At 48.4% G+C, this 144179-nt stretch overlaps 1 protein-coding gene across 3 annotated transcripts; it reads right to left on the bottom strand.

Annotated features, from left to right (window-relative positions):
* Nucleotides 1-43342: 43342 nt before the first annotated feature.
* Nucleotides 43343-140002, bottom strand: PHF2 (PHD finger protein 2). Of its 3 annotated transcripts, none has more exons than XM_036855914.1 (22): nucleotides 139643-140002; nucleotides 88950-89035; nucleotides 81767-81881; nucleotides 75888-76048; nucleotides 66797-66938; nucleotides 65790-65976; nucleotides 64475-64637; nucleotides 63428-63515; nucleotides 62884-62990; nucleotides 61179-61270; nucleotides 59743-59832; nucleotides 58818-59177; nucleotides 57763-57882; nucleotides 57184-57302; nucleotides 55157-55335; nucleotides 54940-55010; nucleotides 54003-54166; nucleotides 49462-49718; nucleotides 47681-47776; nucleotides 47038-47147; nucleotides 46014-46434; nucleotides 43343-45339 (listed from the first exon to the last, which is right to left on the bottom strand). In XM_036855914.1, the coding sequence occupies exons 1-22, from the start codon at nucleotides 139738-139740 to the stop codon at nucleotides 45251-45253; spliced, it is 3315 nt and encodes a 1104-aa protein (XP_036711809.1). In that variant the 5' UTR covers nucleotides 139741-140002; the 3' UTR covers nucleotides 43343-45250. The 3 variants fall into 3 exon arrangements, with proteins under 3 accessions (XP_036711809.1, XP_036711808.1, XP_036711806.1); XM_036855913.1 differs by having other exon boundaries at nucleotides 49462-49739; nucleotides 54003-54163; nucleotides 139643-140001; XM_036855911.1 differs by having other exon boundaries at nucleotides 49462-49739; nucleotides 139643-140000.
* Between the last annotated feature and the right edge of the window lie 4177 nt (nucleotides 140003-144179).

Genomic DNA, 144179 nt, shown 5'->3' with positions numbered 1-144179 from the left:
TCTCAACAAATGACTCAATTTCGTTCCTTTTTATGGCTGAGTAATATCCCATTGTATATATGTACCACAACTTCTTTATCCATTCGTCTGTTGATGGGCATTTAGGTTGCTTCCATGACCTGGCTATTGTAAATAGTGCTGCAATGAACATTCGGGTGCATGTGTCTTTTTGAATTACAGTTTTCTCTGGGTATATGCCCAGTAGTGGGATTGCTGGGTCATATGGTAATTCTATTTTTAGTTTTTTAAGGAACCTCCATATTGTTCTCCATAGTGGCTGTATCAATTTACATTCCCACCAACAGTGCAAGAGGGTTCCCTTTTCTCCACACCCTCTCCAGCATTTGTTGTTTGTAGATTTTCTGATGATGCCCATTCTAACAGGAGTGAGGTGATACCTCATTGTAGTTTTGATTTGCATTTCTCTAATAATTAGTGATGTTGAGCATCTTTTCATGTGCTTCGTGGCCATCTGTATGTCTTCTTTGGAGAAATGTCTATTTAGGTCTTCTGCCCATTTTTGGATTGGGGTGTTTGTTTCTTTGATATTGAGCTGAATGAGCTGTTTATATATTTTGGAGATTAATCCTTTGTCCGTTGATTCATTTGCAAATATTTTCTCCCATTCTGAGGGTTGTCTTTTCGTCTTGTTTATGGTTTCCTTAGCTGTGCAAAAGCTTTGAAGTTTCATTAGGTCCCATTTGTTTATTTTTGTTTTTATTTCCATTACTCTAGGAGGTGGATCAAAAAAGATCTTGCTGTGATTTATGTCAAAGAGTGTTCTTCCTATGTTTTCCTCTAAGAGTTTTATAGTGTCCAGTCTTATATTTAGGTCTCTAATCCATTTTGAGTTTATTTTTGTGTATGGTGTTAGGGAGTATTCTAATTTCATTCTTTTACATGTAGCTGTCCAGTTTTCCCAGCACCACTTATTGAAGAGACTGTCTTTTCTCCATTGTATATCTTTGCCTCCTTTGTCATAGATTAGTTGACCATAGGTGCGTGGGTTAATCTCTGGGCTTTCTATCTTGTTCCATTGATCTATGTTTCTGTTTTTGTGCCAGTACCATACTGTCTTGATTACTGTAGCTTTGTAGTATAGTCTGAAGTCAGGGAGTCTGATTCCTCCAGCTCCATTTTTTTCCCTCAAGACTGCTTTGGCTATTCGGGGTCTTTTGTGTCTCCATACAAATTTTAAGATGATTTGTTCTAGCTCCGTAAAAAATGCCATTGGTAATTTGATAGGGATTGCATTGAATCTGTAGATTGCTTTGGGTAGTATACTCATTTTCACAATGTTGATTCTTCCAATCCAAGAACATGGTATATCTCTCCATCTGTTGGTATCATCTTTAATTTCTTTCATCAGTGTCTTATAGTTTTCTGCATACAGGTCTTTCGTCTCCCTAGGTAGGTTTATTCCTAGGTATTTTATTCTTTTTGTTGCAATGGTAAATGGGAGTGTTTCCATAATTTCTCTTTCAGATTTTTCATCATTAGTGTATAGGAATGCAAGAGATTTCTGTGCATTAATTTTGTATCCTGCAACTTTACCATATTCATTAATTAGCTCTAGCAGTTTTCTGGTGGCAGTTTTAGGATTCTCTATGTATAGTCTCATGTCATCCGCAAACAGTGACAGTTTTACTTCTTCTTTTCCAATTTGTATTCCTTTTATTTCTTTTTCTTCTCTGGTTGCCGTGGCTAGGACTTCCAGAACTATGTTGAATAATAGTGGTGAGAGTGGACATCCTTATCTCGTTCCTGATCTTAGAGGAAATGCTTTCAGTTTTTCACCATTGAGAATGATGTTTGCTGTGGGTTTGTCATATATGGCCTTTATTATGTTGAGGTAGGTTCCCTCTATGCCCACTTTCTGGAGAGTTTTTATCAGAAATGGGTGTTGAATTTTGTCAAAAGCTTTTTCTGCATCTATTGAGATGATCATATGGTTTTTATTCTTCAATTTGTTAATATGGTGTATCACATTGATTGATTTGCGTATATTGAAGAATCCTTGCATCCCTGGGATAAATCCCACTTGATCGTGGTGTATGATCCTTTTAATGTGTTGCTGGATTCTGTTTGCTAGTATTTTGTTGAGGATTTTTGCATCTATATTCATCAGTGACATTGGTCTGTAATTTTCTTTTTTTGTAGTGTCTTTGTCTGGTTTTGGTATCAGGGTGATGGTGGCCTCATAGAATGAGTTTGGGAGTGTTCCTTCCTCTGCAATTTTTTGGAAGAGTTTGAGAAGGATGGGTGTTAGCTCTTCTCTAAATGTTTGATAGAATTCACCTGTGAAGCCATCTGGTCCTGGACTTTTGTTTGTTGGAAGATTTTTAATCACAGTTTCAATTTCATTACTTGTGATTGGTCTGTTCATATTTTCTGTTTCTTCCTGATTCAGTCTGGGAAGGTTATACCTTTCTAAGAATTTGTCCATTTCTTCCAGGTTGTCCATTTTATTGGCATAAAGTTGCTTGTAGTAGTCTCTTAGGATGCTTTGTATTTCTGCGGTGTCTGTTGTAACTTCTCCTTTTTCATTTCTGATTTTATTGATTTGAGTCCTCTCCCTCTTTTTCTTGATGAGTCTGGCTAATGGCTTATCAATTTTGTTTATCTTCTCAAAGAACCAACTTTTAGTTTTATTGATCTTTGCTATTGTTTTCTTTGTTTCTATTTCATTTATTTCTGCTCTGATCTTTATGATTTCTTTCCTTCTGCTAACTTTGGGTTTTGTTTGTTCTTCTTTCTCTAGTTGCTTTAGGTGTAAGGTTAGATTGTTTACTTGAGATTTTTCTTGTTTCTTTAGGTAGGCTTGTATAGCTATAAACTTCCCTCTTAGAACCGCTTTTGCTGCATCCCATAGGTTTTGGGTCGTCGTGTTTTCATTGTCATTTGTCTCTAGGTATTTTTTGATTTCCTCTTTGATTTCTTCAGTGATCTCTTGGTTATTTAGTAACGTATTGTTTAGCCTCCATGTGTTTGTCCTTTTTACGTTTTTTTCCCTGTAATTCATTTCTAATCTCATAGCGTTGTGGTCAGAAAAGATGCTTGATATGATTTCAATTTTCTTAAATTTACTGAGGCTTGATTTGTGACCCAAGATGTGATCTATCCTGGAGAATGTTCCGTGCGCACTTGAGAAGAACGTGTAATCTGCTGTTTTTGGATGGAATGTCCTATATATATCAATTAAATCTATCTGGTCTATTGTGTCATTTAAAGCTTCTGTTTCCTTATTTATTTTCATTTTGGATGATCTGTCCATTGGTGTAAGTGAGGTGTTAAAGTCCCCCACTATTATTGTGTTACTGTCGATTTCCTCTTTTATAGCTGTTAGCAGTTGCCTTATGTATTGAGGTGCTCCTATGTTGGGTGCATATATATTTATAATTGTTATATCTTCTTCTTGGATTGATCCCTGGATCATTATGTAGTGTCCTTCCTTGTCTCTTGTAACATTCTTTATTTTAAAGTCTATTTTATCTGATATGAGTATAGCTACTCCAGCTTTCTTTTGTTTTCCATTTGCATGGAATATCTTTTTCCATCCCCTCACTTTCAGTCTGTATGTGTCCCTAGGTCTAAAGTGGGTCTCTTGTAGACAGCATATATATGGGTCTTGTTTTTGTATCCATTCAGCCAGTCTATGTCTTTTGGTTGGGGCATTTAATCCATTCACGTTTAAGGTAATTATCGATATGTATGTTCCTATGACCATTTTCTTAATTGTTTTGGGTTTGTTTTTGTAGGTCCTTTTCTTCTCTTGTGTTTCCCACTTAGAGAAGTTCCTTTAGCATTTGTTGTAGAGCTGGTTTGGTGGTGCTGAATTCTCTTAGCTTTTGCTTGTCTGCAAAGCTTTTGATTTCTCCATCAAATCTAAATGAGATCCTTGCCAGGTAGAGTAATCTTGGTTGTAGGTTCTTCCCTTTCATCACTTTAAGTATATCATGCCACTCCCTTCTGGCTTGCAGAGTTTCTGCTGAGAAATCAGCTGTTAACCTTATGGGAGTTCCCTTGTATGTTATTTGTCGTTTTTCCCTTGCTGCTTTCAATAATTTTTCTTTGTCTTTAATTTTTGCCACTTTGATTACTATGTGTCTCGGCGTGTTTCTCCTTGGGTTTATTCTGTATGGGACTCTCTGCGCTTCCTGGACTTGGGTGGCTATTTCCTTTCCCATGTTAGGGAAGTTTTCGACTATAATCTCTTCAAATATTTTCTCTGGTCCTTTCTCTCTCTCTTCTCCTTCTGGGACCCCTATAATGCGAATGTTGTTGCGTTTAATGTTGTCCCAGAGGTCTCTTAGGCTGTCTTCATTTCTTTTCATTTTTTTTTCTTTAGTCTGTTCTGCAGCAGTGAATTCCACCATTCTGTCTTCCAGGTCACTTATCCGTTCTTCTGCCTCAGTTATTCTGCTATTGATTCCTTCTAGTGTAGTTTTCATTTCAGTTATTGTATTGGTGATCTCTGTTTGTTTGTTCTTTAATTCTTCTAGGTCTTTGTTAATCATTTCTTGCATCTTCTCAATCTTTGCCTCCATTCTTATTCCGAGGTCCTGGATCATCTTCACTATCATTATTCTGAATTCTTTTTCTGGAAGGTTGCTTATCTCCACTTCATTTAGTTGTTTTTCTGGGGTTTTTTCTTGTTCCTTCATCTGGTACATAGCCCTCTGCCTTTTCATCTTCTCTATCTTTCTGTAACTGTCAAAAAGGAATATAATATTGACACATGCTATAAAATGGATGAACCCTGAAAGCACTATACTAAATGAAAGAAACTAGTCACAAAAGGCCACACATGGTATTATTCTATTTATATGAAATGTCTAGAATAGGTAAATCCAGAGAGACAGAAAGCAAATTAGTAGTTGCCAGGGCAGGGGGAGGACTGAATGGGGATTGATTGCTTCATGGATATGGGAGTCTCCTTTTAGGGAGATGGGAATGTTTTAGAATTTGGTAGCTGTGATGGTTGTACAACATTGTGAATGTAGTAAATGTCACTAATGGTAAATTTTATGTTACGTGATTTTAACACAATTAAAAACATAAAATATTAAAAATTTAAAAGCCTGTTCTCCCTAGCCAAAAAACCAGAAGAGTGTGGCCTAACAATAGGAATCCTTTTAGGCAACACCCACCCTACTCCAGCCAAAGACAAAGAGGAGGTCTGCACCAATCCCCCCTCTGTGGTTTCAGTTGGGCTGAGAGGAAGTTGATCCTCCATCCCCTTCCTATAGAAGCAGGCAGCAGGTGAGTTTTGGTGGGATCAAGTAAGCTGTTCATCTTCCATCACTTTCCCAGCAGAAGCAAGCAGTACTTTGATGCTCCCACAAATAGAGCCTAGAAAGCTGAGGCTTCATCCCTCACAGCATCAGTAAGACTGAACAAGGCAGTACAAGTCAGGGTAAATAAACACTTTACTTTCCCCTGACTCTTGGTGTTGGTGAGGCCCAGTAGGGAACTAAACTTGTGCTCCCACCCTGCAGCAACAAAGCAGTGTGAGCCAGCCTTCTAATTCTCCTTCCCTCAGATCAACTCCAGCAGGAGTTGTTCCTGCTCACAAAGTGTGCTTTGATTGGTACCACACTTCAGCTAAAAAATTATCAGCAAGGTTCAGTGGGGAACTACACATACACACCTACCTGACCCTTGTACTACAGATGAACAGGAGGACTACCTGATTTAAAAAAAAGAAGAAGATGATGATGAAGTAGAATCCAGAGTCTCATAATATAATATGTAAGATGTCCAAAATACAATACAAAAAATCACTTGTCATTCCAAGATCCAGGAAAATCACAACATAAATGAAAAAGACAAGCAACATATAACAACACTGACATAACTCAGATATTGAAATTATCTGACAAGGATTTAAAGGCAGCCATTATAAAAATGCTTCAACAAGCAATTATAAATTCTTTTGAAACAAATTTTAAAAATAGAAAATATCATTCAAGAAGTAAAAGTTATGAAAAAGAACAAAATGGTAATGATAGAATAGAAAAATACAACAACTAGAATGAAAAACACATGGTAGGGCTCAGTAGTAGAATGGAGATCATAGATGATAGAATCAGTAAATTTGAGGCCAGATTAAGAGGATTTACACAATCTGAGCAACAGAGAGAAAATGGACAGAAAAAAAATTTAGAACAGTTTCAAGGACCTGTGAGAAAATAAGAAAAGAGCTAACATTCATTTTCATTGTAGTCTTAAAAGGAAAGAAGCAAAAGACAGACGAAAAAATATTTGAAGAACTAATGGCTGAAAACCTACTAAACTTAAAGATACCAGCCTGTATATTCAAGGTGAGCAAATATTAAATAAGGTAAGCCTAAGGAAATCCACGCTACGACACAACATATTTAAAATTCTGAAAACTGTAAATATAGGAAAAAATCTTGAAAATGACCAGAGAGAAAAGACACCTTACTTATAAGGCAACATAAATTTGAATTAAAGCAGATTTCTCATCAGGAACTATGTAGGCACATTTTTCAAGTACTGAAAGAACTGTCAACCATGAATGCCAAATCCAATGAAACTGTCCTTCAAGCAATGAAGGATAAAAGAAATTTAAGAAAATTTACTGTTATAAGACATTCTCTTAAATGATGGCTAAAGAAAGCTCTGTAAACAGAAAGGAAATGGTGAAAGAAAAATATCTGGAATGTCAGAAAGGAAAGAACAACATTAACATGGGTAAAAATAGGAGTAAATGTAAAAGACTATCTTACTTCTCATGAGTTTTTAAATCATATTTGATGATTGAATCAAAATTATATAATCTGATGTGGTGCTCAATGTATGAAGAAGAAATACTAAAGATATATTTTTTAAATGGGGAAGGTAAAAAACATAAAGGGAATTAAGTTTTCTACACTTCACAATATATTCAAAAACACTATACATAAATCAAAAGAGAATACTAAAAAATGTTGAAATAATCCACAGAAAGATATTAAAAGAGAAACAGAGGACTGAAAAATAAAAGAAACAAACAAACAGAAAACAAAATAAACTGTCAGACTTTAGTCGTAATATTATCAGTAATTATCTTAAACGTAAATGGTCTAAATACACTAGTTAAAAGACAGAAATTGATGGAGTGGATAAAATTGTGATTCCAACAGTATGCTGATCACAAGAAACTCAATTCAAATACAACAACTTAGGCAGATTGTAAAGTAAATGATAGAACTAGATGGACCATGAAAATGTTATTTTTTTTAAAGTAGGAGTGGCTATTTGAATATTAGCAGAGAAAAGAAAAATACTAAAGAGAAAGAGGGACATTACATAACAATTAAAGGATTGATCTACCATGAAGCCATAATGACCCTAAATGTGCATGCACAAAACAACAGAACCTCAAAATATACATGAAGCAAGAACCAATAGACCTTAAAAGAGAAATGGAAAAAAATCTGAAATTATAGTTGGGAACTTCAACAACATTTACTCAACAATTGATATATTGCTAGACAGAAAATCAGCAAGAATACAGAAAAACTTAACAATAAAGCCAACCACCATAATCTAATTGAGATTTATAGACCACTCCACTCAACAACAGCAGAACACACATTCTTTTCAAGCACCTATAAAACATTAACAAAGACAATATCCTGGGCCATAAAACAATCATCAGCAAATTTTTTAAAATTAATATCATACATGGACTTCCCTGGTGATGCAGTGGTTGAGAATCTGCCTGCCAGTGCAGGGGACACGGGTTTGAGCCCTGGTCTGGGAAGATCCCACATGCCGCAGAGCAACTAGGCCTGTGAGCCACAACTACTGAGCCTATGCGTCTGGAGCCTGTGCTCCACAACAAGAGAGGCCGCAATAGTGAGAGGCCCGTGCACCGCGATGAAGAGTGGCCCCTGCTTGCCACAACTAGAGAAAGCCCTCGCACAGAAACGAAGACCCAAAACAGCCAAAAATAAATAAATTAATTAATTATTTTTTAAAAAAAAATTAATATCATACAGAGTGTGTTCTCTAACCAGAATGGAATCAAACTAGGAATCAATAAGAGAAAGACAACAGAAATATCTCTAAACACTTAAAAATGAAACAATACACTTCTAAATAATCCATGGGACAAAAAGAAATTCTCAAAGGAAATTCAAAAATACATTTAACTAAATAAAATAAAAACATATCATATTCAAATTTGTGGGATGCAGCTAAAATAGAGCTTACAGCAAAATTTATAGTATTGGAAGTATAGTGTCCATCAATGGATAAATGGGTAAAGAGGTGGAATATGTATATATACAATGGAATATTATTCAGCCATGAGAGAGAAGGAAATCCTGCCATTTGTGACAACATGGGTGGAACTTGAGGGTGTGATACTAAGTGAGGTAAATCAGACAAAGAAAAACAAATACTGTATGATATCACATACATGTACAACCTACAAAAACCAAACTCATAAAAACAGAGAGTAAAATAATAGTTACCAGGGGATGGGGGTGGGGGGCAAAACAGCTGTTGTTTAAGGGTACAAATTTGCAATGAGTTAGTAAATAAGCCCTGGAGATCTAATGCACAATGAGGTGAATATAGACAACAATGTTGTATTATATCATAAAACCTGCTAAGAGATTAGACTTTAATTATCCAAATCACTAAAAAAAAATGATAATTATGTGATGTGACAGAGGCGCTAATTATCCCTACATTGACAACCTTGCTACAATGTATAAATGTATCAAATTAATATGTTGTACACCTTAAATTTATACAATGGTATATGTCAAATATATTCCAGTTTAAAAAATCTCATTTACCATCGCACCAAAAAGAATAAAATACCTAGGAATAAACCTACCTAAGTTCATTTGTATCATTTTTTTTTAAGATTCCACATATAAGCAATATCATATGATATTTCTCTTTCTCTGACTTACGTCACTCAGTATGATGAACTTATTTACAAATCAGAAATGGACTCACAGACTTAGAGAACGAACTTATGGTTACCAAGGGGGAAGTGTGGTAGGGAGGGATAGTTAGGGAGTTTGGGATTGACATGCACACACTGCTATGTTTAAAATGGATAATCAAAAAGACCTACTGTATAGCACAGGGAATTCTGCTCAATATTATGTAACAACATAAATAGGAAAAGAATTTGAAAAAGAATAGATACATGTATATGTATAATTGAATCACTTTGCTGTACACATGAAACTAGCACAACATTGTTAATCAACTATACTTCAGTATAAAATTAAAAGTTTTTAAAAAAATAAAATGTATTTTAGTATATTAAAAATAAAAACCTATGGAGGCAAAAGACCTGTACTCTGAGAATTACAAGATGCTGATGAAAGAAATAAAAAATGACACAAACAGATGGAAAGATATACCATGTTCTTAGAGTGGAAGAATTAATATTGTCAAAATTACTATATTACCCCAGGAAATGTACAGATTCATTGAAATCCCTATCAAATTACCAATGGCGTTTTTCACAGAACTAGAATAAAAAAATTTTTAATTTATATGGAGACACAAAAGATCCCGAATACCCAAAGCAAAATTGAGAAAGAAAAATCGAGCTGGAGGAATCAGACTCCCTGACTTCAGACTATACTACAAAGCTACAGTCATCAAAACAGTATAGTACAGGCACAAAAACAGAAATATAGATCAATGAAACAGGATAGAAAGCCCAGAAATAAACCCGTGCACCTAAGGTCAATTAATCTATGACAAAGGAGGCAAGACTATACAATGAAGAAAAGACAGTCTCTTCAATAAATGGTGCTGGGAAAACTGGACAGCAACATTTAAAAGAATGAAATTAGAACATTCTTTAACACCATACACAAAAATAAACTCAAAATGGATTAAAAACCTAAATGTAAGACCTGATACTGTAAAACTCTTAGAGGGAAACATAGGCAGAACACTCTTTGACATAAATCACAGCAATATCTTTTTTGATCTGTCTCCTAGAGTAATGGAAATAAAAACAAAAATAAACAAATAGGACCTAATTAAACTTAAAAGCTTTGCACAGGAAAGGAAACCATAAACAAAACAAAAAGACAACCCACAGAATGGGAGAAAGTATTTGCAAACGATGCGACCAACAAGGAATTAATCTCTGAAATAAACATTCAGCTCAATATCAAAAAAACTAACAACCCAATCAAAATATGGGCAGAAGACCTAAAGAGACATTTCTCCAAAGAAGACTTACGGATGGCCAATAGGCACATGAAAAGATGCTCAGCATCACTAATTGTTAGAGAAATGTAAATCAAAACTACAATGAGGTACCACCTCACACTGGTTAGAATGGTCATCATTAAAAAGTTTACAAATAACAAATGCTAGAGGGGGTGTGGAGAGAAGGGAACCCTCTTACACTGTTGGCGGGAATGTAAATTGGTACAGCCACTGTGGAGAACAGTACGGAAGTTCCTTAAGAACCTAAAAATAGAGTTACCATATGGTCCAGCAATCCCACTCCTGGGCATATATCTGGAGAAAACCATGGTTTGAGAAGATACATGCACCCCAATTTTCACTGCAGCACTGTTTACAATAGCCAAGACATGGAAGCAACCTAAATGTCCATTGACAGATGAATGTATAAAGAAGATGTGTAGTGAAGTTGAATGTATAAAGAAGATGTGTAATGAGTAATAGAACATTACTCAGCCATTAAAAAGAATGAATAATGTCCTTTGCAGTAACATGGACGGACCTGGAGATTATCACACTAAGTGAAGTAAATCAGACCAAGAAAGACAAATATCATATGATATTGCTTATATGTGGAATCTTAAAAAAGTATAAAAATGAACTTATTTACAAAACAGAAACAGACTCACAGACTTAGAAAACAAACTTATGGTTACCAAAGGGGAAAGGTGGGGGGGGAGGGATAAACTGGGAGTTTGGGATTAACATATACACACTACTATATTTAAAATAGATAACCAAAAAGGACCTACTGTATAGCACAGGGAATTCTGCTCAATATTCTGTAACAACCTAAACAGGAAAAGACTATGAAAAAGAATATATATGTGTGTGTGTGTGTGTGTGTGTGTGTGTGTGTGTGTATACACACACATATATATACATACATATATATATTATATGTAATAAAGACTTTTATAAGAAAAAAATTTTTTTAATTAAAACCCAGTTAAAAAACAACCACAACCAAAAATGCCTGTTAGGAAGCTGGTCCCAGGAAAACATTAGAATCTGCTTAAACAATCAGGCTGAGGTTCCATCACTTGGGTCCACTAAGGAGACAATCATGGGAACTTGCCCCCAAATCTCTAACACCCCAGAAAATAGACCCCACAAACACACAGTGTGATGGCTGCAGTGTCAAAGCTGCATATGGTGTGAGCCCTGCGGAGGGAGGGGGTCTAGGCTGCTCTGAGCCTGAACCCTGATGGGAATGGGAGCTAAACACCTGAGGCTCACAGACCTCTATGAGAATATTATGGAGCTCTGGTACCACATGCCAGAACAATGCACATTTGTGAGCATGCATGTGCACACACATATACTGTCATGATAGCATCAGGTCCAGCCATGAACCATCCTCACACTGAGGACCAGGAGCAGCTTCACAGGTGAGGCCATGATGGGCAGAGGAGACGCACTGGGAGAAGTACCCCTCCAGGTGGGAAGATGCTGAACAGCAAGGCTGCGGGAAGGCTCAGCAATGTGAGGTACCAGGGCCCAGGACACACAAGCAGTGCTGACGGTCCACTATAGAGTAGAATGGGCAGCAGGAGTGATGCTTCTTAGGGATTTGGGCCCCAGATCAGAAAGCCCAGGTCTGAGCTGTCCTGCACTGTGACCCTGCTATTGGTCCCAAATGAAAATGGTAACACAATGTTACAAAATCTATGGGACACAGAAAAAGCAGTTCTAATAAGGAAGTTTATGACAACCCAGGAAATAAGAAAAATCTCAAATAAACAATCTAAACTTACTCCTAAAGGAACTACAAAAAGAAGAACAAAGAAAACCCAAAGTTAATAGAAGGAAAGAAGTCATAAATATCAGAGCAGAAATAAATGAAATAGAGGCTTAAAAAAAAATTGAAAAGATCAATGAAACTAAAAGCGTATTCTTTGAAAAGATAAACAAAATTGATAAACCTCTAGCCAGACTCATCAAGAAAAAAAGGGAAAGGGTCCAAATCAATAAAATCATAAATGAAAAAGGAGAAGTTACAAATGACACCACAGAAATACAAAGGATCATAAGAGACTACTATGAACAACTATATGCCAATAAAATGGACAATCTAGAAGACATGGACAAATTCTTAGAAATGTACAATCTCTCAAGGCTGAACTAGGAAGAAATAGAAAATATGAATGGACCAATTACCAGTAATGATATTGAATCAGTAATTTAAAAACGCCCAACAAACAAAATTCCAGGACCAGATGGCTTCACAGGTGAATTCTAACAAACATTTAGAGAAGAGTTAACACCTATCCTTCTGAAACTATCCCAAAAAACTGCAGAGGAAGGAACAATCCCAAATTCATTCCATGAGACCATCATGACCCTGATACCAAAACCAGACGAAGATACCACAAAAAAAGAAAATTTCAGGCCAATGTCACTGATGAATATACATGCAAAGATCCTCAACAAAATACTAGCAAACTGACTCCAACAGTACATTAAAAGGATCATACACCATGATCAATTGGGATTTATTCCAGGAATGCAAGGATTTTTTCAATATCTGCAAATAAATCAATATGATACACCACATTAACAAATTGAAGACCATATGATCATTTCAATAGATGCAGAAAAAGCTTTTGATAAAATTCAACATCATTTTATGATAAAAACTCTCAACACAGTGGATATGGAGGGAACATACCTAAACATAATAAAGGTCATATATGACAAACCCACAACTAACATCATACTCAATGGTAAAAAGCTGAAAGCTTTTTCTCTAAGATCAAGAATAAGACAAGGATACTTACTATAGCCACTTTTACTCAACATGGTAGTATAAGTCCTAGCTATAGCAATGAGACAAGAAAATGTTAAAAGCCATCCAAATTGGAAAGGAGCAAGTAAAACTGTCACTATTTGCAGATGACATGATTTTATATATAGAAACCTTAAAGACTCCATCAATAAACTGTTAGAACTAATTAATTCAGTAATGTTGGGGGATAAAAAACCAGTACACATGAATTGGTTGCACTTCTATACACTAATAATGACCTGTCAGAAAGAGAAATTAAGAAAAAAGAAAACTATCTCATTTACTATTGCATCAAAAAGAATTCAATACCTCATAATAAATTTAACCAAGGAAGTGAAAGACTTATACTCTGAAAACTATAAGACATTGATGAAAGAAACTGAAGACAAAACAAATGAAGGGAAATATATACCATGCTCATGGATTGGAAGAATTATTGGAAATGTCCGTACTACCCAAAGCCACCTACAGATTCTGTGCAATCCCTGTCAAAATAACAATGACATTTTTCTCAGAACTGGAACAAATAATCCTAAAATTTGTATGGAATCACATAAGACCCCAAATAGCCAAAGCAATCTTAAGGAAAAAGAACAAAACTGAAGGGATCATGTGCCCTGATTTCAAACTATACTACAAAGCTATAGTAATCAAAACTGTATGATACCAGCACAAAAACAGACAATGGAATAGAATAGAGAGCGCAGAAACAAATCCATGCTTGTATGGTCAATTAATTTATGGCAAAAGAGCCAAGAATATAAAGCAGGGAAAAGAGAATCACTTCAATAAATGGTGTTGGGGAAACTGGACAGCTACATGCAAAAGAATGAAAGTGAGCCACTTTCTTACACCATATATAAAAATAAACTCAAAATGGATTAAAAACCTAAATGTAAGATCTGAAACCATAAAACTCCTAGAAGAAAACATAGGCAGTACACTCTTTGACATTGGTCTTAGCAATACTTTTTGGATCTGTCTTCTCAGGCAAGGGCAGCAAAAGCAAAAATAAACAAATGGGACTACATCAATCTAAAAGTCTATGTACAGCAAAGGAAACAATCAACAAAATGAAAAAGCAACTTAATGGGAGAAAATATTTGCAAATCATATCTATGATAAGGGGCTAATACCCAAAATATACCAAAAACTCACAGAACTCAATATCAAAAAGAGACAATCCAACTAAAAAATATTCAGAGGACCTGAATAGTTAGGTTTCAAAGAAAGACATACAGATGGCCAACAGACACATGAAATAATGCTGAGAATCACTAATCATCAGGGAAATACACAAATGAATACACTATGAATAATACAAATACACTATGTTGTACTCTTGAAACTAATATAATAGTGTATGCCATCTATTCTTCAATAAAAACAACAACAACGAACATAATGCTGGCAATTCTAGTCAGAGCAATTAGGCAAGAAAAAGAAATAAATGGTATTCAAATAAGAAAGGAAGAAGTAAAAAAATTATTTCTGTTCAAATATGAAATTATATTATATGTAGAAAACACTAAAGACTCTACACACAAATAAAGCTGTCAGAGCTAATAAGTGAATTCAACAAAGTTGCAAGATATCAAAACAATAGGCCAAAATCAGTTGTATTTCTATACACTAACAATGAAAAGGAAATTAAGAAAATAATCTTATTTACAATAGCATCGAAAAAGAATAAAATACTTAGGAATAAATTTAACAAAGTATACAAAAGACTTGTACACTGAAAACTGCAAATCTTTGCTGAAAGAAATTAAAGAAGACATAGATGTAAAGACATCCCATATTCATGAAATGAAAGATTTAATATTGTCAAGATCACAATGCTGCCGAGAGGGATGTACAGATTCAATGCAATCTCTATAAAATAATCTACAGCATTTTTGGTAGAAATAGAAAACCCTCTCTAAAATTCATATGGAATCTCAAATAACACAAATAGCCAAAGGAATATTGAAAAAGAAGAGCAAAGTTGGAGGATTCACACTTCCTAATTTCAAAACTTACTAAAAAAAACCCTACAGTGATGAAAATAGTGTGATCTGGCATAATGACAGACATATAGACCAATGGAATAGAATGGATACCCTAGATATAAACCCTCATATATTTGATTAAATGATTTTCAACAAGTTTGCCAAGACCATTCAGTGGGAAAAAGTTTTTTCAACTAAGTGGTACTGGGAAAACTGCATATCCACATGAAAAATAATGAATTTGTACCCTTACTTTACCCCCTATAAAAAAAATTATCTCAAAATGTGTCAAGACCTAAACATGAGTTGAAACTATAAAATTCATAGTGGGAAACATAGAGAATAATCTTCATGACATTGGATTTGTCAATGATTCCTTAGTTATGACACCAAAAACATAGGCAACAAAAGAAACATAGATAAATTGGATTCATCAAAATTAAAAACTTTTGTGCATCAAAGAACACAGTCAGGAGAGTGAAAAGACAACCCACAGAATGGGAGAAAATATTTGCAAATCAGATATCTGATTAGGTATTCATATCCAAAATATATAAAGAACTCCTACCACTCAACAACAAAAATTAAACAATCTAATTCATAAATGGGCAAAGGGTTGAATAGGCATATTTTTAAAAGATATACAAAGGGCCAATAAGCACATGAAGAGATACTCAACATCATTAGTCATTAGGTAAATGCAAGTCAAAACCACAATTAGATGCCATCTCATGCCTACTAGGATGGCAATTGTATTTTTTTTTTTAAAAAAGGAAAATAACAAGTGTTGGTGAGGACTTGAAGAAATTGCAAATATCACACATTACTGATAGGAATGTAAAATGATCCAGCCAGTATGGAAAACAGTAAGGCAGTTCCTCAAAAATTTAAACATAGAATTACCATAAGATGCAGCATTTCCACTTCTAAGCATATACCCAAAAGAACTGAAAGCAAAGACTCAGACACTTGTACACCCATGCATAGAAACACTGTCCACAATAGTCAAAAGGTGGAAACAACCCAAGTGTTCACCAACAGGTAAATGGATAAACAAATGTGATATATACACACAATGAAATATTATTCAGCCATTAAAAGGAATGAAATGCTGTTAATGCTACAATATGAATGAACCTTGAAGACATTATGCTAAGTGAAATAAGCCAGACACAAAAGGGCACATGTTGTATGATTCTACTTATATGAGATACCTAGAGTAGGCAAATTCAGACAGAGAGTAGAAAGGTGGTTACCAGGGACTGGCAGAGTGAGGAATGGGAAGTTATTGCTTAGAGGTTACAGAGTTTTTGTTTGGGATGATAAAAAAGTTCTCGAGATAGATATTTGTGATAGTTATACAACATTGTGAATGTAATTAGTTTCATCACTTTAGAATGATGTATACTTAAAAATGGTTAAAATGGTAAATTTTATGTTATGTATATTCTGCCACAGTAAAATATAATCAGGAAAGGAAAGGAAGGGAGGGAGGGAGAAAGGAAGGAAGGAAAGAAGGAAGGAAGGAAGGAAGGGAGGGAGGGAGGGAGGAAGGAAGGAAGGAAGGAAGGAAGGAAGGAAGGAAGGAAGGAAGGAAGGAAGGAAGGAAGGAAGGAAGGAAGGAAGGAAGGAAGGGAGAGAGAAGGCAGGCCAGCCTGGTTGTTATTCCGGGCCTGACAGCGACAGTTGATTGCCTTTCCTGATCCAGCCTCCATACAAACTGTCCTCTTAGGCTGGATATGTATATTTCCAAAGTAAACAGAAGAATAATTTAATCCCCAAAGAAGAGAGTTGAAGGAGGGCAGCAGTTTCTCCTATTTTCACAATCTTAATTTTTCAGGTGAAGGAGAAACGCTCATTCTATTTCCAGATGGAAATCCTAGCATTTCACAAAGGGGACTCTGCTTTCCAAGTGGAGTAGCTCTAGAAATATCCCAGGGTTATGAGTGACTGGATATAACTAACCACACATGAGCCTCACACAGTCAGAACTAATCTTCCCACATTGTGTATGGAGTGTGCTAACCCCATGTTACCAACAAAGAATCCAAGGCTCAGAGGGGCACTGGGATTTGCCCAGGTCTCATAGTTAGAGTACATGGAAGAGTCTATAATAAAATCTAAGTCTGCCTGAATCTTTTTTCCTGATTTCTAGGAATAGGAGACTTTATCAGGCCAGAGGCCAGAGAAATGCTGGATTTGGAAGCAGAAGGTTTAGCTCCAGTATTTACCCCCAATTTACTGTATGTCTTTGGTCCAGTTGTTCCATCTTTCTGTGCTTCATTTTCCGCATCAGTAAAAGGAGGATCAGAATCTTTGCCTCAAGGGGCTTGTAGCTGAGCTCTGTTGAGTTGCTGTGATGTACAGCCTATACTACTTCTTTGGGGGAGATTTACTGGTGGCTGGCCTGATTCTTTCTGTGTGCCTGAGGTGGACATCTTGAGAGAGGTTCATTCTCTTGATCTGATATATTTTCCTTCCAGAAATGTTAAGATGGAAGTATAATGAAGTAGGCTCCCAAAGTAGAGTGAACACCCATGAGGGAAAGCAAGGGAATTTCTTGGATCTGGACACTTGGTGGCGTGTACAGAGATGATTTCTCTTCTGGAAAGGAGTAAGACTAAGTATCTTTTGAAGACCTTATGAAGCCTGATGACCTTTGAGGAAAGTAGGTGGAGAAGCAGGAGAGCTTTCAGTTCCCCTGGGGAGCTATATAAGGAAATGCTGTGAGCAAATGTAAGCATTGGCTTCGGGCCAGCCACATCCTCCCCGCACTAGCTGTGTGACTTTGATCAGTTCACCTGGGAGCTTCTTATTCCAGGTGCCTACCGTCTTCTTCTGAGCCCTTACAGTAGAATCTTCCTGCTCTGACAAACAGAAGTGGAGTAGATGGCCATGAGTGTGGTCAGACTTCCTTGTGAGGGCAACTCCCTCCCACTGATTGTGTCATTCCTTGAGTGTAGGGGTTTGTTAGTAGCAAACGCATTATGAACACCTACCATCCCAAGCTGCCAAGCACTGGATGCAAAGGTCCCTACAGCGCAGCATTCCCTCGCACATCAAGGTGACCAAGTCTCAGAGCCTCTCCTTGGAGCAGGAGTTCACAGTAATGGGGAGACTCTGCAAACTCCCATGCCACAATGGTAACATGAGTGGGTGAAGGGGAACCTGAGGCAAAGTGGAATAGTCTTGCCCCCATACAAAGCTGCCACTCAGCCCATCCACTCATGGCCATGCGGGCACTTGGGCCTCACGTGGCCAGAGCTCCCAACTTTTTCTAGAAAATCCAGAGATCCAGATAATTATGTAAAATATCTGTAGCAGTCAAGATTGTCTTGGTTCTGCTATAGTAACAAACCTCAAATCCCAGTGGCTGGAAACAACAGAGATTTTTATCTTGCTCATTCATCGTCTGTGTCCCTTAAAATCTGCAGGAGCCCCTGATCACCATCATTTACCATGATTTTTGTCCTATGTGACTCATTGAGAGGATTTAGGGGACTGGCCCAACTCAGTGCTGGCTAAAGGAGCATCCCCCATCCCAGATGTCTCTATGCCAAGGAGAGAGAGCTGGAGGACCTCCCCCTTGCAGTCAAATGCTCAGACCCAGAAGAGACACATCACCTCTGCTTACCTCATTGGTCGGAGCCACACATGGGGCCCCACGTGGCCCCACGTGGCACGAGGTACAAGCTAGCCACAACCTTTAGAGGAAGTTCCAGACAACCACACAGCTAGCCACCCCATCTCCTGATTAGTCAATGTTGGCATCAACCTGCAGGCCACACAGAATCCATCTCAGGTAGGATGTAGCCAATGCGCCCAGGGTTGTGTCCTGGGACCGTGAGATAGTAAGGAGAAGTGCTGGAGACCAGATGTGACAGACAGCCAAACACAGAGCCAGCCCACTCAGGCATGGGGGGACTGGCAAATGCTATTACCACACTGCTTTCTCCATTCCTCCATCTCCCCTGAGGTGGTACCTCTCCAGAAGCCTCTGCCCCTCAGGCCTGCAAGTACATGTTCTCAGTGGCCTCACTCCTGCCCTTTGACCTCTTTGTCTGGGATCATCCCATTGCACCTGCCCCCCTACCTGGCCTGCAGCCCCCAGGAAGGGCCAGCCCTGTCCCAGTTCCAGGTCCACAGGACAGGTGTTCAGTAGAGTAGTTTGGAAGAAACAACAAATGAGCACATGGGATCCCCATTTTTCAGATAAAAACTATTTCAGCCAATATTGTTGCCCATTTGCACATGTTGGGTACTGAAGCAAGTACTAACCTAATAACCCAGCACAGGGTACTGGGCGCTTCCTGTGTAGCAGAACCTGCTCTCATTCACTCCTCACAGATGCCCCTGAGGTTGACATCATCATCCCAGTCTACAGATGGGGAGACTGAGGTATGGAGAAGCTAGGAGCTTACCTTTAGCCACCGCTTCCACCATCTCCCCACAGCCGCCTGAGGGCCCTGGAGTGAGGAGGGGGCTTGGCTGGCCTGCCCGCTGTGGGCTGTATCCACCACTGGGGGCCATGACCCTCCCACCTGCAGGCTCAGAATCCAACCCAGGGTTCCATCTCCTTTGCCCCCTCTAGAAAGCTCTTGGTGCTCTGGGTGTCAGCAGGGGGGTACCCAGCTCCTGACGGCCAGGCCAGTCCAGAGACGGTGTCCACCCAGCTCAGTCCCTAGTGCCCCCATGTTGACCCTGGACACCTACTGTGGTATCCTTCTCAAAGCCCTGTGCTGGGGAGAGGCAACATTCCATTTTATAGATGAGAAAAACCAAGTCCACAGGGCCGGCAAGCGTGGACGCATGCTCCAGCCAGACCACCCCCCGCCCGCCAGGGGATGCCTTTGGATAGGGCCACTGCATCAGGCGGAACTGATTTGGCAAGGAGGAGGACACATATCTGTTAAATTATTTTTAATTGTGGTAAAATATACATAACATAAAGTTTGGCATTTTAACCATTTTTAAGTGACAATTGAGCAGCATTAGGTACATTCATTGTGTTGTGCAAACATCACCACCATCCATCTCCAAAACATTTTCATCTTGGAAAACTGAAACTCTATCTTCATTAAACACTAACTCCCCATTCCCTCCTCCCCCAGCCCCTGGTACCCACCTTTTTACTTTCTGTCTCTATGAGTCCGGCTACTGTAGGGACCTCATATAAGTGGAATCATACAGTATTTGTTCTTTTGTAACTGCCTTATTTCACTTAGCATAATGTTCTCAGGTTTCATCCATGTTTTAACTTGTGTCAGAATTTCCTTTTTAAGTCTGAATAGTATTCCATTGTATGGATATACCACATTTTGTTTATCCATTCATACATCAGTGGGTTGCTTCCCCTTTTGGCTTGTGAATAATTCTTCTATGAACATGGGTGTGCTAATATCTCTTCAAGACCCTGCTTTCAATTCTTTGGGGTATATACCCAGAAGTGGAATTATTAGATCATATGACAATTCTATATACATTGTTTGAGAAAGAGAGATATATTTTTTAAATGACACTTTTAGTAATTTATATTGATTGTAGAAAAGTGGAAAAAATATAGTTGAGAAAAAAAGAAAATCAAAAGTGACTGTTCTTTTCAATTTTGCAGAAGAAACCCACTATTAAGATATGTGTATGATTCCCTCCAGAGGTGTCAACATGCTTTCAATCAATCCCTCAATTCACCTCCTGTCGGTGTCCTTCGCAGCTAATTGCCCTGGGCTCAGCTGGACTGGGTCGTGGGCCTTCCTCATGGGTGGACATTGGGAAGAATGCCCCGGCCTGGGGATGCCCACCAGGCCTTCCCTCAACAGAGACCAGCCGTCCTCAAGGTCGCACACCCACAGAGCCTCAGGTCCCCAGCACATCCCCGACTGCCCACCCAAGGCCAGGCGCCAGGCCCCGCGTGCCTCGCAGGTGCTGGGGGTCCAGCCTGCCCAGCCTCCCAGCGGCTCCAGAGTCATCTAGAGAGTATATTCGAGCTGTCGTGTGGAGTTGAGTTTCTTTTGGCAAACGCTGGAGACTGACAAAAATATTCACGTCAAAACATTTCTGGTGCAAAATTTATGAAAGCATTTGAATTTGGCCTGGGCATTTTTTTCCTTTTTCCTTCTCCCCCTCCCCGCCTTGTCCTGAGTTGGGGGTGGGGAGAAGAGATAGAGTCCAGATGTTGGTGGGAATTAACTTCTCTTCTTTCCCTCCCCCCAGCCCCTCTGGCCAGAGGAACGGCCGAATCAATGGCCGTTGTGTGTCCACACAGCACAAAAGGCCGTGCGGCCGAGCCCTGGGCTCTCCCTGCCTTGCGAGCACCGAGGAAGTACCCCGGCCTGGAGTTTGCCCCCTAACCCCAGGGTCTGGGGTAATTGTCTGCAGAGGCAGCCTGGGGCCGGGCTGGCCATAATGATTTAGGCAGGATCTATTTCACTTCAAGCCTTTTCTACTCCGAAGAGGCCTAATCGAAAGTAATCTGAAAATTAGGGAAAATAAAAACCATGCCCACCGTTACATAAATACCCATTTCCTCGCATCGGCTGCTCGAAATCACCTCATTCCAGAGCAATGTGATGTTTCCCTGATGGGCAAAGCCAAGCCCCCGGGGGCCTTTTGATCCACACCGCCTGCGCCCTGCTCCCTGACAGGGATCCCAGAACATAGGGTGGGAGCTGGAGGGGGAGGAGAGCGGCTGGCCATGAGGTTGGCCCAGGTCCCCAGGGGGACCAGCCCTGCAGACCTCAAATGTGGCCTGGGGGTAAAGAGGGTTTGGGTCTGAGGTGGCCCCATGGACCGTTCATTTATTCCTCCATCCCATTTCCTCCCCAAGACTCAAGACTTGCAAGGCCCTCAAGACAGCTCCATACCTCAGCACTCATACCCTCTCCCCCTCCTCCTGAGTCATTCCTTTCAGCCCTCAGATACTCCCAGCTCAGCTGTACCCCAGGACCTTTGCGCAAGCTGTTCCCGAAGTCTGGAGGGCCCTTCCTTGCCCAGGTTTGCACTCGCCGCAGGCCTTTTCTGCTGTCATCTCAGATGGAAAGTCGCTTTCTCAGAGTGGCCTTCCCTTGCTCTCCTTGTCACAGGACCCCTCCTCGCTGCACCCTCACCTCACCCCACCCAAGCCAGGCATGTCATTGCTGGTTTCTTGTTTTTTGAGTCCTGTGCTCAAGCTCCAGCAAACTGGGACCACATCCAGCTTGGTCACCAAGACTAGAACTCAGTAAACATTTGCTGACAGAATGGAGAAGTTTTTCACACAAGAATGAAGTTTGGTGGTTTACAGAAGTGGGGTGGGGTGGGGTGGGGTTTGGAGCCCAGGAGTAAACCCGGGTTAGATTCTGCCTTCACCACCCGCCTCCTCACGGGTCTGGCCACAAGCAGCAGTGTCCTGAGCCCGCAAAGCTCCCAGGCCGGCATCCAGCACACTGAATGGTGGTGTTCAATGTGACTACAAATCCGCTGACATTCCATCAAGGAGTGAGGTCTCCCCTCAGATGTGCTGGGCCTGTGACAAAGAAGCTTCCAGATGGTTCTAGAGGTCCCCAGCCATTCAAGTCTTCCAAGTTAGGCCCCACTTGGAATGTATGGACCCCCTCTCTGGCCCAAGCCAAGTGCTAGGCATGGTGGTGTCACAGGGAACCGGATTCTCTATGTCCTTGAGAGATGGACCCACCCTATGTCCTTGCACGGACACTGCCCTGTCCACCCACACTCATCAGCCTTCACTGTGTCAGCCACTCTGGTTTGAGCTGGGACCCTTTGCAGAGCCTCTGCCTCTGCCAGGCAGGTGGAATGTGCCAGGATAAAGTGCCCCTTTGCTGACAGGAGTGGCAGGTAGACGTGCCCCAACTCACTCAGGTGGGGAAACTGAGGTTGGAGTTGTACATGGACACCCACAAGGGTGGCTGGCCAGGTGACACATGCTTTGCTAGGCTCCTTCTTCCCTGTCTCCCTTCCTCCCTCCTCTCCTGGTGTTTCCTGGGGCTCCGCCCACTCACTGCTGCACTCAGACCCTTGTCTTGAGTCTGCTTGAGGAGGAGACAGCCCCTCCGGGCCTCTATCTCCTCACTGGGATAAGGGACAATTGTTGATGGTGACAGATGATGGAATCTCTGTCAGCCAAGGTGAAGGACACACACTGCCACAGCCACACTGCCAGGGGATCAGCTATTCTTCCCCAGAACAGCCATCTAGCTGGTTTAAACTCAAACCAGAATGGGATGACTGGGGTTCCCCATAATGGAGTCAAGTCTGCTCCCTAAGGCCCTGTCTGTCCTTGGCTGCAGAGATCCCAGAACACTAGAGTTTGGGTGCTTTTAGGGTGGGGCTCGCTCAGGGACACCATGTAGGTCAGTCTCTGAGACCCTGACAGTGGGAGTGAGCCCCTGCCTCTCAGGCTAGGAGTCACCTGGACCAATGCCTATGGCCAGCTGTGCCCATGGTTTTTCAAGAAGGCCTCCAGCCCCAGTTACCTGAGAGGTGGGGGGGGGGCACTGGCTCAAGAATGAGGAGGGCATTTCCGGAACCAATAATTGTACCAATAACTCACATCCATCACATGCCCAGAGGAGGTAAGAATTTCATACACATTACTGTACTTAATGCTCACCACAGCGCTACAAGTTAGAGATGAACAGCCCCATCTTTTTACAGATGAGGAAACTGAGACACAATGAGGTTGCGTGACTGAGTCCATTGTGACCCATCAAGCCACAGAGCGGCCTTACCCGCAAGTACTGGCAACTCCTTTTCTGCACAAAGACCCATCTCTGCACTGCCCCCCGCCTCAACATCTGCCCAGTTCAGACCCCAATGGTGCTGTGGGAAGCACATCCTCCCAGTGAGAGCTCAGTCAGGATGGAGGGAAATGCCCAGGTGGAGGGAGGGCCCCTTCGCTGGCACATGAGCAAGGGCAGGCAGCGCTGGGGCAGGACAGAAGCTGCCAGCCTTGGGTGGAGGCTGGACCAGGGGGCCCCCCAAGTTCCATGGGCCTGCCTATGTGCCACAGGGGGATGAACAAGTTCAGAGGCTCCTCCCCTGACCACGTGCAGCCTCCACCCACACTGCTGTCATACCCAGGCCTTTGTGTTGTCCCCCACCTGGAGCACATTATCACCCATCACACCAACCCCCACGTGGCCAGCCCCTCTCCAGGGCCTCCTCTGGGCTCTGAAGCCCCACTTCTGCCTCCTCTCCTGGCAGCCTGTGGGGTCACATGCATTTCTGTGTCAGCCTCCCCACCAGCCTGGGCCCCTCAAAGACTCACACCGGGTCAGAGCAATGCCCAGCAGAGGGCCCAGTGGCCAGCAGCTGCTGGGGGGTGACGAGTGAACGAGTGAGTGAAGTGAAGGAGCGCGTGATGTCGGCTGCACACACCCCTTCTCTCGGTCCCGGCGTCCAGCTCTTCACAGCGTACGTGGAGGTATAAACACATGGCTCACCAGAGGCTATCTCATACAGGCATGCTTGTCCCCTCCATCCCTTTACATATGCCCAGTGGTCCCCCATACCTGCCCAGGATGGACACCAGCTCATCCACACTTCTCCAGGTCCCGAGAGCGGGGAGTCACCCTACTGTCACTGTCGTTTCTACGCTGGAACCTGATGCTGCATCCAGCTCTGACCATAGGGTGTGTGGCAGGGGTAGCCGTCAGGCCTACCCAGAGAGTAGCCTGGGCTTCAGGAGACAAAGTGGGGTCCCTGTACCAGTTGCTATCACAGGCCTTGAGATAAGGCTTTGTCCAGCAGCCCCTGGTGACCCCCTCTGCTCATCCAGGCCAGGGGTCTCTCAACGGCAGAGACAAGCCCCTGAAGGTCCCACAGGACACTGACCCCTTTCCCTGGACCTTGCTGGTCAGAGTTGCAGGAATTTCAAATCTGCCTTTGGAATGTCCCATGTACTGTATCAGGGGACTTTGGCTGAAACTTCCATTTAACAGTCCTGCACCCTGGCCAAGGCTTCCCAGGCAGGCACAGGGCCCAACCCAGAGCCCAGATATGATCCAGTTCAGTGCGGACGAAGGCCACACACATCACCCTGAGAAGATTCAGGAAAGCTGTGAAGCAAGAGAAAGTCATGCAGCTGGGAGTTCTGGAAAGGCTGCTCTGAGCTATAGCAGGAGGTGAGTATTGAATAGAATTGCAAATGGTTGGTCCCAAGTAAAAGCCTCCGCAGGAGCCAGGCAAGGTGAGCCAAGGTGGCACACATCATGGAAGCACAGGGCTGGAGTGTCTTCCGAGCGGAGGCTGGAAGGGGCAGGCCCAGGTGGGTGGGCCTGCAGGATGGGCCTGGAGGAATGAGTCTGGAGGCTGGACACCATCGGGAAGCCGGGCAGGAGTTGCTCAGACCTGAGCCAAGTCAGGGAAGGCTCCCCAGGACTAGACTTTGCGGATCGGAGCTGAGGGGTGAACAGAGCTAACCACGAGAGATGGGGGACCCAGAGGCCTCCAGAAGCTGGAAGCCCCCTTTCCCCACAGAGAGAACCCTTCCAGAAACCCTGCCTCTCAGTCTGGGGTGGGGGCCCAAATGGCTCATTTTCAACCCTTGAAGCTTTGGGGAGTGGGTGTTTTGGGGGTGGGCAGGGGCTCCCAAGGGTAATGTGTGTTTACCCGCAGTAGTCGGGGAAGGCAGGCCATGTGAAGGCTCCCGGAGTGGAGCCGGTGCTCTGTTGCAATTACCCGTAAGCCTGGTGTTTACATGGGGGTTTTACAGAGAATTCAAAGCATATCTTCCTGTTGCTTTGGCAGCGAAGGCGTATCAAGTGAGTGTTCAAAAGGGCCGAACCGCCTTTGCAAAAATAAAAACCAAATGGCTGAGTAATTTCCACCAGAGAAGGACTTACTCTCGCAATTGCATGGTCTATTTAGCATGCTTTCATAAAACCTTTTAACGAATCAGCCCTGAACTCGAGCGCCAGACCCAACCCACCTGTCAAGCTTGCATTTCCAAACACAGGTATGGCCGCTTGGGAGACTGGACGCAGGTTTCTGTCCCCCGCACAGGGTAGAAGTCCCCAGTGTCCTTCAGGACAAGCCTGGGGCAGGAGGCAGGCCCCGCATTCCCAGCAGCAAGGATGCGAGGACTCTGAGCCAGCCAGGGATGGAGGGCCCAACCCAGAGGAAATCCCCGGGGAGGGGGGACAAAGCAGCATGTCAGTGTGTGACACCATGGGGACACTGGGGGATCCACAGGAGGCCTGACTCAGCCTGGGGAATCAGGGAAATCTTCCAGCTGGAGGAGCTGCCTGAACCAGACACTGGAAGGATAAAGTAGGAGAGGACAGACCAGGAGTGAAGGAAGTCTCTGTGAGAGGAGAGCACTCTGAGAGGAGGCCAACCTGGTCCGAGGAGAGTCAGTGATTTGTATGTAGTTACCTAAAGGAGACAAGAAGAAAAATGCTTTCACACGGAAGATTCCATTCCAGAAGTAAATGGTAAGCCATTCAGCCAAGCTGGGCTGTTGGGGTTTGTTAAAGGAGCAGGATCCCAGCCTCAAATGAGGGGAAACATAGAAGGCATTATTAAGTCAACCGTACTGAGGTATTGGGTCTTAGGGTAACTATGTGCTTAACTTAACAAGAAACTACCAAGATGTTTCACACAGTGGGGCCCATTTGATACTGCTACCCGCAGTATATATGAATTCCTACATGCTCCACATTTTCTTCAACACTTCATATTGTCAGTCGTAGTAATGTCAGCATTTTAGTGGATACTTAGTGAGTGATATCTCATTACAGTTTTAATTTGCATTTCCCTGATGAGTAATATTGAGACCATTCCATGTGCTTACTGGTCATCTGAATATCTTCTTCTGGAAAAGGTCTTTCAACTCTTCTGCCCTTTTTTGCTGTGTTTGTCTTGTTACTGAGTTGTAAGCATTATGTGTTTTGGACACACAAGATCTATTTAGATTTTTTTCCCTTCTGAATTTTGGCTTGCCTTTCTTTTTTACCTTTTTATTTTGAAATAATTATAGATTTAAAGCAAGTTGCAAAAGATTTTCGAGGAGTCCTATACACCCTTCACTCTGCCTCCCTCAAGCCTAACATATTGCATAACAATAGTGCGTAAATAAAACTAGGAGATTCACATTGATATGGTCCATGGAGCTTATTTAGATTCCTCCAGTTATAGGTACACTCATGCATGTGCGTGTGTGCGTGCGTGTGTGTGTGCAGCTCTATGCAATTTTATCACATGTAGCTGAATATAACTGTCTCCAGGATCAAGACACTCCACAAGTCTCCCTCACACTGCCCCCTTATAGCCACTCCCATCCCATCCCTACCCCATGGCAACCAGTAATCTGTTCTCCATCTCTATAATTATGTTATTTAATAAATGTTATATAAAAGGAATCCACAATATGTGTCCTTTTAAATTGGCTTTTCTTCACTCAGCCTAGTTCCCTGGAGATTCATCCATATTTCGGTGTGTGTCAATATTCATTCCTTTTTCTTGCCAAGCAGTGTGTTCCATGGTATGGCTATACCACAGTGTTTCCACATTCACTCGTTGAAGGTCGTTAGATCCATTCTAGGTTTTAGCTATTATAAATAAACATTCCTGTCCAAATTTCTGTGTGAAAATACATTTTCATTTTCTGGGATAAATGCCCAAGAGTACAATTGCTGGGTATTCTAAGTCATTTCATTAATAAGTTTAAAAGGAACTACCCAAGTATTTTACAAAGTGGCTACACCATTGTACATTCAAACCAGGAATGTATGAGAGATCAAGTTTCTCTGCATCCCCACAGCATTTGGCGTTGTCACACTTTTTTATTTTAGTTGTTCTGATCGGCATGTAATAATATCACATTCCCCTAATGATTACTGCTTTTGAGCATCTTTTCACAAGCTTATTTGCCATCTGTGGATTATCTTTGGCAAAATGCCTGTTTATGCATTTTGCCCATTTCCTAATGGAATTGTCTCTTACTGTTAGACTTTGAGAGGTCTTTATATATTGTAGACACTAGTATTTTGTCATATATGTGGCTTGCAAATATTTTTCTCCCAGTCTGTAGTTTATCTTTTCATCCTCTCAATAAGGGTCTTTCACAGAGGAGCAAAAGTTTTTACTTTTGATTCATTTTCCTTTTATGGATCATTCTTTTGATATCAAGTCTAAGAACTCTTTGCCTAGTCTAGGTACCAAAGATTTTGTCCTAATTTTTTTCTAAAATTCATTTAGTTTTACATTTAAATCTATGATCCATTTTGAGTTCATATTTGTATAAGGTGTGACGTTTAGACTGAGGTTCATTGCTTTGAATTACGGCCCACTCTAATCACCTCATTTTGACTTGATTACTTCTGTAAAGACTCTATCTCCACTGAGACTCAGTTACATGAAATCACTAAACAAGCCACTTGGCATAAGAAGGTGACTCTTTCAATGGGGTCTTTCTTAGACTTATTTGATTTTGATTGGTTTGGGTCTTACAGATCATAGCTATGAAGTACTTCCCAGTGCAGCTCCTCTTTTTTTTTTTTCATAGTTCTTTTTGTAAAATTTTATTGAAATATAGTTGATTTACGTGTTAATTTCTGCTGTACAGCAAAGTGATTCAGTTATACATATTATATGTATACTTTTTCATGTTGATTTTCATTATGGTTTATCACAGTATATAGAATATATTTCCCTGTGCTATACTGTAGGTCCTTGTTGCTTATCCATCCTATGTATACTAATTTGCATCTGCTAATCCTAAACTCCCAATCTTTCCCTTCCCCACCCCACCTCCCCCTTGGCAACCACCAGTCTGTTCTCTATGTCTGTGAGTCTGTTTCTTTTTCATAGATATGTTCATTTGTGTCATACTTTAGATTCCACATATGAGTGATATCATAAGTACAGCTCCTCTTGACTTGCTAGATGGGAAACTGCCTGATTCATGAGTGTTCAATAAAGCCAATTAGATCTTTTAAATTTAAAAGAGACTCTATCTCCAAATAAGGTCACATTCTGAAGTATAGGGATTAGGATGTCAATATATGAATCTTGGGGAACACAATTCAACACATAACACTAATTTAAAGCCTTGCTTTTTAATACAGATTTTAAAAAGATTTTGTCTATGCCTACTCAAAAGCTTTTTGGAGTTTTGACAAGAATTACGTTAAACCTATAGATTGACTAGGAGAGAACTGACTTGTTTACCACGTTAAGTCTTCCAATTCATGAAGATGGTATGGTTTTCCATTTGTTTAGGTCTTCTTTGACTTCTTTCACCAACATTTTGTAATTGTCAGCTTTTCTGATCCTGTACATGTTTAGTTATACTTGCACCGAAGTGTTTTATTTTCTGTGGAGTGAGTATAAATGATATTATGTTTTTAATGTCAATTTTCAAATGTTCATTTTTAGTATATAGAAATAAAATAGACTTTTGTATTTTGATCCTTTATCTTTCAACCTTGCTGAATTAACTTATTACCTCTAAGAGTCTGTTCATATATTTTGCAGATTCCTTTGGATTTTCTACATATACTATCATTTCATCTGCAAATAGGGGTAGTTTAATTTCTTCCTTTACAATCTGTGTGCTTTTTTCCTTTCCTTGTCACAGTGGCTGGAACTTCTAGTACTATGTGAAATAACAGTGGTGGGAGCAAACATCTCTCCCTTGTTCCCAAACTCAGAAAGAAAGCATTTAGTCCTTCATCATTAAGTATGATGTTAGCTATAGGTTTTTGGGTAGATGTTCTTTAGCAAGTTGAGGGAGTTCACCTCTCTATTCCTAGTTTGTTGACGCTTTTTAAAATAATAAGTAGGGGCTTCCCTGGTGGCGCAGTGGTTGAGAATCCGCCTGCCAATGTAGGGGACATGGGTTTGAGCCCTGGTATGGGAAGATCCTACGTGTCCCGGAGCAACTAAGCCCATGCACCACAACTACTGAGCCTGTGCTCTACAGCCCATGAGCCACAACTACTGAGCCCGTGTGCTGCAACTACTGAAGCCCGTGTGCCTAGAGCCTGTGCTGCACAGCAAGAGAAGCCACCGCAATGAGAAGCCCACTCACTGAAACAAAGAGTAGCCCCTGCTCTCCACAACTAGAGAAAGCCCGCGCACAGCAACGAAGACCCAACACAGCCAAAATAAATAAATTAAAATAATAATAATAATAATAATAAATGGCTATTGGATTTGTCAAATTCTTTTTCTGCATCCATGGATATAGTCATATTTTTCATCTTTGACCAGTTGATGCTGATGGTATTGATTGATTTTAAAATATTAAACCAGACTTGATTCCTGAAATAAGTCCCACTATGAGTGTATAATTTTTTGCTTTATATTCCTGGATTTGATTTGCTCATATTTTGTTGAAAATTTTTGCTTCTATATTCATGAAAGATATTAGTCTTTCATTCTGTCTCTCTCTCTGTCTCTCCCCTTTCTCTGGTTTTGGTATCAGGGTAACATTGGTCTCATAAAATAAGTCTGGCAAGTGTTCCCTCTTTTTGTACTTTCTGAGATAGATTTTGCAGAAATGGTGCTAATTCTTCTTTAAATGTTTTCTAGAAGTTTCCAGTGAAAAATCATTTTGGCCAGCAGATTTCTTTTCCAGCAGTTTTAAAATTACCAATCCAATTTATTTTATGGTTATATTACTATTCAATTTTTCTCATTCATCTTGATTGAGTTTCAGTTGTTTTTAGTGTTTGAGGAATTGATCAACTGATTTCTTCTAAATTGTCAAATTTATTCTCATAGAGTTTATTACAGTATTCCCTTACTACATTTTAAATAGCTGCAGAAGCTCTTGTAATACCCTCTGTTTCATTCTTGATATTGGTGATTTGGGTCTTCTCTCTATTTATCTTAGTCTTGCTAAAAGATTATCAATTTTGATGATATTTTTCATTAATTTTCTGTATTGTTTTGCTCTTTTCAATATCATAAATTTCTGCTCTTATCTTTATTAGTTCCTTCCTTCAGATTGCTTTGGATATATTTTGCTCTCCTTTTTCTAATTTCTTGAGGGATGACCATATATTATTGTTTTGAGAACTTTTCTAAATCCTAATATAAGCATTTAGTGCTATAAATTTTCCTCTCAGCATGGCTTTTGCTGTATCCCACAATTTTTGATATGCTATGTTTTAATTTTTACCCAGTTCTATTTATTATTGTATTTTCTTTGAAACTCCCTATTTGTCCCATGGATTATTTAGAAATATGTTGATGATTACTTCCCAAGTGTTTGGAGATGTTCCTTTGGTCTTTACCTTATTGGTTTCTCAGTATGATTTCAATTCTTTTAAATGTGTTGAAGTTTGCTTTATGGCCTATCTTGGTAAACATCCCATGGCTGTTTGAAAAGAATATGTATTCTGCTGTTGCTTGGTGATGTGTTCTGTGTTTTCTCAGTTGCTGAGAGTGAGGTGTTGAATTCCCAAGCATAATTATGGCTTTGTCTACTTCTCTTTTCAGCTCTATCAATTTTTGCTTCATGTACTTGAAAGAGCTGTTAGTGCATGATATTTAGGATTGCTATACCTTCTTGGTGGATTGTTGCTTCTATCATCATGTAATGTTCCTCTTTGTCCCTAGGAATTTTCTTTGCTCTAAATTCTACTTTATATGATATTAACATAGCCACTTATCCTTTTTAAAATTAATGCTTTGATTTGAGTGATGTGTAGAAACCTTTCTTCCATCTAGACTGTCTTTACCCTGCCAACTTTTAAAATATAATTTTCCTAATTATTTCTTTTACATATTTTGAGCACCACATCACAAGGGTGATACTACTTTTGTTTCAACAACAAAATATGATTAAAGAAATTCTTGAGGTAAAGAGATTACTTCTATTTTACTTCTCTTTTTACCTATTGTGTTTGCTTATATTTTTATCTATTCCTTCTTCTATTTTTACCTATTCTGTTGTCTTTCCTTTCTGAAGTTCCCAGTCTTCTTCTGTTATCATTTCCTTTATTTTGGAGAGATTTCTTTAGCTATTTTTTAAGAGTAGGTGTGCTAGCAACAAATTCTCTTATTGTTTGATCATCTGAGAGTGTATCTTTATTTCCCCTTCAGTCATGAAGGATAGTTTCACTGAAGATAGGATGTTAGGTTGACAATTCTTTTCTTTCTCATTTGAAAATCATTGTGTTACTTCCTTCTGAACTTCACAGTTTCAAATGAGGGATCTACTGCCACTTGAATTGGTGCTTCTTTGTAGGTAATGTGCCATTTCTTTCTGAATTTTAAAAATATTTTTCTTTGTCTTTACTTTTCACAAGTTTAACTCTGATGTGTCATGGTTGGTGTGGATTTCTTTGGATTTATCTTGTTTGGAAACACTCAGCTTCTTGAATCTGGAGGTTTATGTCTTTCATGTGGCTTGGTTTTTATTTTTTAATGGAAACTTACAAAAGGCAAAATATTTTTATTTTGATGAAGTTCAACTTGCCAATTTTTAATTTACTTTTTGTTCTTTTTTGTCCATTCTAAGAAATCTTTGCCTATACAAGTTCATGAAGATTTTCTCCTATGTTTTCTTGAAGATGTATAGTTTTAGCTTTTTAAGGTCTCTGATCCTTTTGACCTTAATTTTTGTGTATGAATGAGGTAAGAGCCAAAGCTCTATTTTTTTCCTGGTAGATATCTGGTTTTTCAAGTACCATTTGTTGAAAAGAATTTTCTTTTTGTAGTGAACTGCCTTGGTACCTTTGTTGGAAATCGATAGACTATATACATATAGATATTCCTGGATAATTTCTGAACATGCCATCCAGTTCTATTTTTCTATATCTACTACATTGTTTCATTTGCTTAGTTTAATAACAAGTCTTTATAACTTTATGTCAAGTCTTGAAACCAACCAGTGTAAGTCCAATGTTGTTCTTTTAAAATTGTTTGGTTTAGATGTATTAGGTCCTTTGCATTTCTATGTCAATTTCTACAAAAAAGCTTGCTAAGATTGGAATTGCAATAGATGTATAGAACGATTTTGGGGAAACTGACATCTTAAAAATATTGATTCTTCCGAACAATGAATACAATTTATCTCTTCATTTTTTAAGTCTTTAATTTCTTCCAGCAGTTTTTGTAATTTTTAGTGTATAGGTCTTTTGGAAATATTTTTGTTAAATTTATCCTTAAGGATTTTATGTTTTTATGCTATTGTGAAAAGTATCATTTTATAGTTTCATTTTTCCAGTTGTTCATTGCTAGCATATAGAAATACAATTGATTTTTAAATTCTGATCCTGTATTCTGTGGCCTTGATGAACTGGCCTTTGCCAGTTTCTCCAGTCTTAACACTTTTTCCTCTTTCTCTCTTTCTTTGTTCATTATACATAAAACTGATTTATGCTCCAGGTCTTTGCTCAAATGAGTTCCAGTAACTCTTTTGCATATTCCTTAGAAATTCCTATGTGCACAATAGTAGCATCTGTGAATGTCATCTAATATATAGGGCTTTTATTTCTTTCTTGCCTATTGCTTTGGCTAAGTACACTATTGAATAGAAGTGTTAGAATGGATTTCCTTACCTCAATTCTGTTTTGGGGGGGAAGTATCTAGACTTTTATCAAGTTGAAGATATTCCCTTCTATTTATTATATATTTTCATGAAAGATTTGTCTTGAATGGGTGCCTAATTTTATCAAGTGGTTTGTTTTATGTTTGTTTGTTTTTGTTTTTTGAAATGATCATATGGCTTTATTCTTTATTCTCTTAATTTGGTGAATTACATTGATTGATTTGAGAATGTTAAACCAACCTCACCTTCCTGAGATAAACCTCACTTAAATATATGATCCTTTTTTTATATTGCTGGATTTGATTGCTAATATTTTATGGAGAATCTTATGTTTGTATTCATAAGGGATATAAGTTTATAGATTTCTTTGTATTTTTTGGTAATATCTCTAGTTTTGACATCAGTGTAATTCTGGCCTCATAAAATGAGATAAGAAGTGTTGCTTCATCCAGTATTTTTTGAAAGAGTTTATATATTATATCATTATGAAATGTTAGCTAGAATTCACCAGTAAGGCAATCTGGGTCTAGAATTTTGTGAGGGGGGCAGGAAGGTTTTTTAATTATTAATTTGAAAATTTTTATACACAGAAGGCTAACAAGATATTCTCTTTCTTCTTGCACCGATTTTGGTTATTTGTGTCTTTCAAGGAATTTGTCCATATTATGTCAGTTGTCAAACATTTACATAAAGTTGATCATAATATTCTTTGTTGTTTTTTTAATGTCTGCAAGATCAGCAGTAATGACCACTCTTTCACTCTTATATTGGAAATATATATCTTCTCCATTTTTTCTTATCTGTCCAGCTAGAGATTTATCAGTGTTATTCAAAGAACCAAATTGGGGGTTCATTGATTTTCTCTATTATTCTTCTATTTTCTATTTCATTGATTGTTTCACACAGCCATTTAAATTTAAACTTAAAGCAATTAAAGGTAAATAAAATTAAGAATTCAAAACTCAGTCACACTAACCACATTTCCAGTGCTCAACTACACTGTATAAACATTTTCATCATTGCAAATAGTTTATTGGTAAGGCCTGTTCTGGAGGGAGGGAGGTCTGTTTCTCAATTGGTCCCATCTCCCCCAGCTAGGCATTTTCTCTAAGCTTCGTAGGGGTCATGGGAGAGTCAGGTGGCTCTTGAAACCATCCTGTCCTCTTGATGACCCCGGCCTTGGTCCCAGCCCAGGCCTTGTGGCCACCTCCTTTCTTCTTGGTCCCTTTGCCTCCTCTCAGTCCCAACTGTCTGTTCTCCACTTTTGTTTCCAGAGGGAGCTTCCAACACAGTGATCTGCCCCTGCACCACCTTTCACAAATTGCAGTGCTCCCATTACCTGGGCTCCCACAGGACTTCCCAGCAGAGCACGATCTGTTTCCCCCATAAGCCTGAGCCATGGTTGCTAGGAGCAGCCCCCACTTTTAAATGAGCCACCAAGAACATCCATGTCACTTGCATCACTTGGCCTCAGCCACCCACTGGACTACCAGGAAAAAATGCCACCAGCCCCAGAGCTGCATGGCCCCTTCTCTTGGACTTGGTTTATGGCCTAAGCCCCAGAACCAAGCCCCAGGGAACCTCCTCTCCAGGCCCTCCAGGGCCAGCCTAGGAAGGCAGGTTCCAGATCTTTGAGTCCAACCAAGTTTAAGAGTGAGACAGAGCATCCAGGAGGATGTGAGCACCCCATCGGAGGTATTAGGGGTGTGGGGTTGAAGGCCAGACAGCACTTGTCTGAATGGGCTCCTAGGCTGTGGCTGGGGGATCTTGCACTCTGCCACCTGGGCTCCCAGGAGCCTGTGCCTGCCTGCACAGGTCAGCCCAGCCCACCACAGTGTGAGTGGCCACAACCCCTCCCTGCTGGCTTAGCCATGCCTCTGACTTCCTGCCCATCAGCCCTCAGACCATGAATCACCAGCAGCCTCACAAGAGGAAGCAGTGATAACCCCAGGCCTCAGAAGGGCCACCCTGGATGCTTGTCTGTCCTAATCCACCCCTGCAGGGCAGGAATTAACAGCCCCTGCTCCACACATGCCATTAGTCCCTCTGCCTGGAGCCCTCTTCCTTACAAACTCCTTCTCTCCACTAAAACATCCCTCTTCTCAAAGCCCCCCTTTGTCCCCCTCCCACCTTCCTGTTCCCTCCTTCCTCTGGGGTCCCTGGCCCTTCAATCCACCTTGCTTTCCCACTATCCACCAGCCACTGGTGCCCTTGCCTGCCCTGAACCAGGGGCTCCCCACGGCTCCAAGGCCCACGTCGAGGACATAGACTATCCTCTGGGGTGAAATGGGCCAGGAGGGTGTCCATTTGACCACACAGAGGATGCCCTGCTGGGGCTCTGGGCACTGAGGCATGAAAGAATTGAAGGCCTGGATTGTGGGGGTCCTGTAGGCAGTTAGTGGGGAGCCACAGAAGGTGGCTGGGCTGAAGAATGACCACAGGAGGTGGTGTCTGGGACTGAATTTGGGGACTGAAGAAGGGAATCAGGGAAACAGAGTCAGGACAGGGCTGGTATAAGGCATCCTGGGGAAGGCTAGGTTGGGGCGGGCAGGTACATGAGACCTAAAGAAGCCAGAATCAACCCATCTAAGCGTGTTGGTGGAACGACAGATAAGAAGGGCCCCTGAGGCCAAAGTCACTGAGGAGTGAGGGTTTGGAGCAGCTGAGTGGGCACAGCTGAGGGGTCCCCTCCAGAAGACTGCAGGGTGAGGGCAGGAGAGCTGAACCCAGAGAATGCCCACATCTGGGGAGAGGAGGAGGGAGGTTTTGAACAGATGGAGAAGCCACCCCTCCTCCCTGAGTGGAGACCATAGCTGGAGCATGAGCCCCCTTTCCCCCACCTTCAGAGCTGCTTCACAGGTTGCAGCACAGCAATTCAAGAAGCACATGGAGCGTTTGATAGATTGGAAATATATCCTAAAGCCACAGTCACAAAAACTATATGGTCTGAGTCTAGAACAGAAAAAACAGAAACAAAAAATGAAAGAATTCCCCAGAAAGTATCCTTATTTACATCTGCCACAAGCCCCCAGATGCCTCCTTCTCATGGAACCACCCCCTCAACCCCTAACCCTGGCACTGCTCCTGGTAACCCCCTGGGAAGAGCAGAGTACAGACACCAATAAACTTTGCCAGAGCTTAATCCACAGCCACCAAGAGAAACCCACCAACAAATGTCTGTGTGATATGGGTCACAAATACCTGGATGTTGATGGAGGATAAACTTGGGATCCCTGCTCTTGGCCATTAACTACAGTTCATCCCAGGGAGTCATAGTTAGATCATTTTAAAAGAAAAGAATAAGAAAGTAGGACTGGGGTTTTCCCTCAGATTTAAGCATTTGAGCAAAGATACTGATCCCAGAACACATTGTAGGGACCCATCTGTGAGCCTGGCTTTGGTTTATCCCTATGACCCCATAGAAGGTAAGATAATTGTCCCCATGTTACAGCTCACAGAGGTGGCTTCTCTACCAGCTGCAGGTGCAGAGCAGGGAGACCCTTGATGGCCCATCGCAGGCAAAGTCATGCAGTTTTCCTAAACTCTAAAATAAATTAAACCAAAAAGGAGGGAAGGAAGGAAATATAAATGTGGCAGACCAAAGCTTACTCAGAATTGTGGCCCATTTATATGAGATTTCTCTTTGATAAGCAAAAGAGGTATTATTGGTGTACACATATGCACAAGGTATCACTGACTCCAGACAACATTCTAGTACAGCATTCTACAAAAAATCCTCCCTCTTCAAGGTAAAAAGGCACATATTGTAACACATGTGGCTTTACACACTTACTAATCAGCCAAAATGAGTAGAAAAGATAAACAGCAGTGTCAGCCTAGCTGAGCCCACATCCGGGGTGTGGAGACCCTGGTGGCCTGTCGGGGCTGTGCTCTCTCAACACGCGACCCATTTGGGCCGGGCAGCCCGAGACAGCATGCTCAGGAGTGTGCAGATGCTCTGGCCCAACTCAAGCCAGGCACATGGGCCCTGTTCTCCTGACCATCAGGGAGGCCAAGTCGATGGCTCCATTTTACAGGGAGGAAATTGAGGCCTGCAGAGCCAGGACCATCTCTCTGCTCCTTCCTACAAGCTCCAGCACATCCGCTGTTTGGTAAATGCAGTTGGGCGGGGTTGGGGGACAGGAGGGATTGCGATCTTGAAATAACACGGGCTGGAGTGTGGGTTCAGGCCGGCAGGCCGGCAGGCGGACAATTAATTACGAGGATCCCGCTTTGAGCCGGGCGAGGGCCCAGCTAGGCCGGGTGTTTACATGCACGCTCGTCTGTTTGGGGCCTGCAAATCCGTGTCAGATGTTAATGGAACAGCATCATTTTTCTGCCGAGGTGGCATCCCCTGGGATGTTTGGATGAGGCGGCCGATGGGACTCGGCCTGGGAAAGGCGGGCTGGCGGCTGAGGAGGGAGGCCATTTGTCAGGCTGCCCGACAGCCCACAGTGCTCCGCTCACACCACCACCCCTCCTCAACCCTGCAGCCCCACCTGGTGTCCCTCCATCCACCGGGCTCTAGGGACACAAAACCGTGAGTGGTGAAAAGTAAGGATCCACTCCAAAATATGGGAAGGAGACTGCAAACTGGATGTGAATAAACGTTTAACTGATCATCGACACAACCACCTGGGTACACACCCAGCCCAGGGCGCAGCCTCTGCTCCACACCTCACACTTCTGCAAGTCGGGGTGCACGTAGCATGTCTGTTGACAGATCTCTCAGGCCAGGCCTGGCCACCTAAGGCCGGGCTGTGTCCTGTGTCCTGCTGCGACTTGCCTCCTGTGTGGGCAGTCCTCTGCAGGCCATAGCAGAGAAGACGTAGGGCAGACCAGGTGGGGACATGCTGTCCCCTCAGCTCCAGATCCCTACTCCATCACCCCCCTCATCATCAGGAAGGCTGATGGAAGAAGAGGCCCAGAGAGGGGAAGTCCTGCCTGAGATCACACAGCAAACAGGCTGTCAGGGCAGGCAGGTAGAGTGGGGCGTGCCCCAGTAGAGGGCCAGGTGGGAATGGCGGGCCTGTGGGGAGAAGTCAGCCCTGCAGCACCTCTGTGTGGGGTCGCGCTATCAGCCACTCTACAGATGAGGAAGGTGAGGCCAGCCCCAAGGTTCCACAGCCAGGCTGGGCTGGGCCTGCCATGGGCTCCTTGGGCCAAGAGTATAGCCACTCATGTCAGGGGGCGCAGCCTGGACCAAGGCCTGGGGCAGACAAAGCCTTGCTGGAACCCTGGCCCTGCCAACTTCTCCACCCACACTGCCCCCACTGTTCCTCACGAAGCTGGATCCTGCCCCAGGGTCTTTGCTCTACTGTTCCCTCGGTCGCAACACTATTCCTCCATGGTCTCTGGGCTCTGCTCAAAGGTCACCTTCTCAGAGAGGCCTCCCAGTCCCAGGACCCAAGCCTGAGGTGTAGGGGCAGTGGTAAGTGATTAGCCTTGGGAAAGCTCATGGCACCCTGCCCAGCACACTGTAGGCACTCAGGAAATGGGACCACACTGGCAGCACAATTACTACATGAAACCTATGGAATTCAGCACCAGCCTCTAATGTCTTTGATATGAATCTTATGCACCATTATCATTATTGTTATGGAGAATTGCTTTCACAGGGCTGGGAACACAGCCTGAAGTTTTACATCAGCAGCATCTTTTTCTTTTTTTTTCTTTTTTTTAAAATTAATTTATTTATTATTTATATTTGGTTGCACTGGGTCTCTGTTGCTGTGCCCGGGCCCTCTCTAGCTGCAGCAAGCAGGGGTCACTCTTCGTTGCAGTGCGCGGGCCTCTCACTGCGGTGGCTTCTCTTGTTGTGAAGCACGGGGTCTAGGCACGCGGGCTTCAGTAGTTGTGGCACACGGGCTCAGCAATTGTGGCTCGCGGGTTCTAGAGCGCAGGCTTAGTAGCTTCGGCGCACGGGCTTAGCTGCTCCTCAGCATGTGGGATCTTCCCAGACCAGGGCTTGAACCTGTGTCACCTGCATTGGTAGGCAGGCTCTTAACCAATGCGCCACCAGGGAAGCGCAGCATCTTTTTCTTTAACCCTTGGACAATGAGCCCACTTCACTCTTCCTCCCACACACCATCCAGCGCTCAGTACCGTGGACAAGGAGGGCAGAGACCCCGGCAGCCATGTGTCCAACACAAGACCTGCCTCAGTGTCCTCATCTGCAAAGAGGGTTCCTGGTTCAGGGCTGTGCACAGAGGCAGAGTGGGCTGGGTCCAGAGGGGAAAGTGTGGTTGGGGGAAAGGGGGGTTTGAAGGTCTCTGTGCAGCCTGGGGAAGAGGGAGACCCCCACGATGGAAGGGAGAGTCAGGCAAGGGGATGGCCCAGCCTGCTGCCCTGCCCAACCTTCCACCCCATCCCCTGTGCTCAGCCCCTCACTCCAGCCATCCTCAAAGACGGCACCTCACCTTGTCCCCACTTCAGGGCCTTTGAACGGTAGCTCCTTTCCTCTGCTCTGGCACAGCTCTTCCTCCTGGGCCTTGGGGAGCTGCCCTCCTGGCCGCCGTCTGCAGGATGGTGCCTCTCATTAGCTCAAGGGCTCTGTAACTGTCCTGCCAGCTCCACTAACTGTGAGACTCTGTGCCTGTTTCCTCCTTGGTAGGACAGAGACAGTTGAAGGACCTTCCTCAGAGGGCAGTTGTGAGGCGTGAATGCGCTAATATAGGCCAGATACTTAAACAGGTCCCAGCACACCCAGCCCTTAAAACAGTTCAGGACCAAGCTGATCTGATTATTATCATCTCCTTCCCAACGCTCACAGCATGCTGTTAACTTTATTTCTCTTTGCCCATTGCTGTCCCTTCGGCTGTTAGCCCCAGGGTCTTGCCCACAGGACAACATGTGCTAAATGAACTGCTGTTCTATTGAAGGACTGTTCGTTCGTGGCCCTCCCATGCCCCCTGGTGGTTGCTCTCAGTATTGCCCCAAGGCACCAAGTGGGACTCTTTCCTGCAGGTTTGGGGACTGGCTCAGGGTCCGTACAAGGCTCTGAGCACCCAGGCAGGACCATGCAAAGCAGACTGGGCTGCCGGCGGGGCTAAGCTCCCCACTTGCACAGAGACGATGGCAACATGTGCCTGATGGGCACAAGGGGTAGAGGGCAAGACTTGGGGGAGGAGGAGCCTTTGAGGGGAGGGGGAGCCCTAGGAGGAGGGGGATCCTAGGGGAATGTGAGCCAGGGGGAGGGTAATCCCCTTGCCCTCAGCCTACCCTGCAGAGGCTGCTTTCCCGGAGAGTCCACTGCACCTGCTTGCTAAGCTGCAGGGGCTCCCCAGGGCCTGCCACATTCCCCACTGTGTGGACACCCTCCGCCTGCTCTGAGCCAGCTCCAGCCCTACCTCCCACCATCTGACCACCCTGAGGTCTGGTCACTTGTCCTGGGGCCTTTGCTTGTGTTGCTGAACACAATTTCATCTCATGGGCTGCTCCAGGGAAGCTTCCAGACCCCCTTCATTCACCTGGAGTGTAACACAACACCATGGGTGTGTCTCATCACAGCTTGTCCTACTGTACAAGTGAGCAGGTGGCAGTGTGGGTCCCAGGCAAGCAAGGCCCATGCTTCCCAAGAGGAGCAGGGGAACAGGTGCCCCCTCTGAGCTTGGAGTCCTCCTTGGCAAAATCGGCCCCGATGAAGCCTCTGGAAGGTTCTCAACACTGAGCCTGGAACACAATAGGTGCTCAGGAAATGACTGTAAAATTCAGCTGAAATTTGGAAGCCGACTTAAGGGGCAATTTGTTTATTTATGCCATGTTCAGTACACAGGACACAGACGCATGTGAGTCTCAGTCAGACAGAACTAGGCAGCCTGCAGTAAAAAAACAGCTCCCAACATCTCAGAGGCCTAACATGCAACCCTTCATGTTTCCTCTTGCAACCTTTGTTGCTGGTCAGGTGGCTCTCCAGGACCCTGCTGCTGGCATCCTGCGGCCCCCAGAAGCTGCCTCAACACGATGGTGGTGTTCCACTTACACCTGTCACCAGGAGGCTGAGAAATTATGGTGAGCAAGGGACAATCCTGGAGCACTCAAGTCTCATCCATGGAGGGCTTCAGTGTGGGCCTCAGTTTACCTACCTGTTAAATGAGGGGTCCGTGGGGCCGGGCAGGGAGCTTGCTCAGCCCCTCCCCTCCCAGTTCACTGTCACAGGGCTGTTGGCCCTGCATGGAGATGGGGAGAAGACCCTGGAAGGGCCACAGCCAGCACCAAGCGCAGAGTGACACAGGCCCCTTGCTGCCCCTGCTGCAGGCACACCCAGAAATGCATGCCTCTGGTCCACCTACAGACATTCCCGCACACAAGTGCAGCTGGGGCCACAGTGATGGCCCAGGGCACGACCAGGCCATGCTGCACCAGGATGGTGTGGGTGCAGCCCAGGATAGGGCCTAGGGCCAGGGAAGAGGCTCTGGGTACCTTCTGGGAGGTCCTTCCCAAGCCTAAGGCCCTAGGTCCCAGATGGCCCTCTGAAGACCCAGTCCCTACAGCCATGCTGGGGTGGGAAGACCCAAGGAGCACCCAGATAGCTCAGCCTCAAGGACTCCAGCTCAGAGGCTGGGCAGCCAGAGCCAGGCCTCGGGGGGGTGGGCTGTACAGAACAGCCCAGGGCTTGGCACGGTCCCCCAGCGGCTGTGGGGTGAGGGGGTGGGGACCCCTGGGGAAGCCACAGGGCAAGATCTGGCTGGATCTGGGCAGGGACAGGACAGCTGCCAGGAGGGTGAATGCCCAACCTTGGGGTTTGCAGAGGCCCCTCTTGCGGGGTTCAGCGGAGCGAATTCAGGCTGTGGAGCTGCCTTGGCTGAACACTGCATACCAGGGCCCAGCAATGTCTGAGATGCCTGGCAGCTGGGGCAGCCCCAGCGTGGGCCTAGGGTCTCCTCTGTGGCAGTCCCCTCTGGCCAGTTGGTCATTCTTTCTCCCTAATCCTCGATCCTCACTGTGCCCTGCACTGTGCATCTGTGTATGCGTGGGGGGGGAGGGGTCTGCTTTTGTTCATTTGTTGGGAATAACATCAGCTCTTTTTTTTTTGGCTGCATTGGGTCTTCGTTGCTGCACGTGGGATTTCTCTAGTTGTGGCGAGCGGGGTCTACTCTTCGTTGTGGTTCGTGGGTTTCTCATTGGGTGGTTTCTCTTGTTGCGGAGCACGGGCTCTAGGCGTTCGGGCTTCAGTAGTTGCAGCGCATGGGCTCTAGGGCACGCAGGCTTCAGTAGCTGTGGCATGCGGGCTCAGTAGTTGTGGCTCACGGGCTCTAGAGCGCAGACTCAGTAGTTGTGGCGCACGGGCTTAGTTGCTCCACAGCACGTGGGATCTTCCCGGACCGGGGATTGAACCTATGTCCCCTGCATTGGCAGGTGGATTCTTAACCACTGCACCATCAGGGAAGTCCCTAACATCAGCTTTAGACTGAAATCCTGCACATGTTCTCCGGTGCCTCTCACCGGACTCAACTAAACCGCACACGTGTGAACACTAAGAAGGTACTAGAGGATGCTAGGGGCTGGGGCTGGTACTGTCAGGGTCTCAAAGGCTGCCCACTCTGACCAAGAGTCTCGTCTGCCTGCTCCTGCAGGCTGGCTCAGGGTGCTGCAGCTTTGGGGTGCAGGGCAGTACATATGCCCTGTGGGCAATCCAAAGGCTTTCCAAGGGGAAAGGTGGCAGCCAGGGCTGGGCCTGGGTAGGGGGCGTGGTCTGACTGCTCACCCTCACACCCAGCCCACTCACTGGCCCACTCCTCTCCCCAGCGTCGAGGATCCCCACCGTCCTCACTACCAGAGTGGATGACAGTCAACAAGGCAGAAATGACACAGACATGGTTCTGTACAAAACCTGAAATATTTTTACTCTTTTAAAACTTTGATCTAAGTTACCTTAGACCTCATGAACTCGATACAAGAGTAATATGAATTGGGAAATAAAACACTTTAATAGCCACAATAAACTTTGTTAGAAATGTACATGTTGCCAAAATAATAATAATAAAATTAAAAAAATAAAAGAGAGAGAGAGAGAGGAAGAGAGAGAACAGCTTGATGGCCAGGTTAGATTATATAAATGTTCAACAAGGACAGGAAAGGACACCTTCAAAACGCCGGGTCGGAATAGTGAGGGCCCCGTGAGGCTCGCCCCTCCCAGCCTCTGGGTCCCGGGGCTGCATCCCCCAAACAGGATGAGCAAGGGTGGCAAGGCCCACGCAAAGCTGCCTCTCCTCATGGACAGAACACCCAGGGATGGGCATATAAACAAAGCTCATAAGAAATGTACAAATATAAAAAGCTACAAACATTAATAAATTACAGCATCACAAAACACAGAAACACTTCACAAGGTGCTAGTAAAATAACTGTACCCCCACCCCCTTCATCAACAAGAAGGAAAGAAAGAGCTGGTATTCAAGTTGAAGATTCCTCTTCAAATGTGTCTGAAATAGATCTTTTGTGTACTGTTTGCTTCTGTAAAGACAGATATAAGGCTGCAAAGACATCACTTGTTTTTCAGGCAATACCTTAGTTCCTAAAAGAAAAAATAATAATAATAACCATAATAATACAAAGAAAGAAGGAAAAGGAAAAGCATCGGAAACCCAACTGTTCATCATACTCGGCAAAAAACTCGTATAAATGTTAACGAAGGACTCTATAGAAAGAAATTCCTAAAGATACTTTTACTCTTATAAAAAAGAAGTTATTTAAAAAGCTATTTACACGCTACATTCTATGAAAAATATGCTTCAGGAAATACATCTAAAATTAAAATACAGGATTGCCTGAGAAACAAATCCAGCCCCTCCGTGTCGATGGGCAGACACGTGGTCCAGGAGCCACCCATGCACTCGACACCAAACGTTAACAGGTGACAAGACAGAAGTGCCTGGCCCCCAAGTCCTCGGGCCACCCGGCCACCATCTGCCCCACCAGGCATATGGCGGGGTGCCTTGGCTGGGAAGTGCTTCTCGGAGTATAGATGGTCAGGCTGGACGGGGCCCACCCATGTAGCTTAGCCTGGGCCCCCTGGGCCCCACACTGTGGCTGGGCCTGAACCCTTCCCTGGGGACCCCATGATGGCTTCCCCCCCAACACTGACACACTGACCCTGCTGATGGCCCCAGCCAGCCCTGAGAAATGCCCCAGGCATTCAGGGTGCAACACCCACCATCCGGCCCACCACCCACCAGCCGGGGAGCACAGAGGCTCCTCTCCTGGCTGGGCCCAACAGTCTCTGGACTTGTCTGAGAATCACTTGGGAAGAGAAGGGGGGCACATACACACCCCGATCTCTCCTCCTCTTCCTCTCTAGTGTTCTTTGCCTTTTTTAAAGCCTCTGGAGGCTACCAGCCTGTGGCCAGCTCAGACTCTGGGCCTGGTGAGCATTGGCTCACTCCTCCTTCCTTGAAGGACTCATGCTCCCAGCAGAGCTGCAAAGGCCCTGCAATCACACCCATGCTCGGGGATGCCTGGAGACTGTCCTGAAACTGGAATGGTCCTCAAACTGGCAGGGCCACGTTTCGGGAACTGGTCACTCTAAGCAACTTGAGAAAGGACGTCTGTCCGTATTGGCGAGCTCCGCCCGCTGAAGCAACAGATGCTCATGTGAGGGGGATGGTTGCCGGGAAGAGGCCAGGCCCTCCCTGGGGTGAGGCAGCAAGGCCACCCTCCTGGGGGCTGATGTTTTAGCAGGGCTCCAAGGGTCCTGAGCGGAGCAGAAGGATCCTGGCTTTCCAAACTTTAAAGGAGCAGTTTTCCATTCCGATGAATTTTCAAAATTTTCCCAAGCCTCTGTTTGGCAGTGGCCATGCCCTTTTTTGTACGCTTTCCTGGGGGAGGCACAGACACAAAAAAGACAGATGAGTGACAGGAGCAGCATGTGGGATGGGGGTCTGTAACCCTCCTGAGCCCCCACCCTGTCTGTAAAATGGGCCTGCAATTCCCAGGTCCAGGGAGTCCTGAATCCCTCCAAAACCACCAATTGTCAGCAAAGCGCCCCACTCAGAGGCTATGTCGACAAGGGGCTGGGCCGTGGTGAGTAGGGTAGGGACGGGCCAGGGATGGCATTAGGGCCGCCTAGAGCCACACTCCCCATGTCCAGGGCCGGCTGGGCCTCACGCCCATGGTGCAGGGCGTCCGGGGGTGACAGTGGGGATACCACGAGACCCGGCCAGCCGTCCCACCCCTAATTCACACAGAGGAGGCTGGGTCACCTTAGGCTCCTCCCAGTGAATCCTCGGCAAACCACCAACCACACTCTGACTTCAAGCCAGGCCCCAAAGCCGAGGCCCTGGGAGTCTGAAGGGCCAGACCTAACTCCAGAGTAACCAGAACCCCCCTGGTGAGTAGCCAGAGCTCTTGGTCTTGAAAGGGACCATTTGTTCCACATACTGACTGAGTGCCTGGCCACACACACTCATGGCTGCAGGGACAAAGGAGACCTGTGGTCATCCACAGGGACAGTCTGCAAGTCAGGGTGACTCAGGGTCGGCGGGCAAGGTACCTTTGGCAGCGGTGTTGTTGGGGGATGACGAGGAGGGCCTCCTCGTGGTGAGGAAGACCCCAGGGGCCATGGGCTGAGAGGCACGGCCGGCTTGGGCCCCAGCAAAGGCGCCGGCTGCCGTGTACTCGTGGTCAACCAGGCTGCTGCTGTGGGACTCTGGTGGGGGCTCAGGTGAGCTACCCTCCTGTGAGGCCTGGCTGCTGGCCGTGCTGGTGGAGGCTGGGGTGGTGGAGGCTGGGGTGGTGGAGGCCGAGGCGGTGGAGGCCGAGGTGGTGGAGGCCGAGGTGGTGGAGGCCGAGGCGGTGGAGGCCGAGGTGGTGCCGGCTGAGGTGGTGCTGGCAGAGGCAGAGGCGGAAGGGGAGGTGGTGTTGGGAGCCAGCTTCCTTTTGGTGTTCTTTTTCTTTTTGCTTTTCTGCTCCTCCTTTGAACAAAACATGCAGGTGTGTCACCCCACAGGGCTGGCCAGGTTTCGGACACTGGGAAGCAGCCTGCAGCCTGGGAGCAGCCTGGTCTGCTGTGCACAAGGCTTCTCCCATGGAGCTGACCAAGCCAGCACTGCAGGAGCAGAAAGGGCTGGACCACGCCCAAGCCCCACCTCCAGCCACCACGAGCCCTGCAGAGCAGTACTGGGGCCTGTGGAGAGACCACCAGGCCCCCCTCTGTGAGGTGGGCCATCCTGGACACGGGGACACGCGGGATGTGGCACCAGCACTCAGCTGTAGTGGACAGACTCAATCTGAGTTTACCTATTGGTGGGCACGTAGTATGGGCCCCCTCCCCCGTCACCCTAACCCCCTCCATTCCCCACCACCCCACTCTGAGCTGCCATGAGACTCCTGCCACCAGTTCCCAGCTTCTCTGCTTCCCACTAGCAGGGACTTGGGAGCCTGGAGGAACCAGGGTCAGCAGTACTCAAATGTCCCCAAGGCTGTGACAGCCCCAGACTGGGTGGTCTCCGTACATGAGGGTGGGGGGAGCAGAGGCATCTGGGGAGCCTGAGCCCAGGAGTGGGTCCCCTCCTCACCTGCTGGGACAGTTTGGCTGCAGCAGCCGCCAGCCCGGTCTCAATGGAGGCCACTCTGGTCCCCTCGCGCACAGGCCTGTCCTGCCTTGGCACCGATGGGCCGACCCTCGCTGCGGGAGAGAAGGTCAACCTGCCTCGAGCAGCCACCCACTGCCTGTGCGCCCCCCTGGGATCCCCAGGTCCTGCCCCAGTCTGTCCCCAAATCCCAGGGACAAGTCACAATTCGGGGAGTGTCAGCATGGGCCCTAACCTGGTGTGGGGCTGGTTTCCCTACGCCAGCAAGACAGGAGAGGTCAGAAGGGAAGTCATGTGCTAGGCGAACCAGACCCCACCCCGCTGGCTGCCATGATGGGGGGCCAGGTACAAACGTGACCCTCCCAGGGCTGTTCATTGAGGAGAAACTAGGCAGAGGGCCACCTCACGACAGGGACACCGCACCGCCCTACTGGCAGGAGCTGGGATGCCTTTGGGTGAGCTTGCAAAAGCAGCTGGGCTGAGGTCCCGGGAGAAAGAAGTGGAGCGCCAGTCAGGCTCCTGCAGGCAAGTGACAGCCCGTCTGAGCCCCGCACAGAGCTAGTGGCTGTGGAGCATGGCTGCTGGCGTTCAGTGTGGGTGGAGCTCCCCTTCCAGCCCCCCGCACTACCTGTCGGGCTGTAGGGAGCATCATCCGAGCCTTTCCTCTTCTTGGACCGGGACTTGAAAACAGGACTGTCCTCGTCCGACTCCAGGGAGGGGTAAACTAGAGGGGCGAAGGGGAGAAGGGCTGGGCTGCTGGTGTGGCCACAGGAGGGTGGTTGCTGCAGGTTACTGGCGGGCCCTGTGACCGGCATCCCCCAGGCTGTCCCCAGGCTGCAGAGCACCAGCCCTCCTGGCGTGGCTGCCACACGCATAGGCACAGGTGGCCTCTGCAACTGTCAAGCCCAGGCCCCCTTGAGGTCCAGAGAGGGCCAGGCAAGGGGCTCCATCCAGCCCCCATGGCCACCTGACCAGCTGTTCCTACCCCAGCCTGGCCACCGCACCCACTTGAATGCCCAGTTCTCAAAACATCTCCTCTGCTGCTATCAGAGAAGAAAACATCTGATGTCCACGGAGCTGGGTGGCTCTGAAGGACCCCAGGCTCACCTCAGCAAGTCTCTGGAGGAGGGAGACCCACACAGCAGCCCTCGGTGACTCGCTGGGTACCTCCTCCCATTACAGGTTCAACCTCCAAGGCTTGTGACACCCGAACCCCCAGGACCTGCCCTGTGCCCCAAGGGTGCCCAGAAAATGGAGTTCACTCCGCTGTTGATCTGTCAGACCACGGCAGGCCCCTCACTGAGGCCTGAAAGCGTCCACCAGATAGGGTAGGTCCAGCCTCACCACGGGAGGGCTCTCCAGGGACAGGGTCTCCAGGACAAATACACTGCCCTCAGACCATCAGGACTGAACTGAAAACAGGCCCTGCACCATGGGGGCCAACACGGCCCTGGCCCTGAGGAGCACACCGCATCCGCGGGGGCTGGAACATGTACGGGCAATGGGCTGAGGCATGGAGGCAGGTCCTTGCTCCAAGTCCCCTCCCAGGCGGCCAACAGCAGCTCCTTCAGAGCCCGTTGGAACCCAAAGCGCCAGGCCTGGAAGGAAGGGCTGTAGTGGGAGGCGAGGGGCCATGCCCCTGGGCAGAGGCCACAGCTATGGCCCAGCCACCAACTCACTGCCCACCTCAGACTCAGGCCACAAAGCCACTCTGGGCCTCGGTTTCTCTGTCTACACAGACATAGGATGGACATGGTCTCAACGTGTCTGAAATGGTATAGCCACGTGGAGAATAGTCGGGCAGGTTCTCAGAAGGTGAAACAGGCAGTGACCCAGGTATACACCACAGGAGCACCATAGACACAGGCCATACAAAACTCCCTGCACACCAACATTCACAGCAGCACTGTGCACAACTGCCAAAAGGTGGAAGCCATCCAAGTGCCTGTGGATGGATGAAGGGATAAACAAACATGGTGTGTCCACGTGGTGGAATATTATTCAGCCATCAAAAGGAACAAAGAGCTGACATATGCTACATCGTGGATGAAGCCTGAAGAGTATGCTAATGAAAGAAGCCAGGCACCAAAGACCAAGCACTGTGCAGTTCTGTTCACGTGACACATGCTGATTAGGAATATCTACGAGGCAGCATAAATCAGTGGCTGCCAGGGGCCAGAGGAGAGGTACTGACTCTTAACAGGTACAGGGCAGGGTTCCTTTCTGGATGATGAAACGTTCTCAAATTGGGTGTGATGATGGTGGTATGCACATCCCTCTAAATACACTAAGCACCACTGAGTTACACGCTTTTAAAGGGTGACTGTTAAGGTCTGTGAATTATATCCGTAAGAGGGCCTGGCTCCCAACCCCCAGGTTTAGCACCCCTCCCCGCACAGCCACGCTCACCGTAGTCCGAGTCCTTGAAGCAGGCGTCCAGGTGGTCCTGCTCCTCCTCCTCGTAATCATCCAGGTCCACACTGTTCTTGGCCGCCCTCTTCAGCAGCCGCTTGCCTGCGCTCTTACCACCAGCCCCATTCTTCCGGGTGCCGTGGGCCACCAGCGAGCTGCCCTTGGCCTGGCCAGCACCCCACGTGGTCTGCAGGCAGGAGTCGGAGGCCTGCAGGTTGGCCATGGACAGCATTCCCTGAATGGCTTCCTGTGTGCTGGGGGAGGCGGGGGGCTGGCTGGAGGCACAGAGAGACAGGCACTCAGCCCATGGCCCACACATCCTCCCACTCAGCAGCCAGCAGAGGGTGTGGGGTGGAGGACAGTGGTAGCTGATAACTCCCCCATGGAAAGAGCCAGCTATCCCCTTCCCCTACCCTCTGTTCCCACCCCCCAACACCAAAGGAGGGCCGGAGGCCTTGGGACAGAGAGGGGCATAAAGAGAGAAGAGAGGGAGGAGGATGTGGAGGGAGGGGATGAAGAGGGGCAGAGGGATAGAAGGTGGTAGACAAAGGTGCCATTACTCCTGATCTCTCCTACCATAAAGTCAACAAGCAGACTCCCCCAAGGACCCAGGCCACCCCCCTCCCTCCCTCTTCCACTCCTGCTGGTTTTGTGCACACCTCCACCCACCGTGGACTCCTGCGCTCAGCCCCAGCCCCAAGCGCTCCCTCCCCCATGTCTTCAAGGGAGTCCTCCCATCCGGTACCTGAGATGGGGCAGCAGAGCCCTCTCCCTCCCATGGCACTCGATCTCCCCAGGTGACCCACACCATCTTTTCATGACTGCACCTGCACCAGCACCCAGACCCTCGTCCTTGCCCATCACCCCGCGCTTTTGTCCACCTGGGTCAGGATGGCCCACCACGGCCTCTGGGGAGCCTGGCCATACCTCTCATTGCACCCTGGGACCCTAGGAAGCAGGACCTGGAGTGGGGCACTGCTTAGCCCTCCTCCCTGGTCACAGACCCAGGAGGCCCAGGAGTCCCAGCAGTGGGCCCGCCCTGTGTGCCTGACATCCAGGCCCCCTCCTGCCTGCCCCATGTGCCCCCAGGGAGTGGACCCACCTGCAGGGCTGCCAGACCCAGAAGCAGCACCCAAAAGTGCCAGTCCACATGGGCCCCTGGTGGTTCTGCATGGTCCCTGCTCCCTCCTCCACTTCCGAGAAGTATTTGAAGCATGTTTAGTAAGACATCAGAACAAGAAGGAGTCCCTGCTCAGAAATAAGGTTCCCAAGATTGAGGCTGGAGGGTGCAGGGAGATGGAGCTGGACCCAGGAAGCACAGACACAGAGGGTGGTCCCCTGTGGTCCTGGGGGCCCACCGAGGCAAGCTTGGACAAAAGCCATCCTGTGAGGGGTACTGCTGGGCTCCAGGCCAAGGACTCCTGCCCCAAGCCAGGAGGAGGCGACGGGCAGGCGCCTCTCTGGGCAGCCCTCCACGAATACCACTTCCCCAAGCCCTGCCCGAGACACACTGGATCGCAGTGTTTTGGGGTTTTGCTGGAAGCAAATGGATTACGGTTCCAAAGCCACAAACAATGGGAAAAATCAAGTATGGTCAGACCGCCATGGAGAGTCGGGAGCCCTTCCACCAGACTCTCCACCTGCCCCAGCATCCTCCAGACCCCCACTGTCCCATGCCATGACGGCAAAGGGCTACCCAGACCCAGCCAAGAGCACATGGCATTTGGTAGCAGTAGTACCATTGTTGTACCATCGTCGCTGATGCTTTCTGAGCAGGGACAGGCCCCCGACCCAGCACTAGAGCCAGCAAGAGCTGATAGCTGGCCCCCCATCCTCTGCCAGGCTCTCCAATGCTCTACGAATGAGGCCCTTCCAGGCTCACCCTGAAGGTCTCAGGCACCCTCACCCAGCCTCATGGCCCAGCCAAACAGCAGGCTTCCTGCAGGGATGGGAGGGTGGGGGCCGGGACACTCACCATGAGGGTCCTCCGGGAGCCAGCATGGAAGCCAGCCGCCTGCCTGTGCCAGCTGGACCTCATGGTCCCAGCCCAGCTCGGCTGCAACCTAAGAGGGAGGGGCCTTGGAGCCCAGGGCTGCAGGCTGTCCACGTGGGCCGGCGAATCAAGGAGCAAAGTCTAACTAGTGCGCATGGAAAATAATACCTTAATCCTCCAATTATCATAACAAAATCCTCTCTTTCCCTCACCCCCAGGCAGTAAACACTAAGCAAACCATCCAGAAGAAATTAACATATTTTCCTCCATTTTCTTCAGCTGGCTTTTTCCAAACAGCAAATACTTAAAACAGAGCAAATGGACCATCAAACACTGACCTACACTCCAAATGGGAGACTTGGGAAAGGAACTGCCTGCGGCGGCCGAGGGGACCCAGCCCCAGCAGGCACACGTGCACGTGTGCAGGCGTGTGTGAGCACATACGTGTGTGCCTACAGAGCAGTTCACAGCGCATCCTCAAACTGGCTGCCCTCCTCCCGGCGGGCTGTGTCCAGGTTCAGTTAGGAGCCCAAGCTGCAGCACCTGTGTCCCAGCTCCATGCAGAGTTCTGGCACCAGCCCCACCTGCCCTCATCCCAGGGGTGCCTCTGCCTGGAACTCATGGGGGACCCAGGGTGTGTAGGGCACTTCTCCAGGGTCTGAGCGTCAACCGGTCACTGAGGTGCCAGCTAGCCATAGCCTTCCCAGAAGAAAGGCACCTCCAAAGAGGTGATGGGCCAGCCCGGGCACCAGCACCTTCCAGGAAAAGGGGGTTCACGGCCAGGCTTCTCCTCATGGCTAAGGGCCTCAGGTCAGGGTCCCTCCACCACTGCAAAGGCCACAGGGCATCTCTGCAGTGAGGGGCTTAGGTTTGCTCATCTACAGAAACCACTTAATGCTGAACAGGAAATCTGCACCCCACAGCTCTGTTGAAGCCTCCAGCCATACACTCCACTCCCATGAGAGAAGGCACCTACGGCTGTCTGTGAGCATAACACTGCACAAACAATGGTAATTTATGAAAGAAAATACAACCATTTGATTTAGCAAGAACGCTTTTCAATCAAGCCCTAATCCGCCTCCCGGAGTCCCACTGTCTAAGACGGGGCTGACATGCTGCTTCCACAGGCTCGTGTAGCCCCTGGACCTCGATTCTGGAAGCACAGACTGAGAGGCAGAGGGGGACGGGTGGAACGCAGATCTGGAGGACCAAGCGAACCCCAAGCAGGTCACATGAGCCCTGCCTTCCTCAAGCCAAGTCACTCCTGGCTGGATGTCACCGCCCAGCATGGTTAACATTCCAGGACCCCCACGCTTGGGTTCCATTATCAGCAGATGGAGATTCTGGCCCTGCCTCTGCCACTTCCTGGCGGTGCGGCCTTGAGCAAGTCACCTAAGCTCTCTGAGCCTCAGTTTCCCCATCCGTGCAGCAGGACTCTCCTGCTGGCTCAAGGACTAGGAGGGGAGCCACCCCCCACCATGGTGGCTGAGGTCCCCAGAATGGGGAGGCTACAGGGGGCACGGGCCCTGATCCCTTGGTTTTCTGTCTGTGGTACTTGTAGAAATTCCATGTGGAAAAAAAAAAATGGCCACGATGCATAAAAACAAAAGTTAATTGGGATCAAAAGAGAATTTAACTGGGACCACCATGAGAAAAACAAGCCCCGTGGCCTTCCACCAATGCAAAACCCAAAGAGGATTAATCCATTTCTCTCAAATCAAAGGATTGCAATTGGGCAGGCCTAGGTAGGGAAGACCGCCTGAGCTGAGGAGACACATGTCCTAGCCTGCCCGACTGCCCAGAATCTCAGGGCCCCCAGGAAAGAACAGCACATACACCAGCAGCGAGTGGGCTCCTGAGGCTGCACATCTGGATGCACACAGGTCTCAAGGACAGCGTGGCTTGGCTCCCACACACCCCGCAGTTGGTGTGGGAATCTGGGACCCCCGGCCGATCCAGCCCCTCCTCAGGGAGTGGGCTCTCACGTCCCCGAGCTCTGAAGCCATCATTTCCCTTGCCGCAGATAAGGTCTCTGCAGGGAAGCCAGCTTGGGGTCCCAGAGAGGCCCATTAAATGCCCTTGACCCTGACACTGGGCACACACCGTGGAATTTCTCTTGTGTTATTTTTATGGCATTCAGGAAGTGATGAGACAGAGACAGCTGGGGGTCTTGGCCTGGAACAACCCTGACACCCTCCAGGTGCCCAGCCTGGCCCTGCTTCCCCACAGGCACCTAGAGGTATGGCGGCCCCACAGACTCCTCCCTCCATGGCCCCAACGTGGAACTACTTCTCAGCTGCCTCCCCATCTAGCATCTAGAAGCATCTGTCCTCAGAGCTCTGTGCCCTCGCTCAGGAGCTCTGCAACACACAGGACCTGCACAGCCAGCCCCCGCTCACCTCTCTGGCCACCTGGCACCACCTCTGCCAGGCAGGGGTCCTGCTCTGGCCACCTGGCCTCTGGGACGTGGGCTGACGGAGCCCTGCTTGGCCCACCTCTGTGGAAGCACCCACTTCCCCAAGGTCCCCGTGGGCACCGGGCCTACCTGTTGGGGTTGTACTCGAGCGCACCGACCTCCTCGCTGGCCTGCAGCAGGTCCAAGATGCCCGCAGCCGAACCCCCGCCATCCTTCTTCACTTTGGCATTGCGGGCGGGCTTAGTGTCCGTGTCTATGTGCAGCGAACCCTCATCAGAGGAGTCATCACTCTGCTGTGGGGACAGAGTAGCCGGTCGGAAAAGGACTTGGGGGTAGGGGTAGGGACTACTGTTTCCCTTCAGTGAGAAAAAGAGGTTTTTAAAGAGCCTGTCCTCGTAACGAGCACCATGGGGCTGGCTGACCAGACACACAGAGCAGGGCACAGGGGCCAGAGCTTTGCGCTGGGATCTTGGAGCCCCGCCTGCACCATTTCCCCAGGTGAACCTTGGTTCACAGGACCTTACATGAGACCCTAATATTGAACACAGATACAAGAGGAGTCGGCATGGTTGGACTGGGAACAGGCGGTGTGCCTGTACCTGAGGGACACCAGTTAACAGCCCCTGGCAAGTGGCTCTGCAGGGACACCTTGGGCTCTGCAGGCAGGGTATGACCCCAGCAGGGAACCTGGCTTCCTTGGAGACGGCCACCGCCTCCTGGGTTGGACATGCATGGCCTTGGAGGACATCTAACTTAACCCCCACATGTTTAGTGCAAGACCCAACCCCCAGCAGGCCTGGCCTGCTACGCCCTGTACCCCAGTCCTCCTGCATCAAGGAGATGCATTATCTTCACGGTGGATCTGACTACGGAGTGCGGCTCCCAAGGCCCCACCACTCATAAGAGACCTGCAGACCTTCCACAAGTCCTGCATCTGCTTTTGTCCCTTTGTGCAGGGTCCCGGGGCTCAGAGCTCCTCATCTGGAGCCCAGCCAGCCTCCCCAGGAAAACATCCCCCTCTGCACTCCACCCAGAAAGCTCAGTCACCCAGAAGGCACTCGCTTACCTTGTAGAGTGCCGAGTCCAGCTTTGGCTTCGTAACGGGCGTGGGCAGCGGCTCCTTCTTGTCCAGTAAGACTGAAAGCAGAGCACATGGGAGTCAGCAGCAGTTTCGGAGGAGCAGAGGGGGACCCTGGTCCAGCCACACCCGATGCCCACTCCACATGCCTGAGATGGCCTTTATGGGGCTGGGCCTGTCCCCTCCCCATGTCCCCCCAACTCACAGGACAAGTCCCTCTTCGGAGCATTTTTCTTCCTCCTAATAGGAAATTCGTCAATCTTGAGCTCCCCGTCATCCGACACGTACTCATACTCATCCCGCACTGGCTGGGGCTTGTCCTCCTTGAAGTTCTGCAAGGCTCCAAACACCCCTGGGCCTGGCTGTGGCTTGAGGGCCTTGGAGCTGGGGCGGCAGAAGTGGGCCGGTCAGTGGACATCCGCACAGCCGGGCTAGTGTCCCCAGCACCAGCCCCCACAGGCCTTGGAGGACCAACAGCCAGGCGGGACCCTTCCCAACCCCACAGCCTCCTCTCCAATGTCGTGACCCCAGTGAAGACAACGCACAACCCACAGGGTATATGCCTGGCCCTTTCTCGGGCTATTTAAGGTTGTGCCCCTCACTGCCCCCTCACCCTAGCCAGTGGATGAGCACGCCTTCTTTCAGGCTGCTCTGGGGCCTGATACAAGCCCAGTGTCAGACGGAGCCAGTGCCAACTGGCCTGGGTTTTCTACATAGCTATTCTAGAAAAATAATTTCAGGGCTGAGGTGTAGACACAATAGTCTAAAAAGTATCACACAACTCATCTCTCTCCTGGGGCAAGACAGGGCTACTGCAAACGAGGAGAGTCCAACTCTCCAGCCGCTGTCTCCCTGTCGGCTGAGGGCACAAGCGCACACTCAGCAGTGGGGACAGCAGGCGGGGCACAGGCATCTGCAATGCCCAACAGGTACAGCTCTGATTCCCAACAATGGAAACACAGAGGACGGCTGGCAGTGAGCCCTGCTGGGTGTAGTCATGAGCTACATAACACAACACACACACGTACACACACACCCATGTACATACACACAGGTGTGACATAGTTATAGAATCATGTCTCCCTTTCTGCCCTCCATTTCTAAACTCTGTAGCGCAGTCAGTCAGTCATAGAGTTAATGCTGTGCAAAAGCTCCCCGGGACCTAGCAGCTGAGCTTCAGATAAATCAAGGACGTGCTCAGGGCCATGAAGTCAGGGCAACCGGGCCCCTGCAGATCAGACCCAACCCACCTGCTCACCAAGCAGCCTTGGCACATTGCCGTGAGCTCTTGGGAATAATGGGCCCACTTGTGCCAGGCTCTGCAAGAGCACAAGATGCTGACCAGCTCTGTTCCCCCACCACCTAAAAATGGCCTTCTCCCCCCATCTTGCAGATGAGAAAACTCAGGCCTACAGCAGAAAAGTGGCCCCATTCCCACTGGGACATGTCTGCTTCCTGATTGCTGGGCACCCACCCTGGACTTTGGATTCAGCACACAACTGGGTGTGGGACCGAAGCCACAAAGGGCTTCTTGGTGGGCACAGGGTGTCTGGCCCACCAACCTCCCATCTGGCCAGCCCACCACACTGGTCAGCAGATGGAGACCCCTTATACAGTCCAGAACCCAGACACACCAGCTCACACACACATACCCTCCCAGGCTAGGTGCCCCAGTCTCTCAGCTCAGCGCCATCTCCTCCAGGAAGCCCTCCCACCAACTCCCTTGGACACACAAGGACTCCACAGCACCCCAGGCCCCACAAATCCTTCTTCCATGGCCCCAATCACAGCCATAATTTTAGGTGGATTTGAGAGTGTTGGATTCATACCAGCCCCTCCCCACTGGCATCTAGACTCCAAGGCCAAGATCCTGACCCCCACCATGTCCTCTGTGCCAGCCCAGGACAGCCACTCGGCTAATATCTGCCCAATCACACTCTCCTACTCCTTGCTGGCACACACCACTGCCCCCTGCCCACCTACCCGAGCTTTTTGGCTTAGTAGGCAGGAAAGGAGCCTGCCTGGAGGCCCTCACGAAGGGTGTGCCGAGCAACAGCAGCCAGCTCAGAAGGGGGGCTCACCGCAGAGACCTCCAGGAGGGTGTGTGTGTGTGTGTCATGTGTGCACAAGCAGGGGATGTGTGTGTGTGATGTGGGGGGGCGGTGCTCAGGGTGTGTGTGTGGCATGTGGCACTTGTGCAACCAACCCCTCCTGGCACGAGCACTCACGTACCCTAGCAGTTTCTTGTTGGAGAAGGAAAATGAGAACTTGTTGTCCTTGTTCCCTGACAGAGGAGACTTCTCCAACTTCTGCTCTTCCTCCATCTTCAGTAGGGAGTCGGGTTTGCTGTTCTGAAAAGCAAACCCAGGACCATCCCTGAGCCCCATACAGGCGCCCAGTGGGCAGAGGCAGCTGGACTGGGCAGCCTCCTCCCTCTGACATGTCACCTGGGGACCCACTGCAGCCCCAGGCCCACAGGACCTGCCCTCGGATGCTGCCCAGCTCCAGGGAGTGTGAGCTTGAACCAGGGCAGGCCACAAAGGGCAACGCCATCCATCCTCTTAGGCCGAGATGTGCCCGCGCCAACCCCTCAGAAGGTAGCTCCATGGAAGCCACGTGCACACCCAGACCCTCAAAGACCCTCACAGCACTGCCCACCCGCGGACAGGCAGACACACACCTGACATACCCTACAGGCACACACACACACCACCAAGCCCACACTTGCCCCACACACCACCTTCTTTCACTAACATAGCCCTCCCTGAGAGTAGATTCACTCACCAGCATACCTGTACACACACATCTCACCTTGTACTTCCACTTGGCCTCCGACTTGCTCTTAGTCTGCTCTCGGATTTCCAACCTCTCCACGTCATTCTGGGTGCTGACAACCTCCTTGTTGGGCACATTCAGGACATTCTTTGCGGCCTAGAAAATACCAGCCATTATCTGGTAGCAGACATGGGTGGGTGGCAGTGCTCCACCAGACTACAGTACAAAGTGAGAACCACACAGCACAGAGTCCCTGTCTCCTGCTGGCCTACATGCATCCACTAATCCATCAATCTACCCAGCCACCCACCCAACTAACCATCCATCCATCCACCCACCCATCCATTCACCAGCCAGCCAGCCACCCACCCACTCATCCATCCACTCATCCATTCACCATCCATCCATCAAACCATTTACCCACACATTCATTCATCTACTCTTACTCCTCCCTCCCTTCCTTCCTTCCTTCCATCCATTCATTCATTCATACATTCATCTGCCCTCTTTGCCTTGAGGAAGGAAAAACCAATGTGCCCCACTTAAGCCCTGCAACACTAGCTCCGGTGGCCACCAAACCCCTGGGAAGTGAGCAATGACCTCCCACTAGCAGGAAATCACTCAATGTGTCCTGGTCTCAGGGACTCATGGTCCCCAAAGCCCACACCTAAGACCCTCTACTCACACTGGTGGGTCCTCAGGGCCAGGCCTGCCTCTCTCACTGCCGCAGGGGCTCAGGCCCCCAAGGACACCTGCCCCCATCACCGGCTCCACCCCTGCCTCCTCACTGCCCTCCACTGGTACCTCACCCACCTTCAGGTCTCAGCCAATGTCTGGGCCCCAGGGAAGACTCAGCCGGCTTGTCCCCCCAGATGACCCTCAGTGGTGCCACCCTGACCCAGCAGAGACTCTGCTGCCTTCATCGTGAGGGTCTCTCTCCAGCTGCCCACTACACCAAGCTTGTTGGGGCAGAGCCCAGCTGCCCTGGGTCTCTAGCACAAGGACATGGCAGCCCCAGCATCCCACAGGCCTGGTCCTCGGATGTGTCTGCAGGCCTGCTGACTATAGGTGGGGAGGGTGAGGCCACCCACCTTGCCCTTCTTAGGAGGCTCAATCTTGGTCAGTGCCTCCTTGGTGTGGGCCTCCAGCAGGTCCAGGTTGGGGATGGTGGGTGAAGCCGAGCCCCTGCACTTCTTCCCTTTCTTCTTGCCCCCGTCCTTGAGCTTCAGTGATTTGGGAGGCTTGGGGGGCTTTGGGGGCTTGGGAACTTTGGACGGCTTGGGCATCTTCACGGTTTTGGGAGTCTTTTTTTTGGACACTTTCTCCAGGAAGGACCGAGGAGGGCTGGCCTCAATGGGGGATGGGGGCTCCTCCTTTTCTCGGTCCCCAAAACAGACCTCGTCCGAGGAGATGGCCGCAGTTACTTCAGGTCGGGAGGCCTTGGAGGCATTCTAGGAAAAGGACAGGGAGAGGTGACCAACCACACCCTGCCAGGAGGGTCTCACAGCCCCAGGCCATGGGAGACACTCGAGCAGAAAAGGAGCATCTGTCTACATCATCAGTGACATGCTCACATTCATCCCACACCACCTGTGTGACAGGCTCACATCCATCTACACCATCTGTGTGACACATTCACATCTGTCCCACACCATCCGTGAGGCAGGGTGCCATCCATCTACATCACCAGCCACTTGACCCCTTTACCTCCTTGGTGGGGACTAGACAGGCTCACACAAGCAGGGTCTCAAGGGGCTGAAGTCCTCCCTGCAGAGTCCTTCCCCACCCCCACAGGGAGCTGCAGGGAGTCCCCACACTAATTCCCAGGGCTCCCACCAGAAGACTGCAAGTCTACCACCGGGAGCTAGGAGTCCAGAGCCATCATGCAGGTGACCCTGCCGCAGAGGGCTACAGGAGGGGCTGCCTCACACGTGGCCATCTCTGGAGAGATGCCCAGGGAAGACAGGCAGAGGCCTCACTCAACCAAGGTCAGCGGGCCCCGAGGGTCAGCCCTACCTCACTGAGCCGGATCTCTTTGGCGAGGTCCTTGATGAGCTGCGATGGCTTGAAGTGCTCTGGTAGCTCATCCTCATGCTCCGCCAAAGCCTGCAGGACAGCCACGCACAGGGTCAGCGGGCCAGCCGCCGAGTCTGGGCACTGATGCCCACCCCACCCTCCACCCACAGGGGCCCCAAGCAGGCTCAGCTTCTGTGGTTCCTGACTCATGCCCTCTGTCCCTCCAGGCTGTCCCCCATCTACCCACCCAGGACCTCCGGCCCCACTGCCGTCCCGACAGGCACAAGGGCAGGCGCTGCCAAAGGTGTGGACTGTCTGCATGGGGTCCTAAGGGAGTTAGCCCACTCTGGCCAGACACTGCCCCAACGAGGAGGCTCTGCCATGACTCCACTCTACAGGTGGACAAACAAGTCCCAGAGAGGAGCGGGTGCCTGAGGCCACCACCAGCTGTGAAGTGAATGTGGGCCATCCCTTCTTCCTGGGCACGAGGCCACTCCACCTGGCCACACAGCTGATGTGAGGTAGGAGGGACACCCTGCATTACTCCAGGCCTTGAGGCAAGAGAAGATGTGGCTGAAAGAGGGCTCTAGGAGGGTATCTGCTGCCCCACCCCACCCAGCTCACCCATGAGAGCAGCAGGAAGTGCACAGGTGTTCCCCTCCTGGACTCCCCACCCCCACAAGGCCTCCTGCGGGCCTGATGGGACCTGCTCAGACTATGCTGGCACCCCTGACTGGGAGAGAGTCCCTTGGCAGTGGACAGGGAGTCCCAAGGCTGGCCAGGCCTCTCCCCTCCCTCTGTACCAACAATCCAGGCAAGATGCCAAAGGAAGTTGGAAGATGCTTCTCTGGAGCCTCCATTAGGAGAAGTAGCTGCTGCACGGATGCTAGTGAGGGTGCTAACGCTTTACAGTGGGGGCATGAGGTGGGGCCCAGACATGCTGCTTCAAGGGAGCCATGAGGGGCAAAGGGCAGTGCTACTGTGGTGGTGTGGGGGGGGTGGGTGACGGAGGGGCACGGGGCAAAGGGACTGTCTTAGTCACAGAGCAAAGCCAGCTTCTGAGTTGATGCCTGGGACAGCCAGTAGGACAAAGAGGACATCTCCACTCTCCTCTTCAGACCCCTGAACATCCAGCCAGTCACTGACTCGAGTCCTCCCTGCTCCCTGTCCTTTCGGGTTCGCGCAGTGCTGTCTCCACCACCTGATTTCCTCCCACTGAACCTCCCTGCCGCCCAGCCCCCAGCCCTCAGGCCAGGTCCCTAGATGGAGGGCTCTGTCCTGCATCTGCCCCCACCAACAGGTGTCTGACCTGGCCAGGTGGCACCCACCTGCTTTTCACATGCTAGTTCCCACCCAAGGAAGGACAAGCCCTGGGAATGGCTCCCCGCCTGCCACCCTCCCTTCTGCCCTGGATCACTCCTAGTACACATCCCTACCTGCTTTTTCGTCCATGATCTGAAAGCACCATTGAGAATTTTAGCTCCTTGGACTAAATGAGGGGGCAGCTGCTTCCCAGACTTGTGAGAACCTGGGGGAAGATAGACAGGTTTGCTCAGGAGGGTGCCCACTCTCACCTGCCGCCTGCAGGTGACTTAAAGCCCCAGTGGTGGGGGACGCTCAGGGCCAGACCTTTCAGAGGCCTCTGCCCACGGCCACCTGCCCAACTGCCAATGGTTCCTCTTGGAACCTAGGGGACGCCCACCTAAGATGCCCTGCGAGGGGCAGGATTGGCCTTCCCATTGTCTACACACCAGGCCCCTCATGCAGGTGGCCCGGCTCCTCCCTGCACCTGGTCCCCAGCCTGCATCAGTGAGGGGCCACAGTCATGCCCCAAACCAAGCATCCCTAGATGCTTTCTGATGCCCACCCTCACACTGCCCCCTGCGTAGCTGAAGGATGCTGGGCAGTGGGTCCAGTTCCCACTGGGGTGGCTCAGGGCAAGCACCACCTCAAACACACCCTTGGGAGCCAGAGCCAGCCCCAAACAAAAGGGACAGAGCATTCCCCCTTCAGGCAGAGAGCTCAGCATGGAGGCAGAGCAGCCCCGAGCTCTGACACCACCAGGTGACCATTTGTCTGGCCTGTGGCAAATCCCTGGGTCCTCTCAGCTCTGGGGCTGCTGAGCTGCCAGCCCCTTCACAGAGGAAGGCCCGAGGCAGAGAGGCAGGGGCAGCTCAGCGAGGCCCAGCTAGTCAGCGGTCACCCTGGTCAGGCTGTCCCAAGGTCCCCAGGGTGTGACTCCACCTACACTACCCCCATTCCATCTCCCTGGCAAGAGGCCCCTAGGGCAGGGCACTCGCTCTGCCAGGGTGGAGCACAGGGCTTGAATTTAGAGAGCGATGGAAGAATTTCACTGAAACTTGGCCAGCCCAGGTTAAGAACCATTTTCAGCTTTCTCATCTCAAATTAGAGCCAAAGTGCAAAGGAGTCCTGATACGGTGGTCTCCACTCATAGCTCTTATCAGAACACAAAACAGCAGTTTCCTGGAAGGGTGGGTGCTGCTGAAAAAGGAAGCTCTCCATGAAAGCAAATGCTCCTCCTGGGTCCCTCACCCGGCTGCAGAAAGTTTGGAGACCTGAGCAAGGGTTGGCCACCAGGAGCCAAACGCTGATCCCGAAGGCATGGCCTGGCAGGGCCTGGGACGGAGGGCCATGCCCACAGAGGGCATGGACCCAGTGGAGCCCACCCCTCCCCACAGGCCTTCCACAGGGGACTCTGGCATGCACACCCACCCCCAGTACAGCAGGGATGCTGCAGGGGTCCCTCAGCTGGTAGCCAGGCAGGCCCCCAGGCCCCTCAATGTCCCAACTGAGCCCTGTCAGTAACCACACGAGGCCACAGGAACCGAGCAGAACACACGCCCGGTCTGGGAACGTGCGGCCAGGGCTCTTTTTGCAACACCAGATGACCCTGCAGGCAGGAGTCCAGTCCAGCCCCACAGCACACAGACAGGGAAAGCAAGGCCCGTGAGCTAAGGGGACTTGCTCAGGGCCCATGAAGGCATCGCTCAGCCTGTCCCCCAGGGCCCAGCCACCCTGCTGCATGATGGCAGAACTGTTACCACTCCCCGGCGTCCCTGAGCTCCGCACGCAAACAAACTGTCCAGAGCCGCAGGCTGAGACGCCGACCAGGGGACGTACTTTTGAATGCCTCCAGCAGGTGCTTCCCCATGTACCAGCAGGCAGTTTCGAAGTTGGGAAACTGAGTCAGGCTGCCCAGTTTCAACCTTCTTTCCACTTCGTATGCTCTGGAAGCCATAGCAAAGAACTATTCAGTGCATTAAGCCCTGAGCAGGCAATGATAAAGGAAGGTGAACCCACACTATGACCAGAGGCCACACCTAGGCCATGACCGCTCAGGCCTCCCTTCTGGGCCCTACGCGGCGAGGTGGACCAGAGGACCACATCAGGATGAGCGCTTTGCGTTAAGGGCAAGCCCCATGGGCCGCGGCTTCTAGACCTCTGGGTCAGTGCCCAAGGAGAAGGCAACTCGGCCTTTCAGCCCACCACAAACCCACTACAGTCCCGAGGCTGGCCAGGCACCTCAGGGGCCCTGGTAAGATCACGGCCCCTCTCCTCCTTCCTCCCCACCACACGGAGGCCCGGCCAGGACTCAGGAGAGGGATCATCACACCGACGGTGGGGACCCTGCCCAGCGGATCCTGGGAGTCAGGTGCGGCCCTACCTCATCTGCATCTCCACGCTCAGGCTGTGGAGGAAATGTCCCGCGAAGGCCAGGCAGTCCACAGGTGTAAGTGTGGCATAAATCCAGCCTGGGGAGACAGGGATGGGGCTATCTCTTCACAGTGTTCTCATGCCAGGCTCTTGGCAGCTACCGGGCCTGACTCCTGCCAGCCCTTCCTCTGTGCCCCCGTCCACCTGGGCCCCCTGGAAGGTGCTCTGGCCCTGGCTTCCGTGTAATGAGTGGGTGGGCCCTCCCAAAAGGACAGACTGTGTCCGAGCTCACTCAGTCTATTCTATCCAGCCCTGTATGGTATAGACAGGGAAACTGAGGCCCAGGAGCCAAGGGGACTTGCTCAGACCCACCCCAGGGTCGGGCTGCCTGGCATCCCTGATCTCCACATGCAGGGGTGGAAAGAGACAGGCAGAGTTGCCACACCTCCCGGGAGAGCTGGGTTTGTCCCTACAGACTTGGGGAAATAACTGTGATTGTAGGAAACAGGGGTAGGGGCTAGATCAGGAGGCACTCACTCAGAGGCACATAAATCAGTGGAAATGTGAGGGCCTCCATATATGACAATTAGAAAATCTGAACACTGGCTAGCTATTTGGTGATACTAAGGAACTGTTAACTGTTCATTTTTAAAGTGTGATGACAGTATCGTAATTATGTTATTTTTAAAAGGAAACCTTACAGATACGGTGAAATATTTATGGGTGAAGCAACATGACATCTGTAAAGGGCATTTATCTGCTCATGTCATGCTTCCTCCTTCTGCATATGTTTGAGATGTTGAGATCAGCAAACACCATCTCTGACAGTGTGGCTGCGCTCTCTGGGCTGGGCTCTTGGGGCCCCATGCAATCCCACGTGCCTGGCCTCTGTGAGCACAGCCAGGCTGGAAGCTGCAGGGGCTCATGGCCCCGAGGTGGCCCCAGAGGTGACCACAGAGCAGGACTGACCCCAAGGCAAGGCAGGGAACAGCCAGGGCATGACCTCCCCTGGCAGACATCAGAGGTAGGAGACACAACATGGGGACAGGGCACTCACCCGAGGGGATGAAGAGCGTCTGGCCCTGCTTGAGGGTGCACTTGTAGCATTTGTCCACCTGGTCAGCAAAGAACATCTCACTGTGGTTTGAGGCCGACTGCCAGCGCTCATACAGGGAGATGTTGGCCGAAGCTGGCTTGATGAGATAGAAGATCTTCTCCCCCTGCCAACAAGAGGCCATTGGCGGAGCCTGTCATATGCTGGGGATGCTGGGGGTGGGCAGTGCCCATCATGTCCTGGGGATGCTGAGAGGGGACGGAGCCCACCATGTCCCGGGGATGGGTCCTAGCTTCAACAGCATCCTGCCCAGGCCCATCATTCCTCCCCTGAAACACTGGGGCCACATGTGCTTTGCAATTCAGACGTCTGCGTGTTAGGAAGACTCTAGGCACAGGCGCCTCCGGCATGTTCAGGGCAACCCCTACCACTCCACACACCATGTTTCTGCAGCACTATGGATGCCTATCTGCCAAGGGGAACAACGTTGTGACCTGCTGGCTGACGAGTTACAAGAAAGCTCTGCTCTTGAGAGTGGCTTGGGTCCCAGCTGGAGATGGAAGGACGGCCCTGCTGCCAGCATCAGCACCAGCCCAGCCCTGCACTTGGACTAGGGAGATATAGAGGTCCTCACTCACGAGGCAGACAGGCTGAGGGTGGGGATGCACGGGGGGCGGGGGCAGGACTTGCTCAGGGCCTCGAAGGGCTAGGATCAGAAGCTGAGCTGCCTACCCTAGCCTGGGCTCTAGCAGGTCTGGGGAGACCCGGGGCAAGGTGGTGAGCCCAAGGCTTAGGTTCTCCTTTTTTGTTTGTTTTCACATCTCCGTTTTCCCCTAGCTTCCCTCTCTGTCCCCAGCCAGAAGTCCCCTAGCTCTCTCTGCCACTCAGATGCCACTGCAGCCTTGCTCCCCAGCCCCCAGCCCACCCCCTCATCCTCCCAGTGGGGCATGCTCCCTCATCCCTTCTGCCAGGAAGTCTTCCCAGCACTGCTCTCCCTTCCCTGGACATGAGCCCTTGGTCACCACTGCAGTGGGCCTCCTCCAATTGCTTCATGAGCCTCAATCTTTAGAAAAGGCAACACACATGTGCTGCTCTGGTCCTGAGGTGCTCTCCCCCACCCCAATGCCTCCCAAGGGCCCAACATCTGTGTCCCTTCTGTGGAGAAACATCTTGTCCCTCATCCCACTTGATGCTGGCCACCGTTAGGGCCTGTGGGGACTACAAACAGTCCTGCAGGCGGACAGTGGCCTGGTCAAGAGCAGGTCTTGCCCCTGAGGCCCACGTAGGGCCCACATGGGGAGCAGAGGCCAGCGCTCACCTTGAGCACGTGGTACCATGCAGAGGCACCCCCGGAGTCGATGTGAAAGTCAGTGTAGCTGTCCTTCACACAGATCAGGCAGTACTTGGTCACCTTGGGCTTGGCCAACAGTGCGTCGTCGGGCCAGTAGTTTTCTACCCAGGACAGTTTCTTTACGATGTCAGGAGGCTCCACAAAGCTGGACATTCTGGGGGCAGGGACAGGAGCAGTCAACAGTGATGCGAGCCGTCAGCACATTTGTTTTGCCCACTGGGCAGGGTGGGAAAGGTGCTCTGAGATGTGTGTCCCATGCCTATTTCTCCACCTCGGGCTACATGGCATTGCTCCCATTCTACAGATGAGCAAACTGAGGTTCACAGAGGGCAGAATGAGCCCAGCTGCTGGGTGTGACTGCGGCAGGCATCCAACACTGAGCTCTCACCCAAAGACGGGCATGGAGAAGGCCTGAGAACCATCTACCCCAGAAACAACTTCCTTCCTGGAGAACTGGAAAGAGACTTGTCAGGTGGGCTCATGCTAGTGTCGCTGGGCACGATGGGGCCCTGAGAGTGAATATCATTGCTCATGCACAGCCCAGGCGCTTCCTGGCAACACCTAAGGAAAAGCCACTTCTCTCCAGAGCAGACAACAGGGGTGCCTGCAACTCCTTGCCATGCTGGGCCATGTCAGACCAGATAACTCATCTCCAGGGAAGATGAGAAAAGGCAAAGGCAGCCTTTGATTCTATTAAATGTCACTGTCCTGGATAGAATGCACAATACTGCATCAAAAACATCCAGCTCAGCAGCACCTGTGCAGTGACACTTCAGCCCAGCCGAGAACGGGGTCTCAGTGTTCTTGCTGCCCTGGGCACATCTCTGCCTTCAAGGCCATGCCTGCTCAGACGAGATGTTCCACAAATCATAAGCCAGGCCACCCTGACCTCAACAGCCTCAGTCACAGGCTTAAATCTCCAGCATGTTCCAAACTAGTATCCCTCTCCATCCCTCCACCCTGGCCCCACTCACCTGGTGTCAGAGAACTCAAGGTTGGTAAGGTTAAGGACCCGCTTGCGGTTGGTGCTGTAGTAATAGTCCACAAACTCCTTCAGCTTCATCTTGCAGTCCTTCTGCTTGGTGACGTCTGTTACGTCCACACTCCGCTCTGGGCCTGGGGAGGCAGCAGGGGAGGGTGAGCACACCCAGGGAAGATGGTGTGGCCTTCCGTGAGGTTGGGGGCCAGGATGTGCAGAGGAAATGCTCACTCACCCTCAGAAGACAACTGAGGGAGGGCTGAACGCTGAGGCTCTAGGCTCTAACGTCTGACCCTCCCCCCACCTGCCCTGCCTGCTCCTTCCCTTGGGTGGCCATGAAGACCCCCTGGTACAGTGGGGTGGCACAGTCATGAGCCTCAGCTAAGGCAGCCAGATAAGCAAATAAAAATACAGGACACCAGGTAAAAACTTACACTTCAGATAAACAATGAAGATGTTTTTAGTGTAAATATGTCCCAAATAATGCATGGACATATTTATACTTAAAAATTTTTTAAATCAAAAAAATTCTTGCATTTCTAGGACACCAACTTATTATTCTGAAAATTGATAATAAAAGGAAAAACATTTATCCTACATTTTCTATACTTGATGGGAAAAGTTCAGGGTAAAAATTGTTGATGACAGAAATAGAGTTCTGGATAACCAAGTAACTAATAAGGGAAAGTTCTTTACAGAAGACTCACAATAGACAGAGAGAGAAGGACAGAATTAGCACACTCTTCCTTTGCAACAGTCCTCACCGGCTGCTCAGACAGTGAGCTGAAAGGCTGATGGAGCATTCTGTGAACAGATGAGACTGCACTGCCTTGACCACTGAAAAGAAGTGGGTGGCAGCACCCCTACCCCAAGAAGGAGTCCTGCCAACAACTTGAACACAAATCTAAGCAACCTCTAACCACCTGTTACAGGAACTATTAGGGACAGAAGAACACGTTAAATGACACCACAGGGACGCTGTCAGCCAAATCCCTAATGTAAGATCTTCCCAAATCTCAAATATGAAAGATTCTCCAGAGAGATTGGTTCAAGATGGCGGAGTAGAAGGACATGAGCTTACTCCCTCTTGCAAGAGCACCGGAATCACAACTAACTGCTGAATAATCATCGACAGGAAGCCACTGGAACTCACCAAAAAATATACCCCACAGCCAAAGACAAAGGAGAAGCCACAATGAGATGGTAGGAGGGGCGCAATCACAATAAAATCAAATCCCATAACTGCTGGGTGGGTGACTCACAAACTGGAGAACACTTATACCACAGAAGTCCACCCACTGGAGTGAATGTTCTGAGCTCTACATCAGGCTTCCCAACCTGGGGGTCCGGCAACAGGAGGAGGAAATCCTAGAGAATCAGACTTTGAAAGCTAGTGGGATTTGACTGCAGGACTTCGACAGGACTGGGGGAAACAGAGATTCCACTCTTGGAGGGCACACACAAAGTACGGTGTGCATCGGGACAGGGGAAGGAGCAGTGACCCCACTGGAGACTGAACCAGACCTACCTGCTAGTGTTGGAGGGTCTCCTGCAGAGGCGGGGGGTGGATGTGGCTCACCATGAGGACAAGGACACTGGCAGCAGAAGTTCTGGGAAGTACTCCTTGGTGTGAGCCCTCCCAGAGTCCGCCAATAGCCCCACCAAAGAGCCCAGTAGGCTCCAGTGTTGGGTCGCCTCAGGCCAAACAACCAACAGGGAGGGAACCCAGACCCACCCATCAGCAGACAAGTGGATTAAAGTTTTACTGAGCTCTGCCCACCAGAGCAACACCCAGCTCTACCCACCACCAGTCCCTCCCATCAAGAAACTTGTACAAGCCTCTTATATAGCCTCATCCACCAGAGGGCAGACAGCAGAAGCAACAAGAACCACAATCCTGCAGCCTGTGGAACAAAAACCACAGTCACAGAAAGACAGACAAGATGAAAAGGCAGAGGGCTATGTACCAGATGAAGGAACAAGATAAAACCCCAGAAAAACAACTAAATGAAGTGGAGATAAGCAACCTTCCAGAAAAAGAATTCAGAATAATGATAGTGAAGATGATCCAGGACCTTGGAAAAAGAAAGGAGGCAAAGACTGAGAAGATGCAAGAAATGTTTAACAAAGACCTAGAAGAATTAAAGAACAAACAAACAGAGATGAACAATATAATAACTGAATGAAAAATACACTAGAAGGAATCAATACCAGAATAACTGAGGCAGAAGAACGGATAAGTGACCTGGAAGACAGAATGGTGGAATTCACTGCCATGGAACAGAATAAAGAAAAAAGAATGAAAAGAAATGAAGACAGCCTAAGAGCCCTCTGGGACAACATTAAAATCAACAACATTCACACTATAGGGGTCCCAGAAGGAGAAGAGAGAGAGAATGGACCTGAGAAAATGTTTGAAGCGATCATAGTCGAAAACCTCCCTAACATAGGAAAGGAAATAGCCACTCAAGTCCAGGAAGCGCAGAGAGTCCCAGGCATGATAAACCCAAAGAGAAACATGCCAAGACACATAGTAATCATATTGACAAAAATTAAAGACAAAGAAAAATTTTTGAAAGCAAGAAGGGAAACATGACAAATAACATACAAGGGAACTCCCATAAGGTTAACAGCTGATTTCTCAGCAGAAACTCTACAAGCCAGAAGGGGGTGGCATGATATATTTAAAGGGATGAAAGGGAAGAACCTACAACCAAGATTACTCTACCCAGCAAGGATCTCATTCAGATTTGATGGAGGAATCAAAAGCTTTACAGACAAGCAAAAGCTAAGAGAATTCAGCACCATCAAAGCAGCTCTACAACAAATGCTAAAGGAACTTTTCTCAGTGGGAAACACAAGAGAAGAAAAGGACCTACAAAAACAAACCCATAACAATTAAGAAAATGGTAACAGGAACATACATATCGATAATTACCTTAAACGTGAATGGATTAAATGCTCCAACCAAAAGACAGAGGCACGCTGAATGGATACAAAAACAAGACCCATATATATGCTGTCTACAAGAGACACACTTCAGACCTAGGGATACATACAGACTGAAAGTGAGGGGATGGAAAAAAATATTCCATGCAAATGGAAATCAAAAGAAAGCTGGAGTAGCAATACTCCTATCAGATAAAATAGACTTTAAAATAAAGACTATTACAAGAGACAAAGAAGGACACTACATAATGATCAAGGGATCAATCCAAGAAGAAGATATAACAATTATAAACATATATGCACCCAACATAGCAGCACCTCAATACATAAGGCAACTGCTCACAGCTATAAAAGAGGAAATCGACAGTAACACAATAACAGTGGGGAATTTTAACACCTCACTTACACCAATGGACAGATCATCCAAACAGAAAATTAATAAGGAAACACAAGCTTTAAATGACACAATAGACCAGATAGATTTAATTGATATTTATAGGACATTCCATCTGAAAACAGCAGATTACACTTTCTTCTCAAGTGCACACGGAACATTCTCCGTGATGGATCACATCTTGGGTCACAAATCAAGCCTCAGTAAATTTAAGAAAATTGAAATCGTATCAAGCATCTTTTCTGACCACAACACTATGAGATTAGAAATCAATTACAGGGAAAAAAACGTAAAAAACACAAACACGTGGAGGCTAAACAATATGTTACTAAATAACCAAGAGATCACTGAAGAAATCAAAGAGGAAATCAAAAAATACCTAGAAACAAATGACAATGAAAACATGATGATCCAAAACCTATGGGATGCAGCAAAAGCAGTTCTAAGAGTGAAGTTTATAGCTATACAAGCCTACCTCAAGAAACAAGGAAAATCTCAAATAAACAATCTAACCTTACACCTAACGGAACCAGAGAAAGAAGAACAAACAAAACCCAAAGTTAGTAGAAGGAAAGAAATCATAAATATCAGCACAGAAATAAATGAAATAGAAACAAAGAAAACAATAGCAAAGATAAATAAAACTAAAAGCTGGTTCTTTGAAAAGATAAACAAAATTGATAAACCATTAGTCAGACTCATCAAGAAAAAGAGGGAGAGGACTCAAATCAATAAAATTAGAAATGAAAAAGGAGAAGTTACAACAGACACTGCAGAAATACAAAGCATCCTAAGAGACTACTACAAGCAACTCTATGCCAATAAAATGGACAACCTGGAAGAAATGGACAAATTCTTAGAAAGGTAAAACCTTCCAAGACTGAACCAGAAAGAAATAGAAAATATGAATAGACCAATCACAAGTAATGAAATTGAAACTGTGATTAAAACTCTTCCAACAAACAAAAGTCCAGGACCAGATGGCTTCACAGGTGAATTCTATCAAACATTTAGAGAAGAGCTAACACCCATCCTTCTCCAACTCTTCCAAAAAACTGCAGAGGAAGGAACACTCCCAAACTCATTCTATGAGGGCACCATCTCCCTGATACCAAAACCAGACAAAGATACTACAAAAAAAAGAAAATTACAGCCAATATCACTGATGAATATAGATGCAAAAATCCTCAACAAAATACTAGCAAACAGCATCCAACAACACATTAAAAGGATCATACACCATGATCAAGTGGGGTTTATCCCAGGAATGCAAGGATTCTTCAATATACGCAAATCAATCAATGTGATACACCATATTAACAAACTGAAGAACAAAAACCATATGCTTATCTCAATAGATGCAGAAAAAGCTTTTGACAAAACTCAATACCCATTTATGATAAAAACTCTCCAGAAAGTGGGCACAGAGAGAACCTACCTCAACTTAATAAAGGCCATATATGACAAACCCACAGCAAACATCATTCTCAATGGTGAAAAACTGAAAGCATTTCTTCTAAGATCAGAACAAGACAAGGATGTCCACTCTCACCACTATTATTCAATATAGTTTTGCAAGTCCTAGCCACGGCAATCAGAGAAGAAAAAGAAATAAAAGGAATAGGGCTTCCCTGGTGGCGCAGTGGTTGAGAATCTGCCTGCTAATGCAGGGAACACGGGTTCGAGCCCTGGTCTGGGAAGATCCCACATGCCGCGGAGCAACTAGGCCCGTGAGCCACAACTGCTGAGCCTGCACGTCTGGAGTCTGTGCTCCACAACAAGAGAGGCCACGATAGTGAGAGGCCCGCACACCGCGATGAAGAGTGGCCCCCGCTTGCCACAGCTAGAGGAAGCCCTTGCACAGGAACGAAGACCCAACACAGCCCAATAAATAAATAAATAAATAAATAAATAATTTTTTTAAAAAAAGGAATACAAATTGGAAAAGAAGAAGTAAAACTGTCACTGTTTGCAGATGACATGATACTATACATAGAGAATCCTAAAGATGCCACCAGAAAACTACTAGAGCTAATCAATGAATTTGGTAAAGTTGCAGGATACAAAATTAATGCACACAAATCTCTTGCATTCCTATACACTAATGATGAAAAATCTGAAAGAGAAATTAAGGAAACACTCCCATTTACCACTGCAACAAAAAGAATAAAATACCTAGGAATAAACCTACCTAGGGGGACAAAAGACCTGTATGCAGAAAACTATAAGACACTGATGAAAGAAATTAAAGATGATACAAACAGATGGAGAGATATACCATGTTCTTGGATTGGAAGAATCAATATTGTGAAAATGACTATACTACCCAAAGCAATCTACAGATTCAGTGCAATCCCTATCAAATTACCAATGGCATTTTTTACAGAACTTGAAGAAAAAAATCTTAAACTTTGTATGGAGACACAAAAGACCCCAAATAGCCAAAGCAGTTTTGAGGGAAAAAAACGGAGCTGGAGGAATCAGACTCCCTGACTTCAGACTATCTTACAAAGCTACAGTAATCAAGAGAATATGGTACTGGCACAAAAACAGAAATATAGATCAATGGAACAGGATAGAAATCCCAGAGATAAACCCATGCACCTATGGTCAACTAATCTATGACAAAGGAGGCAAGGATATAAAATGGAGAAAAGACAGTCTCTTCAATAAGTGGTGCTGGGAAAACTGGACAGCTACATGTAAAAGAATGAAATTAGAACACTCCCTAACACCATACACAAAAATAAACTCAAAATGCATTAGAGACCTAAATGTAAGACTGGACACTATGAAACTCTTAGAGGAAAACATAGGAAGAACACTCTTTGACAAAAATTACAGCAAGATCATTTTTGACCCACCTCCTAGAGTGATGGAAATAAAAACAAAAATAAACAAATGGGACCTAATTAAACTTAAAAGCTTTTGCAAAGCAAAGGAAACTACAAACAAGACAAAAAGACAACCCTCAGAATGGGAGAAAATATTTGCAAACGAAGCAAGTGACAAAGGATTAATCTCCAAAATATATAAACAGCTCATGCAGCTCAATATTAAAAAAACAAACAACCCAATCCAAAAATGGGCAGATGACCTAAGTAGACATTTCTCCAAAGAAGACATACAGATGGCCAAGAAGCACATGAAAAGCTGCTCAACATCACTAATTATTAGAGAAATGCACATCAAAACTGCAATGAGGTATCACCTCACACCAGTTAGAATGGGCATCATCAGAAAATCTACAAACAACAAATGCTGGAGAGGGTGTGGAAAAAAGGGAACCCTCTTGCACTGTTGGTGGGAATATAAATTGATACAGCCACTATGGAAAACAGTATGGAGGTTCCTTAAAAAACTAAAAATAGAATTACCATATGACCCAGCAATCCCACTACTGGGCATATGCCCAGAGAAAACCATAATTCAAAAAGACACATGCACCCCAATGTTCATTGCAGCACTATTTACAATAGCCAGGTCATGGAAGCAACCTAAATGCCCATCAACAGATGAATGGATAAGGAAGATGTGGTACATATATACAATGGAATATTATTCAGCCATAAAAAGGAATGAAATTGGGTCATTTGTAGAGATGTGGATGGATCTAGAGACTGTCATGCAGAGTGAAGTAAGTCAGAAAGAGAAAAACAAATATTGTATATTAACGCATATATGTGGAACCTAGAAAAATGGTACAGATGAATCAGTTTGCAGGGCAGAAATTGAGACACAGATGTAGAGAACAAACGTATGGACACCAAGGGGGGGAAAGTGGCGGGGTGGGGGGGGATGAATTGGGAGATTGGGATTGACATACATATACTAATATGTATTAAATGGATAACTAGTAAGAACCTGCTGTATAAAAAAATAAATAAAATAAAATGCCAAAAAGAAAAAAAAGAAAGATTCTCCAGGACTAACAACCCCATTTCTCCAAAAAACCAAGGGAATGGAAAGGGGATGGGGGCTGTTATAGAAGAGACTGAAGGGACATCAAACCCAAATGTAGTGTGTGGGTCTTGTTTAGATTCAGAGTCAAACATCCAAATATAAAAAGGTGTTTTTGAGGCAACTGGGGAGAATTTAGGTGGTCTTAGGTGATTTTAAGGAATTATTGTTAGGGTCGTAAAGTGCAAGATGGAACTGTGATTATATTTTTTTTAAAACTGTCTGTTAGCACTGTGTACTGGAGTTTTCACGGGTAAAATGATGTATGTACCAGAGACTTGCCTTCAAATACTTGGGGGAGGAGGGAGTTGGGGAGACAGGAAAACAGCCAAAAGCTGATGGGTTTTGTGACCAGTACTGGGTACATGAGGGTTCACTGCTTATTTCTCTCATTTTGTGTGTGTGTGAAAAGTTGCATAATAAAAAAATTAAGAGGTGAAAGAAAGACGTTTACAACAGAAACCTCTGGACTGTCTCCTCCCCTATTCAGTAAGCTGCTTCCCACTCCTGTAAGCACAACTGGTTGGGGGGTGGTGGGGAGGCAGGGTCTGTGGCAGACCTGGCCCTGTCCTTTGCAGCTGGCTGAGCCTGGGGCCTGGATGACAGAGTTGTGAGCAGGACAACACTAGCTCCTATGCAGAAACAGCTTAGAAAAATGCCTGGCACCTGGTAGACACTCCCTAGCTATTATCTGTTATTACAGGCGCTACGACATGGCAGAAACAGTCCTGGACTGTGGTCATTCCCAGACTGAAAACATGAGTCCCTTCTTCCTCCCTGCCACAAGCTGGCCAGCCTTGGGGCCTCCCCTGGTGGGCTTCAGCTCCAGAGAAGGGGTGTTTCCCACCCCGCCCCCCTGTTCTCTGGAATGCCACTGGCTTCCTGTGTGGCTTGTACAGATGATCTCATTTAATCCTCACACCCATCTGCCCCCTGCCCCCCATTCATAAGCCTTACAGATGCAAAGGGTCAAGAGCTCAGTGATGGAACAACTTGTCTGAGGGTTTCAGCACCTGTGCCCTCTCCTGTCCAGTGTGCGGCCAGAGCTGGCCTGGGCATTTGCCTTTTCAGGGTCTTTTCTCTCCCCTCTCCTCACTGGCCACCCAGGCATCCCTGTGAACACCCCAATACCCAGCAAACATAAGGGCCTCAGAGCCAGGGCTGTGAGGCCACCAGCCCTGCCAAGGTCATTGCAAGCACGTGCTGGCCTCTCTGTGCCAGATGATGTCCCAGCACATACAAGCACTTCATCCACCCAGAGGTGTCCTGACCGAGGGTGTCCACAGCACTGGAAGCTGCCAGGGAACACAAGACAGGGCGCCAATAGCACCAGCTAGAACCCAAAGGGATCCAGAAGAGGAGGTAGTCCTGGGGCCATGGGACGGCGTGTCCAGGGCAGACAAGGGAGGTCAGCCCCCAGGTTGGCCCCAGCAGAGGCTGAGAAGGACATGGCACGAACATCAGGAACTGTGGACAACACAGCTGGGGCCCTCCCAGGCATGACTATCATTAGCGCCCAACAGTACTGTAGCTGGCAGAATCCAGGGGTCCCCACGAAGCCCCCATTTTGCGGGCAGAGTAACTGAGAAGGGAAGGGGCCAGGGTCCAGCATCATTTGCTGGGGCATGGGGTCTCATTCTAAGAAAAGCACCCAGAATGGAACAAGGGGACCCTGAGTCACACTGGCTCACATGGCTCTGGGACACAGTCAGGGCCTGGGCAGCGTATACAGGGACTCCTGGCTCAGGGAGCCCACAACTCACTTGCAGGAGAGGGCACTCACCCACGTAGTTCTCGACGTCGCTGACGTAGAAGGTGGGGGCTGGGACCGCCAGGCCCAGCCCATCTTTCTTGGGGACAAGGATGGGCTCGGTGAAGCCATGCTCTTCCATGTAGCCCAGCGTGAGCTGGTTGCCCGTCACGCGGGCCACCACGTCTTCCGCGCTGCAGGGAAATACAAGTCGGGGGTCACATCAAGTCCAGGTCCCAGCCTCCATGATAGGCCTGGACAGGGCCTCAGGGCTGCAGACATGGAGCCTGAGCTCCAGGCACACACCGCCCATGCCCCAGAAGGAGGACCTGCCACGGTGCCACACTCAGTGGCCACAGGGCAGCCACAGGGTAGACATGACAGGGTCCCACACACTCGTCACAGACAGGAACCTTGAGGTCCAGGAGGTCTGGGCACCTGTCCAGGGCCGTGGTGAGTAGAGAATGGGGACACACCGCACCCATCCCTCTTACTATGGCAGAGGGAGCCTCGAGAGATGTGAACGAGATCCCTCCCCCACCTCCCTTGCTCTCCACTCACCCTCCACTCGATAATATTCCTCTCAAGTGCTCAGAGATCAGACCCCTGCATGGGGGGTAGGTCTAAGGACACAGCAGATGGAGATAAACCCCTTTTCAGAGAGAACCTACCCCCTGGACAAGCCAAACACAGGACCCAGGGCTGGGCTGGGATGCTGTGGTCAGCAGCTCTCCTGCCTCCCTGTGTGCCAGATGCTGCCCTGGGCGCCAGAGACCTGTGGGGCCCAGCTGGAAAGACCCCTGTGTGGTGACGCCAGAGAGGGGCTTTCATCAGATGAGCATGCAAGGCCATTAACCCACAGCTGAGAGCAGTGCTGTGTGCTGTGGTGGAGACAGCAGGAAGCAGTGTCAGACTGGGCCTGTTGAAGACTGGGGGAGCAGGAGTGAGAGGGGCAGGGCTCCAGTAGAAGGAATGTACCAGCAAAGGCCTTGGAGGGAGGAGGATGTGGCAAGTGTGAGGAATAAGAAGGACCTGGGCGGCTGGGGGTGGGGGTAGGGGCAAGCACCCAAGTCAGTGAGGTGGTGGGCCAGGCCACCTATGCCAAGAGCACTGGGGAGCCACTGGACAACTTGAGAAGGGCAGTGACAGTCAGAGGTTCACCTGGCTGCTGTGCGGCTGTACAGTGGACAGCAGCAGGACCACGGAGGGGCATGGCAACCATGGAGGAGGAGGCTCAGCATGCGGTGCCTGGACCAGAAGGTGACAGTGAGAGGGAGGTGGTGGGCTCAGGAGATCAGATGGGGGTGGGAGAACAGGGGGAGGCAAAGGTGAATGGCCAAGGGACTGGCCTGAGTGACCAAGGGACCGGGGCCACCGACTGAGGCCTGGAGGTGGGGCAGGAATGGGGGTGGGGGCAGATCCAGAGCTGAGTAGGAACACACTTGTTGGGATTGGCCAGTGGATGCACCAGTTGGACAGACCGGTCAGGAGCTCAGAAGGACTAGTGGCTGGAGAAAGAAGTTGAGGAGCTGCTGGCCAAGGGACAATCTATGAGGCCAGGGAAACAGATGGTGGGGATCGAGCAGAGTTCCCAGAATCCCTCAGGGAGAGTCGTCAGCAGGAGAGGGGGCCGGGCAGGGGAGGACAGCCAGCAGAGCATGGTGGCATGGTCTCCACGGAGGACAGGACTCAAGGAGAGGGGGCTGCACCACTGCTACGTGTTGACAAGGGTCAGTTAAGGTGAGGACTGAAGAGTGATCCTGGGGTTTGACGCCATGGTGACAGACTGTTAGGGATAAATCAGAAGGAGTGAGTGGAGGGTGAGGAAGAAGAAGTAGTTGGTGGGCAACTGCTGTGAGAAGCTCTGGGAGTACTGGGACAGCACAGAGTCAGCTGTGGAAGCTACAAGGCAGCCAGAGGTAGAAGGTCACCCCTGATAAACTGGAATCCCAAGCTCTTGTCTCACTAGTGAGAGTTCCAAATTCACACCCATGGATTGGATCTGGAACTGTGAAACCCATGAGGACCCAGCAAGAGGCAAACACGAAACCATCCTGTAGGGACACCTCAGAGCCCAGGGCAGACTGGCTGCCATGGGAATGATGCCCTCTGAAGATTACGCCTCACAGAAGGAGGTGAACCCCCAGGAGGGAGAGCCAGCAGCCTCATCTGCCCAGAAGAGTAGATCCCAAGAACTGAGGATAATAGGATAATTGAAAAGGGGATTTTAAGACAAGTACATTAAACACATCCAAAGGGATAATGAGAGGATAAGGCAAAGAACAGAGAAGGAGGGAAAAGAACAGGCAACACTAAAAAGGAATAGAAATTGTAGAAAAGAAAAATATGATGCTTGACATTTTTTAAAACTCAGTAGATACATTAAATAGTAGCTGGCTGAAAAGAAAATAGTGAATTTGATGAAAAGATCTGAAAAATAAGACAGAATGGGGAAGAAGTGCTATTAAAAGAGAAAACAGGACATTTTTCAGAATTGAGATAAAATATGACACCTCAAATTAAAGGCACTTACTGAGTCCTGAACAGGATAAATAAAAACAAATGCCCATTAGAGGCACTGCAGTATACCTATAGTATATTAAAAATGAGAAAACAATCTCAAAAGTTTTCAGAGAAAAAAACAGATTATTTACCAAAAATGAAAATGAACCAAAACAAAAACTCCAGCAGCTAGACTGATATCAGTAACAAGAAATGTCAAAAGACAACAAAATAGTATCTCCAAAAAGTTCAAGGAAAATAACTTTTACTCTAGAATTTTAGATCCATTTTAGAAAATTAGAATCATGCAAGAATAAAGACAAAATAAAAATATTTTCAGACACAGAGAATATTTTTATAGGCCTTTTCTGAAAGAACTACTAACGGATATAATTCAACAAGAAGGAAACCAAATCTAGAAGGAAGGAGTGGGATTCAAGAAATAATGGAAAACTGATCTACAGATTCCACACAATCCCTGTCAAAATACCAGCTGACTACTTTGCAGAAACTGACATGCTGAACTTGGAATGCTAAATGAAATACAAGGCACCCAGATAACCAAAACAGTCTTTAAAAAGAAGGAAGTTGGGGCTTCCCTGGTGGCGCAGTGGCTGAGAATCTGCCTGCCAATGCAGGGGACACGGGTTCAAGCCCTGGTCTGGGAAGATCCCACATGCCGCGGAGCAACTGGGCCCGTGAGCCACAACTACTGAGCCTGCGCGTCTGGAGCCTGTGCTCCACAACAAGAGAGGCCGCGATACTGAGAGGCCCACGCACCGCGATGAAGAGTGGTCCCCACTTGCCGCAACTAGAGAAAGCCCTCACACAGAAACGAAGACCCAACACAGCCATAAATAAATAAATAAATAAATAAATATTAAAAAAACAAAAAAGAAGGAAGTTGGAGGGCACTTCCCAATTTCAAACTTCACTACAAAGCTACAGTAATCAAGATTGTGTGGTACTGGCATAATATGAGACATATGGATCAATGGAACAGAACTGAGGGTCCAGAAATAAACCCAAACATCTATGGTCAATTGTTTTTCATCAAGGGTACCAATATAATTCAATGGCGAAAGAATAGGCATTTCAATAAATGGTGCATGGGAGAACTGGATATCCACATGCAAAGGAATGAAGTTGGACCTTTACCTCACACCATATACAAAAATTAACTCAACATGAGTTGAAGACATAAATATAAGAGCTAAAACTATAAAACTTTTAGAAGAAAACATAGGCATAAATCTTCATGACCTTGAATTTGGCAATGGTTTCTTTTTGTTTTTGTCTAAAACAAAAGCGCAAGCAACAATAGAAAAACTAAATAAATTAGACTTAATCAAAATTAAAAACTTTTGTTCTTCAAAAGACACCAAGAAAGTGAAAAGACAACCCACAAAATTGGAGAAAGTATTTGCACATCATATATCTGGTAAGGGACTTGTATCTAAAATACATAAAGAACTCTTACAATTCAATAATAAAAAGACAAAAAAAAAACTTTCAATGGGCAAACAACAAATGGCCAATAAGAACATGAAAAGATGCTCAACATCACTAGTCATCAGGGAAATGCAAATTAAAACCACAGTGAGAGACCACTTCACACCTACAAGGATAGGTAGAATCAAAAAGTCAGATAAGGGACTTCCCTGGTGGTCCACTGGTAAAGAATCCACCTTCCAACTCAGGGGATGCGGGGTTTGATCCCTGGTTGGAGAACTAAGATCCCACATGCCGCGGGGCAACTAAGCTGGCTCACCACAACTACTGAGCTCGCACGCCTCAACGAGAGAGAGAAAACCCACATGCCACAACTAGAGAAAAGCCTGCTACAGAGAAGCCCACATGCCACAACTAGAGAGAAGCCTGTGCTTCTCAACGAAAGATCCTGCATGCCTCAAGAAAGATCCCGCGTGCCGCAACTAAGACCTGACGCAGCCAAAAAAAAAGTCAGATAATAACAAGTTCTGGTGAATTGAAACCCTCAGACGCTGCTGGTGGGAATGGAAAGTGGTACAACCACTTTAGAAAACAGTCTGGCAGTTCCTCAAACAATTAAATATTGAGTTACTCCTAAAAAAATGAAAATATATGTCCAAACAAAATATTTTACAAGAACATTTATAGTAGAATTCTTCACAGTAGCCAAAAATCAGAAATAACCCAAATGTCCATCAGCTGAAGAATGGATAAACAAAATGTGGTCTATCCATACAACGGAATATTATTCAGCCATAAAAAAGGAATGAAGCACTGACACTTGCTACACCCTGGATGAACCTTGAAGACATTATGCTAAGTGAAATAAGCCAGTCACAAAGGCCACATATTCTCTGATTTCATTTTGATGAAATGTTCAGAATAGGCAAATCTACAGTGACAGAAAGCAGATTAGTGATAGGACTTCAGGGAGAAGTGGGGAGGAATGAGGATGATAAAGCTACAGGTTTCTTTTTGAGGTGATGGAAACGTTCTAAAACTGACTGGTGGTGGTGCAGAACTGTGAATACACTGAATTGTACCCTTTAAATGGATGGATTGTATAGTATATGAATTATATCTCAATAAAGGTGGGAAAAAAGAAAATAAAAAAGAAAGAAGCCAGAGAGGAAAAATACCTTATCCACTGAGGAGCAAGGGTAAGAGTTACACTGAATTTCTCACCAGAAACCATGCACTCAAGTTGAGCATAGGGTGAGACATTTAAAGTGTTAAAAGAAAAAACCCACCAACTTAGAATTCTGTGCCCATCAAATTATCCTTCAAAAGTGAAGAAGAAAAAGTAAAGACTTTGTCAGACAAACAGAAACTGTCTTCCAGCTGTGAAGGGACAAGGGTGGTTCAGAGCAGCTGTCTGTACAACCTCACGTCCATGCAGTCATGGTGCCCCCCTCACCAGAAACCATTTCCTGTGGCCCTGATCCTGCTCTCTGCCCTCGGTCCTCATATAGGACAAGGCTGCACAGGGGGAGAGTGTGCTCTAAGAAGACGTAGGGACACCCTACCAGGCCGTGGACACAGAGGAAAGCCCACAGCCATCTGATACCAGGACCTGCCACCTCCAGAGGATGGTCTCAGGCTGGACACCAGCCCCCACTCCTGGTCCATAAAATGGGGACGGTATCCTCTCTCTCAGGAAGGTTCCATGGGAAGGGCCATACCAGGTGGGGGAGATAGGTCCCTTCCCTCCCGGGCTGTGAAGAGGGTCCCCATAACCTGTCCTCGGAGGTGCTGAGAAGGGAGAGATCAGCCCCCATGCCGGGAGCACCTGGAGTTTTGGGGACTGTGCTGCTCCCCCGGAAGGAAACCCATGGCCCTGGAGCCCTAGTGGTGGGGTGCGCATCCAGACCTCGGAGGGAGCAGGCAGGCTGGAGAGGAAAAGGCTGCCAGCTGCTCACCTGGGAAAGGTCCGACTCCGCAACTCCTTGATGAAGAGCTGGCTGCCGTTCTGCACGGGCTTCACTTCGGGAGTCTGCCCCGGGCCGTGTTTGTGCCAGGTTCTCTTCTTTTTCACTGCAGGGGAACAAGAGGCAGGTCATCACCCACAGCCCCCTCCCCGTGCTTCCAGGGATCCGGCCGCGAGGGCAGCCACCGTGAATGCTGCAAGACTCAGACCCCTCAGAGGCAAAGAACTTGGGGTTCCCTGTCCCTGGCCCACCCAGCCTCCCCTGCCTCTCAGGACCCCAAGTTGTCACATGGTCAGGAGCCCCCGCCCTCCACATCCTTGAGTCACAGCCCCCACCTCACCCCCTACCTCCCGACCTGCCAGCTCAGACGATGGCACCCGAAAGCTGGGGCCTTCCTGGGACCCCATGTCACTCAGCACTCAGTCTGCTGAGAACTCGTCAGAGGCGCCTCCTGAGAAGGTCCCACTAAGGCTCGCTATTCTGGACACCTCCCACCTGGCCTCCCCTCAGATTTGCCCTCAAACAGCACCAACCCTGTCCTTCCCTGCTGGGACCTTTGCTGCCATGACAGACCACAACTCACAGGCAAGGCAGGCCAGCGCCACCTGCTGTGCCCGCCCTCTGCCCTCCCCACCCCCTGCCCACTCCCTCAGGCTGTCCTATTGTCACACATGCTCCAAGGGCACTGGACACACCCACCTTGGACTTTTTACACGTGAGTATGCACACCTGTCCCTACTAGGCTGTGACACACGTGCACACACATACACATGCATGTGCACCCACATGCAAGCACACATGCCCCTACTGGACTGGGACAGGCACGTGCACACTAGCACACACACAGACACACACACACGCAAGCACAAACGTGCACACGCATACACACTAACATTTGCCCCTACTGGACTTCGAGCCCCCAGAGGGAAGGAAGCTCTTTCCTTGATACCCTTGCTCCCATTCAGGGAAGCCACAGATAACTCGGTGAGTGAAGATGGGCCAGGCATGGAGACCATCCCTGGGGGCTGCCTGGAAGGGTTTGAAACAGGCTGAGATGAGACTGGAGGTGAGGGAGAGCTGGCGGGGCCCTCAGGCTGCCTGTCCTTCACAGATGCAGACAGGGTGGGGGCTGCAGTCCTCCTGCATCTCGGTGGCTGTGGGGATGAAGGGAGCTGACAACTGCCCCTGAGTAGGACCTGCCTAAAGCAAGAAGGGGAAGGCGCTGGGTGGGTGGTGGCTGAGCTGAGCTCTGTTCCAAACTGCCACCCCTTCCCCGTCTCGTCAAGTCATAGCTCCTTGAGACTGTCTCCTACAACAGGTGACATTTACATCATGCTTGGTCTCCAAGACCAAGGTGTGAGTGGATACTATAGAAATCTGTCAAGATCCTACGAAGTGAGGTCCGGAGCTGGAACTTCTGGTGACAGCACCAGGCACAGACAGGAGATCCAAAGGGATCCAACTATCCTGTAGTCATGTGACCCTAGGCAAGTTACTAGGTATCTCTGTGCTTCATCGTTAATGCTAGTCCTGGCTTCCCAGGCTCCTCGTGAGCGTGGAGTGACCTGTGTCAGAAGGTCATGTGGGGAAACCAAGTCTTGGAGGGGGCATGCAGCCCAGCGATAGCAGACATGCAGGGGACCAGTGGGCAGCGGGAGAAAGAAGCAGCATCTCCATTGCCTGCCAGGAGCTGGGCCTGAGAAGTGCATGCTGACCAGGGGCCAGTGGCAGTCCTGGGTCACCTGGGCTTCCCAGGCCCTCACTCGGGACTGGGCAGCTCCAAGCACCTCATGGAGAGGCTGGAATACGCCTGATACTGTGGCTGGAGCAGGTATGCTGGGACAACGGCCAAAGATGAAGCTGTGAGGTAGGGTCTGAGCTCCATGGGGCTACCCTTGAACCCCTCTGCAGCCCTGGCTGGTGGGCTCCCTCCCTCCCCAGGGCCCATGACCCTCCTAAGCCCAGAGGCTGAGCCTTCTCCTGCCTATGGTGGCCCAAGGCAGGGGCCCTCTGACAAGGTGCCCAGGAGACAGCAGGAAGCTGGTGGGTCTCAGTGGGTCCCCTTGGTTATGGGGGCAAGAGGTGTCCCTAAGGCATTCAGCACCAGAGCCCGGCCCACCGTCCTAAGCGTGGTTCACCCCACCATGAAGATGTGACAGCTACACCTGCCTCAGGGAGGAGGAAAGTAAGAAATTAGTAAGTAACCTCTTAAGCAGTCATAGAGCTAACAAGAGGCAACACCAGAATTCAGAACCACTTTAAGGGCCATGTCACCCGCTTCCTGCGAGCCTTCGTGTCAGTAAGGATACCTTGACGGGTTCCCACAGGGACCCCTGGGTCCCCCCCTATATCTGTGAATTGTGTAAACCTGTGGGCCTGAGGGTCACAGACCAAAATCAGTCCAAGGGACAGGTGGCAACAGCATGGGGCGAGAACCCTGTGATCTGGTAGACATGCAAAGCTAGAGGGATGTGGCCTCAGGCCCAGCTCACTCTGGGAACCCCGCCTCCATCCCATCCTGGTGCTCCATTCCCCAACTCTATCCTGTTCTGGTCCTCTCCCTGCCATCCCCACCTCACTGTGCCCATCACAAACCTCACCCAGGCCAGGGAGAGGAAAGGAGGCAGGCTCATGGGCTTAGGGGGCCCCCAGGGGGCACAGGGTCATCGAGGGGCCTTACTGTGGAAGGTGTGACTGGAATCCAAGCAGAAAAAACCAACCAGTGTGTCACAGACAGGCTCTGGTCAGGGCACACACATGTAAAATAAAGGGTGATGGGCAATCTAGGAGCCCACACTGGCGGAAGATGCTAAAACCAGTGCCTTCGTCCCTGATGGGCACACAGGCCTCAATAACAAGAAGAAGTCTGATTCACAGAATTTATAAATCACATATGCACGCACACACGTGTGCACACATGCAAGACACACATACACACACACAGCCAAGGAGGGGCTGCAAGGTCCTGCCAGGCTGCAGTCCCACGCTGTCTGCTGATCTAGAACAGCGCTCACAGAGGTGGCCCTGCCCCCCACCCTCCTTGAGCACCTCCCAGGGTAGCGCCTACCCAGCCACTCAGCTCTATATGGCAGGGGGGTGTCTCCCGGCCCCAGCCCTGATCAGCCCCCCAGCCCACACCCAGGGCCACGAGATGCAGGACCTGGGTCCACACCCTGTCTGTCTCTCCTAGGCTCTGAGCTTTCCTGGAGGTTCATGAGGTGCCAGGAATTCAGGTTAAGCCACGGGGTGATAGTCATCCTCCTGTACCTGCTGGAAAGCAGTTACCAGAAGGACCGGGTAATTTAGGTGAGATGATAGTCATCCTCCTGTACCTGCTGGAAAGCAGTTACCAGAAGGACCGGGTAATTTCGGTGAGATGATAGTCATCCTCCTGTACCTGCTGGAAAGCAGTTACCAGAAGGACCGGGTAATTTCGGTGAGATGATAGTCATCCTCCTGTACCTGCTGGAAAGCAGTTACCAGAAGGACCGGGTAATTTCGGTGAGATGATAGTCATCCTCCTGTACCTGCTGGAAAGCAGTTACCAGAAGGACCGGGTAATTTAGGTGAGATGATAGTCATCCTCCTGTACCTGCTGGAAAGCAGTTACCAGAAGGATCGGGTAATTTAGGTGAGATGATAGTCATCCTCCTGTACCTGCTGGAAAGCAGTTACCAGAAGGACCGGGTAATTTAGGTGAGATGATAGTCATCCTCCTGTACCTGCTGGAAAGCAGTTACCAGAAGGACCGGGTAATTTAGGTGAGATGATAGTCATCCTCCTGTACCTGCTGGAAAGCAGTTACCAGAAGGACCGGGTAATTTAGGTGAGATGATAGTCATCCTCCTGTACCTGCTGGAAAGCAGTTACCAGAAGGACCGGGTAATTTAGGTGAGATGATAGTCATCCTCCTGTACCTGCTGGAAAGCAGTTACCAGAAGGATCAGGTAATTTAGGTGAGATGATAGTCATCCTCCTGTACCTGCTGGAAAGCAGTTACCAGAAGGATCAGGTAATTTCGGTGAGATGATAGTCATCCTCCTGTACCTGCTGGAAAGCAGTTACCAGAAGGACCGGGTAATTTCGGTGAGATGATAGTCATCCTCCTGTACCTGCTGGAAAGCAGTTACCAGAAGGACCGGGTAATTTCGGTGAGATGATAGTCATCCTCCTGTACCTGCTGGAAAGCAGTTACCAGAAGGACCGGGTAATTTCTGTGAGATGATAGTCATCCTCCTGTACCTGCTGGAAAGCAGTTACCAGAAGGACCGGGTAATTTCGGTGAGATGATAGTCATCCTCCTGTACCTGCTGGAAAGCAGTTACCAGAAGGACCGGGTAATTTAGGTGAGATGATAGTCATCCTCCTGTACCTGCTGGAAAGCAGTTACCAGAAGGACCGGGTAATTTAGGTGAGATGATAGTCATCCTCCTGTACCTGCTGGAAAGCAGTTACCAGAAGGACCGGGTAATTTAGGTGAGATGATAGTCATCCTCCTGTACCTGCTGGAAAGCAGTTACCAGAGGGACCGGGTAATTTAGGTGAGATGATAGTCATCCTCCTGTACCTGCTGGAAAGCAGTTACCAGAAGGATCGGGTAATTTAGGTGAGATGATAGTCATCCTCCTGTACCTGCTGGAAAGCAGTTACCAGAAGGACCGGGTAATTTAGGTGAGATGATAGTCATCCTCCTGTACCTGCTGGAAAGCAGTTACCAGAAGGACCGGGTAATTTAGGTGAGATGATAGTCATCCTCCTGTACCTGCTGGAAAGCAGTTACCAGAAGGATCGGGTAATTTAGGTGAGATGATAGTCATCCTCCTGTACCTGCTGGAAAGCAGTTACCAGAAGGACCGGGTAATTTAGGTGAGATGATAGTCATCCTCCTGTACCTGCTGGAAAGCAGTTACCAGAAGGACCGGGTAATTTAGGTGAGATGATAGTCATCCTCCTGTACCTGCTGGAAAGCAGTTACCAGAAGGATCGGGTAATTTAGGTGAGATGATAGTCATCCTCCTGTACCTGCTGGAAAGCAGTTACCAGAAGGACCGGGTAATTTAGGTGAGATGATAGTCATCCTCCTGTACCTGCTGGAAAGCAGTTACCAGAAGGATCGGGTAATTTAGGTGAGATGATAGTCATCCTCCTGTACCTGCTGGAAAGCAGTTACCAGAAGGACCGGGTAATTTAGGTGAGATGATAGTCATCCTCCTGTACCTGCTGGAAAGCAGTTACCAGAAGGACCGGGTAATTTAGGTGAGATGATAGTCATCCTCCTGTACCTGCTGGAAAGCAGTTACCAGAAGGACCGGGTAATTTCGGTGAGATGATAGTCATCCTCCTGTACCTGCTGGAAAGCAGTTACCAGAAGGACCGGGTAATTTCGGTGAGATGATAGTCATCCTCCTGTACCTGCTGGAAAGCAGTTACCAGAAGGACCGGGTAATTTCGGTGAGATGATAGTCATCCTCCTGTACCTGCTGGAAAGCAGTTACCAGAAGGATCGGGTAATTTCGGTGAGATGATAGTCATCCTCCTGTACCTGCTGGAAAGCAGTTACCAGAAGGACCGGGTAATTTAGGTGAGATGATAGTCATCCTCCTGTACCTGCTGGAAAGCAGTTACCAGAAGGACCGGGTAATTTCGGTGAGATGATAGTCATCCTCCTGTACCTGCTGGAAAGCAGTTACCAGAAGGACCGGGTAATTTAGGTGAGATGATAGTCATCCTCCTGTACCTGCTGGAAAGCAGTTACCAGAAGGACCGGGTAATTTAGGTGAGATGATAGTCATCCTCCTGTACCTGCTGGAAAGCAGTTACCAGAAGGATCGGGTAATTTAGGTGAGATGATAGTCATCCTCCTGTACCTGCTGGAAAGCAGTTACCAGAAGGATCGGGTAATTTAGGTGAGACGTTTTGTGAGCATCAGTGCTGCCAGCTTCTAGGGGCATGAGGGTAAGTCAGGAACTTGAGAATCTTCCTGCCTAGGAAGTTCAGAAGCCACCAGGCCTTCTCTTCTTCGTCTTCTCATGCATTTACCTCACGCCCACACGTGCTGGAGGGTAGGGCACAAGAGCCGAAATGCATTCAGCTCCCACGGTCACTTAGTGATGATGGGGCACAGGCCAGGCACAAAGAGAGGCCCAAGAAAAGTCAAGGAGAGGTGAGACCCCACTTCACCCAGCTTCCCAAGGGGCTGGGCTGGGCTCCCTTGGCTGGCCTCGACTCACAGAACAGGGGTGCTGGAGGTGGGCTTCCCCCCTGTGCTGGTGTCCTCCCTCTATGCCCACTGGATCCACAGACTCACTCCACAAGGGCTACAGGGGTCCAGCCCCAGAAGCCCCATGGCACTTCCCCCACATAGACCTGGCCTTAGAACTTGCCTTCTAGCCATGATGTGGGCCACCCTGGATGAGCCTGTGCCTTGGGGAGCCCCCACTGGGCCTCCCACGCCCCCAAAGGACCAGATGGAAGGGGAGGAGGATAAAGTCCTTGTGATGCACAAAGAGCAGTTTGAGAAGGGAATTCTTTTGCATTTCAAAAATACAAAATTCCTTGGCCGTATACTTCAATAAAAAAAAAAAAAACTATTATTTTTCCTCCCTGTACTCTTACTTATTAATAATGTAGAATTGACAGGAAATAAAATGTTTTTCACTGCTGGAAAAAAAAAGAGAGAGAGAGAAAGGTGATCACCTAAGATTCCATGCAGGGGGGGTTAGAGAAGAGAAGGAGAGCAAATCCCCAACAATGCACATTCCTGGACCCCTGCAGAGAGATGGCCAGCTGGGCAGAGCTGGGCAGGACTGGGATGGATGGCCCCTTGGACATCTCTCAGGCTATGTACCCATCTCAGGTTGCCTGGTCACTGCTAATGCTGGACTTTGCAACCCCTGCCCAGGCCTTTGAAGGCTGGTGGGCTCTTTGCAAAGGCCGTGAGGGGCCCCAGCTGCATGTGCAGGCAGGAGATGATCAGGAGGGGCCACAGTGGGCCCAGCAAGGCCATGAGGGGCAATGAATGAGGCAGGAGGTGGTCCCTAGATACCAGAGTCCCCTGGCTGCAACTACACAGGGCGGTTCATGCCAGCAAGGTGGGGTCCAGTTGGGGTTGGGGTCAAGGCCAAGCAGAGACCCTGCCCCCACAGTCAGATCCAAGGAGCAGCAGCATACTTACGGGTGGACTTCCCATGGGTTTTCTCACAGTTTGGGCAGTGGTATATGTCGATGTCTGGGGCCTCCTCCTCTTCCACTCCAACACAGCTGAAACGGATGAGAAACAGACATCATTAACCAGCAGTCAGGGACTCCTCAAGTGCTTCCCCTGCAAAGATCTGCAGCACCTCCCACTCACTTTTCAAGAGGAAGGGCAGGGTAGCATGAGGGCAGCTGGGGCAGAGTGTGTGTGGGGACAGTGGCCCACATGGATGGGATGGGAGACTTGAAGTGGAGAGGGAGGGTCAAGGAAGACCTCACCATGTGTGACTGGGAAAGGCAGAGGGAACTGGCCATCCTTTGGGCCTGCCTCCATGAGGGCCATTACTGCCCTGTCACCACAGAGCCCAGGGAGGTTGAGGCGGGGGGGGGCATGTCTCAGAGCCAGGGCACCCCCACCATTTCACCATAGGCAGTTTGCAGCCATAGGCAGGGCCCCTCTGGACCCCGTGAAGGGGACTGCTGTAAGTCACCTTCCCCAGGGAGCTGTACCATGGTGCTGGGACAACTGGATATCAAAAGGGTGAAGTTGAACCCCTACCTCACACCATATACAAAAAATTAACTGAAAATGGATTAACAATCTAAATATAAGAGCTAAAACTATAACACCCTTAGAAGAAAACACAGGAGTGAATCTTCATGACCTTGGATTTGGACATGGATTCCTAGAAATGACACCGAAAGCACAAGAAACAAAAGGAAAAAGACATAAATTAGACATCATCAAACTTTAAAACTTTTCTGCATTAAAGGACACTATGAAGAAAGTGAAAAGGCACTGTGCAGAATGGGAGAAAATATTTGCAAATCATATTACCTGATAATGGTCTATCATGCAGAATGCATAACGAACTTTACAACTTAACAACAAAAAGACAAATCAATTTAAAAATGGTCAAAGGATCTGAATAGACATTTCTCCAAAGAAGAAATACAAATGGCCAACAAGCTCATGAAGAGAAGCTCAACATCCTTAAGTCATCTGGATGCCACTGAAATGCAAATCAAAACCATGAGATACCACTATACACTCACTAGGATGGCTATAATTTCAAAAAGAAAAAAAACAAACAAGCAGGAAACTAGCAAGTGCTGGTGAGATGTGGAGAAATTAGAACCCTCTCACATTACTGGTAGGAACATAAAATGGTACATTTTCTATGCAAAACAGTATGGTGGTTCCTCAAAAAGTTAAATATAAAATTATAATATGACCTGGCAATTCCACTCCAAGGTATAGACCCAAAAGAACTAAGAACAGTTTCTCAAACAAATCCTTGTATACAAATGTTAACAGCAGCATTAGTCACAATAGCCAAAAGATGGAAGCAACCCAAATGTCTGTCAACTGATGAATGGCTCAACAAATTGCAGTGCCGCCATACAATGGAGTAGTATTCAGCCTTAAAAAGGAATGAAGTGCTGATGCGCACTACAGCAAGGATGAGCCTCAAAAGCATTGTGCTGAGTGAAGGAAACCAGACATAGAAGGCCACATATTGTGATTCCACTTACATGATCATGCCCAGAATAGGTAAATGCAGAGAGACAGAGGCCGACTGGCAGCACCAGAGGGTGGGGGCAGAGAGGAATGGGGAGTGACTGTTCAGTGCACACAGAGTTTCCTTTTGGTATGAAAATGTTCTGGAACTAGATAGAGGTGATGGTTGCACAATACTGTGAATGTATTAAATGCCACCAAATTGTTCACTTTAAAATGGTTAATTTTATGTGAATTTTATCTCAATAAAAAAGAAAAAGAAAAGAACCTGGTGGCCCTGTGAGAGTGACACCATCCATCATCACTAAGGCTGGCTGAGTGCTGACTCTGCCTCTGGCAGCATCAAGAACTCTACATTCATTTATTTGCAACAACCTTGCAGTAATCGGGATAATTATCATTAGCCCTATTGTACAATGAGGAAACTGAGTCATAAGAGGTTAGCTGTCTGCCCACACCCAAAGGTCTCCTCACCGTTCAGAGGGACAGTTCTCCCCCCACCCTCAGCCATTGGCCCAGGATGAGCACTCAGCAGACAAGACCCTCTACAGGCCACCAACGCCCCAGGGTCCCTGGGCAGGACACTGCCTGCCACAGCTGCCGCAGTCCGACAGCCCTGGGAACAGAGCCTGAAGCCCAGAAAGACCTTGGCAAGTGTTTTTTGAAAATATAAAGTTCGGTCTTCACTTCAGAACATAAACGGTAATAAAGTGAAAGAAGTCTAAAGAGTCAGATGTAAAAGACAAAGCCATCAAAATCAGAACATGAGGGCACATTTGCTCTCATGACGCAAAGTGACTTTCTAAACAAACAAACAAAAAAGAAAATGGAAAGGAAACCGGAGAGGACACTGATGGATTGAAACAGTGCTCCAAATCATGAAAACAAACTTCAAAGTGCTATGAAAAGTATGTACAGCAAATATAGCACAGTTTTTCTACTCTTCCTCCATGAACTATATACTGGCATCTCCCAACAGAACAGGGCAGAGCCAGGAACAGAACAGGCACATGCTACAGCTGTGTGAGAAGGATGCCCAACCTCATTAACCACCCATAAAAGGCAAGCTAAAATCACAATACATATCATTTTCAACTGACAAATTAACCAAAACCAAACACATTAAACTGGTAACATGCCACATTGGCAAAGGCACAGTGAGGACAGTAAACACAGCCAGATCTCCCCAGCCCCCCGGCATGGGGCGCTCCCTGGAGGCCGGGGCAGCAGAGGACAGCTTCTCTCCACCCAGGAGGAGGAAGAGCTGGCTCACCTGAACCCCCACCCCCTACCCAGGGCTAGCCCACCAGGCCTGACCCTCTGCTCCTTCCCTACCAGTCTTCCCCAAGCCCCTGCCTTCCAGAGCCAGGCTACAGAAGGGTCCTGTGCCTTGGGTCTTCTCTGCATGGCAGGCCCTGAGCTGGCTGTCCTCAGTTTGCTCATCCATAAAGTGGGCTCATGATACCAGCGATCACACCAGGGTGAAGATGGCTGAAACCCAGCAACTGTAGAACCGGGCACACAGTGAGCCCCCATCACCCATACCCACCAGGAGTCATGGACTGAGACAAAGGCAGAGCCCTGCAACTGCTCAGGATTGGCCAGGTCCAGAGACTGGACCCAGAAGTTACACCCCACATCCACACCTGGAGTCCTGTGAAAATTAATAAACAGACCCTCATTTAAAATGGAGTCAGGAGGCCATAATGGAGAGCTCTTACACCCTATCACTCAATGTCAATTATAGACCCAGAGGAAGAGACTATACCTTTGTATCTCCAACAGGAAGAATGTTACTACTTTACTACTACCCAGAAGGAGGAAGAATTTCTCCTTGCCTGGCAACAGCCCAGCCAACCAAAGGCTGTCACACTTAGCCAATGAAAGCCACTATATTTCGAACTCCCAGTTTCCTCCAGTGGACTCTTGTTTTACGACAGCTCCTCCCAACTCTCCCTTCTCCTCTATAAAAGAATGTTACTCCCCTTTGTTCCCTGGACTTGCCTGTGGCTTGCCAGAGATTGCATGTCCCAAATTGCAATTCTTTGCTGTGCCTGAATAAACCCATTTTTCTGGTAAAATAGCTGGCTGTGTTATTATTTTAGGCCAACAGTGCATACTACACGTCCACACTGGGCAGTGGCTCCAGGCCATCTTCTCACTGGCAGCTCCTGGAGCTCACAAACACTGAGGATGGCCGACCTCCCCTGATGGGTCTGCCTCTGTCCCATGGCCCGGTGTGAACCCCTGCCTGCCCAGGTCCCAGGGGCCCCAGGGACAAACAAGGAGGCTGCAGCAGGTTCTGCTGCAAGGCCTCTATGTGCCGGCACTGACCCTGCAGGTGGGCAGGAGGTCTGAGGTCAGATGACACAGACTTAGGGCCCTTTCAGGAGGTCAGGAGTCAGGTGCACCTTGGAAGGTCCAAGGGGCTTCTCTGATGGAGGCTCCAGGTCAATCAAAAGGAAGGAAACCAATGTGCCTTAAAATACAAACCCCCCACTTGGCATTCCTCAGGCCTAGTTACTGGGACTGGCTCCCCCAAACACTACCTGCTGGTCCCACACATCCCTGAAGCCTCATCATGCTCTGAAAAGCCCACGGCAGGGGCCCCTGTGACAGGTGTGGAAGCTGAGACCCAGGGGTCACGACCATGTGCATTGTGCATGCTGACACCCCAACTCCACCCCTGGGGGTCTTTAGAACACCACCACCTGGTGGCCTCAGGTCTCACCTGGGCCAGGATGGGTCTGGCTGTTTGCTATGTTGTGCAGGAAGGCCCCGGGACTGAAAGAGAAAGTGAGAAGCAGGGAAGGTGGGTTCTGTTCTGCTGGGAACACCTTAGAGCTGCCCCTCACCTAGGAGGGGCAGCCAGTGCTTGGGCCACCCACCCCATGGAGACCACTGCTGGCTCACAACAAGAGCTGGGCCCCCAAGGACTGCCCTGATGGATGTGGGGGGCTCAGCACACCCAGCCTGCTAGTCCTCCTGTGTCTACAGCAACGCACCCAAGAGCCTCGCCTGTCCCCTGCCCCCTGCCCCTTGTGGGACTGCGACAGACGAAAGCTCTATGAGGATACAGTGAGCTTCCTGATGGAAGGTGGGCGTCACTCTCCTGGGAAGTAGAGCCTGCCATACACTCCAGGCCCAAGCAGGGGTTCGAAGTTACCTGCAAATGGTCCACGGGAAAAAGGAGGATGAGGGGCATCACCTGCAAGCTGGGCCCTGGACGCGTCCGGGCCCAGCTGCATCCGTGTCCCCAGGATCATCACAACTGCACAAGGTAGCCCCACCTGCAGCCTGGGAGGGTCAGCCAGGCCTCGGGCTGCGCTGGCCAGGTGAGCACACTGTGGTGTCTGGGGGAGGGCATGAGGGTGAGAGGAAGAGGGGCAGAGGCAGGGAGAGAGGGTGGGGGAGGTAACTCAGGGCACAGGGGAAAAGACCAGCAGCTGGGAGAGGTGTTGTGGGGCCAAGGCAGGGGAGCCCTACACAGACCTCGAGGCTAGATGGGGACAGAATCACCCAGGACATCAGTTCTAAAACAGAGCTCCAACTGCAACAGCCCTGACACCTTGGAGAAAAGACACAGTCAGCCAGATAATTGTGGCGTTTGTCATTTTTAACTCTGGTGAGAGCAGCAGTCCCCCAAGCACCCCATAGGCCACATGGCTTCCTAAAGGACAGAAGCTTCAGGGGCCAAATCCAGCCTGCCCAGCCTCAGTGCCCAGGGTGGAAAGCCGTGGCCCACCCAGGGGGTGGGCAGCAGGCAGAAGCACAGGCTGCCAGGGCCACCTATGACATCAACACGGACCCTGCTGACCCCGCTTTCCCTCCCTTGGAGAGAACCCAGGTCGCTGGCACCCAGGACTCCAGGTTCCTAGGAGAAGACTCAAATGAATGAGTGATGTTTCCACCAACCTGTAGACCTCCCAGGGGCCCAGGGATGGCTCTGCCCACGTGACAGCTGAGGGAGAGGCTGGGACACAGACCGAGGTTGGACCCAGGCCTCAGAGCATAAAGGAAACCTGGAACTCACCTGCCCGGCACAGGCAGACGGTAATGCAGAATGCTCTGTGCGGGCAGGATACTGCTGAACTAATTTAAAAATAAAAAGAATGAGGTAGATTTTTACATCCTGACATGGAAAGATATCCACAGTAATTGTAAATTGAAAATTCGCAGGTAATAGGAGAATGTGTATGGTATAATTTCTTTTGGTGGAAAACCCAAAACAAAATTATGGGGTGTGTGAATGTGTGTGTGTGTGTGTGTGTGTGTGTGTGCATGAGTGTATGTGCACTGCATGCATGTGTGCATACATGTGTAAGTTGCACATGTGTGCATACACGTGTGTGCAAGTGTGTGTGGGGGCCCGTGTGTTCCTGTCTATGTGCTCATTCAGTCCACCGCACTCACCTTGCCACTGAGGGGGCAGGTGGTGAGAAACAAGGAGAGATGCAGCTGCATTTTCAGGGGCTCACGACACAGTGGGGCCAGGAACTGGTTTGATCTGAGCCACCAGCCACCCCAGCGTGCCAGAAAGTCAACCCCAAACAAATGTTAAAGGTAATTTGGTACCCAGAGCCAAGTAAGTAGAAAGACAACAGAATTTTCAAAGGCAGAGGTGAGTGGGGGATAAGACACCAAAGAAAATGACCAAGAAAAAGGGCACTGAGGGGTGGGAGGATGCAGAGTTCAGACACTTGCAAAGGCGGCAAAATCATGTCAGAATTGCCAAAGTGGCCAGCTGCCCTTGGGAAGTCCTGCTCCCAAGGAAGCCTGGGTTCCCTGCTCTTTGTGCAAAATCTGAATCTGCCCCTTGGAGATGCTCTGGTTGTGAGACCCTTGTGACACCAAGGGCCAGGGGGACCGAGAGAGGAAGCGGCTCTTCTGAGGTCGTCCCACAGTAATCCCTGCTCTGCCCTCCAGTAGGGCGACTTCCAGCAGGACTTTCTAGAATCCCAGCCCCAAGCATGCAGGGTATGACCTCATGGTGATAGCGCTGCCTGAGGAGCTCCCCAGGGCACAGGCTCCTGGCCGGGCCTGGGCACCCCACCACACTCCTCTGCTCAGCCTGTGAGAATCAAGGCTGGAATTTTCTCATGAATCCACAATTAGATTGCATTGTGGTTTTTTTCTATTGTGTTGTCAAGAATGTTGATTTAACATAAACCACAACTTCTGTTAACACTGTTTTGACTTTTTTTTAAGTTAGGGGAGGAGCCTCAAAGAAGGAAGTGGCCCCTTTCAGTTCCAGAGGGGAGAGGGATGGGTAAACCTCGCCTCACATGCCAGCCCCTACAGTGTGAAGCACCGAGGGGCTCAGAGGTGGCACAGTTGACGTGTCAATAATGGTCATGATGCAGGTGGGGCCACAGGGACCAGGCACTCATCCTGCCCATGGAGGAATTAACATGCGGAGGAGTCTCCCCAAATATGGTCGTGTGTGCCAAGAGCTTTAAGAAGGATTTTATCCTTCAGGCCAGTAATTCCACAACTACAAACCTATTACAAGGCAGAAAGTAGAAATGCATACAAGATTCACATGCAAGATGGTCCACCGCAAGATTATTTAAAACAGCGAAAAATTAGGAGTAGTAAACTTTTCCAGCCAGGAGGTCAGATACCCAGGTCATGCTACGCTCACACAGCAGAATATTATGCAGTCATCAAAACTCAGGTTTTATTTTTAAGTTTACATGTTTAAGATCTGCAGACACTAAAACTACAGCCCTGGCACACAGAAGGGTTCCACACTGGTGCCGGGCAGTGGCATGCTTGTTCTCTCTTTACACTTTTCTGTACTTTCCTAAATCACTGAAAATGAGTGTGTATTCTTTTTATAACAAGCAGCAAAATTCCTGCTTTATTTGGAAAGTCAGAACGGTGCCACTTCCCAGCTCACCTCCTCCTGCATTTCTTAGGTCCTGGTGCCCCATTGAGAAGGGCTCCTGAGCTGTCCACCCTGCAGCGAGGCTGGGACACCCATCTCAGGGCCCCTGGGTCTCCCCCAGGGGGCCTGATGGAGGGGAGAGGCCACGTTGGAGACAACAGGGAGAGGCAGGGCAGGCAGACACCTGCATGGAAGCCTGGGCTGGCCAAGGAGCCCTAGAAGGCATGGGGGTGCTCAGTGATTCCCCTCATGATGACTTCATCCTATGTCAAGCCAGCCCCACTTCACGGCCATCCCCTTCCTCCCTCATCCTCCCCCATCCCAGCCTGCGGTCTCTGAAGGATACCCAGAAACTGTTCACTGGCACATTTCCACACGATGCAGCCATGGGGACCACAACTCGGTCACCACTCGGCTTCAAGATGGTCATCAGCCACATGTCATACTTAAGGTGGTCCTTTAGGCCCTAATCGTGTGAACAACTACTAAATCACTGAATGCCCAGCCACTAGTCCAGGAGCCACACAACCTTCTGCACACGACAGGGGAGAAATCACAGTGGGAGGAGGGAATTGACACCCTCAGAGCCACACATGGGCTCAAGGCAGTGTGTCTGGGTCCCACCTCGGGATGCCCCCAGGCAGCAGCTGTCCATGGGTTTTCTGGTTTCACCCTAAGAGCCTCAGGCATGGTGTGCAAGGGGGAAGCTGAGGCCCAGAGAGGTCCGCATTTGCCAGGACCATGTGAAAAGGTGGCAAGAGCAGGTGGGGGCAGCCAAGTCTGTTTGCACCCCACAGCTCATACGCCAGGCTCAGGAGCCTTCACAGCTTCCAGTCAGCCAAGGGCCTGCTTTGCAGGAGTAGGTAGCAAACACTTTGCCACAGGAGGAGGTGGGGGGTGCAATAAGGACCGGACCCCTGAGGCACCTGAGCCCTCATAGGACAAGTTCATAAAGAAGAGCAGGAAAGGGGAAAGAGAAAACAGCCAGACCTGGCCCAGCTGGAAAAGCCTGGCCCCCAGGGAGGGGGGTGCCTGTGTGCATGGGATGACAGGGTGCCTGCCATGGCCTGGGGGGCGGTAGGTGACACTGCGCCCCAGAGGAGGGTCTCACTACCAACCCTGGAGGGCAGTCAGCCTGGGGACTCAGTATATCAGGACCCCCAAGAGTCACACAGACCATGTGGCTTCCACCTGGACCTCGTGGGGACCCAGCCACAGAGCAATGACAGAGATTTGGTGGGGGTAGGTCTGCCTGCTGAGCTCAGATGCAGACTTGTGGGAAAAATCCACACAGTTGTTGTCAGAAGCCACTATGTTTTGGGGTGACTATTACACAGCCACAGGTAACCAGGACTATGGGGAGGGACTGAATACTCAGAAGAAATGAAAACAGGTTCCAGAATGTGAAGGACAATTGTCCTCCCAGCCCCTGCCAGTGGGGCAGGTAAGCTCAAAAAGGATTGTATGTACAATGCCCAGCGCCACGCCTGGCACACAGGAGGAGCCCGCAAAGACAGTTTACTGCTTGTTGTAGTCACCATCACCATCACCATCATCATCACTGCAATCATCACCATCATCACTATTATCATCACCACCCTCACCAATACCATCACTACCATCACCATCACCAGCATCATTATCATCATCATCAACATTTTCTCCTGCTGGTCTGATGGATCATGACACATGCTCTCATCTGTCAGCAAGTGGCTGAGAAAGAGCAAAACTCCAGAGGGAAACACAGAATCCACATGGAAAGAATGTCAACATCTATTCTTCTTCCCAGATGTGTCACATCCACTCCTCCAGGACTCTGAGGTGAATGGACTCCAGCCCAGCCCCTCCCTATCTCCAAGGAGAGAATAAGGGGCCGGTGGCCTCTGACCAGCTGAGCCCCACCCCATCTTGCCCAAAGTTTTTCCTTCCTGGCCATAATACCTTTGTTTGTGCTTCTCCACACTTCCCTCAGCAGGATGGGGCACCCAGGGGAAACAGAAGCCTCCGGGGGATGGAAGATATGGGGGGTTGGAAGCCATGGGGGAACAGCAGCCATTGGGGGGACAAAGCCACAGAGGGGATGAAAGCCATGGGGGGATGGATGCCACAGGCAGACATGCTGGAGAGGAGTCTCCATCATCTTCCAGGCCAACCCGGAGAGCACCATTCAGAGGAATCTGGAGGAAGCACCACTGCAGGGGAGGAAAGCAGAGCCCAAAGAGCCTCCACTTCACTTGCCAATTTATCACAATTTATCACAATCTCTAAAAGAAACACTTGCGTCCATACTTAAAATGGAAGCAAACATTCATAGATGTACCTTGCAGGACACATGGGGTTTCTCCTCTCTCCTAGTTCAAAGGTTTAAACAAGGTGGGTCATGACCCTATAAACTGATGTCGCTCACTCCAGTGGGTGCAGGTGGAGGTCAAGGTCTCCAATGTCCACACACCTCTCTTGCCAGCCACCTTGGAGCAGGTGACTCACGTCCCTAGTCTCCTTCATCTAGTAAAGGCACCGAAGGCAGTGGGAGGGGCAGTGAGAGGATTGACAGGATAGAGAAGAGCAGGGCAGGGGGGAGCAAGCACAGGGCCCTGGAAAGGGTCCCAAGTGGGGCAGAGTACAGCCCTGGGGAGTCTACAAACAGGTGCCACTATGAGATGGACAGGACCCAGGCCCTCCCCTGGCACGGGTGAGGGACTCAGGCAGAGCAGGTAGGTGACAGTTCTCTGCCTGCTCAATGCCACCATCACCTGAGAGGGCTCTCCCGACCCACTTCCCGTTTTGAAATTTTAAACCCTATAGAAAAATTACAATGGATGCCCGCGTTCCCTTCACTCAGGTTCTCCAGTGGTTAACAATTCCCCTCATTTGCTTTATATCTCTGTAGTTTTTTTCTGAAACACTTGAAAATATGTTATAGACATGAGGACCGGCCCCCTAATTCATCAGCCTGCAGTCTCCTAAGAACCAAGCTGTCGCCACCATAACCACAACATCAAAGTTAACACCATAAGATGTGTCCTAATGCACATGTCTACATAGTCACATTTTCCCAGTTGTCTCGACAACATTCCTCACAGCTGTTTGTACATTTGACTCAGAATCACACATGGCACCAGCTGCCCAGCCTCTGGGCTCCTTAAATGGGGGTGAGGGATGCTATTTGTCTTTGGCGCTATTGCCTTTTGCAAGCTCCAAGCCAGTGATCTCCTACAGACACTGAGTTCTGGACTATCTGGTGTTCCTGCACAACCACACCTGACACGAGTGCCCCATGGGTGGTGCTGGTGCAGGTCACAGACTCGGGTCAGGCTGTGCCCCCATGGGCATGCAGACTGGAGTCTCTTGGCCAGGGCAAGTCCACTATCAGGTGATGAAGAAGCGACTTTGTGAGGGGTCACTCTGTTGCCCCCACAACGTCTGACCTGTGGCCTCAGTGACCAGGGCTGATCCAGTTATTGCCCTGGGGTTTCCACTTACTAATATGTCCTGGCAATTATATTGTCTTGGCAATATGTCCAGACAAGATGGTAGAGCCTTTGGGAAGGTTTTGAAGATCTGGACCCCAAGTCCCACCTAACTTACTGGATCAGGCCCATTTCTAAAGACAAGCTGGGGCCTGGGAGCTGCTGTAGCAGGGCCTATTTTAGGAAGCCAGGTGGGGCCGGACCTATGCTCCTCTCAGCTCTCACCTGGGGTTTCCATGAGCCATCGGGGCTATAACTTCCTTCTTAGGCGGACACACAACCCCTTCCAGAAAAGCAGCCCACATGCATAGCATGAGTCTCAGGCTCGCTCCTGGTTAGCAACCTTGGCCCTCGGCCACAGCCTGCACCCAGGTGCCAGCTTTGCCTAGGAATTCACTGCTCAACCTCATTTCTGGACTATATTTGTTGATGGAAAACCCCAGGAGTGACTGGTGGAAACCGCAGATGGAGCACAGCCCCCTGCACCTGGGACATAAGTCACTTATCCTCCACGAGTCCTGTTATTCAGCCCTAAGCAAACCGCTCTGCCGGCGCATTTCCAAAGTCCCAAGAGCACTAAAGTTCCACGACCTAGAAACCCATGGGCAGCTCCGTCCCAGAGGAAGCAGGGAAGTCCTTGATTTCCAGTCGGCACGGAGACTCCAGTAGAGATCACAACTGAGCAGACGCCGCCCACCCCCCCCCGCCACCCATAAGCAAACAAGAACAGGAGGGAACCAGAGGGAGGTCAGCACTCAAGGGCCCACGACACTCATGTGGACTTAGCTGAAACAACCCTCCTAAGGGTTGCCTTCTTAAAATCTTACTCCTAAAGCATTTAAAAGTACAAACCACATCTGCAGGTTTAGTGTAGGTAAGTGTTTGTTGGAGAGAAGTAAGCAGGACACAGAGGCTCATGGCACTAATTAACCAAGGCCATGTCAGGGAGGGAAACCTGGCCTTTCCCACACCCCACAGAGACACAGCTGAGGGGGACATCTCCCCATAGCCCTGCCAGGGTGCCCTGCTGCTGGCCTCAGGGACACAAAACCCAAACAACTCCAAACAATGAACAGCAGCACCGGGAGTGAAAAATACCAAGTACCCAAGTCAATGACTGCTTTCCGTGCAGCCTTATGTGCCTCTGCGAGACCTCAGTTTAGGTCTGGACCACATGTCAAGAATGGAGTAAACAGCAGAAAGACTTTTTGTAGGAAAAAAAACATAGTGAAACTGCCTGACCAGTGATTCAAATCATGGCTTTTAGTAAACAATTTACAGAAAAGGACATAGTGGTTTTTCAACATATGGAAAGAGGTGCAACAGCACTTTCAGTAAGACATGCAAACTAAAAGTGCAAGGTTTTCCACCTATCGGCTGGCACAGCCCTAGGAGACTGGAGAGTACCTGGTGTGTCAATGCTGCAGACAGACAAGCATTCTATGTCCTCAGCAGAAACACACACTGGCACAGCCTCTAGGATGGGAGCTGCTGATACTGAGAACACGTGTACCCTTGTCTGTGGCCCTCTTCCAGGAATGCACAGGTACACTGGCGCAGGGGTGTACAGGGCGTTTACTGCAGCAGCAACCAGGTGCCCATCCAGGGGAGACTTAGGTAAATGTCTGGAATGCCAAGAAGTACAAACTCTACACTTTCTATCTGGAACAATCTCCAGGATGTATTGTGCAGCAAAGAGCACAAGTTGCAGAAGGGGCCAGGGCACACACCCATTTTTTGTGGGGCATTGAAAGAAATGCATACACATGCTCCTCTGTAATCAGAATGTTCTGCAAAGACTCAGAAACCTAACCCAAGTGGCCACCTTTGGAGAAGACTGGTGGTCAGCAGGGAGGAGACAGAGTTGCCACTGAAGACAAATTCTTGACTGTTGAATTTTTTCCTGTGTGTGCATATTGCTATCTCCCTTTAAACATTATAAAGAACAACTGTAATCCCAATAAACTGATTTGATTCATATTAGAGCTATTTGAATTTTTTAAAGGACAAAAATAGACTTTTAAAGATATACTCTTCTGACTCTCGAAAATAAATCTGCATAGAATGTAGGTCATAAGCAAGTGCTGGCGTGTGCTTATGGTAAGTGCTCAGAACTTTCTGAGAGCAGGTTCAAGCAGGTAAGAATCAAAGGCTCTTGCAGCATCAAAAATCAGGGGACTCTCAGCAAAAATCCATCCTGCCCAGCACTCTCATTTGTGAGACGAGGACACTAAGGCCAAGCGTGGACAGTGGGCCTACCCACCCTGCTTTAATTCCTTCAACAAATCACATTTAATGTTGTTCTGGGCCATGGCAGGAAGCAGGCAGCCCAATGCACAGGGACAGCCTTCCCTGACACAGCTCTAAGGAAAGGACAGAAGCCCTAGCACTCACGGGTCTCCACACAGCTGGCCCTCAGAGACCCATCACATTTCTACATGGCAGGGACCTGAAGGTCATCTAGAACAACCCACCAAATGGGCCCTGACTGTGCACAGGGGATGCTGCATGCCCACAGGTAGGAGCGGGCAGGTGTGAGGGGGCAGAGGTGCAGGTGTGAGGGGGCAGAGGTGCAGCCCCCACTCAGCTCAGTGAGCAGCAGAGACGGGAACACCACAGCCCAATGCCAAGCAGGCCCATGGGGGCACCTTGTGGATGTGCACTGAGCTCTGTCAGATCTCCCGATTTTTCAAGAAAACGTGGGAATGCACATCTTTATGTGAAATTTCTTGATTTTAATATGTTGCAGCTAATGGCACTGTTTTTGAAAACCCTGTGTTGACCAACATCATGGGCCCAGCACACACCTGTGGCCCAGCAGGCAGTTTGCAACCTCTGCCTCTGCCCCCATCACCAGGTCAGAATATACTCCCTTGCTCTAGGCAGCTGAGCCCACCTGAGGCCCTCCTCCACTGCCCAGTGCCAGGGTAGTGAGAGGTCCCACTGGCCTCTGAGGCCTTCCAGTGCTCCCTCCTTGGCCAGACCTCAGTGATGATGTCTGGGGTAGCAACCCCTCCTCCCCCACCAACACAGGGTCTGCACACATCCTGACCGAAAGGCAGTCCAGCAGCAAGGGGACTGCATCTGTCCTAGGAGACGCTAGGCCTGGAGCTGCTCTGGGACACTGACCTGCAGAACTAACAGCATAGCTGGTATGTGGTCACAGGATGCTGGGAGGCCAGGACGCTGAAATGCCAGGAGTCCTGGTCCGACCCAGGCCTGCAGCAGCATCAGGGTGAGCAGGAGGGAGGAGGCTGGCCTGGGTGCTGCCCCTCTGGGCGCCTCTCTCAGCCTCCTTGTCCATAGACTACAGCAAGAAAACCTGCTTTTCAGCCTCCCAAGGTCAGGAGAGACTAAAAAACTCACAAACTAAAGTATCCAACAACAGGGGAGCTGTTAAGTCAGTTTCCACCTAACAGATCGTTATGCACCCAAAGGTTTGTACTGACAGGGGCACGTTTATGCTGCAATACAGGAAACAGCACACTGAGTCACCCCAACATCCACACAGAAAAGAGATGGGAGGGAGGCTGTGGTGTACAGCAGTTACAAGTGAGCACCTCTGGATGGGGGACAGTTTTCTTGTCTTTAAAATAGCTTTTTTGCACAAAAAAACAAAACACAGTCTGAAGAAACAGAGAAAGCATGAGATATGCTTTCTCAGATATGGCAGAGATGTTGGAATTATCAGATAAGGAAATAAAATAACTATGATTACTATGTTAAGGGTTTTAATGGAAAAAGTGGACAACATGTGAGAACAGATGGGCAATGTAAGCACAGAGATGGAAATCCTAAGAAAGGAACAAAAGGAAGTGCTAGAAATCAAAAACACTGTAACAGAAAAAAGAAAGAGAGAAAATCTTGAAACAAAAGCCATAGGGGTAAACCATTTTATTCATAGAAGAGCAAGGATAAGAATTATATGGTCTTTTCTTTAGAAATCATTCAAATATGAAGAAAGCAGAGTAAAACATTTAAAATGTTGAAAGAAAAAACACCAATCTAGAATTTTGTATCCTGCAAAATTATCCTTCAAAGGTGAAGGAGAAATGAAGACTTTATCAGACAAGCAAAAATTGAGGGAACCTGTCACCAGTAGACCCACCTTGCAAGAAATGTTAAAAGAATATCTTCAGAGAGAAGGAAAAGAACATAAGTCAGAAATTTGGATCTACATAAAGAAAAGAAGAGCATTAGAAAAGGCATAAATTAAGGGAACATGAAATCTTTTATTTTCTTATTCTCAATTGATCTAACAGATGATAATTTGTTCAAAATAATAATAGCAACAATGAACTTGATTATAGCTTATGGATAAGTGAAATGAATGATGGCCATGTCATAGGAGATGGGAGGGAGGAATAGGGGATACTCTGTTATAAGGAACTTGCACTATCCATAAGTGGTATATTGTTTGAAAGTGGACTTGGCTTAGCCATAAATATATATATTGCAAACTCAAGAGCAACCACTAAAAAAAAGGTTTAAAAAGAAGTATATATACTAAGAGAGGAGAAAAAAAAAATCATGTAAAATGCTCAATTAAAACCAGAGAAGGCAGAAAAAGAGTGGAAGACAAAAACCTAAACAAACAACAAGGGCAACAAATAGAAAACAAAAACAAATATAAAGATATTAATCCAACATTTTCAATAATCACTTTAAAAATCAATGGTCTAAATACACAAATTAAAAGACAGAGATTATAAGAGTCGGGGGGGAAAAAACAAAACCACATGTTTTCTATCAGAAACTCATTTTAAATATAAAGAGATAGATTAAAAGTAAAGGGACAGGACTTCCCTGGTGGTGCAGTGGTTAAGAATCCACCTGCCAATGCAGGGGACACGGGTTTGATCCCTGGTCTGGGAAAATCCCACATGCCGCGGAGCAACTAAACCCATGCACAACTACTGACCCTGCGTTCTAGAGCCCATGAGCCACAACTACTGAGCCCACGTGACACAACTACTGAAGCCTGAACGCCTACAGCCCGTGCTCTGCAACAAGAGAAGCCACCACAATGAGAAGCCTGCGCACCAAAACGAAGAGTAGCCCCCACTCACTGCAACTAGAGAAAGCCTGTGCGCAGCAACGAAGACCCAACGCAGACAAAAATTAATTAATTAATTAATTAATTAATTTTAAAAAGTAAAGGGATAATGTAGGGGCAGGAAGGGTATGGGAACTCTGTGCTTTCTGCTCAATTTTAATCTAAAACTGCTCTAAAAAATAAAAGTCTGTTAGAAAATAATAAAAATTTAAAAATTTAGATGGAGGGGAAAAAGTAAAGGGATGAAGAAAGATATATCATTGCTTATACTAGTCAAAAGAAAGCCAGAGTAGCTAAAGTAATTTCAGACAATGTAAACTTCAGAGTAAGAAAAATCATCAGGATAAAGAGGGGCATTATGTAATGATAAATGGGTTCATTTTCCAAGAAGATATAACAATCCTGAACGTGTCTGTGCCTAATAACAGCACATCAAAATACCAGAGACAAAAACTGATAGGCTTCAAGGAGCAATAGACAAATTCATTATTATATTAGAGATTTCCACATCCTCTATCAATAATTGACATATCCAACAGACCAAAAACTCAGTAAGGATATAGTTGAACTGAACAACACCACCAACCAACTTGATCTAATTGACATTTATAGAATACATCATCCAACAAAAGCAGAATAAACATTCTTCTCAAGCTCACACAGGACATTCACCAAGAGAGATCACATTCTGGGCAATAAAACACACACTAACAAATTTAAAAGACTAGAAGTCATACAAAGGATGCTCACATACCACAATGGAATTACACTAGAAACCAATAATAAAAAGATATCTAGAAAACCCCCCAAATACTAGGAGATTAAATAACTCACTTCTAAATAACACATAGACAAAGTCTAAGGAGAAATTTAAAAATATTTCTAACTAAATGAAAATGAAACACAACTTAAGAAAATTTATGGGATGCAGTGAAAGTAGTGCTTAAAGGGAAATTTACAGCATTGAATGCAAACATTACAAAAGAAGATCTAAAATCAGTTATCTCTGCTTCTACCTAAGGAAACTAGAAAAAGAAAGAAAACTAAATCCAAAGTAAGCAGAAGGAAATAAATAATAAAAAAATTAGAGCAGAAATTAATGAAAATGAAAACAGCAAATAGAAAAAAATCAAGGAAAGCAAAATATGGTTCTTCGGAAAGATCAATCAATTAATCAGCCTCTAGCCAAGTTAACAAAGAAAAAGAGAGAGAGAAGACACAAATTACTAATGTCAGAAATGAAAGAGGGGTCATCACTACAGATCCCATGGACATTGAATGGTTAATGAAGGAATATTATGAACAACTCTAAGCCCACAAATTTGATAACCTAGATTAAATAAACCAATTCTTTGAAAGGTTCAATCTACCAAAACTCACACAAGGAGAAATAATCTGCTTATGACTGTATCTATTAAAGAAATTGAATCAATATTTAAAAACCTTCCAAAACAGAAAGCACCAGGCCCAGATGGGTTCTCTGATTAATTCTACCAAACATTTAAGGACAATATTATACCAATTCTCTACAATCTCTTCCAGAAATTAGAAGCAGAGGAAATACTTCCTATCTCTTTCTATGAGGCCAGCATTATCTTAATACTAAAACCAGACAAGGACAAAGAAAGGAAAACCATACAGACAAAGACAAGAAAGGAAAACTATGGACCAATATCTTTCATGAACACAGATGTAAAAATCTTCTACAAAACATTAGCAAATCAAATTCAACAATATGTAAAAAGACCAAGAGGGATTTATTTCACCTAAGCAAGGTTGATTCGGTAGTTGAAAATCAGTTGGGACTTCCCTGGTGGTGCAGTGGTTAAGAATCTGCCTGCCAATGCAGGGGACATGGATTCGATCCCTGGTCCAGGAAGATCCCACATGCCACGGAGCAACTAAGCTGGTGCACCACAACTACTGAGCCTGTGCTCTAGAGCCTGCGAGCCACAACTACTGGGCCCACGCGCCGGAACTACTGAGCCCACGTGCTGCAACTACTGAAGCCCCCGCGGCTAGAGCCTGTGCTCCACAACAAGAAAAGCCACCGCAATGAGAAGCCTGTGCACCACAACGAAGAGTAGCCCCCGCTCGCCACAACTAGAGAAAGCCTGTGTGCAGCAACAAGGACCCAACACAGCCAAAAATAAATAAATAAATAAATTTTTAAAAAGAAAATCAATTAACATAGTCCACCACATAAACAGGCTAAAGAAGAAAAATTATCTAATCATAGATGGGGAAAAAGTATTTGACAAAGTCCAACACTCCTTCGTGTAAAAATTCACAACAACCTAGGAATAGAGGGTAATTTCCTCTACTTGGTAACAAAGTCCTAAAAAAACAAACAAACAAACACACACACACACACAAAACTACAGCTAACATCATATGTAATATGAAAAACTAGATGTTTTTCCCCTAAGATCAGGAACCAGGCAAGGATATTCAATACCACCACTCTTATTCAGCATGGTACTGGAAGTCCTAGCTAATAAAACAAGACAAGAAAAGTAAATAAAAAAATATACAGATTGGGAAGGAAGAAATAAAACTGTCTTTGTTTGAAGATGACATGATTGTGTACGTAAAAAGTCCTAAGCAATCAACAAAAACCTTCTGGAACTGTAAGTGATTAGAGCAAGGTTGTGGGATACCAACGTTAATATACAAAGGTAAATTGCTTTCTTACATACCACAATGAATAATTATAAATTGAAATTAAAAATGCAATACAATTTACATTAGCACCCCCAAAAATGAAATACTGAGGTATAAATCTAGCAAAATATGTACAAGATCTATGTGAGGAAAACTATAAAACTTTGATGAATGTAATCAAAGAACTAAATAAGTGGAGAAATACTCCATATTCATGGATAGGAAGAATCAATACTGTCAAGATGTCAGTTCTTCACAACTTGATCTATAGATCTAATGTGATCCCAATCAAAAGGAAAGCAAGTTATTTTGTGGATATTGACAAACTGATTCTAAAGTTTAAATGGAAAGTAAAGAGACAGAATAGCCAACATTGAAGGAGAAGAAAGTAGTTGGAGGACTGACACTATCCAACTTCAAGACTTACTATAAAGCTACAGTAATCAAGATAGCATGGTATTGGGACTTTCCTGGTGGCGCAGTGGTTATGAGTCTGCCTGCCAGTGCGGGGGACATGGGTTTGATCCCTGGTCCGGGAAGATCCCACATGCCACAGAGCAACTGAGCCTGTGCACCACAACTACTGAACCTGCTCTCTAGAGCCCGTGAACCGCAACTACTGAGCCCGCGTGCTGCAACTACTGAAGCCCACGCGCCTAGAGCCTGTGCTCTGCAACAAGAGAAGCCACCGCAATGAGAAGCCCATGCACTGCAATGAAGAGTAGCCCCCACTCGCTGCAACTAGAGAAAGCCCGTGCAGCAGCGAAGACCCAACGCAGCCAAAAATAAATAAAATTAAAACAAAACAATGAGATACAACTACACACCTATTAGAACGACCAAAATCTGGGACACTGACAACATCAAATGCTGGTGAAAATGTGGAACAACAGGAACTCTCATTCATTGTTGGTGGGAATGCAAATGGTGTAGCCGCTTTGGAAGACAGTTTGTCAGTTTCTTACAAAGCTAGGTGTACTCTTACCATTTGATCCAGAAATGGCATTCCTTGGTTTTTACTCAGATGAACTGAAAACTTATGTCCACACAAATACCTGCACATGGATGTTTATAGCAGCTTTATTCATAATTGCCAAAACTCAGAAGCAACGAAGATGCCTGTAGTAGTTGAATAGATAAATAAGCTGTTGCATATCCAGATGATGAATGTTATTCAGCACTAAAAAGAAATGAGCTATCAAGCCATAAAAGACATAGAGGAAACTTAAATGCATATCACTAAGAGAAAGAAGCCAGTCTGAAAAGACTACATACGTATGATTCCAACTATATGACATTCTGGAAAACCCAAAACTACAGAGACAGTAAAAAGATCAGTGGTTGCCAGGGAGGGATAGGTGGAGGGATCACAGAGGATTTTTAAGGCAGTGAAAATACTCTGTATTATACTATTGATATAATGGCAGGTACGTGTCATTATACGTGTGTCCAAAAACATAGAGTGTACAACACCAAGAGTGAACCCTAATGTAAACTATGGACTTTAGTTAGTAATGATGCATCAATATTGGCTCATGAATTATAACAAATATGTCACACTAATGCAAGATGTTAATAATAGGGAAGGCTGGGGGCAGGTATGAAGGGGTACATGGGGACTCTGCACTTTGCACTCAATCTTTCTGTAAATCTAAAACTACTCTTTAAAAACGTCTTTTTTCAATCAGAAAGGAAAAGTTCCACGTGTGTCCACATGCTTACTAACTGAAAGATCCTAGAGAGACATGGGGAGCCATCTGGTGAGAATGCTGGAGAAAAACTGCCAAAACCTTATGTGAAAATCTTATGAAGGAAATACTAATAAAAACCTATAGAAATAATATCTACCTCAGATATTACTTAAAATAACTTAAAAATGAGCAAGCAAATGGACAAGGACTAGGATATAAGAAATGCTGACTTACTGGGTAATGAGATGGTGAAACACGCTGCTATTTAATTTTGGAATACTATGCTAATGTAAATCATCTCTCTAAATTTAAAAGCAAGGCCTAGGCCTCCTGTTCACCCCCACTAAGCCCACTCTTCTCCCTGATTCCCTGATACCAGGAGCAGAGCTCAGGGCTCCAGGCTGAGGCCTCCACTGTGCCTGACCCTCAGCCCCCACCTAGTGAGTGCAGGCCTCCACCCACCACCCACTATCTGCCTCTTAGTCTGATGTCTGGAGCACCAGCTGTCCTCTCCCATCTTGCAGGGGCCTCCTCATCTCAGGGTCTCCTCCTCCACACTCTCGGTGCTCCCTCATATGCTCACAGGTCAAGGCCAGGGTGTCCCCTCAAACAGCAGAAATGCCCCCTTGGCCAGCAGGCTTCTGAGATGATCACAGACACACTAGCAGTGTCCAGTGGGTGCAGACTGGCCCACCCCAGACCCTGAGCCCATCTGGACCAGAACTGGCTGTGGACTGGGGATCCAGAGGCAGCCACTGGGTAGCCTCCAGGTGGTGACTAATGAGGCAATAACAAGGTGAGCACTGAAGGTAAGTGCACTATGCCAGGCCACACACAACCCCATGGGGATGCCATCAGATAGGAGTTCCGGCAGCATCTGGAACAAGCCATCCTGAAGGGAGAATAAGGCTTCCTTCCACAAGCAGGTTTGCAGTAAGGGGTGCCGCTGGGCAAAGGTGAAGTGTACACTGAGGAGCCTGTGTGGTCCTGGCTCAAGACAGGCTGGCAGGGACTCAGGGTGCACCCAGCATGTCCCGACCCAGGCTGAGGGTTGCCATTTGAATCTGCAGACAATGGGGGTGTCCAGGTTTCCATGTGGTCTACCCTAGTGGAGAGAATGTTCAGGCAGCAGGTATAGCCGGGCTTGAGCGAAGAGAGGCTGCAGACAGAAAACAGCTGTAAAGGCCCTGAGGTGAGGGCTAGCCTGGGGAAGGGGAAGGGGCTGTGACCCCAGCTGTGTGGAAAGTGGGAGTCCAGCACCAGCAGTACTTTGTGGGGGCGGTCCACGGCCCCTCAAAGTCAACCAAAGGACAGACTGTATCCAAGGCCTGCGAACGCCCTGTGCTCTGTGCTGGAAACACCAGGCCCAGCCAGGAGCCAACCATCCCTTTCCCGACCTGGCCGCTCCCGCCAAGTGGTGACAGGGCCCTAGGGGAGGGGACCCAGTATCTAGATTGGGCCTTGTCCTGCCCATGCACTGTGGCCCAGGGCACCAATATGAGGTTCCCAGCACCAGCGCCATCATCTGGGCCAGCTGCCTCTGCAGGCTTGGGTCCCTGGGAAGGGAAGCCACAGACCTGAGAGTCCATCTCCATTTCTCAGCTTCCTTCCCACATCTGTGCCCCCACTGATGCCCCCATCTGTGCCCCTGAGGGAGGACTCAGGGGTCCTCCCTCTTAGGGAGGGGGTCCATCACCCCTCCCTGCTGGAAAGACTCCTAGGCAGCGCCCCCAGCCCCAGGCTCTGGAAGAATGAGAAGCTTCCATCTCCCCATGGCCTCACCAGTCTGTCACAGCACTAGAGCCACCCCTGAGTGCCCTAAGGGGCAATATCGCAACCAATGAGCCATACAACCAGCCTCAGGCCCTTTGACCAAATAAATTCACTGCTGGGACTCTGCCCCAAAGATGTGATTCCAAAGAACGTAAGAGGATGTTTTTGATGTTCCGGGTGTTCCACAGAGGGAGGCCTGGCGCAGGGGTGCCACTAACCAAGGGACTAACAGTGAGCCACACCCTGAGAAATCTGAGGCCGTGGAAAAACACAGGAAAACGTTTACAACATCAGGATGTGTCTCCAGCCATGTGGAAATGGCACACATGGCCTGAAGGCCAGGGGAACAGAAGCAGGGCTGCAGCCCATGGTAGACTATGGGTGGGCCTGCTGCTGGACCTCATTTCTCCTCATGACACTGTAGGTGTTTTTACTGATCAATAACTCTTCTCACAGTGCTTTACTGCTCAGTCATGGCACCAGTCCCTGAAAGGCCTTGTCAGAGAGGCAAATCAACGCAAGACCAGTCCAGGCCCACAGAATATCAGACAGAAGCTGGCTGAAAGCCTCTGCACAGCGGTGGGGTTTCCAGAGCCCATGGAGCAGAGAAGAGGGGGCACACTTTAGGGGGCCATCTCAGATGCTCCAACACCCCCTAGAAACTACACTAGGGGCAGGTGCCGGCTGTGCCCCACAGACCTGGGTGAGGACAGCAGCTCCCTGGGGCCTCAGGAGGACAGATTTCCAAACACAAGGAGATGACCTACCCTGAGGGAAAGTAGGACTAAACCCCCAAGTACAGTATACAATAATAGAGTCATCTAATAGAAGATATAAAACAATTTTAAATGATAGTAGGAAAAAAAAAAGAATCAAAAGCATTAAACTCACACTCACACATGCTGGAAAAATAAAATGATCAGACAAATCTGAAAAACTAGAACTTCTAGAAATGAAAAATGATATTAAAATTTAAAACTCCATGAACAGTTTAAGCAACAAATTAGACACATTTGTTTAATGTGTCCATGGAATTCAGAGAATTGGTGAACTGGAGTCACCAGGAATGAAACACCAAGAAAGAAAAAGATATGGGAAAATGTGAAAGCAAAGTAAAGGGCCATGAAAGAGAATGAGAGGGCCCAACACAAGAGAAAACAGCTTCAGGAGGTGAGGAGAGAATGGAAGAGAGGCCAAGAGATGGAGGCTGAGGGCTGCATGGAATTGAAGAAAGGCCTAGCTCAGCTCTAGGAAGCAGAGCCAAGGCAGGATGGACTGTAAGTAGTTGGAGAAGCGTAACGTCCACCTTGCTGCCACTTGCATTAGTCAGGGCCCTGCTTCCCCTTCTCCAAGAATCTCTTCCCATCACTGCCATCAGGTTTGGGGCGGGGAGGCGTGGGGGAGTGGGGGCAGCAGCTGCTTCGCCACCTGGAGTGTCCTGGACAAAACAGTCCCCTCATCCCCCAGAAACAACGTTTGGGCTTTGCTCCCACCCTCCTGAGAGCCTTTCTGCTGTGCCCATTAGGCACTGGGGCTCTCACTGGGCACTGATCTACCTCCTGGGTCCTCCTAGGTCCACAGAGACCCTCCTGGCAACAGTGCACGGGGTCGGGGTGCCAGTCCTCCTGCTAGCACACAATTACCGCTCCTGAAATGCCAACTAATCCAAAACACCGATTTTTAAAGTCCATAGTTGCCCAATTTATCCTCTATTCTTTACCAAATAAACACATCGAAAAAAAGATTAGAACCCCTTTCTGTGTTTTCCACCAGTCAGAGCCTGGCTATAAACTCAGCCTGACTGTGGTGTCGTGATAGTCTTTCCCTCTCTCAGGCTTGAGCAAAACTTAACTCTTTTATGACGTGATGCTACTTAGAACTTCCCGTGCTGAGCCAATGGGGCTCCAGCCAAGTGCCTCCAGGCTGTGGGGCTGAGACCCCATCCACACTGGCCTGCTGAGTTTGACAGGCGCCAGGATGTGATCAAAGAGTGGCTGTTGGCCTGGGACTCAATCTGCACGACAACATGCAAAGTGGCCCTGTCACTTTCACTTTACAGGTGAGAAACTGTGACAGGTGAGGTGCTCACTCAGGCCATGTGCTGAAGGTGGCCGCACAGATCTGAGGTTGCAAAGCCATCCCACGCTGTAGGAAGGCCAGGCAGCCTCACATCAGTGGAGCAGTGGCCCAGGCTCCCACAGTGGGGACAGATTCACACAGGTGATGCTCTGGAAAATTCCCAGACTCTCCTCCTAGTGCATCTGCTTTCCCTTCAAGAGAAAGAATGTGTGGCGTCCATGGCCTTGAGGGTTTACGAGGGCCTCCCCCCAAATTCTCAGGGTGCTGAACACAGGCAGCCATATCCTACTCCACCGCCCTGTGGCTGCCACACAAACATACATACACATATAACCCACACACACACCACACATAACACACACACACACACACCATACACATATACATGCAAACACATGCTCACAAACACACCACACACACGCACAACACATACACACATACCCCACAGGCCACACACTACACACATACACACACACTCTACACATGTACACGACACACCCCACATGTACCACACGCACCTACACACACCACACAAACACACACACAAACACACACCCCACTGCAGGGTTCTCCTCTCACTGGTAAAGCAGGCTAGACCAAGCTGGGGGGCACAAGGCATCCCAATCGCCAGATTCCCTCCCTGAGAAGTGCTGGGACGGTGGAAGTCCTACCTTTCCTGGCTGCAACATCTTCACTGACAAAGGTACAGGGCTGGGCTACACCTAGGGTAGCCAGAGTTAGCAAATAAAAATACAGGACACCCAGTCAAATATGCATTTCCAATAAAAAGAAATTCAAACTATTTTTTATCTGGCACCCCTACCTGCATTTCTAAGTTCCTTCCGACTCTGAATCCCACAATGTGCGAAATGAGAGTTGGACCCCGTCTGTCCCAGCTGAGACATTTCATGCTTTAGTGCAGACCAGGAAAGGTGAAATGCAGGGGTGATCATCAAACACTCCAGGTGGTAGACTAGCTCCCCCATGAGCTGTTTACTGGCACGGGATCTCGTTTTGAAACACTGACATTCAAACGATGAATGCGGCACGCTCCTTTACTTGGTTTTCCAACCCCATCTCCTTGCACGACCTTGACCATAACTCACTTGGAATTTGTCTGAAACCCCCTCCTTGATCCCTCTAAAAATTCACTTCTTGGACTTGCAGAACAGAAAGGCTGACCTGGAGGTCACGCAAGGGCAGCAGCATGACTGTGTGCAGCGTGAGCCTGCTCCGGGGGAGTACACGTATGCTTTCAGGCCATGCCAGTGCCGCCTGATCTCTGCCTGTCACTGCCAGAGGGAAGTGAATGTGCTGGACGTAAAAACTAACCCTGAGAATAGCCCCAGCCCCACAAGCCACCCCGAAACTGCCGTCGGGAGCCTCTGCAGGGTCCATAGGGACAGGTGCCTGAGCTGCTCCACCTCCGTGAGGGGCACGGTCAGCAGACCCTGGGGGCTCTGGAACAACCGAGGGTGTCCAACTGGGTTGGCTCACTGAGGCCTGCATTGAAGGGAAGAAGGGGCTGAAGAACAACTGGTACCAATGAAATCACTTATGAAGAACATGCACAATAAAAACAGTTTCTGAGGGTGCAGGCAAGAAGCAAACATGTGGAAAGGTAGGGGCTCATGTTGGACCCCCAGCAGTGTGGGGACAGAGCGAGGCCAATAGGATGGCATGGGATGCAGCTTCTTAGGGAAATGCCCTCCTGGAGGTGATCATAAGTTCCCTGCACGGGAACCTCTGTGCTGGACCCTCTCGTGGGGTCAGAGGTAGCTGGTCCACCAAAACACACTCACCGCACATGCCTGTGGCAGAATCCTCTGGAGGACAACTGTACTTTCTGGGGCTCAGGGCCAATAGGACACCCTACTAGGCTCTTCCCTGGACCAACCACAGCCAGTCCTGGGACAGAGAGACCCAGGCCCACATGGGCCAGCATTAAGGATGCCATTCTTGGGGACATGAAACAATGATGAGACCTGAGCACATGGCAGCCAAGACTTCCAGCTGTGGAGCCAGCCTGGCCCGGAAGGCCTATGGAAGCTCCTCTTCTGTCCATCTTCCCAGCAAAGGGGACCCCGCCCCAAGCCTCAGGGCCAGCCTGTTGGGCCTTCACACAGCATGAAAGGTGAGTGGGGCCTCCCAGGAGGTAGCAGGATGCGGGGCCATGCCCGCCTCCAGAGGCGACAGCTGCAAGGGCCAGGACCAGCATGGGCACGGCGCTTCTGATGGAGACTGGTGGCTTTCCCTGCTCGTCATCATCACTTGTGGAAGTTTGATCCAGCCCATAGGGACCCTGATGGCTGCCCATCCCTTGCCCATCCCAGTGTCCCTCTCCATGGCCTTTCTGGTGGGATAGGAGCCAAGTCTCAAAGTTCTGCAAATGAGGAAGTCGGCAAGGCTCCCACAAAGCGCAGCCACATTCATAGGGAGTTGGTGCCACCATTATCAATCAGTCAGCCTGATTCTCACCTGTCAGAATAATCAGGGTTCACGGCGGGCTGTGTGCCTGAATGGGTCAGGCTTTCCTGTCTTCTCTTAGGGGCATCTGGACTTTTGCACCCCCCCACCCCGGGTTGGTGGTCATCAGACACGCAGCAGGCCTCCCACCAAGGCTGAGCAGCCGAAGGCTGCAGGGGCAGACCAGCCAGCCCTCTGGAAAGACGAAGTGCAGAGGCCTATCAGCTGAGCTACAGGAAGTGCTGAAACTGGGAGAGGGTGCTCCTGAGGACCACTGCACACATTAGCACACCCCCCTTCTGGGTGCCTAGAGGAGGAGGATGCCAGGCCGAGGTGCTCTCCTGGGGAGGGAAGGGGTTGGAAAATCAGAGAAGCAGAGAGCCAAGAAGAGAGGACTTCTTTAAAACCCCCTACTCGTGGCTGTATGGATATTTCCCACACTGTATAGAAAGGGAGGCTGAAAGAACCCACAAATGCAGGAGGGGATGAATGAAAGGGCTTCAGCAGCAGGGGGACTGAAATGTCGCCTACAGGATAGGTCCAAGCCCCCCCTGAGAGCATGTGCCAGGTTCCTCCTAGAGACAACAGGGGCCCTTCCCCAGCAGATCTCAGAACACTCAACCATCTCCTGCATCCCAACATAGGCAGGGCTGTTAAAGCCACACCCCTCCGTGGGCACTGCATGTCCACCAGCCCCATGCACCCAGCAAACAGCTGCTTCCAGCTCCGCAGGTAGGGAAACTGAGGTTTGGCAGCCTCTGCTCTCCTCCCCCCACTTCACAGCTCCTCCCTCCAGGGCTCTGTCTCTGCTTTTCCCACAGCCGGCAGGCGGGGGTCCGGGAACAAAGAGGAACCAGGACGAAGGTCCCAGAACGCCTGTCACTCCTGTTGCACGTCTTCCAGAACCTCATGGCCAGGCACTTTTTATTTTTTTAAGACGTGGCAGAAATTCTGAGACTCTCAGGCATGATTTCCCTAACTCTGCCCAGGGACACACCTTCAGTTGTCTGTATCAGCATCACCCTGGGAGGGAAGCCCCAGGAAGCGAGAACAACCCCACCCATTTGCCCTGCCTGCCATCTCCTCAGAGCTGTGGGGGCTGGCTGGGACCGCCAGGAGCCCTCACTCCCACCAGGATAGACCCAACCCACCACAGAAGACAATCAGATTCAAGAAGTGTGGGATTTTAGGGCTGGGAAAGTACTTGACATCACCTGTCTCCTCCTATAGCGGTCTCGGACACACCTGGCAGCCTGTGAGCCCACACTGCTCATCATTCCCAGAGGCCCAGAACCTGCCAGGTGCAGAACTGGGTTGAGCTAGGTGAAGAAGGCACGGCCCAACAAGGCTACCAGTCTCTATAGAATAGTCTCGGCCCTGGTTCTCAGGGGGCACCTCCAGACCCTTTTGGGTTGCTGCCCCAGCACTACCTGCAGCTTCCCTCCCTCCTGCTCTGGGCACAGGGTCCTGACAGAAACAAGCAAACCTCCTTGGATTCTCCTCGCCCACAGTTGTTCAAAGTTACCCGCCCAGGACAGCCACCCATTCAACCTGGTTCTGCCTCTTCTGCTTCAAGCACCCTGTAGATGTCTCAGCACAGACCCCACAACCAGAAAACAGGAGAGGAGGGAGCCCGGCTCAAAAGAAAACTCAGGAACAGCTGGGAGCAGCTCACCCAAGAGGATGGATGGTTGGTAAATGAGGAACTGGGAAAATGTCCACTCCTGCTGGCTGCCGTGGACACAACAATTCGAACAGAAACCAGTTACCAAATCTGACATAGTACAGGAGTAAAACTAACAGTAATACGAAGCTCGGTGAAGTAAAGGAAGTGGGTCAACTTAGGGATATTGACTTTCTGTTTGATGGAATCATCTTAGGAATTCCAGGTCTACCATCCCTCCAAGAACAAGGCATCTTTGCGGGAGGGGGGGTGAGGAGAGGCTGGTAAAAGTGCACAAACTCTCAGCTGTAAGATTAATAAGGTCTGAGGATCTAATGTAAAACACAGTGACTAGAGTTCATAACACTGTATTATATAATTGAAATTTGCCAAGAGAGTATAACTTTACTGTTCTAACCAAAAGAAAAAAAAACTATGTGAGATGATGGATATGTTAATTGACTCAATTGCAGGAATCTTTCCACAATGTATACATATATTAAATCATCACATTGTGCACTTTAAATATATTACAATGTTGTCAATTACAACTCAATAAAGCTGGAAAGAATAAAACTGAATTTTGTAAAATGTGTAAGAAAAAAAGAATATGGCATCTTTGAATATGCACATATTTGGTGCAAACCAGCCATGTGGACACACACGTTTGTAAAGGACATGTGCCCAGAGGGTGCATCTGTAGGAATGCCCATCCTCGTGCATTGCAAAGTGCACCTGGCACACTCAGAAAGGATGTGTGCACCAGCATACAGATACACGTGTTCTCACGGCATTTCAGAATAGGCTTTTTTTTTTTTTTACTTTTATAAAAGTTTTATATTTACTTATTTTTATTTATTTATTTTTTAACATCTTTACTAGAGTATAATTGCTTTACAATGTTGTGTTAGTTGCTGCTGTATAACAAAGTGAATCAGCTATATGTATACATATACCCCCATATCTCCTCCCTCTTGTGTCTCCCTCCCACCCTCCTATCCCACCCCTCTAGGCGGACACAAAGCACCGAGCTGATCTCCCTGTGCTATGCGGCTGCTTCCCACTAGCTATCTATTTTACATTTAGTAGTGTATATATGTCCATGCCACTCTCTCACTTCGTCCCAGCTTACCCTCCCCCACCATGTCCTCAAGTCCATTCTCTACGTCTGTGTCTTTATTACTGTCCTGCCATTAGGTTCTTGAGAACCTTTTTTTTTTCTTTTTTAGTTTCCATATATATGTGTTAGCATATGGTATTTGTTTTTCTCTTTCTGACTTCATTCTGTATGACAGTCTCTGGGTCCATACACCTCACTACAAATAACTCAATTTCATTTCTTTTCATGGCTGAGTAATATTCCACTGTATATATGAGCCACATCTTCTTTATCCATTCATCTGTCGATGGACACTTAGGTTGCTTCCATGTCCTGGCTATTGTAAATACAGCAGCAGTGAACATTGTGGTACATGACTCTTTTTGAATTATGGTTTTCTCAGGGTATATGCCCAGTAGTGGGATTGCTGGGTCATACGATAGTTCTACTTTTAGCTTTTTAAGGAACCTCTATACTGTTCGCCACAGTGGCTGTATCAATTTACATTCCCACCAACAGTACAAGAGGGTACCCTTTTCTCCACACCCTCTCCAACACTTATTGTTTGTAGATTTTTTGATGATGGCCATTCTGACCAGTGTGAGATGATACCTCATTGTAGTTCTGATTTGCATTTCCCTACTGATTAGTGATGTTGAGCATCCTTTCATGTGTTTGTTGGCAATCTGTATATCTTCTTTGGAGAAATGTCTGTTTAGGTCTTCTGCCCATTTTTGGACTGGGTTGTTTTTTTGAAATTGAGCTGCATGAGCTGCTTATATATTTTGGAGATTAATCCTTTGTCACTTGCTTCGTGTGCAAACATTTTCTCCCATTCTGAGGGTTGTCTTTTCATCTTGTTTATGGTTTCCTTTGCTGTGCAAAAGCTTTTAACTTTCATTAGGTCCCATTTGTTTATTTTTGTTTTTATTTCCATTTCTCTCAGAGGTGTGTCAAAAGGATCTTGCTGTGATTTATGTCATAGAGTGTTCTGCCTATGTTTTCCTCTAAGAGTTTTATAGTGTCTGGCCTCACATTTAGGTCTATAATCCATTTTGACTTTATTTTTGTGTATGGCGTGAGGGAGCGTTCTAATTTCATTCTTTTACATGTAGCTGTCCAATTTTCCCAGCACCACTTACTGAACAGGCTGCCTTTTCTCCATTGTATAGCCTTGCCTCCTTTATCAAAGATAAGGTGACCATATGTGTGTGGGTTTATCTCTGGGCTTTCTATCCTGTTCCACTGATCTATATTTCTGTTTTTGTACCAGTACCATACTGTCTTGATTACTGTAGCTTTGTAACATAGTCTAGAGTCCAGGAGCCTGATTCTTCCACCTCCGTTTTTCTTTCTCAAGATTGCTTTGGCTATTCGGGGTCTTTTGTGTTTCCATACAAATTGTGAAATTTTTTGTTCTAGTTCTGGGAAAAATGCCAGTGGTAGTTTGATAGGGATTGCATTGAATCTGTAGATTGCTTTGGGTAGTACAGTCATTTTCACAATGTTGATTCTTCCAATCCAAGAACATGGTATATCTCTCCATTTGTTGTATCATCTTTAATTTCTTTCATCAGTGTCTTATAGTTTTCTGCATACCGGTCTTTTGTCTCCTTAGGTAGGTTTATTCCTAGGTATTTTATTCTTTTTGTTGCAGTGGTAAATGGGAGTGTTTCCTTAATTTCTCTTTCAGATTTTTCATCATTAGTGTATAGGAATGCAAGAGATTTCTGTGCATTAATTTTGTATCCTTCTACTTTACCAAATTCATTGATTAGCTCTAGTAGTTATCTCGTAGCATCTTTGGGATTCTCTATGTATAGTATCATGTCATCTGCAAACAGGGACAGTTTTACTCCATCTTTTCCAATTTGGATTCCTTTTATTTCTTTTTCGTCTCTGATTGCTGTGGCTAAAATTTCCAAAACTATGTTGTATAAAAGTGGTGAGAGTGGACATCCTTGTCTTGTTCCTCATCTTAGAGGAAATGCTTTCAGTTTTTCACCATTGAGAATGATGTTTGCTGTGGGTTTGTTATATATGGCCTCTATTATGTTGAGGTAGGTTCCCTCTAGGCCTACTTTCTGGAGAGTTTTTATCATAAATGGGTGTTGAATTTTGTCAAAAGCTTTTTCTGCATCTAGTGAGATTATCATACGGTTTTTATCCTTCAATTTGTTAATATGGTGTATCACATTGATTGATTTGCGCATATTGAAGAATCCTTGCATTCCTGGGATAAACCCCACTTGATCATGGTATATGATCCTTTTAATGTGCTGCTGGATTCTGTTTGCTAGTATTTTGTTGAGGACTTTCACTTCTATGTTCATCAGTGATGTTGGCCTGTAGTTTTCTTTTTTTGTGACATCTTTGTCTGGTTTTGGTATCAGGGTGATGGTGTCCTCATAGAATGAGTTGGGGAGTGTTCCTCCCTCTGCTATATTTTGAAAGAGTTTGAGAAGGATAGGTGTTAGCTCTTCTCTAAGCGTTTGATAGAATTCGCCTGTGAAGCCATCTGGTCCTGGGCGTTTGCTTGTTGGAAGAGTTTTAATCACAGTTTCAATTTCAGTGCTTGTGATTGGTCTGTTTATATTTTCTATTTCTTCCTGGTTCAGTCTCGGAAGGTTGTGCTTTTCTAAGAATTTGTCCATTTCTTCCAGGTTGTCCATTTTATTGGCATAGAGTTGCTTGTAGTAATCTCTCATGATCCTTTGTATTTCTGCAGTGTCAGTTGTTATTTCTCCTTTTTCATTTCTAATTCTGTTGATTTGAGTCTTCTCCCTTTTTTTCCTGAAGAGTATGGCTAATGGTTTATCAATTTTGTTTAGCTTCTCAAAGAACAAGCTTTTAGTTTTATTGATCTTTGCTATTGTTTCCTTCATTTCTTTTTCATTTATTTCTGATCTGATCTTTATGATTTCTTTCCTTCTGCTAACTTTGGGGTTTTTTTGTTCTTCTTTCTCTAATTGCTTTAGGTGTAAGGTTAGGTTGTTTATTTGAGATGTCTCCTGTTTCTTGAGGTAGGATTGTATAGCTATAAACTTCCCTCTTAGAACTGCTTTTGTTGCATCCCATAGGTTTTGGGTCATTGTGTATTCATTGTCACTTGTTTCAAGGTAGTTTTTTATTTCCTCTTTGATTTCTTCAGTGATCTCTTGGTTATTTAGTAGCATATTGTTTAGACTCCATGTGTTTGTATTTTTTACAGTTTTTTTCCTGTAATTGATATCTAATCTCATAGCACTGTGGTCGGAAAAGATACTTGATACAATTTCAATTTCCTTAAGTTTACCAAGCCTTGATTTGTGACCCAAGATATGATTTATCCTGGAGAATGTTCCATGAGCACTTGAGAAGAAAGTGTATTATTTTGTTTTTGGATGGAATGCCCTATAAATATCAATTAAGTCCATCTTGTTTAATGTATCATTTAAAGCTTATGTTTCCTTATTTATTTTCATTTTGGATGATCTGTCCATTGGTGAAAGGGGGGTGTTAAAGTCCCCTACTATGATTGTGTTACTGTCAATTAGCCCTTTTATGGCTGTTAGCATTTGCCTTATGTATTGAGGCACTCCTATCTTGGGTGCATAAATATTCACAATGGCTATATCTTCTTCTTGGATTGATCCCTTGATCATTATGTAGTGTCCTTCTTTGTCTCTTGTAATAGTCTTTATTTTAAAGTCTATTTTTTCTGATATGAGAATTCCTACTCCAGCTTTCTTTTGATTTCCATTTGCATGGAATATCTTTTTCCATTCCCTCACTTTCAGTTTGTATGTGTCCCTAGGTCTGAAGTGGGTCTCTTGTAGACAGCATATATACGGGTCTTGTTTTTGTACCCATTCCGTCAGTCTATGTATTTTGGTTGGAGCATTTAATCCATTTACATTTAAGGTCATTATCGATATGTATGTTCCTATTACCATTTTCTTAATTTTTGGGGGTTTGTTATTGTAGGTCTTTTCCTTCTCTTGTGTTTCCTGCCTAGAGAAGTTCCTTTAGCATTTGTTGTAAAGCTGATTTGGTGGTGCTGAATTCTCCTAGCTTTTGCTTGTCTCTAAAGGTTTTAATTTCTCCGTCAAATCTGAATGAGATCCTTGCTGGGCAGAGTAATCTTGGTTGTAGGTTTTTCCCTTTCATCACTTTAAATATGTCCTGCCACTCCCTTCTGGTTTGCAGAGTTTCTGCTGAAAGATCAGCTGTTAACTTTACAGGGATTCGCTTGTATGTTATTTGTTGCTTTTTCCTTGCTGCTTTTAATATTTTTTCTTTGTATTTAATTTTTGATAGTTTGATTAATATGTGTCTAGGCGTGTTTCTCCTTGGATTTATCCTGTATGGGACTCTTTGAGCTTCCTGGACTTGATTGACTATTTCCTTTCCCATATTAGGGACGTTTTCAACTATAATCTCTTCAAATATATTCTCAGACCTGATCTTTTTCTCTTCTTCTTCTGGTACCCCCATAATTCGAATGTTGGTGTGTTTAATGTTGTCCCAGAGGTCTCTGAAACTGTCCTCAATTCTTTTCATTCTTTTTTCTTTATTCTGTTCTGCAGTAGTTATTTCCACTATTTTATCTTCCAGGTCATTTATCCGTTCTTCTGCCTCAGTTATTCTGCTACTGATTCCTTCTAGAGAATTTTTAATTTCATTTCTTGTGTTGGTCATCACTGTTGGTTTGCTCTTTAGTTCTTCTAGATTCTTGTTAAATGTTTCTTGTATATTCTCCATTCTATTTCCAAGATTTTGGATCATCTTTACTATCATTACTCTGAATTCTTTTTCAGGTAGACTGCCTATTTCCTCTTCATTTGTTTAGTCTGGTGGGTTTCTACCTTGCTCCTTCATCTGCTGTGTATTTCTCTGTCTTCTCATTTTGCTTAACTTACTGTGTTTGGGGTCTCCTTTTCACAGGCTGCAGGTTTGTAGTTCCCATTGTTTTTGGTGTCTGCCCCCAGTGGGTAAGGTTGGTTCAGTGGGTTGTGTAGGCTTCCTGGTGGAGGGGACCAGTGCCTGTGTTCTGGTGGTTGAGGCTGGATCTTGTCTTTCTGGTGGGCAGGACCACGTCTGGTGGTGTGTTTTGGGGTGTTTGTGAACTCATTATTATTTTAGTCAGCCTCTCTGCTAATGGGTGTGGTTGTGTTCCTGTCTTGCTAGTTATTTGGCATGGGGTGTTCAGCACTGTAGCTTGCTGGTCACTGAGTGGAGCTGTGTCTTAGCGTTGAGATTGAGATCCCTGGGAGAGCTTTCGCTGTTTGATATTACGTGGGGCCGGGAGGTCTCTGGTGGACCAATGTCCTGACCTCGGCTCTCCCACCTCAGAGGCTCAGGCCTGACACCCAGCCGGAGCACCAAGACCCTGTCAGCCACACGGCAGGTCTGACTCAAGAAGAAATCACAGTTCTCTGAATAGTTCTCTCCGTCCTCCGACCCAGCGCCACCAGAATGAGCATTTTGAAAATGAATGGTCACACAATGAATGTGATCAGGACATATTTTCTGTAACACCAAATCCTAAATCTCTCATGGCTTACATTGTATTTTCAGAATTCTTTGCTGTCATTGCTAAAGTAGATCCGATTGGAAGTGGCTCCCCATATTTTTGGCCTTAGGTTACTCTACTCTTTATTTTTAGGTGGAGCATCTGTAAATAATAATTTAGTATCTGTAAGTATCCAAGTGTATTTGAGTAATCATTTGATGTCTGTAAGTAATGTTTTAAAGCTCTGTGAAGGAGGACTCCCCATTTATAGAGCAGTGTTTAGCTTCTCAGACTGGAACTAACCTATGCTAGCCTGTGCCTTCAGCATGTCTGGTAAGGCTGGTGTCTGCTGGGACCTCCCCAAGGGCCCCCTCTTGTGTCACACTCCCACCAGCCTTGCAAACCACACATTTTGTGGCACTGAGGCCTCACTTGTCTTCCCTCACGTGGAATGAAGTAACTAGGGCCTTAGCTGTCAGTCTGCAGGAGAGAAATGTGAGGACAGACCAGAAGGAGCTTGGCTTACAGGCTCTGTCCTCCAAAGCTGGCCATATGCTTTGGTTCCCACCTAGGGTGGGACACTCCGGCGTGAGAGTAGCTGGTGACAGGATGGTCCTGCTGCTCTGGGAAGTGGTCATGGGGCCTCAGTCACTGCTCCTAGTTAGGTGGGGGAGGGATGGGGGGGCCCATCCTCAACCCATTAGCCTGAGGCCTCATCCCTGGGATGATCCCAAAGGGGGCCTCTGACTGGACAGGGTCCTATGGGACTTAAAGCTCCACTTGCAGAAAGATGCTTGGGGCAGATGGGGCTGTTGGGTGGCTGACGGAGCCCCTCCTCAGCAGACAGGCTGCAGGCTAGGCTAGCGTTCATTATTGGGGTGGGGGGGTCACATCTGAAGAGGGGTTGCCAGAAGGGCCTTTAGAGTCAAGGGTCCTAAAGAAAGCATCCCTCACCCTTGCCTCCAGGCAGCTGTGCAGTGGGAGACACTTGAGCCCAAGTGTCTATAAAACCTGCAGTCCACAAAATCTGTGAAATGAGAGGCAGGGGAGGATGACCTCTGCACTCTGAAATCTTATTTTCATGCTTATTTTATTTCTGATTATAAAAGTGATATTATGCTCCTGGAAAACAAGTTGGAAAGTGGAGATAAGTATGAAAGCAACAGGAAAAACCACTCTCAACCCTCTAACATTTGCTTCCAGCATGTCTTCTGTTTTAACTGATTCACACCAACTAACATCCTATATAGACAACATAGAATCTTGGGGTTTCTTTCCATTTAACATGATAGCATAAACATTTTCCCGTATCATTGAAATCTTGTCGTAAACGTCACTGTTGATGACTGAATAATTTCCTATTGTGAGTACTTTATAATTTACTTAATCCTCCCCTCAATTCTATCATCTAAGAGTCTAGAATCCTTGATATATTAAATGAATATTCAAAATATCTCTTTATATGTTTTTAAACCTGTTCCAGTGGATTTTTAATAGATATTCCAGATAAATGGCATGGTCTCTTTAAAAATCAGAAGCAGGTTTTGGAGTATTTATTCCAGCAGTTTCTAGGGAAACCAACTGTATGCAGCTATAGAGCAAATACCTCTGTCAGGAAGCTCTGGGAATTACAGCCTTCCATCTGGATAAAACCCTCAGAGACTCACAAGGTGGCTGTGAAGACAAATTTCACCTGAGAGCAAATGCAATCCAAGGTCATGTTAACACAAATACCACTCTAGACCAAGAGAGGTAAGGTCCCTGTCCTCAACCCCTACCACACCCCTGAGGGCATCAACTTGGAGGGTGTTTAGGGGTGGGGCCTGGGAACAAACTCTGTGCTGTGACCCTACAGGGGGCAGCCCAGAATGAAGGGAAGGCTGTGGTCCCCATTGCTGCTATATCTTGAGGGAGGAGTGACTGGTATGCTCCAAGGTCCTATCCTGCTGGAACATTCTAATATCTGTTCTTTATCTTTTTTTTCTTTTTTAACCATAAAGGACAAGAAAAGCAAAGATCAGGATATTGAAACCTGGATGGGCTCCAGCGGGCCCTTGCCCCAGACTCCCAGAAGGCACAAATGCAAGGTGTAGGGCCTGGAGCAGACATGTGCTGCGGCCCCCTGAGGTGAGTGCCTTTTGATGGACCCTATCCCAGAGGGGACCGGGGCCATGAGGCTAGGTTGGTACAAGCTGGGCCTCAAGGCACACTTCAACAGCAGCCAGCATGACCAGTGGGCAGTGAGCGTGGTGAAAGGACACTGGCTGTGCTTGATCACCTCCAACCTAGTGGTGTGCTGGGAACACTGAGCATCAATGTTGCCATCCCTAAATCAGGGACCTCGCCTGGCTCATGGAGCGGGTCCTGAGGACAAGATGAGGCACACACATACCTTGGACCTCACTGTGCAGAGGGCACCAGAGCCCTCCGTCCATCCCAGGGACACTCACACTGACAGATACCCGCAAGCACAGCATTAGGCCTTGTCCATAGTTCCCTCCGACAGACAGGACACTTCCGGGAAGGCCTTGAAGGATTCTCTTGCCAAGCGACGGGTAAGAATGGCAGGCTGCCAAGTGTTGCTGGGTGACCTCGCCAAGAGCCTTTTCCTTCACTAACTGACAGTGTGTGCAGATCACGGTGAACAGGCCGGTGCTGGGAGATGACTGCGCGCTCCCAGAGGAGGACACGCTGGTACAACAAGGCTCTGTGACCACGTGCCATCATCCAGACCAGCGGCCTCATCACAGGGACCGTCTGCACAGGGATTCCCCCAAGAGTTTAAAATGAATCTGAATCCTGGAATCCCGGAGTGTTGGGAGGGAAGTGGCAAGGAGGCAACCAGGCCCAGCTCTGCCACCCCTCAGGTCTCCAGTGGCCAGCTCTGAGGGTGGCTGAAGATGGGCTGGATCCTGACCCGTGGTTCCAACAAGGGACCTTGGAGAGCTGGCCAGGCCGCCCGGGTGACACAGAGGTCCTGCAGAAAAGGCAAATGGGCAGGCAAGGAAGGGAGGCCCCAGCAGGATGACCCCGGAGTGGGGCAGGCCTCTACCTGGACAGGCATCAGGCCACCTCCTCCTGACCCCAGAACCTCAAGGCCAGCTGGGCACAGCCTCCCACTGCAGACAGGCAGCCCGGCCACACAGCGAGGTGTTCTGGAATGGGGGCCGACAGTCATCACTCACCGAATCACAGCAGGCACAGGGCTTCCCGCACTCAAACGTGTGCTGCTCAGGACTGGGGGCAGGGGGGCTTCCCCAAGGGCAGAACCAACCAAGAGGGTTCCGGCCCATCTTTGGGGAACACCCCAGGGTCTGGAAAGAGCACCAGGCTGAGAAAGGACACAGACTGCTGGGCAGCCTCTGTTTCTCGTTTGTGAAAGAGGGGTTTGGACCAAGTCCTCCCTGGGAGGCCCAACTCGCACATCCTATTCCAGTGGTGTGTCCGGAGGGCAGGAGCCATTCAAGTGGATGGTGGTAATGTTGGCCCCTAAGGCAGAGCGTAAGAGTGGGGGAGGGGGGGAACTGCTCTCTTAGTCAGCTTTTCAGAGAGGCGGTGCAAAAAACCACTTTAATTACATCTTTCTTTTCCAAAGAGTAGTTTGAAATCTAATGAAACAATACAAGTCTGAGATCTAGAAGAAACTGTGAAAGGGGAACAGCACCATGATCCTAAATGGCAGCCCTTGTGATCAGGACCACGTGGAGAGCGCCCCATGTCTGTGTTGCAGGGACCACCGCAGGGCTGCTGGGTGACACTCAGCTCCCTCACAGGGTCACAGGTAGCCCCGCGAGCTGTCAGGGTGCCCTCATTGGGGCTTGAGTCCTAGGTTCAGGGATGTGTGAAGGTGCCTGGGGGGAGGCCTCATGAGCTGGAGACATGGCTCCTCAAAGGTACACAAACCCTGAAGGATCTTCAGGGTCAGGATCAGAGGACAAAGGGGTCCAAGAAGCCACCACAAATGGAGCAGCTGGGTGTGCAAGGCCTCCAGTAAACGTGGCTCTGTGGGGAGGACTAGGAGTAGGAAGTGCATGGCAATGAAGCAACATGGACTCCTGCGCTGTGACCAGGGTATGGAAGTGATGTGAAATGCTAACGATCAGAGAAACTGAGCCGGGGCATGCACAAACTCTACCATGGCTGCGACTTTTCTATAAACCTAAAACAAGTCTAAAATAAAAGTTTATGAAGAAAATAAAAGCAAATGAGGCTGACTTCACAATAAGACTCAAAAGGAAGGGAGAGGGGATATTTAGCAAACAAGTGAGCTTTCACCCTCTGCCAGCCCTGGAGGTTTGCAGGGGCTCAGAGCACTGCTGGAGCGGGAGGAGGGAGAGGATGGGAGTGCCCCCCGCTGCCCTGACCCATCATTTCACTTCTCAGATTCAACCTGCTCTTTTTGTCTTTGTTAGAAAGCATCTGGGCCACTTACAAAATCCTACAATTGTAGGGAGAAAAGGATTTAAAAGTGAGTGAGCTTAATAATTAGACAACTACAAACTGAAATGATAATATAATAATATATAATATAAAAACTGCACTATAAAACCATAGTGAGATACAATTTTTCACCTTCCAGACTGAACTGACAAAAGATCAAAAAGTTCAGAAAATGTGCTGCCAGTGTGTAGAGAAATCTGTACAACCTATCTGGCGATTTTAAAACCTGAAATGCTTCCCTTCAACTCAGCACCTTTATTGTCTTGGAATTTATCCAACAGATAAATTTGCACATATGCACACGTAGTCGTATGTACCAGGACGCTCCCTGTACAAAACTGCAGTTGCTCCAGATGAGAAACAAGCTTAACACCAACCAGGCCAGAGGAGACGGGGAGAACGCATCCCTGAGCGCAGCCCACACAACAGAGCCCTGTCTGAGAACTATGTCCCAGGCAGAGCCATGCCCGCAATGTGTGTCTGTGTGCCTATGTGCCTGAGAAAAGAGAGAGGGGGTGGTTGCCTGACACAGACGTTGTATAGACAGAAATCTCTCAGCAGTTTTTCCTAAGGGCCTGCAATCGAGTTGGTTCTGGTAAGAAGACAGCTTTTCACTACATATTCTTTCATACTCTTTTTTAAAAACCCATGTCTTAGTGTTCTGTTTGCAAATTTTTTCAATTAACTATTTTTAAGTGAATAAATGCAGTTATTCCTTATCACAATAAACATAAGAAAAGGGGTCAGAAGCTCCATTTTCTACCCAATAAAGGTGAATATGTTTCTGCAGAAGTTCAGTCGCCTCTTGCCCTCAACTGGCGGCAACTGTGTCCCTCAAGGGACATCGGCTATGCCTGGAGGCACTTTTGCTGTCACAGCTGGGGGGGCGGGTGCTACTGGATTAGTAGGCAGAGGCCAGGGATGCTGCTCCACATCCTGTACAGCAAAGAATTTTCTGGCCCCAATGTCCACAGAGCGCAGGCTGAGAAACCCTACTCTAACGTACACACTATTTCCCCAGATGTGTCCAGTCTGGGGCCAGTTTCAATTATTAAAAAGGTTTTTCTCAAATTGAATGCAAATCTGCCTGCCTCCTTCTCCAAGCCTCAGTCCAGCACTTGGTTTTTTTCACAGTCCTGAGGCTGGGACGGCTGCTCTGCAGAAGGATCACGCGGGGCTGCACCTCCGGAGCTCAGCCGCTGAGTGCAAGGATGAGCAGAGCCATGTGGTGCTCTCTGGTCCCACCAACACCCACCTTCTATTCCAGAGGGTCACATCATCTGTGGACGAAAGGAAGGGAACCACGTGCCCTGTGGAGCTGGAGAAGGGCATAGGATGGGCAGGACTGGGACACGGCATGGGGGGCCTGGGAAAGTGGCTTCATGGCTCCCTGCTCCAGGGTCTCTTCCTCACTTCTGCCCAGCATTACCTTCAGGCCCCACAGGGATTTTAGAGAGTCGGGGGTGGGGAGTGGCTGTGGGACTTGGGAGGGGACATCTCAAGGCCAGCAGAGGGCCACACAGCACACACTGGGCAGAACTGGGCTGAGGACACAGTGGAAAAGCACTTGTACCTGTGTTTTGGGGCTGAACCCAGGTAAAAGGTCCTCAGAGCCCTAGTTCCACACCTAGCTGTGGCTCAGTGAAGGGGGCGCTGATATGACCCGGCCCCTAGACTCACAAAGATGCCCCACCCTCACTTAGTGAGCCACCCCCAGGTTTACCTGTCCACCTCCACATCTGGAGCCAGGGACTGAAATGCAAATGCTTGGTGCTTGTACAGTGGGCAGGTGGCAGGCGCCCTGGCAGACTGGGGTCCAGGTTCCTGAGGGGGATGCTGGAGAGGCCCAGGGGCAGTACCAGGATCAGATGGGGGCCGGCTACACAAGCACCCAGACTGGGATCGAAAGGTCACCATGACAACACGGTACCATGAGAACCACGAGGCCGAACAGCAGCTAAGACTTCCACCTTCCAACAGCATGGGTGAAGCATGGGGAAAGAGCAGTGCCTGGCAGACTTCAAACTTGCCAAGGGGAAGTCAGAGTGGCAAAGCCGCATGTGCCACTTATCAGCCGGTGACCCAGGCCGGCTGCTGGCCCTCTCCGAGCCAGGGTCTCTCCTAAGCAGACTCAAGTCTAGTGCCCTTGGGGAGCTGCTGAAAGAACGAGGTGTTGACAGAAAGTATCTGTTGCTGGGAGCAAACAAGAGGCGAGAAACACCCCTCACCGTCCCAGGTGCCCCTTTTTTTACGAGCTATAGCTCCAAAACAGCTGGGAGATTAGCCATAGTTATGTTAGACTTTCCAGGAAAGAAACTCCACAGGCACCAGTGGCAACTAATCCTGGAGTTTTGCAAATGTCAGCAGAAGGATGTTTAGTGAGAACCCACCCCGAGCTCTGATGCACATCCGCTGTGTTGCCTCATGCAGTGCTGAGGGATCCCCCTCCCCACAGGGTTTGGGGAGCTCTCCTGGGGAGCTCGCTGCACACCTCCCTGGGCGTTGTTCATCTGGGAGGCACACTGGATCAGGCTGCAGTTTCTTGATTATTCCAGGGTGCCAAAAGTCATGCTGCACCAGGCCTCAGTCTCTTCTGCAGGAAATGGGGGCTGAACCCCTAAATCTGTGTCATCTCTCCAGCTGATGGCAAGTCAGCCCAGGAGAGTGGTGAGAGGGGGTCTGGGCAGGGAAGGGTCCTGTGCCTCACTGGGACACGCTCATGTCCCCAGGAAGCACCTTCTCACTGCCCTTCCCACTTAGCCCAACTTCCCTGAGATTCACATTCAGACTCTGACTCGGGGGGTAGTTCTAAGGAGGTGGATAAAATGAGAGGCAAAGTCACAAAGTTACAAGAAGATTTTCAAGTATCAGAGTTCGTGTAGCTGGGCTGGTTATACATCAGTCTGGGATTGCCAGCCCAAGTCTGGCTGTCCCAAGGGTAGGTATCTGTGAGCTCAGACCTGGCCCCAGGGCACTCTCCAAGGCCCATCCAGCCATTCACACTTAACCGGCACTATGGGACCTGTGCCCAGCCCACGGTGTGTAGGGCACAAGAAGAAATGAGTTCCACTCTGCACTTCTGTGTGAAGCAGAAAACGGCACCCCACTTGAAGGACCCAGGCCAGAGACTGTGCCCATAGCTTCCTAGGCACGTGACCCACCCCAGCATAAGGCTCACGGTTTAGTCAGCAGCTTGGGCTGCCATCCCAGGGGCTTGTTCACTGCCCTCATGTCCTGCTCAACCCAAGGAGCAGTGCTGACCCATCCTACAGATTTGCATTCACTGGGACCTCCTGCCTTCTGGGGTCCTGGGCACTGTCCCCCATCATTAACATCAATGAAGGGGCGCTGGTAGGGGGAGCTCCAGGACAGACACACTGCTGCTGTCCCAGCCTATCACGTTGTAGTGTTGACCTCAGCGAGCTGATCTCTCCAGCCACAGTTCGCTTGCCTCCCAATCAGAACAGCCCACCACCACCAAGCCCTCAGGGGCAGTGGCAAGTTCAGCAAGGCCATGTGCAGCACATGCCCAGCAGTAGGCCCTGATCTACTCAGTGGCAGCTTCCTCAACAGTCAGGGTAAAGGAGATAGAGACCTGCATGGCGACCCCCACACAATACAAGAAGGAGCCCCCCAACACATGTGTATGAAAAATGCCTAGCCCAGGATGTGACACAGGCAAGGCTCAACAAACACTTAAGATTAAAAAGGAAAGCAGCACCCCTCCCAGGGCATGCAGACACACTCTGGACACAGGACATCCACAGGCACCCAGCTGAGTGTGTACACACCCCAGCACATGCATGAACACCTGCACCCCACACATGTCTGGTTCTGGAAATTCAGCTGCCACATGTTAAAAGGTGATTTTTTTAATAAAAAGGGTAAAAGCACCGGCAGTGAATAATACAAAAAGGAAATTACAAAAACAATCCCACTTACAATTGCATCCAAGAGAATGAAGTACCTAGGAATAAACTAAATCAAGAAATTTAAAACTTGTACATTGAAAACTATAAAACATTGCTGAAAGAAATCAGGGGCTACCTAAATCTAAATAAATGGAAAGACATCCCATGCTCATGCATCAGAAGATGTAATACTAAGATGTCAATACTACCCAAAGCAATCTACAGATTCAATGCAATCCCTGTCGAAATTCCAACAGCCCTTTTTGCAGAAATGGAGAAGCCAATCCTTAAATTCATATGGAATTGCAAGGAGCCCCAAAAAGTCAACATAATTTTTTTAAAAGAACAAGGTTGGAAGTCTCACACTTCCTGATTTCAAAACTTACTACAAAGCTACAGTAATCAAAACAGTGTGGTACTGGCATAAGAACAGACATACAGGCCAACGGAATGGAATGGTGTCCAGAATTAAATCCTCATGTATATGGTCAAATGGTTTTCAACAAGGCTACCAAGACTTTCGATAGGGAAAGAATAGTCTTTTCAACAAATGGTTCTGGAACAACTGGATACCCACATGCAAACAAATGAAGTTGGATCCCTACTTCAAATCTTATATAAAAATTAACTGAAAATGAGTCAAAAACTAAATACAAGAGCTAAAACTATAAAACTCTTAGAAGAAATCAAAGGGGTAAATCTTCATGACCTCAGATTTGGCAATGGATTCTTAGATATAACACCAAAAGCATAAGCAACAGTAGAAAAAGACAAATTGGACTTCATCAAAATTAAAAATGTTTGTGCATCAATGGGCATTACCACAGAAGTGAAAAGACAACCCACAAAATGGAAAAATATGTGCCAATTTTGGATCTGATAAGGGTCTAGTGTCCAGAATATATAAAGAACTCTTAAAATTCAAAATAAAAAAAAGAACCCAATTTTAAAATGGGCAAACTGTTTCAACAGACGTTTCTCCAAAGAAGATACACAAATGGACAACAAGTTCATGAAAACATACTCAACATCATCAGCCATTACAGAGATGCAAAACAAAATCATAATGAGATACCAACTCTCACCCACTAGGACGCCCATAATTTTAAAAATAGAAAACAACAAGTGTTGATAAGGATGAGGAGAAATCGGATTGCTCCTGCATTGGTAGTAAGAATGTAAAACGGCGCAGCTCCTGTGGAAAAGTTTGTTGGTTACTCAAAAAGTTAAACATAGAATAATTATATGACCCAGCAATTCCCTAAACAATTGAAAACAGGTCTTCAAACAAGTATTTGTACACAAATGTTCTCAGCAGCACTACTGACAATAGCCATAGGTGGAAAAAGCCCAAGTATCCATAAACAGAGGAATGTATATACAAACTGTGGTATATCCTTACAATGGAGTATTATTCAGCCATAAAAAAATCAGTGAAGTTCTGATACATGCCACAACATGGTTGATCCTAAAAAACATTATGCTAAGTGAAAGAAGACAGACACAAAATGTTACATATAGTATGATTCCATTTATATGAAATGTCCAGAATAGATAAATCCATAGGGACAGAAAACAGATGGGTGGTTGTCCAGGGCTGAGAGGAGGAGGGACGGGGAAGTTGTTTAATGGGTTTTCTTTTGAGGTGATGAAAATGTTTGGAAACCAGATAGAGATAATGGCTGCAAGTCATTCTGAATGCACTAAATGCTATTAACTGTGCACTTTAAAATGGTTAAGTTCATGGTATGTGAATTTCACCCTAAATTTTAAAAAAAGGATGAAAGGCGGGTTTCACCATTTGCCTGGACAAACACCACAGGACCTTCAGTTCTTATGCTCTGAGGTCAAAGCCAGTCACTGGCTGGAATTCTAACTATGTTTTACACAGATGTTTTTCCACGGATGACCCAGCACTTTGGGTGGAAGTGAAGAGACCCTGCACCCTGAAGCAGAGGGCCAAGCCCCATTCCAAAGAGCACGGTTAGGCTCACTTCCCACCAAGCCAAAAAGTTGAGAACCAAGACAGGCAGAAGTAGGGGGATGGAAATGGAGTGAGACAGAGGAGAGGTGCAGGGATGGAGGTACAACTCTAAATGGGAGGCCAGCGGGTGACTGGGCACACCTGAGACACAGAGGGTGCTGCAGAGGGCCCAGCTTCCCTACTTGGCACCGGATGTGGCCTTCCTGCTGAGAAGATGTTTCCATCCACATAGCATTTCAAAACCGTGGACAGTATTGGGGTTTTCAGCACCCTGAGCCAGAATATGCCAAACGCCACTTCTGTCCCTGCACCTGGCAGAGGCACGTACACCTGCTGCAGGTGAGGAGACGAGACCCCCCCACATCTGCTTGAAGTGGGAGGACAAGGTGGCCCACCTGGCCCACCACCCAAGTAGCTGTGAGAACCAATAAAGAGGATAACTGTGAACTAATCCTGACGCCATAAAGGCCAGCCTGAGTGCGAGCCCTGCAGCACTATTAGTCACATCAGTCATTTAGAAGTCAATTGACGGCTTTGCTTTACCCACACCGGAATCTTAGGAGTTAGATTCTTCTAGCACACTTTGTCGTGGAACATTATTTTCTGGCCAATACTCCCTCCCAACAGCAAATCTGCTCATTCTTTTTGAAAAAGGCCCTGCCACACGGCCAGGTGCCATGAGCACAGAGGCGAGGGGATGGCCCCAGAGGATTGGGTACCCAGCAGTGGCAGGGTCCACATGAAGTACCCCAAATCTTTGCCCGATCTCAGGCCAACTGCAGCCGCACCTGAGCCAAAGTAGCCCCAAACAAATGTGGGCTGCAGTGCAGAGGCTCACACCAAGCATGTTTCTGAGCCAATATTTTCAATAAAAGCAAACATTCTGGTAATTACCATGAGCTCCAAGTCTCTTCCTTTGAGATTCATCTCATTTGGAAAGGATCAATGGACAGGGGACATCTGCTCTGCCCTCTGTAAGTTGGCAGAACATTCCCCCAACCTCCTTTGGAACTTCTTAAACTCACACAGTGAGAATTCCTCATTTAAAAATGATGAATCGTTATTCCTAACCACGTCAAACACGCCACAATTCCATTGCCATGTGAATGGCACTTCCCCCAGTATTAAGGGATCTCAGGTTGGAAGACTTAATTGTCAGCTCTGATCACCTAGATTGCGACGTTGAGGCCTGTCCCCCTGGCAGGCCCTCCTTTCCCTCCAAGTGCGCACACTTTGCTGGCCAATAGAGCCAGCCAACAGTCTCACTCTGTGATACTGAGCAGCCATGAGGGCCAAGGACTCAGGAAGAGGCTTTGCCCCAGGAAGCTTAAGGCTGGATGGGGTGAAAGACACAGCGAGAGCCCACAAAGGCCAACCAGTCCTGGGGAAGATGGGCACAGAGATAGGGCCCTGGAGAGGAGGGCAGGCGGATCCCAGATGGAGGGACAAACACACAGGAATCAGAGGGGATCTACACTAGGCAAGTCTTGTCAGCCCACCTTTCTGAGTACTTGCAGAATTCGACCCCTTCTCCACACCCCAGTCCCCACCCCCAGGTCCTGCCTGTCACCTCTCACCTGGACAAAGGCTCCTGTCCCTCCCCACCCTCTTCCCCAACTGTGCCCACAGCAGCCAGAGGGACCCTGTCAAATCCTCAGTCCCCTCCCACTGCTGCTCTGCTCAGAGCCCCCAGGGTGGCTACTGCCTCCTAGCCACACCTGCAGGCCGTCCCTGATGCAGCTTCCTTGCCCTGCACAGTGCTTCCTCAGGGCTCTGAAGCAGCTCCCCAGGCTGGCACGGAACTCCTGATCCACAAGTCTGACTCCCATAGAAGAAACCCTGTAAGAGGCAAGGGAGCTGCCTTGTTACCCCAGGAACCCACAGGGCCAGCACTGCACCCCACACAGAACATGCACCCCATAGTACTTACTGAGGGATAAATGAAACTTCTACCACTGAAGGACTTGTACAGCACCTTCAGCTTTCAAACTCTTTAAAATCAACTTTACTGATTATGCTTCCAAAAACCCTTCAAGTTTAATACAACTGGAACTTAAAGAGGGCCAGGAAGCTTCAGGATATCTGATACTTTAACAGAATCATTCCTATTTCTCAGAGACAGAGACTCTTCACATCAAGATGGTGACAAGGTGAGAGGCCCAGGTCACTCCCTAGAGTGACTGGTCCATGGTCAGATGCCTTGCTGAAGGCAGGGGTGGAAGGACACATGGGGTCTGACAGAAGACAACAGTCATGAGAAGCCCCCCAGTTCTTGGCCCTAAGTGGCTTTGTGGCACCCTAATTGGGGAGGAAGTTTCCCAATGCCTGAGTAGTGCCATGCTTCCCTATCAAACACACAGATAAGACAGCTCTGAAGACAACCAGCCGCAAAATCCATCCCTTCCTAGTCAAAGCCAATTCCCAGGCGACACTACAGTAGGTGCCAGTGAAGGCAGACTAGGCTGACAAGGTATCCCAGCCCCAGGAGTGACTAGCCGTGGTCAAGATGGGGTGGAACACGCGCTCCTGACTTCCTGGCTGAATGAGTACCAGCACAGTCCAGCGGAAAGACCTCCCCAAAGAATGCCAGGAGGGGTGGTCAGGGTGCTCAAGGCTTCCTGCCAAGGTGGACACATTCTGGGAGCAGGTTCTTCCCCTAGAAGGGGACTGCCCCGACCACAATCTCAGCCAGAGATGCTGCTAGAGTCCTACCAGCAAAGAGTTGGCCACTGCCAGTGAAAGTAACCTCAGAGACCCCCTTCCAATCCATCCAAAATGGGGTGCCTTGTAGGGATGTGAGGGGTCACAGGTGGAACAAGAGGGAGCCTGTTACTTTCACAGTTATGTTTATTTTTACAAGTACTGTCTATGGCAAGTTATACTAATGTTCTATTTCAGGGAATGATATGAAGTTTCCTTGGAAAAGAAAGATTCAGGAGAGTAAGGAGACACAAGAGTGAAATGGGGTCCTAGACCTAAATAAATCTGCCCGAGGCCTGGAGTTTGGTTAGCAGTACTGCGCTAGTGTTTCTGCCTCAGTTTCCATGCTTCCAGCATAATTTGATAAGATGTTAACTTCAGAGGAGGCAGGGTGTGGGATAGAAGGAAACTGTACCTTTTTTGTAACTCTTCTTTAGGTCTAAACATCTCTCAAAATAAAAAGTTACAAAGTATTCAAACTTTTAAAAAGTGAGTTGAGCTGTTGAATGTGAAGTAAACAACAGTACAGATGATACACGGATCTGGAAAGAACGGAGGGCCATCCATCCAGGAATATCAGGAGATTTGGAAACATGTGGATCATTTCACACACCTTCCTGTCACAGTGGAGAAGGGCCACGCCAAGAGACGTGGGGGGTTTGCCCAGGGCTGTGAGGGCCACATGCAGCCTTGCCCACAAAGGTCCCAACCCCTGATCCTGTGTTCCCCCATCACAGCACCTCCCCTGAGCCACCCAGGGGACTAAGGACTACAGGAGGTGTTCTGGCCTCAGGGCTCACTCACTTCCGTAAGGGACCCTTGATTAGATGTAGAGAAGATGTGCCCCATGGCAGGGGGAAAGCACAGCCCCTTTCAGACCCTAGGGCGACCCCACATAGGTGGAAATGAATCTGTGCTGATCAAAATGATCTGTGCGTATATCAGATCAAATCAAAGACCTCACATGAAAAATAAGAAATAAAGAAATAAGACCTCCCAAAAACATCCCCTTTAAGCTGTCAGGACGCATCTTTCTCCCTGCCTCTGCCTAAGCCAATCGAGCAAATGCCACCAGCCCCTCAGGCCAGCCCTCAGCCCCTTTCCCCTGCCTGCCCCGCATTCTTGGGTCTCTCCCTACCTCCTCCACTCCTCCCACCCCCTACCTCCGTTCTCAAAGTCTAGCTCAGAACTGGTCTTGCCTTCCCCACCCAGAGGAGAGGGCCCCTGGGCAGCCAGACAAGGGTCCTCCCAGGCCCTCACACTCCCCCAGCCTGGGCACCTAGGGAGTTCTGCAGGCCCCCGGTGCGGGTGGGGGAGGAGGGAGAGGCCCTACCACTTTCAGGGCACTCAGGGCCCGCTTCTCAGTATCTCTGGAACTGAGGAGCCATGAAAGATCACATGGCAGCTCTCACCCTTGATCCAGCCATGAACTCTGAGAGGATGCCAACTGGTGGGTGTGCATAGTAGCAGTGTTCTGGGCAGAGCCCAGCGCTCACACTCCAGGCTCCTCTGCTCTGTGGGGTCTCTGCAGCCCCGGACATCCACAGGAAGGCAGCCCAGGAAGCCCAGGAGATTTCAGTGGGAGTCCCTGTCCCATGGAGTTCCACCCATCCTCACTGGGGTCACTGTCACAGGCACTGAGCTGGGAATCAGGCCTGGTGCTGATCAACCTGAGTGAGCCCTGCCACATCTGGCTGCCTGGCTCCCCACATGTAAACTGGCAGGACTGGACACCATAGTCCATGTTTAAGGGCCACTGGGCCCTCCACAGTTAAAGCCAGGGGGAGGCTCTCCTCTCTGGGGGTTGAGGGACCACCTACCACCACACACCCATCTCCTGCCCCCAGCCCTGCTCCTGCTGGGTTTAAGACTGGAGCATAGGAGAGCACACTACTCTGGCCAGCCTCTGGCGGTCCCGCTGAGGCCCAAACACATGAGAACCTGTTGGAGCAGTTTGGGCACCAGTATCACCTCCTCTTCCTCCTCCTCCACTTACTTCTGGGTGGGAAGGGGCCTCGGGCTTTTGAAAACTCGGCACAGGGCCAGGTCATGGTCACAGGCAAAGGCCAAGCTTTATCTCCCCCCACCCCATCTTCCTCTGAGAGCATAAGGTCAAGTGAAAACCAGGGTGGGCCTGTGTCTGAAAACAGAGAGGAGGGGAATGGGGAAATGTGATGGCCAGGGAGGAGGCGGCAAAGTCACAACACCCCCACCCACACAGAGACACCATTCTGTCACCCGCACTCCCGCCCGGGGACATGCAGGCCGGCCGGGTCCAGGAGCCCTGCTGGGGCCGGGCAGGGGTCCCGTCCACCCGGACGAGGTGCCGGAGCTCCGGGCCGCGGCGGAGGGTGGGAGCTTCGGCCGCCACCTGGCCGGGCCCCACGTCCGTCCCAGCCCCGCCGGCGTCCGAACCCGCCACTCGCGCCTCTCCGGGGCCCGCGCGGGGAAAGTTCCTGCAACTTCGCGGGGGAGGCGGCGGACGCGGGGCCTGGGCCTCGGGAGCCCGGCCTCCGCGGCCCCGCTGTCAGGCGGCCCGGCCGGCCGGGCGCCCCAACTTCCCGGCCCGGCCCCCACCCGCGGCCCCCCGCGGGCCCGCTTTGTGAGCGGCGGCGGCGAGGGGCGCCCGCCCAGCCCCGGCCCCCGCCCCGGGCACAAAAGGGCGCGCGGGCCGGCGGGAGGCGGCGGGCGGGGGCCTGCGGGACGCTCACCGGGCCGGGCCGGGCCGGGGCCGGGGGCCGGGGGCCGGGGCCGGGCGGCTGCGCGCTCACCTGCCGTGGAACCAGTCCTTGCAGGCGTCGCACTCGATCATGAAGCGGGTAACATCGTAGGGGAGCCGGCAGACGCAGTACACGGGCACCGTCGCCATGTTCGCCGCGCCGCCCGCCCGCCCCTCGGCCCGCGCTGCGCTCCCGGGTCGGGCCGGGCGGGCCGGGCCGGGCGGGGGCCGGGGCCGGGGACGGGGCCGGGGACGGGGCCGGGGGCGCACTACCGCCCGCGCGCACCCGGCCGGCGCGTCCACACAAAGCGGGGCGCGCGGTGCAGGGCCGCGCCGGGAGCCGCCCGCTGGCCCGCGGGGCGCAGGGCGCGAGTGTGCGCGGGGGACGGGCCGCGCGCGGGACACAAAAGGGAATGGACGCGCGGGGGCGGCGGGCGGAGAGCCGCGGCCCCACCGAAGGGACCCCCGGCCGCCGAGCGGCCTCTACGTCAGCGCCCCGGGTGGCGCCGCCTCCGCCCGCCAGCCTGGGCCGCCGCTCCCGCCGCGGGAAGGCGGGCCGGGGACCGCGGGGAAGGCGGGCCGGGGTACCCCGCCGGGGGAGAAGGTGGGCCGGGGGAACACTGCTGAGGGAGAAGAGAGACCGGGGGACCTGCCAGGAGAAGGTGGGTCGGGGGACCTGCAGGGAGAGAAGGTGGACTGGGACACCCCTCCAGGGGAGAAGGTGGGCTAGTAGACTGTCATCTGGAAGAAGGTGGGTAGGGGGATTCCCCGGGGAGAAGGTGGACTGAGGGTACAGGGGGAAGGCAGGTCTGGGAGACCCTCTGGGTGTGAGGTGAGACCCCCGAGGAGGAGGACGACGTCCTTCCTGGTTAAGAAGGCCGAGGAGCAACTACTTGGCTCTAAGTTTCATCTGATAAGCAGCGGAGCAGGGGGCAGCCAGGGGTGGGGGGTTCCTCCTGTTCCCTCCTCCCTCCTACCTTACCGACTGAGTTTCTGGCTGGAATACAACTTCCCTTTCCCCCTTACTCCTGGCTGGGGACAGCCCACCCTCCCTCACACGATCTTGATGCTCAGTCCTCAGAGGACAGAATTCAGGGGACCCGGGAGCATGCTGGCACGGGTCAGCTCTGTAAAGAGAAAGGAGTTACCTGGAATTTGAGCTGCCCAGGAGCCCTGGAGGGAGCCCCCAGGCCTGTGAGACCTAAGGTGCAGGGAGGACAGCAGGTCCCAGGCCTCCTGTCTGTGTCCCAAATTGCTGAGTTCTGCTGGTGGCAACAAGGATATAGGAGGAGGGGGGAACCGAGAGGTGCTGCAGTGTTGCTCTGGGCCCAGCATCCTTTGCCCTAAAGTGGTCCTCCCTCCTCACCTGTGGTGGTCAGGGTAATTGTTGAGTGTGAGAGGGGGAGGGGGCCTGGCTCTGAGGGATCTTTTCCCAAGGCATTCTGTAGCAGGCTCTCCCCTGCCCCCTACCCAGCTGCTGCATCCTTTGGGCATCCGTGATCATTTCAGGATGCTAGAACAGAGCTGGCTCCTAATTCAGAGTAAGGAACCTGTCTGTGCTCCCTCACTCTGTCGGTCTTCCCCACCCTCCCTAAGCAAAATATGCATGGTGCTAGGAGATGCTGGCCACCACAAGCACAGAATTCCAGGCTTGGGGCAGGAAACCTGGCTCAGCTCACCTCACAGAAGCATCCCTGACAGGTACTCAGCTGAGGCCTACAGCTGCTAAGGGCAACTTGCTCCACTTGTAGGCAGCTCTCCCTCCTGCTGAGTCAAAATCTGCCTTCACATTGTCAACCGCCTTCCCTCTACAGGTGACCCCTCAACCGCAGCCTCAGCAATGACCAGGGCAGGGCCTTAGCTGGGAGGGACAATGTGAGAGTGGGAAAAAGAAGATGGAGAAGGGGGAAGTGGGGAGAAAGGGATTATCTCCCTCCCTCACCCTCTCACACATTGGTGAGCTGCCCAGGATCTGGAGCACAAGGCCTTCCAACCTGAATTCTAGCTGTGACGCTCACCTCCAGAGTCCTTCCTCCTGGTGACAACCTGGATGGCTCTGGAAAGGGAGTGACTATTAAGCATTGTCCACAATTAACACCCTAATGTGAATTGGTGCAGATAAACAGTACTCAGCCTGCAGATCAAAGTCTGCAAGGAGGCCCAGAAGAGCCTGGCCTGGGCACTGCTGAGTTACCTTCCCCCATGGCAGTACAGAAGCACTTAAACTAGCAGTGTCCACAACCCCCCACTTATCATCCATCGAAGCCAGAAACTTCTGGAGACCAACTTGACTGTGGGCAGTCCTCATCTCTGACACTTCCATTTCCTATTTTACAAATAATGATAGTAGGTACCCAGCATTTGTCAAATGCTTACCAGGTAGAGTGCACTGTGCTTCATTCTTCAGACGTGGACCAGAACTCACCCAGCTGCTTATAAAGCACTCAGCATACCCCCTGGGTAGTGATTATTACATACTCAGCACTCACATTGACACCTTAGGTGTTACTGCTGCCACTTTAGAGATAGGTATATAAACAGGTATCAGAGAGAGGTAAAGTACTGGTGCCATTTTTCAGAAGTGAAAACTGAGGCCCAAAGCAGTTGAATGCCTCATGGAGGAGGTCAGCTGGCTAGTGAGAGGAAGGAGCAAGCCAGGAACCCAGACTTCTCCAGGGCCTGAGCCTGCACTGCCGCCCCTCTGTCACCTCCCAGGGCACCCTGAGCACATACACTAGGCATGGGAGCCCATCCTTGACCCCTAGTCCTTCACTGCTGACCTCTGGGATGGCTCTGGCTACCCTGCGCCACCCACCTCCACTCCTTGCCCTCCAGGACTACCCTGTCTACAGCTGTGTCCACTTGCATCTGGAAGTGTCCACTGAAATACTTTCCTGTTACTCAAAGCTCTTCCAAGGCTGCCTTCCAGCTACAGACTAAAATAAGACTCAATATGGGTCCCAGACTCTTCCTCTCTTTGGTTTCTCCCAATGAGTTCCCTCTTATCCCCCATCAGAAAACCTGCCTTATCTCTATGTCCTCCCTCTCTCTCATTCATTTACTTCAACATATATTGAACATCTGCTGTGTGCTGAGCAGTGTTGTAGCCATGGAGCACTCAGCAGCCCCAAGTGTTGTGGAGATCATATGGCAGTAAAGGGAGACAGCTACACATATAGTGGGCTGGGTACCACAGTGCCCTGGGGAAACTGGCACAGGGTGGGGGCTGGGCAGAGGCGGAGAACTCCTGAGGTGACCTGGAAGCAGAGGCCTGGAAGGGGTGAGTCGAGGAAGGAAAGCAAAGGGAAATTACTTGCAAGGACACAGAAAGGAATAGGGGTGGCCTAAGCACTCTGCCACACTAAGCTCAGTGGCCCCTCCATGTGGTCTGCCCCTGACCTCAGCATCCGTCTCCCAAGTTTGCCCTATTCCCCAGGGCACAGCACCCATGTGTCTGTGCAAGCATCAAGACCTCACCACCCACCCCAAGAAGCCTGGCATGCTGTAGGGGTGAGGGGGGTGGGCTTCCAAACTACAAGGCCATGTGCTGCCCCTCCACCCTGGCACTCTGGTGAAGCACGACTGCAGTGCTGCATACCTGCAGTGAGCATCTGAGGACAAGACGTGTTTTATTCACCTTATTACCCAGTGGAAAAGCAGCATCTTCCAGTATGTGTTTATTCACTCACCTGCTACTCAACAAAGTGTACTGAATTGCAGGTACAGGGCTTTTGTTTTTTTTTTTTTAATTGTAACATACACAGCATAAAAATTACCATTTTAACCGTTATTCGGTGTACAACTCTGTAGCATTAAGTACATTTACAATATTGTGCAGCCATCACCATCATCCATCTCTACAACTATTTTCCTCTTTCCAAACTGAAATTCTGACCCTAACTCCCTATTACCCCTTACCTCCAGCTCCTGGTAACCACCATTCTACTTTCTGTCTGCATGAATTTGACTACTCTAGGGACCTCATATAAGTGTCATCATACAGTATTTGTCCTTTTGTGTTGCTTATTTCACTTAGCAGAATGTCGTCAAGGTTCATCCATGGTGTAGTATGTGTCAGAATTTCCTTCCTTTTTAAGAACAAATGATACTTCATTGTATGGCTATGCCACATTTGGTTTATCTGCTTACTGTTGATGGACACTTGGGTTGTCCCCACTATTTGGCCATGAGTATGGGTATACAAATATCTGTTCAAGTCCCTGCTTTCACTTCTTTTGTGTGTATACCCAGAAGTGAAATTGCTGAATCATATGGTAATTCTATTTTTAACTTTTTGAGGAACCACCATACTGTTTTCCACAGTAGCTACAGCATTTTACATTTCCAACAGCAGTGCACGAGGGTCCTCATTTCTCCACATCTTCATCAACACATGATTTTCTGGTTTTGGATTTGTTTTTTTGTTTGTTTGTTTTTATTTTTTGTATAGCCATCCTAATGTGTGGGAAGTGGTATCTCATTGTGGGTTTTTTTTGTGTGTGGGGGGGGGTTTTTTTTTGAGGTAAATATTTTTATTTTGATTGATTTCTCAATGTATAGTTCAATATAATAGTTTTTAACGGCAGCAG

This window comes from Balaenoptera musculus, chromosome 6, assembly GCF_009873245.2.
Source record: "Balaenoptera musculus isolate JJ_BM4_2016_0621 chromosome 6, mBalMus1.pri.v3, whole genome shotgun sequence".
Taxonomy (NCBI): Eukaryota; Metazoa; Chordata; class Mammalia; order Artiodactyla; family Balaenopteridae; genus Balaenoptera; species Balaenoptera musculus.
The sequence above is the reverse complement of the archived record's forward strand: the minus strand, read 5'-3'. Positions and strand labels throughout refer to the sequence as shown.

Excerpts from the sequence above, each read along its gene's own strand:
- PHF2 (XM_036855911.1), bottom strand. The coding sequence starts at position 139,740 with ATGGCGACGGTGCCCGTGTACTGCGTCTGCCGGCTCCCCTACGATGTT. Across the intron at positions 59,833-61,178 it reads GATCATGGACGAAAAAGCAG|GCTTTGGCGGAGCATGAGGA; the intron begins GTAGGGATGTGT and ends GCTGTCCTGCAG. Across the intron at positions 57,883-58,817 it reads AGCCTCCTAAGAAGGGCAAG|GCCGCAAAGAATGTCCTGAA; the intron begins GTGGGTGGCCTC and ends GGTATTTTCTAG.